At 36.2% G+C, this 125,223-nt stretch overlaps 4 protein-coding genes across 4 annotated transcripts in view; 3 read left to right on the forward strand and 1 right to left on the reverse strand.

Moving 5' to 3' along the window:
- Window positions 1-11,013, forward strand: part of LOC110440491 (E3 ubiquitin-protein ligase MIB2-like) — a 35,834-nt gene extending 24,821 nt beyond the window's left edge. The window contains exons 18-27 of the mRNA XM_021483604.1: window positions 1,709-1,991; window positions 3,128-3,228; window positions 4,949-5,100; window positions 6,009-6,165; window positions 6,439-6,593; window positions 7,582-7,708; window positions 8,159-8,261; window positions 9,153-9,271; window positions 9,885-10,051; window positions 10,582-11,013. Coding sequence (XP_021339279.1) covers window positions 1,709-1,991; window positions 3,128-3,228; window positions 4,949-5,100; window positions 6,009-6,165; window positions 6,439-6,593; window positions 7,582-7,708; window positions 8,159-8,261; window positions 9,153-9,271; window positions 9,885-10,051; window positions 10,582-10,765 — 1,548 coding nt within the window. The 3' untranslated portion in view covers window positions 10,766-11,013. The remainder of the gene's footprint in view (window positions 1-1,708; window positions 1,992-3,127; window positions 3,229-4,948; window positions 5,101-6,008; window positions 6,166-6,438; window positions 6,594-7,581; window positions 7,709-8,158; window positions 8,262-9,152; window positions 9,272-9,884; window positions 10,052-10,581) is intronic.
- A 7,759-nt stretch (window positions 11,014-18,772) lies between these two features.
- On the forward strand, window positions 18,773-32,057 carry LOC110440507 (placenta-specific gene 8 protein-like). The gene is made up of 4 exons (XM_021483628.1): window positions 18,773-18,992; window positions 25,482-25,739; window positions 29,485-29,621; window positions 31,473-32,057. The coding sequence occupies exons 1-4, from the start codon at window positions 18,983-18,985 to the stop codon at window positions 31,563-31,565; spliced, it is 498 nt and encodes a 165-aa protein (XP_021339303.1). The 5' UTR covers window positions 18,773-18,982; the 3' UTR covers window positions 31,566-32,057.
- An 8,192-nt stretch (window positions 32,058-40,249) lies between these two features.
- Window positions 40,250-46,057, forward strand: LOC110440463. Its single transcript, XM_021483565.1, has 6 exons — window positions 40,250-40,777; window positions 43,277-43,573; window positions 44,074-44,155; window positions 44,481-44,621; window positions 45,068-45,348; window positions 45,739-46,057. Exons 1-6 carry the CDS (start codon window positions 40,733-40,735, stop codon window positions 45,979-45,981), a joined length of 1,089 nt encoding a protein of 362 aa, XP_021339240.1. The 5' UTR covers window positions 40,250-40,732; the 3' UTR covers window positions 45,982-46,057.
- A 906-nt stretch (window positions 46,058-46,963) lies between these two features.
- LOC110440510 (neuroglobin-like) lies at window positions 46,964-94,180 on the reverse strand. Its single transcript, XM_021483630.1, has 3 exons — window positions 93,596-94,180; window positions 65,942-66,167; window positions 46,964-52,783 (listed from the first exon to the last, which is right to left on the reverse strand). The coding sequence occupies exons 1-3, from the start codon at window positions 93,775-93,777 to the stop codon at window positions 52,634-52,636; spliced, it is 558 nt and encodes a 185-aa protein (XP_021339305.1). The 5' UTR covers window positions 93,778-94,180; the 3' UTR covers window positions 46,964-52,633.
- Window positions 94,181-125,223: the final 31,043 nt, after the last annotated feature.

Raw genomic sequence — 125,223 nt, forward strand, 5'->3', positions numbered from 1 at the left:
GGACCAACATTTGTTTAATTTCCATTGGAAGTAATTCAATTTGGGTTAGCATTATCATTATTAGGTAGCAGTTTGATAGTATGCACATATGAGCCCTGACTGACCCCCAGGGGCTGATGGGTGGGGCCAAAAAGGGTTGAATTAACTGAAATTTCAAAAATCTTCTTCTCAAGACCCAGATATGGTAGAATCAAATACTCTTCATAGACGGAAGGGTCTTAAGATTTATGACCCTAGGGTCTCACGTTTACCCCCTGGGGAAGGAGGGGGCGGGGGGCAACATTTATTATGGTTTATAATGGCAAATGATACTTTGAATATTACATGTTAATAACTTGATCGGAATTATAACCTTGAGTTAATTGACAGTTTGATACTTTGAAAATTTTGAGCCAGCCCTACCCCCAAGGGCTGTAGGGTGGGGCCCAAGCAAAGGAGTCAGTGTGCTAAATTTTCTTCATTTTCCTTGTTTAGAATCAGAGGTGCTAGTTTCAAATACTTTTTAGTCTGAAATCTGTATGCTAGATATTTAATAAGGTGGTTTTATTGTTTTTTGTCACTTTGAATAATATTTCTGTTCATGTTAAAAAACAAAATCAACTCTCTGTATAAATATATCAGGTGACCGTTAAGGCCCATGGGCCTCTTGTTTTTATAATCTTGCCACAAAATTCTTCATGATTATATAATTTGATATTTCTTATGAACAATTCATGTCAAGCAATTGACAAATGACAAATCAGACAACGTTTTCTTGGCATTTTTAATCAGTAATGGAGAAATCCTTTACTGTACATGCATGCAGCCGTGCATTTAGCGGCAGCTGTCGGTGAATTTGTAGCTAACAAAAATGTCTTTCCAGCTGAGGAGAGTAGATAACGCTTTATTCACCTAGCCTCTCTGGAATACAAGTACATCCATCTATTCTGAATCAAAATCATCTTCCAACACCATCTCAAACATCTTTATAAATGAGTGATCTATTTTACGTTTAAACCTATTGATATCATACTTTCTGCGATTTGAAATATCCCTGCGGCACCCTCTCAGTGCTTGCATGCTCTAATTGAACCTGTTCTTTTTTATTCAAATCCAAATGTGAAAAGAAATATCTGATTAGAGGTATATAACATGATACTTACAATTCTTACTTGTGATGTATTGTGTAAATTCAAGAATGTGTTATATGTGAACTCAGACTCATAACTGACACTGTGTTGTCAGTTGACAGCGTAGTGCTGTACATGTTTACTTCTCACTATATATTGTACTATTTTGGGCGTAGGTATTTTTATCACGGCTTTCCCAAAAGTTGAAACTGACCACACTGGACGTTGGCTTCAGGTCATGTCATTATCAACTACGTAGACTTTCGTTAGGAGATATATATTTTGAGTATCGATCTCTATTTTCAGGTTGTCGTTTGACTAAATAGCTCCTTTAAAGAGGCGAACAGTGCAGAAAAAACTAGATAAAGGTTTTGATTAGTTTCTAACTTGAATCTTCTATGGCAGTAATATCATGCTCAGGTTGAAGATCAGCCTCTTGTCTAATATATCTTTAAGATGATTTCTAGATCTAGAAATATCTACATGTAGCCCCTTCTTGCATGTTGTGCATATATAAGTCTTGCATCTATTTGACCCCTACTTTGTATCACTTTTGTTGCTCTGATGTGCAATGTACATGTATAGCACTTCCTTTTTAGACACTTGGAAAGAAGGGCAAAGTCCATTCCATAGATCGCTATGGTGACGTCACCTTGACTTTTGGATCAGTGAGGTTGCAGTTCAACCCAGCAGTCCTGGACCCAGCTGATGGAGAGCCAGACACACTGTCTGATGAGAAGCCACCAAAGGCCAGGGATGGAGATCCAAACACACTGTCTGATGAGAAGCCACCAAAGGCCAGGGACATCCCGGTCTCCAGCGTGAAACTTCCATCCCAGTCTCCAGTCGCTGCAGAAAAGACAACCCCTGTTACACATCAAGGTCTGATTGAGTTGTAAACTACAAAATTGAGGCCATCTTCATAGGGTCGTGTTAACAGTCATGTGATCTTGTCAGGGTCGTGTTAACAGTCATGTGATCTTGTCAGGGTCGTGTCAACAGTCATGTGATCTTGTCAAGGTCGTGTTAACAGTCATGTGATCTTGTCAGGGTCCTGTTAACAGTCATGTGTTCTTGTCAAGGTCATGCAAACTCTTTCCGTACCATTGTCATGTACACGTGACAAGAATATGTCATCCTGGTCCCCGTTGTTGTATAAATACAGACGACAAAATCATATGCCGTCTCATCCCCGTTGTCGTGTACACACGACAAGAGACTTGGTGTAACCTGTCTTATGTTTAGCTGGTTATAGCACAGGACAGTCGCGTAATCCAATTAATTGTCGCTTAAATCAGCACCAATCAGTGGGAAAGAAATATTTTATAGGTGCAAAGTATACATTTTTAGCTCACCTGGCCTGAAGGGTCAAGTGAGCTTATGGCATACTGCAGCGTCTGTCGTCTGTCGTCCATCAACTTTTTACATTTTAATCTTCTCCCTCAAAACTACTGGGCCAATTTTGACCAAAATTGACATGGAACATCACTAGGACATGGGGATCTGACTTTACGAAATTTATGGGTATTTTCAGTAATAGACAGATGCCAATAAGTCATAATGCTGCAAAAATGAAGATTCATTGTCTATAAATTAAACAGCAACATGAAACAATAACAACATTTATTCATGGTTACCTGTTTATTTCTTGCAGCAGTTACACCTCGTCTAAAAATTACATTAATAATCCGCCATTTTGTTATATTTGTGGGGCGAGACTAGTAAGGACATCCAGTACGGAGTCCAGACCGGAGTTCTGGTACGGAAAGAGTTAACAGTCATGTGATCTTGTCAAGGTCGTGTTAACAGTCATGTGATCTTTTCAAGGTCGTGTTAACAGTCATGTGATCTTGTCAAGGTCATGAGGAATATTTTGTCTTTTCAGACAATGAGTTCCATATAAAATATGTTACTGGGGTTATTTGATAGAAATTTCAGTTTCCTGTGATAAATATTAAACAAATATGACAGAGATATACAAGTCTGATGTAAGAAGGCTGTGTTCTGATTTGTTACAGATACAAAGTCTACGGCCCAACTTCTGGCTGAGCTGGAGGAGGTCGTCAGGGATGGGTACGCGGACCGTGTAAAAACCATGCTGGAGGAACATATACACCTGGTGAGTACTGGGGGATTATTGGGGATTAAGGGACAAAGGCTGTGGTATAACTAATTTATTAACAGACGTCTGTCTGGTTGTAAACCCTAGTATTGTTACAGATGACATGGTCATTTTGCTGTGACATTAGCATTGAACAACAATTTAACAAATACTGTACAAAGTCACAGTGTGGAAATGTTCACGTTCATCGTGTTTATCGTGTAAAAATATCCACACTTAAATATTAACTTGTAGGATAATATAAACGATAATGAATTAAAATTACTATGAGTTCATGATCATAGATTTCAGAACAATATTGCCAATGCCAAAACTCCACACTACAATTAGTCTTAAAGGTCACAACGCCAAAAATTCCACACTAGGATTATTCTTAAATGTCACAATGCCAAAAATTCCACACTACGATAAGTCTTAAATGTCACAACGCCAAAAATTCCACACTACAATTAGTCTTAAATGTCACAAAGCCAAAAATTCCACGCTACAATTAGTCTTAAATGTCACAACGCCAAAAATTCCACACTACAATTAGTCTTAAATGTCACAATGCCAAAATTCCACACTACAATGAGTCTTAAAGGTCACAACGCCAAAAATTCCACACTACGATTTGTCTTAAACGTCACAATGCCAAAATTCCACACTACGATAAGTATTAAATGTCACAACGCCAAAAATTTCACACTACAATTAGTCTTAAAGGTCACAATGTCAAAAATTCCACAAATGTCACAATGTCAAAAATTCCACACTACAATTAGTCTTAAATGTCACAATGCCAAAAATTCCACACTACAATTAGTCTTAAATGTCACAATGCCAAAAATTCCACACTACAATGAGTCTTAAAGGTCACAATGTCAAAAATACCACACTACAATTATTCTTAAAGGTCACAATGTCAAAAATTCCACATTACGATTTGTCTTAAATGTCACAATGCCAAAAATTCCATACTACAATTAGTCTTAAAGGTCACAATGTCAAAAATTCCACACTACAATTTGTCTTAAATGTCACAATGCTAAAAATTCCACACTACAATTAGTCTTAAAGGTCACAATGTCAAAAATTCCACACTACGATTAGTCTTAAATGTCACAATGCCAAAAATTCCACACTACGATTAGTCTTAAATGTCACAACGTCAAAAATTCCACACTACGATTAGTCTTAAATGTCACAATGCCAAAAATTCCACACTACGATTAGTCTTAAATGTCACAACGCCAAAAATTCCACTTTTACAGCACATAGGCATTTGATGTGTTGATAAAATTTCTGAACAGGAAACTATTTGAATAAACAAATGTATATGCGTCCCTTCACTGTTGAAAAAGCTCTGACATGAAAGACAAATTGCTATTTTAAGGAGGACACTCATTGTGAGGGAAATTGGGGGAATTCTTTACAGGTTTTCTGGATTAATTAAATTTGATTAACGAGCTTGACCTTCATTGTGTATAACAAATATATGGATAACACGCGCATCTCTCTAATAAGTTATTACATTTCTTTCACAGTTTTGCATTGTAAACCTATTTTATTGATACATACTTTTATGTTCTGGTATGTTTTCTGTCCAGTCAGTTAAATCATTCATGCATGCATATTTACTCGACTAATATTTGTGCAGTAACTGGAAACTGAAAAAGAAGAACACGGTGAATGTATCTCGTTATCCAGAATCAATATACTTTTTTCGAATCACCAGAGAGACATGGGAAAACCACCTTTGATTATCACAGCGTGTGAGCTGGGTCACACCGATGTTGTCAAGGAGCTAGTCAACGCCAACTGCAACCTGGAGGTTAGGAACGACAAGGATAGCTCCAAGAGTGATCCACTGTTGACGGCTGTCAGAAAGTAAGTTAATACTTGAAAAAACATCCACTGCTTTGCGGCCTACATACTTGTCTCTGCTTTGCGATTAAGTGCAAATTAAACTTGATAATTGGTTATTAATATGTAAGTTAGTATAATAGGGACATACCAGGGTATGTACAAATATTCGTCTCCAGATTTACTAATATATCATAATAGACTGTCGTTGTTCCGTAATTTAACGACTTGAATGTTTGCTGTGATTTTTGCCGATGTTGACTGGGATACTTTGAAATACTTTTCATTTTAGCAGTTATAATTTCGTGTAATTCAAACAGGACTGACCAGAGGTTTTTCCTTATAGGTTTCATGTCTTTGTTATTGTGGATGTTCCAAAAATGTACTGGCGCATTCAAGCAGGACAATTAAAATTAAAGCACCAACAAGTTCTCCTCCCATCATGTGGCATATCTTATTTTTGCATCATCTTTGATGATGATTTAGTCATATGGCTTAACTTTCCTCTTTCTTGTAAATCTGTACAGGTTCAAGGGAAGGGTAGACCTGCTATTTTCCACTGCATGATTGTATGAGGCAACTAATGTAGGGCCCTGCAGAGTCTGAAGTCTTCTTCATTGTCACCTGGTTATATTTGGCATTAAAGAAGCCAAAATAAATCTATTGAACCAAACACAACAATATAGATTAATGTCTCTTCTGTATCTACTGTTTTTATACAATTTTTGTACTTAAGCCTTTCTCCTCATCTAAGTTCACACATTGTGTCGTTTTCATGTCCTTAGCGTGTTGATGGGCCTTTAAGTCTTTAATTGTATCCTGTCATACATCTTTCTGTGTGTAAAAGAAGTGTTTTTCTCCCTATTACACTGTTTTCTATGTAAAATTAATACTGCCTAATGTGCATAAAATTCCTGTGTGTTTTACTATAGGAAGTACCCAGATGTGGTGGAGGTCCTCCTAAATGCAGGAGTAAAGAAAACTGTGACCAACAGTCACGGCCAGACAGCTGTACATATTGCAGTCCAGGAGCGTGACATAAAGATGTTGACACTCCTACAAAAGCACAAACTGGACATCAATAGGAAGGTGGGTATAACTGTTCTGTGTACTTATATTATGTAGCTTTCTGTTGCTCTACCTGTTCGTTACAGCAGCTGGATGAGATGGAAATAGTTCTGATGAAATATTAAATTCAACTGATTGAAATTACAAATTATCAAAAATAGTAGTTTTTTGTAAAGAAACTGATGTACAACTTTTTCAATGATCAGGTTCATCGTAAGGATTTTGTTTGATGTGAAACATAAGCATTAATATTGGTGCTGTGATGCTAAATCATCTTATATTGAACTGTTGTAGGACAACCTTGGTGACAGTGCCATCACTGATGCCATATCTACGGGGGACAAGCGATTTATTGACATAGTGGTTGACTGGCAGGGTGTACAACTCAACTACTTCAACCGACTCAGCTTTTCCCCACTACACTTTGCTGCTCGCAAGGGAGACAACTAGTAAGTCAAGGGAGGGAGACAATTATTTAGTCAAGGGAGACAACTAGTAAGTCAAGGGAGGGAGACAATTATTAATTCAAGGGAGACAACTAGTAAGTCAAGGGAGGGAGACAATTATTAAGTCAAGGGAGTCAACTAGTAAGTCAAGGGACACAACTAGCAAGTGGATGGAGACAATTCGTAAGTCCCAGTGGGACAACTTAATTATATTTCCTTTTTGCACCGTTAGTTACATTAGGGTTTTGTTTATAATACTGTACAGCACTGTTATTATACCCCCACTTAATGAGGAGTTGTAAAGCAATGTTTTTGTCAGTGTATCTGTATCTGTATGCGTTCAGCAATCCATCCATCCACACCAGAATAATTGTGTACACGATATCTCACGAACCTCTAAACACATTTAGTTCTTATACATGTACACACCAAAGTAAGTCAACATCAATTTCTATTACTGATCAGATTTTGTTGGTCTTAAGTCAAGGTTTTGGTGGTCATTGGTCACGGTCAAAGGTCAGAGGTCAAGGGCACATTTGACCACTTTTAAAGTAGAAAGCTTGTGTACAAGAAAGCTCACGAAGCATTCAACCAGTTCAGTTTATTTTTACACTATATAGTATAGAAACATTAAGTTCTACACACGATTAGATTTTGGTGGTCATTGATCAAGGTTAAAGGGCCAAAGGTCACAGGCAAAGGGTGGAGGGTACATGTATATCTATGTTGGTCTTTGCTCACGTCGTCTTTATTTGTGGAAGAGATTGCATATGTATTGAGGAACTTACCTTTTGCCTCTGGCTTTGTCTGATGAAATCTGACCAAAAGTAGCAGGAAACACTGACAAAAATATTTAACCTCAGTAGTTGTCTTTCCTCTTTTCAAAGACACATATAGTTATATACACTGTATAGGCACTTGAACAGAATATTCTTACTGGAAAACAATCTCTGATACTTAGGCTTAATAAGCTGTACATATTTTCTCACAGTGCAATACGGAAAATTCTGCAGAAGGACCCAGGATTGGTAAACATTCCAAAGTCTGACGGCTTCACAGCCCTCCACCTGGCTGCCTGCCAGGACCATGTGGGCATTGTGCAGTTTCTTGTGGGCATGGTCAGTATATAGCCTTGTTTCTTGAGTGATCGTGTTCAATATAGATATTGTCTTCTAGTAAAAATAATCATATACATCTGAAACATAAACCATTACTTATAGTCATGTTGTGCCGAATACATACAGTCAATTATAGAATAAGGTGCCAAGCAAATCAGGGTAACAACAACAGCTATCACGCTGAAGATGGTTTTTGACCTTCTAGTTTAAGGTTAGCTTACCAACAGATGTACCTTTGTCCTCAAAGATAAAAATTATGGTAACTTGTGCAATTTATTTGCAGATGCTCTGAGATATGTCGGGCAGTGTATATTGATCAATAACTTTTAAGTATGAGAAATCAAGTAAAATGACCATCAAGTCAGATCAAGTTCAGAAATCTTCTGTAAATTAATGAGGATATTATCACAGGTAAATTTAAATGTGCCTGTTATACTTGTTTTTCTGTAGCCCTCTGTGGACCGTGAGGCTAAGACCAGCAAGGGCTTGACCCCACTTCATGTGGCCGCTCTCCATGGAAGTGTGAAAACAATCAACCTTTTCCTCGGACTCGGTAAATATCCTTGTATACATATGAGGCGCATTGAGATCTGGGTAAATATCCTTGTATACATGAGGTGCGTTGAGATATGGGTAATTATCCTTGTATACATGAGGCGCATTGAGATCTGGGTAAATATCCTTGTATACATGAGGTACGTTGAGATCTGTCGCCATGGCTATCCGAAAGGTTCCTACCGGTCAAATGAAAGAGACTGCTTAAATGATTGATGTAATGATAGAGGTGAAAAGAAAAGGATAGAAATCTGTTCCATCCATCTTTATCACTGTTGGCCAGACCTCAGTGTCATTTTATATGGCTACTTAATTTATTTCTGAAGTGCCACCATCCCAGTACTTTGGAGATATAGGGGTTTAGATGTAGTTTATATACACAGAGCTTCTTTATCTACAGTATGTATAGGTGGAGGGACCAAAAACTTGTATCTTGATTGTAATTTACAACTATATAGGAACAGGTGAGGGTACCAATACCTTGATTACTGTGCTATTACCAACTGAATTACCTGGGCCCATATTCATGAAACCGTTCTCATGCTCAAGAATGGATTCTGTGCTCAAGCCTAAATTCTTGTTCTTGTTGTAACTTAATAAATACATCTTGTTTTCTCAAAGATTTGGAAACAATTTGAAGAGACTTGAAGCTAAATACTGTTTCAGTGTTTACATTTGATTTTTTGATCATTTGAAATGATTTAAGCGACGGTTTCATGAATACGGGCCCAGGTAATCTCAGTAGTGATTGGCAGGTTTCAATTCAGTAAAACCTATACTGATTATAATGAATAAAAACACTTTTGTTATGTTGATACAAAATTTCTGTATCCAAACAAGCTTTGTAGTGTTTTACCAGTTAATATTTGTTTGTGATGCTGTGTTGTAGAGGATGGTACTGAACCTATTTCGTCCACACAACCCGTAGTAGACCTGGACAGCTTGGATGATAAGGGGAATAATGCCCTTCACTTCTGTCTTCGAGGAGAGGACGCTGACGTCCAACAGGTAGTCGCTATATTGCTATACACTAAAGTAGCGCACAGACCACTTCTGTTTCATTAAGTTTTATTCTCTCTCAACATTTAGTTTTGTCATATATGTCTATTTCAGAATAGTAACAAACTTTGTACTAATTGTTTTATCAGCAGGGTGACATCATGTGCATTTATAGGTATAATAAACCTGTACTATCAGAACAGAACCTGTGTATCCCAAGCCCTGTTTTTCAAGTATTGTTTTCCAACTAAATAAAGATTAATATAGCAAGCTTTCTTTGGATTATTTAGATGGACACTATCTATAAGCGAAAAACATGTATGCGTATCTTGAAGAAGGCCATCCAGTAGGGTAAAAGTTTGCATTTGAGAATGTGGTTTGATATGTATTTAGTTTACTCTTAGATTGTCACGAAATCTCATCCGACACCCTGTGGAACGCGCCATATTGATCAGATTAACCTGACAGGTGTTAAACATCCAGCGACACAACATATCGCTCAGATGTAACCTGTTTAATCTGGCGCTATGTGTTATATTTTCTTTATACAAGACACAAAAAAGTTCATGCATGCTATATATTTAGGGGACATAACTAGATTTACTGTTATAATATTATACAGCAGTCGTTGCCCTCGGAGGAGACTGTTCAGAGGCAGATTGAGATTGCCTTGAAACTGATCCATCGCGGAGTCAAGTATAACACACGCAACCTGGATGGGAAGGCACCACTTGATGAATGTACGAATGAACTTGTGAAAGAACGTATCCGCACAGCTCTACAGGAAAAGTGAGTCAGGTTTAGTCATAGTTGACACCTAATAGGTCACTTATGTCTCTTAAATAAAGATTTTAACGTTTTTCTTTTTTGAAACAATCAAACATCATGTTGCAAATCTAAAAAATTGTTAATGAATTCACTGCGTTATTATGTAAGCCTTCTTGCCACTTACAATTACTTAAGTCAAAATGCCACCATGCATTGAGTTGATCTTGAGGGGGAAAAAGATATATCACTGTTATCAAGCATGCATAAATTTGTATCATCCAGGTTAAAGTCTTTTATTGAAATTATTAAGAAATTTTAAGGGAGAAAACTCTCAGAGGCATAAGAGAGATAATTCTTTAACAGGTATAATAGATATGACATATGTAATTAACATTTAAACTTAAATATTCTTCTGTTCCAGTAATCAGAAATATCAAACTCGGGAAATTATAATGTTTTCTGTTGAGTTTCATTATAATACAATCTGCCACTACATAGTAAAGGGTAGAGTTTCAGGGTTGAGAGACACATTATTGTCTTTATATTTACAGGGATGTTAGACACAAAGTACAGCCTGTAGCGCCCCCCTCTAATCTCTGTATGTCATGTGATGAGGACCAGGCCAGTTACCAGTTGGAACCCTGCTACTGTAAGATCTGTGTAGAGTGTGGTGGTCGCAAGGCCAAGAAATGTCCAAACTGTTCCTGCGAGGTCCAAACCCGCGTCAAGCTGTAAAGTTGGACTTGGACATTCTTCTAAAACTTGCAACAAGTGCTGTTAATATTAACCAACTTTAGCTATATTTCCTTAGAAACCTTGTACCAGTGGAGTTACTTGAAGTCAGCCTCAGACATATATACTTCCTTAAACTTGCGACAAGTGTTGTTAATATTAACCAACTCTTAACTATATTTCCTTAGATGCCTTTATTGGTGGAGTTATATTAAGCTTTAAGCCAGCTTCAGACATACTTCCTTCACTTTAACAAGTAAAGTTTCTATTAGCAAGCCTCAGCCAGATACATTAAGCCAGCTAGCTTCAAACATACTTCCTTTGTCTTTACAAGTTGTCTAATACATCAGAAAGATTTAATTTTCAGGACTTATTCATATTATGAGTTATTTTTCATTAGAAATGCAATGCCTTAGTTGAAAGCTTTTGGCATTTGAAGGGCAATCACAAGTACAGGGGCTGTTACTGCAGGACCTGCATAACTTCAACTCGGCTGATAACACCCCCAACACAAACAGATAATTATGTATAGACGGATGTAATCCATATTAACATATTTTCAACCTCATAAACTTCCATTGATAAAGATATCCCTCATTTTGGAAATGAGGGGTGAAGTAGGTGACTTTTTTGCAGTGATTTTGTACATGGAGTGTTCCAGGGTTGAACAATTTCATATTTAGATTACTAGTACACACCTCAGAAAATCTCCTGTGTTGGTTGACACACTGTATCATGTAAATGTCAATTAAATCATACATTGGTTCAGATGTGATTAGGATCATTATTAAACTAAAATATTGGATAATTTGATATATTTTTTTCTGGATCAGATAAGTTCAGTTTACCAGGGCCCGTATTCATGAAACCGTTCTCATGCTCAAGCATGGATTCTGTGCTCATACCAGCTTTCTTGTAACCCACCTAAATCATGTCAATGATCAAAAAGTCAAATTTAAATCTTCAAGTTTCTTCAATTTTTGTCCAAAACATTAACAAAACAAGATTTTTTAAATAATTTATAACTTGAACAAGAAATTAGACTTGAGCACAAAATCCATGCTTGAGTATGAGAACGTTTTCATGAATACAGGTCCAGCTGTTGCTGTATCTGTGAAATGAAATAATCAACTGTAAACTCTCCTAATTGCCAAATTGATGATGCATTTCAAATGAATATATTTTATTTCAGCACTTTTCGTTTATATTCGTATCCACTGTGACGATATGATTGTTGTCACAGCCAGAAAAAACAAGTCTGGTACCACTGGAGAATATTTGTGGCACTTGTGGATGATATTGTTATCATTAAAGATCCAATTATGTTTATTATATTTATATCACACAAATGTATTTTTAAACCAATAAATAAATGAATATATTTATTATATTCATCCTTTGAACTGTGATCATTGACTTTATCTAGATTTGCAGATCGATGTATATGTTACAGTAGGCCAATACACAGGTGAAGTTATTTATTTCATGTTGTTTATTATGTTAAGCAATGTTAAGCTGACAGTACTGAACGTTACCTGATTAACATCAGTAATAACAACGATTTATAAGTATTACATTTAATGTTCTTCGTTAGGTAAGGACACGTCAAGATGACAGTACTTGGAACAGAGACGTTATACATATTAATATATACATCTCTGCTTGGAATGATAACATTCTATATTTAATGTTATTTATTATGGAAAGTAATGTCAAGCTGACAATATTTTGAATGTACTCTCTGATTTCAGGTTATATGGTATATTATATAATTAGTTGATGCCAGCTTCGGAAGTATAGGTTCTGAGTTTGATGATATGGATATATATTAAGGTGAAATAAAGTTGACAGTACTTGAGAAATATACTTACTGTGTTTCGTGACATGTGGTAAAGAAATGTGAAGCTGACATATCTTGGGATGTGAGGGTCCTGTCATGTTGTCAATGGAAAATGTGAGATGACATCAAGATGACAATACTAGGAATAATAAGGATCATGTGATGGATGTAGGATGTTAGGTATTGTCAAGATGACAATACTAGGAATGATAAGGAGCATGTGATAGATGTAGGATGTTAGGTAACGTCAAGATGTCAATACTAGGAATAATAAGGATCATGTGATAGATGTAAGATGTAAGGTAACGTCAAGATGACAATACTAGGAATAATAAGGATCATGTGATTGATGTAGGATGTTAGGTAACGTCAAGATGATAATACTAGGAATGATAAGGATCATGTGATAGATGTAGGATGTTAGGTAACGTCAAGATGACAATACTAGAAATGATAAGGATCATGTGATAGATGGAGGCTGTTATAGGTAACGCCAAGATGACAATACTAGGAATAATAAGGATCATGTGATAGATGTAAGATGTAAGGTAACGTCAAGATGACAATACTAGGAATGATAAGGATCATGTGATAGATGGAGGCTGTTATAGGTAACGCCAAGATGACAATACTAGGAATAAAAAGGATCATGTGATAGATGGAGGATGTTAGGTATTGTCAAGATGACAATACTAGGAATAAAAAGGATCATGTGATAGATGTAGGATGTTAGGTATTGTCAAGATGACAATACTAGGAATGATAAGGATCATGTGATAGATGTAGATGTTAGGTAACGGCAAGATGACAATACTAGGAATGATAAGGATCATGTGATAGATGGAGGCTGTTATAGGTAACGTCAAGATGCCATACTAGGAATAAAAAGGATCATGTGATAGATGGAGGATGTTAGGTATTGTCAAGATGACAATACTAGGAATAATAAGGATCATGTGATAGATGTAGGCTGTTATAGGTAACGTCAAGATGCCATACTAGGAATAAAAAGGATCATGTGATAGATGTAGGATGTTAGGTAACGTCAAGATGACGATACTAGGAATAATAAGGATCATGTGATAGATGTAGGCTGTTATAGGTAACGTCAAGATGCCATACTAGGAATAAAAAGGATCATGTGATAGATGTAGGATGTTAGGTAACGTCAAGATGACGATACTAGGAATAATAAGGATCATGTAATAGATGTAGGATGTTAGGTATTGTCAAGATGACAATTCTACGAATAATAAGGATCATGTGATAGATGTAGGATGTTAGGTAACGTCAAGATGACAATACTAGGAATGATAAGGATCATGTGATAGATGGAGGCTGTTATAGGTAACGCCAAGATGACAATACTAGGAATGATAAGGATCTTGTGATAGATGTAGATGTTAGGTAACGTCACGATGGCAATACTAGGAATGATAAGGATCATGTGATAGATGTAGGATGTTAGGTAACGTCAATATGACAATACTAGGAATAATAAGGATCATGTGATAGATGGAGGATGTTAGGTATTGTCAAGATGACAATACTAGGAATGATAAGGATCATGTGATAGATGTAGATGTTAGGTAACGTCAAGATGGCAATACTAGGAATGATAAGGATCATGTGATAGATGAAGCTGTTATAGGTAACGTGAAGCTAATAGTACTTGGAATGATAAAGTTACGTCATAATAATAATATACAACACCTTTATATAGCGCCCTACCTGTATTTAATTTGTAAACTTACTCTAAAGCGGTTTACAACATGTGGATAATAGTAATGGTTATAATTGTGAAACAAAAACAAAGGCTTACGACAATCACTTTTAAACATTTAAGCAAGCAATGTGCACATATATATATATATATAATTGAACAAATAAAGGGTGGTATTTACATCACGTCTTTGCAGAGACCCTAAAATGCAGACGTGAAGAGGTGAGTTTTGAAGTCCCTCTTGAATTTGGCCAAGGTATTTGACTTTCTAATAGCAGATGGTAAGCTATTCCACAACGTGGCCGAAACCCTCCCAAAGCACCGGTTTGAATTCCCACAGTACGAGATTTTGGGACACAAAACAATGATTCTGACTCGGACCGCAGTGATCGTGACGGCTGATACAGGGTAACAAGCCGTCATGTCAACAACATGTCATGTTATATAATTATAGATGCAGTTTTTAAAGGGACATCACTTGAAGAGCCATATTTTCTTAATGAATATATACACACTTCCAATTATGTTACCTTGCTATTCCGATATTCATAGTCCGTTCCAAATGTCCAGTTTGACCACTTGAATTGTTCGGGAAAGCCCGAGACATACCAGAGTCTGTAAAAATGGTAGTTTCTACTCCTGCTTAACGCCCAGCAATTTAGGGGTGGGACGATCGCGACTGGTTCGCCCGTTGTCAGTATAATGTGACTGGGTGGAGCGTCCTGCTGGGTGTCTTCGGCAGTTTTTTTCAGTGAGGTAGCACTATAAAGTCTGCATCAGTTCCGCGCTATCACAAGTAGACAAACACGAACATATATCAGCATCCCAAAGCACACAAGCATACACTACATGCATGCATCTTGCACACAGGGGATCGAGGCCGTCGTAAAATGACCATAGCTGTTGAAAGGACGTTAAATCGTTGGAAATAGCGCCATTAACATCTCATGACGGTTTTGAAACGAGGCAGTTAACACAGGTGGTCTGACCGAGATGCAAAGTTTCAAAATGGGCCTCCAGAGAGGGGCCGTCAGGTAACTGCAAGTTCTTACCGCACTATGAAACCAAGGAATATGATTTCTAAGTCCGTGTTGAAACTTATTGAATCCCCTTAGCAGTAATTATTCATCATCAGGAGTTAATTGCACTCATGCCAATATTCAAAATTTAAATGAAGAAATATTTGTTGGCATCTCGGCATTATTTATAGACACCAGGAAATATCTTTAACCGGAATGTGACCGATGCAATTGAATACGGGGCCAAACACCTTCCCTCACCCATGGGACAAATCTTTCTGTTAGAAGGAATATTCACGAGACGAACATCCTTTTTCAAATGTTTTCATGAAATGAAATTTCAACGCGATATTCTCGAGGCATTCATTAACCGATTCTTGCGCAGTTGGTTTCATCTGAAAGCTGGGAAGATGAGATTCTCAAAAATATCCGGTTTTGACGAAATGGGGGGAAAAAAACACGGATTTTGGAGACTTGAAATTTGTTCTTTGTTACTAGTTAATAAGGGCAAAGGTACCAATTGCGTCTTACAATCCTTATTATTGGACCAATTTCAAAAAAACAAATATTTTTGAGATCGAGATTTTACCAGCTTTCCGATGAGAACAACTGCGCAGGAATCGGTTAATGAATGCCTCGGGAATATCGCGTTGATTTTTTTAGTAAGAATAAAGATAGACCATGTAGCTATCGCGTTTTACACCTATTCTAGATAGAGAACTCGAAACTATTTGGTATCATCTTAATTGGTATCCAAACGTCTTCAGAAAATGCTCCGCGTGTACAACTTCCCAGAACGACGCATTTGGTACCTTTGCCCATTTTAACTAGTAACAAAGAGCAAATTTCAACAGCTGCCAAAATCCTTACTTTTGGACCAATTTCAAAATACCTGATATTTTTGAGGTCGTGATTTTACCAACTTTCAGATGAGACCAACTGCACAGGAACCGGTTAATGAATGCCTCGGGAATATCGCATTGAAGTGTGATTTTATTTTAGTAAGAACAAAGAAAGGCCGTGTAGCTTTCGCGTTTTTCTCCTATTCTAGATAGAGAACTCGAAATTGTTTTGTATTATCTTAATTGCATTGGTATCGAAACTACTTCAGATATATGCTTCGTGCGCATGCATATACTCCGTGTGTGCAACTTCCCACATTTTAACTAGAAACACATAGCATATTTCAACAGTTTCCAAAATCCTTATTTTTGGACCAATTTCGTAAAACAAGATTAGTGATTACGCTTTTTCCTTTTATTACATTGATCCTATGCGCATGTACGTACCGTAAGGCCTCACTCTAGAATCAACACTACGCGATATACGTACGCCCTTGAATTCTTCGTCTATCACCTACGACCTTATGACGTCACTTGCGGTCACCGACATCTCAACCTTCCCGCACACTTACAAACAATTCTACAGAAGATTCAATCTACCAGCGATCTACTCAGGAATTTGAACAGATCATGTGTAATTTCTTAGTCTGCACACTTTTTTCACATTAACGAATAATCAGGAATAGTGTGTCCTCCCAAGCATGAGACTGGCGGCCATGTTGGGTTACAGTCGCTGGTTTTCATTTGATATTTAGTGGAAAGATGATATTTAGTGGAAAGATGATAAATTATTAGTGTTTATATTACAAAAAAAAATATTTTTTATAAATATAGCAATAGCTGTTATTTTTTTCTTAACATTTTCCAGGGATTTGTAAGTATAAATTGTATACAGATTCATGTAGCACAACCAGTGAATGTTCATGTTTTTCGTTTCGTATTTAAGGATTGGACTAGATAATTAAAAAGGTCTATCGATATATAGACCGAAAACAGAACTGCACACTGAATAAACTGCAAATTATCTTTTCAAATCCTTATAATTCAATTCTAAAATAAGAAAGGAAAACTGTGTGTCGTATACAATGTGTGTCGTTTTCACCAAAGGTCTTGGTTAGCACTGTGGCCTTGAACTTTGACCTAGTTTCCAAAAACTCAGTAAGAATCTACTTCCAGCAACACAAGTTTGGTTTAGATCTGATACATTGTTAAAGAGATATATGTAGCATTTGGAAACCAACACTTTTCCCAAAGTTTGTGTATTGATAGCCACTGTGACAAAGTTAGCAGATTTCTCCTTCCCACTAGGGCACTACTCGACCGGTTATGACCCGAAAACCGTTTGTTGCGAAGACTTTGAGACCCGGAGATACGGATGGACAAAATATTTCAATCTAGATTGCATGTTGAGTGTTTTTCTTCTTCTCCTGTTGATGATGATGAGGAGTTCTCCTGTTGATGAGGATGAGGAGTTCTCCTGTTGATGAGGAGGAGGAGTTCTCCTGTTGATGAGGAGGAGGAGTTCTCCTGTTGATGAGGAGGAGGAGTTCTCCTGTTGATGAGGAGGAGGAGGAGAAGGAGGAGGAGCAGGAGATCACACTCTAGATCAGAAACGTTACTTCAACTAAGTGGGAGACAACTCAAGGTTCATTGTACTGAGATTCATACTCCTGAAGTAAAGATCAGATAAGAGACAGTTACAGACCTTTATATAAGAAATCTAAACCTGAAGTCAGAGACCTATGGTAAGGGTGAAGAGCTATAAGTACAGATCTGTATATGCCTGTGATTGCTAAGCCCTATAGTACTACGTCCCTGTACCATATAGCACAATCCGAAAGCCGTATTCTTAAAGTGAGTGCGTTGATACGAAATACTAGTAAGTCTCAGTAATTTCTAAAGTCACATGGACGTCATATCCGGTACCGGTGAATCGGAGATGATTGATCGATTGATTTAGATACTATAGGTCTCTGGTCTGGTGTGTACCCCACCTGCGCCCAATTCCCTTAACTTTTATGATAAATTGGTGTCGTCTAACTATTTTTCATCTGCGAAATCAAAACTTCTGCTCTAGATACCCCGTACATCTCTTTTCTACACAGAAGATATGTGCATTGAGAGCGATGACAATATGTTTTCTTGTATAAGAAATATATGGCTATGCCAAATCTTCTGTACACAACATTCCAATTATTTGTGTAAGAGTTATCTCCCTTGAGCTAAAATCTATAGAACCACATACATGTTACTAGTGATTACCTTTTTGTATCTTTTTAGTGATGTTAGATAATTAACCAATTCCAAAGGCCCAAATCACCAGTAATAAAACAATTATGACCCATTTCAACCGACATACGGAATTTGAATACTGAATTCTACCATAAAATGTCCGTGCATAATGCGTTTTTCTAGTGCATGTAGTATAGGCCTCACTATTCCAAGTTTGACGGAAGCCATTTTGACAATTACGATAAATGTAACTTAGGTTTGTTTAGATATACGATACACATATAACCGGCGTGTGTATACCGTCTCCATTCACCACATCTGTGAAACTGCCGCCATCCCCTTCCGTGACTCATGCCAACAGTATCGGCTGCTGGCAGGGATATGAGAGAGTCCCACCACAGCGCGCGCGCGTCAGATAATTACTTTAGCATTAATGCTTGTAGCTTTGGAGAAACTTATTTTTAGTTGGGATGAATGTCTGGTAGATGGAAAATAGTGACCAGAATACCCCCCTGTAGAAGTTAGAAGACGATTTAGACAAAAGGAAACCAAGATTACATCCAAATGGAAATTGGTAAGTATTAGTTAATCGTTTAAAGAAAAGTTCGAGTGGAAGTTATTTGTCTAGAAAGAGCTCAACATCGCGACTAAGATATTTATAGCCCCACTCCATGTTGTCTTGTCTTGTCTGCTCGCGTGTGTATGTACGTGCATTACGTACACGGGGTTCGTAAAGCCGACACGTGTGAAACACAGGCATCAGTGAAGCTGAATTTACAGTAGTGTGTGATGGGGGGGGGGGGGGGGGGGGGGGGGGGGGGGCGTTAATTGTGATAAAAGATCCCTGTACCACTGTCAAAAACTGTATATAAGTGTTGGAACTGGGGTTTTCCGGTATGACTATAGCTTTGAGAAATCATTTTTGAACAGAAAACTATACATTGTGCGGCTTTATCAACAACAGTGTTGTGAGTGTAAAAGAATCAGCGTCTCGGAAACGGAATTATATAAGTTTCCTCTGTACTTTGTATATTATGTGATGTAATGCAACTTAATTTGGAATGAAATACAGTTTATATTAATCAGCGGGGCCAGACCGTGAGACGGGGATACGTCCCTGGTCACTTCAGAATATTTTACTATCGCTCTAACCGATTGTGCTATCTGGTCAACGGATGTGTCCCGGCCTACCTGTGCTACTACAGTTTATCTAAACGGAGTTAAGGGGAGGTTACTGTGCAGGTTAACATATACACAATGCACTGGGAGGGGAATCCTTAAGACACTGAAAAGAAACTTAAATTTGGTTAAGGATATATGGTGCCTAATGCATTAGTAGTTACTTACGATGTGTATATGAGTTGTCTCCCATTACGTTAATAGAAACAGAGTTTACTAATTATAAGAACGAATTCTCGAATTCTTCATCGTCATTATAAATGAACAAAACCCTAAAGGAGAGAATGCCACAGTAATGTAGCATATGTCTTTAAAATGTATTATCGTCGATAAGAATAGCCTTATGTATATAATGTGTATTTCCATATATTGTTTAACTATTCAAAAATCATCATATTGGATAATGATATAATTTAATTGGCAGACTTTCTGTTTCTAACATTGAAGAATTCCGAGTCATTTCAGGAATTGGATAACCCCTGCTCTATAAATACACTGTAGGTTATTTAATTAAGAGGCAACAACTGTTCTATGAAAATAGCTCGCTAGAAACAATATAAAACTGCAGTATTAAGGCGGGAGTGTCCAACTCCGATTTTATGAAATTCTGTCTTCCAAATGTTATTACACAGATACTGTATAACACTTAATCTATCTGTTAAATCGAGATCTACAATGAAACTCACTTTAGTTTGTTCTAAACGTTTCGGATAACTGACCTTTTTTTCAAGAATAAACACACATTACTCATGCCGTCTACAATAAAAAGATAAGGGCGGTAAAAATGGCTACTTGAATAAAATGNGGGGGGGGGGGGGGGGGGGGGGGGGGGGGGGGGGGGGGTATAGTGACGATTGGAATTAGATTATGTAAAATACGGTAATCGGTTGGAGGGTAGCAATGAAAATGGGTTTTGAAGTAAAATGAGATAAAAATGCGGCAATCGCTGGGGTGGGGGGCTGTAAAAATCGCTATTGGAATAAAATGAGGGAGAAATGTGAATATCGATGGGGTTGGGTTGGTAGAAATGGCTACGGAATAAAATGAGATAGAAATGCGGAAATAGGTGTTATACAATTTTTCGCTCGAAATCTTTAAAAGATCGAGATACCAATTTAAAGGTTAAACTTCAGCCTATAGAGATGTTCAGTACCGATAAGTGTTTGCTTTCATCAGCGTGATCATAGACAGTTGTTCGGTGTGTGTGTATCTATCGTAAGCTTGCTGTTTTACAGACGTAATCACACAAATCTCTAATTTTAGACTGACGTATCAGATCGTTACAGACAAGATAATATAGAAGTACTGCTGTTAAGGATTTACGGATATATAGGCTACATTTACCTCCTTTTCGACAGAGTTCATCACTAAAAACAAATAAATCAATAAAATATCTTTATATATGGTAATTTTGGTTCGATGAATTTACTAATGATTCAATTTTGAAGGCCTACCAAAATGTAAATTTAAACCTCTTTTGTTGCATAAATGAAGCAAACGGATTGAGCAAAATATATTTCACAATTCAAAGGCCCTCTCTGCTATACATTAACAAAAACTAAGAAAAGAAATAATACATGTATTGATTACAATGAATGCCATCCTACATAAAAAAAATCATGTAATTTCGAAAAACAAACTTTGAAAGAAACAAGGATATATAAAAAGCACATAAATAAAAAGTGTAATTTGATTCCATTTTTTCCAGTTATTAGGTACAGCACATATAAAGTTTGCATCTATACAAATGTATCTCTTTTTTTCAATAAATATCTGCAAGGTTAAAAGCACCTTTCGGAGCCAAATTTCTTTAAGGATCCCCATACCACTGCCAAAAATTGTAACTAAGTGTTGGGAATGTTTTGTCCGGCATATAACTGTAGCTTTGATATTTCATCTCTGAAAAGAAAACCATACATTGCGGGACTTTTATGGGAAATTATTTCATTTTCATTTATCTTAACCATGAAATAAACAAAATATAATCAATCCCAGTGAAAGGAAAATTAAATAGCGGAGCTAGACCGCGAATCGAACCCTGGGCCACTTCAGATTGTTATATTATTGCTCTAACCATTGAGCTATCTGGTCAATAGAATTGTTCCGGCCCACCTGTACTACAGATATATCCAAACGGAAGTTAAAGTGAGGTTACTGTTTATACGAAAAAACACAGTACAGGTGGAGATGGATCCTTAAAATGTGTGTCCAAAGGTTTCTTGTGCGGAAAGAGAAAGGAAACAGAATATCACACTAAGTGTTTTATAGTCAATGGTTGGCGACTGGTATTTATGCTATCTGTATACGTCTTAAAAGGCACAAGACTTGTGTTACACGAGCACAAGTGGTTACGTAATGTCTATACTCGCCTGGCTTACAGCAACCTGTTAAATTCCAGTGGGTGTGTTGATGCATCTTACTGCAGATATGTAGAAGTAATATTGTAATCGGTTTGAACTTTGACCCTGACGTGAGGTATGATTGACCATATCGTCATAAATTCTCTAGTTAATGATGATGTACAAAATGTACATTACTACAGAGAAAAAAACATTAAGGAATATTTTCTTTTGTGCTTGTTCGTTTTTAAAGCATTTCACTGATACAGACTCGCGCGGTCTCTTGTTACGTTTATACTGGAACGAGTTATTGCGGTTTTTTTGGCGGTGTTCTTATCTTTTCTAAATAGGAAAATAGTACACCAGATTCATTTTAGATTGGGACATATCCTGTCAAGAAAGTTGTTAAGCTGAGAATGTTTATTTTTTATAATTCATTTTTACTGAATACCTCTATACTTAGAAGCCACAGGTATAGATTAATGTATAAACTTCACGCCAACAATGTGTGTCAGTTAAAATGTATAGAATATACAAAAAGATGGTTTAGTGATGTCGGACAAGTTCTATTATTTTCAGATACAGGAACTTATTACTAAATATAATAATAAAAATATTGTCAGAAAAAGTTAATCGACTAATTTCTACAAAGATTGAATGCTGACATTCAAATTGCTTTTGCGGTGAACTGTATGGCAACTTTTAGAAGAAAGTTGTACTTGACAAATATTTGACTCGACTTTCGGAAAAGAACATTGTTTATTTAGTTGTACATGTTTTGTTAAGAAATCTTCAGCATGAATNGGGGGGAATGTAGGAAACTTTTAACATCAGTCCTAAAGGGACAGCTGTGATATTAACCATTACCGCTGAAACGTCAGCACTTCACCAGTGCACGATCAATTACATGGGCGTTGTCACCATCAGTCAGACCACAGCGTTAATGCCACGCTAAAATGAACACCAAGACCCAGTTAAATGTCAAATATAATAGTTCTATACGCTTATGATATCAACACGGACATAAGTTGCTAACACATGACCGATATACATGATACAAAATCATGTGTCTTGGATCAAGTCTGTTCCACGTGTTCAAAGTGTTGGGGCACGGTGTTGAGTGTGCATTATTGTCATTGCCGCACATCATCTTAATCACATGTCACATCCTCGGAATTCCAGGGGTCACGCTCATTTACGGTCTCTACACCCCCGGTATATGCCATGACAACATTGAATGCTCTGTATGCGCCACATTGCGGATGATACCATAAGATTAATTTGATACTTTGATGCACATCAAAAGAATCGCGCGGTCGCATAACAGTAAAAGTGACTGGCTTTGAAGTCGGGTATCGCTCATTTGTTATCTTCAAAGGACAGGTATTACACTAGCGATTAGTTAGGGTTTTCCCCCCTGAGACCAAACAAACTGGATAGCTGAGTGTGAGTTATTTTGTGAATGATACACTTAGATTAGTTCAATACTTTGATGTATATCAAAAGAATCGCGCGGCAGCGTAACGGTCAAATTGAATGGCTTTGAAGTGGGGTGTCGTTTCTTCCCAAATTCTCCAAGGGATACGCTTACTTATGCTCTCTGTCTTCAAATGCCTTCCCCCATTGAACATCATGTCATGACAAAAGCGAAGGAGCAGTGTGTGCCACCTTGTGGAAGATATAAGAAGACTAGTTTGATTATTTGATGAACCTCAAAAGAATCTCTCAGCAGCGTGACGGTAACATTGACTGGCTTTGAAGTCTGGTGTCGCTCCTTCAAAGGACATGTATCAGTCTAGCGATTGGTCAGTTGTTATTTTACATGAGACCAATCTAATAGCTAGTCACGTGCCTTTGGTTTTGCCATAACATATTCCAGGGGTGCAGATAACATATGAGAGCGTAACCCATGGGGAATTGAGGATGAATGGATGTCAGCCTAGCGCTATCGATTGGTCAGTTATTTATATCTGAAAGCTATCAAATTGCTAGTTTTTAACCTTCGATATTGTCATGTCGTATTCTATGGTTGCAGAGAACGTACATGGGGATAAGACCTGGAATTTCAAGGATGGACATTTTATTGTGGTTATAAATACCAATGCTCACAGAAAGTGAGAAGCTAGGAAATAAATGTAGAATTGAAAGCGATGTTTAATCAGATAACAACAAACGATATGAAACTAAGCGAAAAATGCATGATTTTTATTTCGCTGAGTTCAATTTTGAATAACTTGTGAAAAAATCACAACCTTTAGAATATAAAAACGTTTGACAAAATCTTATTGAATATAAGTTCTATTTGTTGAACGGCAGCAGCAGCAGCAGCAGCCGTTGCCGGCGCTCTGGTTTGGAACTAGATAAACAACTAGGCCTATTGACATGTATTTTCTGTAGAAACACGTTCTTGTATTAATGTAAGAGTTTGTATAAGGACGGGTTCTGCCCAGGATCGGCCCCAAATGGTGATATAATATCACAAGTCCTCAATGTAATTGACAAAGAACTTGACATTGGAAATAAGCCACGACACATATCAATAACAGGCCTGTACTGCTCAACTTAGAAAACTAATCAATGAAACAATCTATACCAGACAATCAACATTTCGCACGAACAATCAATCTTCTGTGTTTACAATTTTTTTTTATTCCGTATTACCTTGTGTGATGTTGTTTATATTTTTGGTATATCTCGTTTTTTATGTTTGTGTTAGTTTAATTAATTCAAAGAGTACCAACAATAGCATAAGCACTATCAAGTAAAATGAATTAAGGTTAGGTAATTAAACAAATGCAATGCTTACATCACCATAGATGCATGTTAATATTTTTTGTTTATGTATATAGATAGCCTAATGGTCGTGTAACTAAATTTGCCAATCACAGACGGCATGAGTCAGAAATCTGTAAGGACACGCCTTACCTTTCAGCTACATATAATCAACAATAAACCAAGTACTGGGAAGCAACATTAATTACGGTTTGGTAATTATATAGATGTAATGTTTACATCACCAATCATACATAGGCTAGTATCAGAGATAATGGTCTTGTGAACGAATTTTCCCATCACAGACGGCACGGGTTAGATAACTGTTTGAACGCGACTTACCTTTCAGCTACATATAACCATCACGTCCTCTTCACTTTTTACATATCTCTTGCCACTGTCATTCCATTTTCTTTCTTTCTGTGTTTCGATGTTCACTTTGCCGCTTGGGTTGGCACTTGATGATCATATTCACTGTCTATTTCGTAATTAGCTATCGTTTGTTGAGAAAAGATACGCCCAGCAGAAAATGAAATGAGAGATGAACTGAGTGTGTTTCGGAGTGAAGTAGGTAAAAATGTTTATGAGGTTAGCATGGCAATTCCGAAATGACACATAATGTGTTGTACGTGATGTACGTTTACCACTTGAATTATGAATATATTTATTTGCTCTTATCTATTTAATAAAAATTCAGGTTAAGATTAAATGTTGGTTTTGTGTTAATACATTTACCGAGGCATTTGAAAAAGTAATGATTCTGTCTATATCAGATGAAGACGAAAAGGTCCTGATGAGTGGGACTTACAGCTTTCACAACGACAATGGTGTGGTGGACTCACAGCCTTCAACGATAGGTACGCTTGTAGTCAAAGAGCGGGAACAGTCACCGGCCGCCTCGCAGACGACACGATCCGAACCTGGCGGGAAACAAATCGGACCTTCATCTTCCTCTGTCCCATTTGACGACGCTCACTGTGAGAGAAACTGGACGCAAACGTTGTTTTCCTGTCAATCTGAGGATCGAAAATGTAAGATTTTGATAATATCTTTCATGTTTCCGCTATGTTGCTGTCCAAATAAACTCAGGGGCGTAGCTGGGATATAAATCATGTGTAGGTGCAATTTCTAGGGTAACGACAATAGCATTTTAAGTTTATATAAAGTCAACTGATAAGTTTGTTTACCGGTGCGTTTTATGATTAAATGTATACCAATAATACGATGAGTGGTAATGATCTAAACATGAGAAATTAATCAGGAGTTTTCAACTTGTTCCCACTGACGATATCTTATAAAATCTTTTTTAAGTAGAATAAATACGGTGGTTATCCAAAAATCTATAAATTAAAATTAACTTTTTATTGCTGGGACAATGGTTCTAAAAAAGTCAACAAAAGCATAAGTGTTTACACAAAATGTATAAAACCAGGGGAAGACATCATTAGTGCATCTTTCAAATCTTTGTCAGTCAGCAGACAAGACATATGATATCATAATGGAGTAATGAAGTTAAGTTATTTGGACAAAGCTGTTGATTACCACCCGAATCAACTGCAACACGGAGGAGTAGGGATGCTACTATCAAGAAAAAGAAAATCCATGAACCGAAAGTCGAAATCTTCCTACTTATCGTACGGCATAGTTTTAAGCGATCTCTATTGATTACGTTAAAAAAAATATATGAGAGGTGATCGCGGGAGGCGGCTGAGGATGAAAATCTCATATTTTCCTTAATTTCAAGCTCGGGAGGGTACTTAAGATAGATGAGGTCAATACATTTCTTGTCATTTAAAGACATCACGTCGTCATTATATCTGAGGTTGAAATAGAAAGACTTGGCTAGGTGGTGTATATTTGTCGTTATCGCGCAAAAAGTAGCTTCGTATGAAAAACCCGCTGACCGGAGTAAAAGCGAACGATTGGATAACGGCTTGGTTGAACAACGAGATGAACCCAAGACATAACGTTATTCATAAGGATTTTTGTGCAATTTCGGAATCAACTACAAACACGGTAGGTAGGTATCCTTATCATTAATGGGTATTCGGAGATTGTTATACAAAAGTGGATTAACTAGTGTTTCGAATTTCGAACAACTGGAAAGAGTATTGGAAGGGTTACCTTGCCTATCTAGCATGCTTAGTTCTATTTTTACAAGCAGACAATGTAATAGTCTTTGCAGACAAAGATTAAGAAACGAGACAGTTTTACTGCGAGAGGGATACTCTGACTGGGTCTCGGAACATTTAATATTTCGAATTTTCCGGACCTAAAACTTGTTCATCGTTGTGGTTTTGGCATATGTTTTTAATTTAGCTTGAAAAGTGATTTGCATTTTGTGTGTTACAAGATCTTGTTTGACTAAAACAAAAATAAGACTTGAATTTTCGTACTTTGTACTAGACATAAAATATCCGGATATAGTATAATTTTTAATTTTAATTAATACCGAATTCGATTGTTCAATTTCCTAAATTTACACTGACTTAAGACAAACACTATGAAGTAATTTGTAGGCACGTGCCTACTCGAACCTAAGGCAGCTACGCTACTGCAAATTTTAACCAATTTACTCTCGTTAATCTGGCTACCACTAATTCCGGTTGAATCACTATATAACCAGTCTACTCTCGTTATTCTGGCATCCACTTATTCCGGTTGAGTCATTATATAACCAGTGCACCCTCGTTAATCTGGCTACTACCAATTCCGGTTGAATCACTATATAACCAGTTCACCATCGTTAATCTGGCTACCACCAATTCCGGTTGAATCACTATATAACCAGTTCACCCTCGTCAATATCTGGCTACCACCAATTCCGGTTGAATCACTATATAACCAGTTCACCCTCGTTAATCTGGCTACCACCGATTCCGGTTGAATCACTATATTACCAGTCTACTCTCGTTATTCTGGCATCCACTTATTCCGGTTGAGTCATTATATAACCAGTGCACCCTCGTTAATCTGGCTACCACCAATTCCGGTTGAATCACTATATAACCAGTTGACTCTCGTTTATCTGGCTACCACTAATTCCGGTTGAATCACAATATAAACAGTTGACCCTCGTTTATCTGGCTACCACTAATTCCGGTTGAATAACTATATAACCAGTTGACTCTCGTTATTCTGGCTACAAATAATTCCGGTTGAATCACTATATAACCAGTTGACTGTCGTTAATCTGGAAACCACTAATTCCGGTTGAATAACTATATAACCAGTTGACTCTCGTTATTCTGGCTACAAATAATTCCGGTTGAATCACTATATAACCAGTTGCCTGTCGTTAATCTGGAAACCACTAATTCCGGTTGAATAACTATATAAACAGTTGACTCTCGTTAATCTGGCAAACACTAATTCCGGTTGAATCGATATACAACCACTCGCGACTCTAGTTAATCTGGCTACCACTTATTCCGGTTGAATCACTATATAACCAGTTCACCATCGTTAATCTTGCTACCACTAATTCCGGTTGAATCACTATATGACCCATTTACTCTCATTAATCTGGCTACCACTAATTCCGGTTGAGTCAGTATATAACCAGTTGACTTTCGTTAATTTGGCTACCAATTATTCCGGTTGAATCACTATATAACCAATTGACTCTCATTAATCTGGCTACTATTCCGGTTGAATCACTATATAACCAGTTGACTCTCATTAATTTGACTGCCACTTCTTCCGGTTGAGTCATTATATAATCAGTTGACTCTCGTTAATCTGGCTTCCCTTTATTCTGGTTGAATAACTATATAACCAGTCTACTCTCGTTATTTTGGCTACCACTTCTTCCGGTTGAATCATTATATAACCAGTTGACTCTCGTTAATCTTGCTACCACTTATTCTGGTTGAATAACTATATATCCAGTTGACTGTCGTTAATCTGGCAACCACTAATTCCGGTTGAATCCCTATTCAGTCATCTTCGTAACCCAACGGTTTTCGATACGCATATCTTCTTGTAAAGATTAGACATTGAAATGTCAAAAAAATAAATTATGTCGTGATGTGTTGGTGATGTCGTCAATGTAGAATGAAGGCTGACAGTTAGAAAACCCTTGCTACGTGGTGTTTTGATTAATAGGCGTTTTCTAATATATCTAAAATTGAAAGATGTGTTATTACGTAACGAATCAAACTCTAGTTTTAGGGTCAACAAGAAACGTCTTTCGCCTACACTTAGCAGTCGAATTTCCTGTTTTTGCTAGAAAAGGTTAATTGAATTGTTCCCTTCCTTGTGGGGTAAGACATCAAAATCTCAACCAATCAGGAAGATTCTTAATGTCTAGCCCGAGGTTTTGCCGAGAGCCAGATATTTAAGAATCTTACCCCGAGGGTTGAGAGGTTTCTGTTTTACTCCTTAAATAGGAAAAAAAATGTTCTTCCACGTCAAATACAAGCGGTAATTTCATGAAATGCAACCATTGATTGTACAATTTCCAGAAAATCGGATATCTGCTATTGTTGATGTGACGTCAGTGTATGGTTGCCGTGACGTCCTTCAATTATTATGAGAGGAGAATGCCCGACCTTTAACTAAGGGTTAGACAGAAATATATTTTCCTGACTACGGAAGGAAAATGTAGGGGAAAATTAATCAGTCAGTACTCTGTAATGCAGAAAATAATCTCAACCCTCGGCAAAACCTCGCGCAAAACTTCAAAAACCTTACCATCGGGTTGGGATTTCTCTGTCTATATCCCACGGGAGTGATATATTCTATTACATATAATCAAGAACGTATACTTTCCAGGTTGTAGTCTGTGTTGTTGCTGGCCGTATCACAAATATATGGTGGCTACCCGGCTTGGTGAGACTCCGTTCATGGCTCTTATTCCGTGTGCTGTCTTCGCCCTCAGAATCAAAGTTAGGACCTTATTCGGCATAAAGGTACGTAATACTTCCAAACCACTTAGATTGAATGGGTTTTCTTTATAGATTTGCCACAATGTATCAGAAATTAGATAGTGTAACTTCATACAAGTTGGTTTTCAGCAAAATACAAAAGGCGTCTGTCACGTGTTGTTTATCATCCATCGATCGTTCGTCCATTGTTTTTGCATAACTTTCCTAGATTGCCAATCCGCTTTAATCCAAATTTACTACGATAAGCACATCATTGAATCTTGATACAATTCAGTCGTGAAAACAACACGTAAGGTCAAAAGAAATTTTGTCGGTCAAATGATAGTTAACAAATAACTTTGCCTACCGGTTTAATTTGAAGTGTAGTATTTTTGTTCAGCATGAAGGTTACAAAACAAATATTTGTTCATTAAAGCATCGTGTTGGGGCCTTATAACTGTCCGGTAAGATTAGGTCACAGGTAGAAGATAACTTCTTTTTTTATCATATATTATTATTTTTGGAAAAACGCAGAACACATTAGTCAAATACGGATTTGTCATCCTTTAACAATTGACAGTGAGATTTTTCAAAGACTTGAATTAATGACTATGCTTAGAAAATGACATTATAACAATCTGTATAGTCTTCTGTATATCAAATCCATACATTCTTTTCTCCCACAACCACTATAGGTTTTTCTCTATCCCGACTCATTGGGTACACCTGCTAGGACATTTGGTAAACATGTTTGTTTACCCACTAGCATGTAACACCCTGGGCGTTATTTCATTGATCAATGTCCTCATTATGACGTCTAGCAACAATGCTTTGCGACGTCATTTTCCATTGTGACGTCACATTTCAGGACCATTTTTTCTGTATTTCTAAAAGAGACATGTGGTGTAATATCTTAACGTTGTAGGAGGAAAAGGTCCCACACTCTCGATGGTTTGTTATCATGTGTATGATACCTCGTGTCTTTATATGATACTCGAGTATATGAATCGAGTTACACTGACATGATAACCAACCACCAATCGTAGGGGAACCTCTATGTATCGGGTAATCTATAACATTCGGTTTTATTTGATAAATGTTTACCGGCATTGCATTTCATCTTTTTACATTAATGACTATTTTATGCAGGATTCATGCTAATATTATGGTACAGTGCAACAAACATATTTTCAACGAAAAAAGGGAAAGCAAAATCGTCTGGTCGAATAAGAGAGAGTATATATCAGTAACAAACAGTCAGATATCACAACAATTTTCTTAAAGAAGTCACTTTAAATTATTATTATTATTATTATTTATTTTTTTAAAGATTTCTATTACTGTATCACAAATTAGTTTCGCTAAATGGGGTTCAATGTCCAGACAACAGCATAGGTCATATATGAGGTCGGCTGTCTAGGGAAACACATCAGATCGAAGGGAAGTGAGAAAAGAAAAGTAAATAGATCCCAAAGGTTGCAAAAGGGGCAGCGCATTAATTTGTAGATAATTCAACGTCTTCTAATAAGATGACAAGACATCTCTCACTCTGACGATGGCCCACATAAGTCGTTTTTAACTATAACACTCTGTAAAATGAAGTGTGATACAGTAGGATAAGGCATATTTTTTCCTCGAACCTTTAAAGTTTCACTGTTTGCAGGCCTCCTTTCAATTGTATTGTTGTTGCTTTGTAGCCTTCCGAACTAGTTTATAACTATTGTTGTGAAGGCATCTCCACTGCTTATTTCAGTTGCATGACGATACTTCCTTACATGCGTTATTTTGTACGTCGCTTTATAATTGTATTCATGTTGGTTGTAGACCTCCAAATAACTGTTTTCTTTTGTTATCCTTCTTGATGTTGTATAATCAATGTTATTCATTGTTTTGTAGGGTTCCCTATTAGGAGATTTCTGGGCCTCTATGTGCTGTGAACCCTGTGCCGTGTGTCAAATGACGTCAGAGTTGGACTCCTTGGGACTTTGAGTGTAATGACTATCATAACAATTCAGAATATCTAAAACAACTAATGTATCTTTATATGTTCCGCAAGTGCCGTTGTATACAATTAACTTATTACGGTATACCGGGAACTTTTTGCCGCAGTTTAAATTTCGCCTTTATTGCCCTCTGCAACGAGGGCGAATTTATTATTACGGTGAATATAGGTAGACAACATAATATACATAGGTATTTTATTTAAAGGACGAATTGTACGCTTGGCGAAAATTGAGAGTAAGGGAGAAGGGCGAGAGTTTGACTGGGCGAACATTTCGCGGTATTCAGTATGTCATGATTATTGCCCAATTATACCAGTGCATAATTTTACTTCAAAATATGAAATTATGCATCACTGATCAGAGTGATCAATGTTATGTAGATATCGAATCATCATCATATATATTAATAATCTACAACATAACCTTCATGTGTGTTTAAGTTATTGTTTTACAATAAAGTCAAATCGGGAATTTGCAACTTAGATTTCTTTTGAGGAAAATGTGATAATCGATTACCTTTTTAAAACAAAAAATAATAAAGTACCTAGTTATAATTTGAAATTTAAAATAATTTGTTTCATATGGATAAAGAACACTTTTGAAAACTAAGCTGAAATTCCATGTCAACAAATGTGAGTTCGAGATAAACGATATATTTTAGATCTGTGTTCGAGTTACATGTAGCTGTTTATAATAATGATAATACTACTTTGAAATATTTTGACTGTTATATACACAGTACAAACAGACTTTATCATTATAAATGATACGATATTAATGTTATGTAAGATTTAATGCCGCTCTTATGTGAAAGATAAATATTAATTTTATATAAGATTTAATGCAGATCTTATGTGAAAGATAAATCGTTTTCTTAAGAACCATCACCATGTTGCCTACAGCGTCGTTCATTGCCAATGTAGTGTAACGAAATATATACATACTGTATGTCTGATTTTCAGAAAGTCGATTCTAAAAAGTTGTTGGACCGACTATAAACACCATTAATATGATCGACTTTAAATTATGAGTTATTACATGACGTTAAATGTCATTTTCATTTTTCCTTTTTGTCAGACTCTTCCAATGTTCATCCACTTTCCATTAATTAGAATTTTGATATTCACAAATTAAGACTATTTTAAAATTAGATGTAAGACGATTAAAAATGATAAAATAATAAAGTGTTTGTCGTATGGGTATGTGGTATTTTATTTGGATATCTAATGTTGAAAAAAGGAACAATTAATTAATTGAAGTATTTGTGATTCATCATCCAAACAATATTGTTCTTTATCTCAATTATTGTATTAATGTTATATATATTCGTTCATGATGTAAATCACATTTATTTATATGAAAATGAATTTTTGCTTTTGGGATTCTGACACGCAAACTAATTCTTTTTTAAGGGTGTTACCTTAAGCTACATCATATACGTATTTCAGTCTGTCTGTGCAAGATATTAAAATCATGATTAGTCTTACCCGAAAGTATTAATCCGCAACAAGCTAATTATGATATATCAGCGAGAGATTTGACTTTACAATGTAGCTATCTTAATGTACCATTATCAAATACCAATATAGTTATGTCTCGACGCTATTATTAATTAGATATTAAGTGTTGATCAGTGATATATATGTAATTGTCATTTGAGCATTTTTCACTGCAGTGAAAAATATATATAATGGTGTTTGTTTTTTTACTTCAGTTAGAAATATTTAAATGGTGTTGTCATTGCAATGAGATATATCGCAATACTTTCTCGGATTTTAACCAATGAACACAAATAATTTAAAACAAAATGAATTTGATAAGCAATCAGAAAGTTTAAATTTCGCGTATTCAATATTTTCCTTGATTGTGCGTCATGAAAGTCCGACGCCATAAACTGATCTCACACACCTATCCACCTTTCCTATCCAATATCATTTATATTTTACACATATTGCAAGTTAACTTCATAATTTTACATGCTGGCACTTGTAAATGAGATAGCTAACGAAAAACTCATCCTCGATACTACTGGGGTTGCTTTCATTTACGCTTTCCGCACTGAAAGTAAGTGTAACCCATGGAGTGTAGAGAATGCGGAAACCAATAAATAACCCTTATTTGTGTATGCAAGGACGTGTGGGCGCGCATTTGAAGAGCATGAACCAATAATGACGTAAATTGAAAATGACTGTTTCATATGCTAGAATTGCCAAGTATGTAAAATGGGATGGTTTTAAACCATACGTGTTTCTCTTAAGAGATTTATATTGCTATATTGCTGCTCAATGGAAAGCCATTTTGGCATTACTTCAACGATAATCATCCCTAGATTGTGTATACATTGAATAAAATATTTTAGAAAAGGAGAAATTGTTGCTTATAATAAATAAAATATCGATTGTGTTACATGCATTGGTCTTGTGCCCTCTATTTGTGAACACAAAAGCGACCAAAATAAATCTGCTGCACCCTTTGCAATGTTTAGAATTTTTTAAATTTCTTTCTAATTTCCTTTTCTTTCCTAGCGCATTTCTTGACAAGACCTCACTTTAAGCTTTATTGTTGAATGTTCGATCAGGTGATAAAAGCACGATATTTCAGTGAGATGGCACTTTAAAGTCGGCATTAGATCCGCGCTATCACAAGCAACGTATCCTGTCCCCGGCACACATACACAAGTGTACGAATACACAGCACATGGGGGTACGTCCTTAAATGACCTAAGCAGTCAATAGGACGTAAATAAAACCAAAGCAATGTTTAAAATCTCAACAACATATTATTTAAGAATCCCCGTACCACTGCCAAAAACTACGCATGATCACAGTTTTGATAAATTATTTCTGAAAGGTAAATCATACCGAATTTCAAATGGTTATATAATCTCTCTAACAGATTGAACTACGGAAGTGTTAAGGGGGAGGGGGCGGTTACTGTTAATTCGAAAGAAAAACAGTGCAGTGGGTCGGGGACCCTTAAATAAAACAACATTAAGCTCAATGATCTCTAAACTACAACATAAGTTTACTTATCTCAGTTATATAAAGCTACACAAGTTACATGATCTTACTTGTAAAACATTGCATACCCACAATAGCACATGAAGTAGGAGAACGGAGTTTTCCATACAAATGTTTTATATACCAAGTTGAATTATACGAAACAGGAATGACAGAGTTATGTCCCTTTTTTATTTAATTCTGATATCAGAAATATAAAGATTGATTTCCTAGAGGTGATAATGTTGGGTAATTCTCAGCTTCAACATGCCTACCCGCCTAATCAGCGGATTATACTCTACATAATTCTGCAGTAAATTAACCTAGTTCTTACAAAAATCGTTGTTAGTCAAAAGTACAAAAAAAAAGAAGTCTTAAAAAAAAGATAGAAGTCTTCGACACCTACAACTGTGATATTTATACATATACGTGTACATGTAGATGTTCAATCGTGTAGCTTCTACAATAAAACCAGTCAATCATCAGTTTGCACAGTTGTCTGTAAACGTACATGTTTTGGCGGTGTTCTTATATAAGCGCTTTTCGTCTCTAGATATTGTGCTAAATTATCACTGCACTAATTAAAGTTTCTGTATATATTTTTTTATTGCACATGTTGTAAGTGCGCCAATTAACCGATGTGCTTATCTGTTAAAAGTCGAAAATAGGCTTAAGTTGGTGTCTGCTGAAATAACAACTTTTACAGTATTAACTGAAATGAATACCTTAGCGTATAAACTTGCGCTGAGGATACCATCCTCGATATCCATGGGTTACGATCACCTTCGCTCTCTACACCCCTGGAATATATCATAGCAAAATTGAAGGCATGGTGGGCGCCACCTTGTTGATGAGACAAGAAGACTATATCGATCCTTTGAAGTACATCAAAAGAATCTCGCGGTCACGTAAGGGTAAAAATTGACAGGCTTTTAAGGCGGGTGTCTCACCTTTGTAATCTTCAAAGGACAGCTATCAGCCTAGCGATTGGTCAGGTGGTTTTTTTACCCGAGACCAATCAAACAGCTTTCTTCGTGCCTTCAATTTGTCTATGACATATTCCAGGGGTGCAGAGAGCGAACGTGATCGTAACCCCTGGATATCGAGGATGTGAGGATACATTTTCACTGTGTTCAGTTTGATTTGAATTACTGTGATTGATGTGCCCTCGTTAGATTCTGTTATTCCATCTCTTTATTTGCGAATTTTGTTGGAAAAAGTTGTTTCTCACTACAGTTTCAGTTACATGCAGAAAACGATTAATTCGGTCAGAACTCGGGATTCGAACAAAACAAATATGATACAGTAATTTCTTATCACTCAGCTATGCGCTGTATCAATTAAGATATTCGGACTATTGAAATATATGAGCGTTTTCATTAAGGCTGACATTGTTCAAATAGGACGCATTCCTGTGACTGCAAAGTTACATGAAGTATAAATAATCTATTGCTTAACATCAACATATCTAAAATGTGCTTATGAATTAGATCATATTTTCAGAGATACTTATCGTCAACAACGTTACTGCAACATTTCATTTAATTTAATCATTTCGGAATATTTAATTAATCAATTAATATTTACATTGCTTTATACTGATAAATGTTGACAAGATGCATGTTAATCCTATTATTAAATTTAATCCTCGTTCAAACAACAACAAAACAGTATTCATCTTTCTGGGTGGTTTCTTTCTAATCCAATCTTCACAATACTTTACAAACGACCGTTTTACTAAATAGTGGAACAGCCATTTTTGCGGTACCAGGTCGTATCTTCCATGATATCTAGTTCCGTCACACGATGGATTGGGTTGTTTGTGTTTTACGTCCTATAAACAACTAGGGCCCCGATCAGGCGATGGAAACGTCAAATATAACAATATAATGTATAATTTCGATGCATTAGATTTACGTCATATGATGTAATGTGTAAGTATCTGATGATTTTGAATAATTCCCTTGACCTTTTCTTTGGAAGCTCGTTGTCAGTATAATTAACAGGGTGGAGTGACATTTATCTAAGATATATTCAACTGACAAATAAGCTCACAAACTGATATGATTAAAAGATTAATGTGAAATCAAATACTTTTCTTGGGGTTTCTAATTTCGTTGATTTTGTCGGTAATCTTCAACCACGCATTCATATGTCAACGATGTAACTACAAATTTTATATAGTGCAATTCTTAATTTAAATGGGTACTAGTAATACACGAATTTATGTTCCCACGGAATGGTGTTTTTCGACAAACCACGAGTTGGGCCCCATGAGTGTATCTTGTTTCACACTTATTTGCAGGATAAATTATTTTTGGATTAATTCGAATAACATTCTTTTATTGTTTTATTTACATTTAATACTGAATGAAGATATATGCATATAATTTAATCTTGCTTGTAACAAGCATTTCCATTGGCTTAAAAATCTATGTTATCAGCCCATAACATAAAAAATGACTTCGCAATTTGTAACGTCGCTTTTGATTGGCTGATACAGCAGCGCAATAATATCTAGGAGGAAAGAGTACACCAATACAAGTGGATTTCCACAGGGATTGTGTATAGTAGATTAAATTAACTTGAATATATTTTGCATGCTATCGAGCTATAACACAAAAAACCGGAGTGTACTCTCATAATAAACCGCGGTTTATTAGAGTACACTCCGTTTTTTTGTGTTATATCTCCATAACATAAAAAATATATTCAAGTTAATCCTTAAGTATTTTGTTTTTATTTTGCGAATATCAGCCATGAGGAATAATTAGTCTGAAGCAACAAAAAGTAATAGTATCTATTTTCGAAGTAATTTTGAACATGAGCTACATGCCTTTAAAATTTGTAAAGGTATTTTAAGATTTCCCTTATTCGTCAGGAATGTGTTTCTTGTGAAAGATGATATCTGCCCACCTGTTGTAAAAATCAGACAAACATGAAAAGATAGTCAAATGACTTTGTAATGACAGTTGCCCATTGACAGATATTATAGTTTAATTACTCGAACAGATATGAAAGCAGTTCATCTGAGCATGTATTTTTGACAAATTTCTGTCCAGCACGAGTGCTTACTAGGCGTCCACATTATCACTATTCTCCCATGACGAAGAAGATGAGTTTTCCGATATTAATTCATCCTTAATACTGTTTTTGAAATATTTTCTCATATTACATTTGAAGTCACAAAATTAAGATATATCATTCTATGATGACGAAGACAAAATACCCGTTGCATTAACCTTGTCAGCTTTATCACCTACTTAGCTCAATTTTTAAATTTTAAAACAAAATAGTCTCACTCTAGGACTCAAAATGACAACGCGTAAATATTATACATAGTACAGTAATACTCATAATTCTGCATTTGTTTTGAAAAAGAAATAAAATGTAACAGCTTTTACTTTACATATCTTTAAGCTAGAGAAACTTGATAAAACTGGATTCAAATGAAATGAAAAAAAAATGAAGTTCTGCACATGTCATTTTCCCACGTTTAAGAACCTATAAAACAGTCAATCTGTGAATCACTTTACCTGTATTTTGGGCAGGTAACGGTCTTCTCGTAGTTGTGGGAGATCTGCTACCTTGGCGCTCAATTATAGTACTTTATGTTCCGAGGAAAATGCCGCTTGCAAAAGGGGTATGGTAGATTAGTCACAGAAGGGCAGTCGACCGTGAAACAATTATAAGCTGTGGCTATTGGATGACACATTAATAGATATTTAAAACAGTGTAACAGCTGGTAATCACTCCTCTGCTTGTTGAGGCAAATTTTTAAAGCATTGTTAGCTTGCCATATATTTAACCGATCTTGTCAAAAAGCTTTTTGGAAGAAATGTCTCAAAAGTTTAAACTATTTGTATATGCTCTCTCTTTCGATAATTATTTTGTATCCTTTTACATGCAGATTTAATTTTGAATTTCAATATTTTCGAAATTATACAAGAAGAAAAATCTGTTATGACTTGTTCTATAGCTGACCATGCGTTTAAGATCTGGGTCCAGATGACATGTTCATTACTTGATTTAGAAGAAGATAAGGGGTTGACATGTATAATTTCATATTACTAAAAAATAAAGTATGAACCTATGTACTTATTAGTAACTCAACGGTTTCTCATTACTCTATTATATTTGAATCGTTATAACGCGAAACTCAACTTACCTGTAATAGTTGCCAATATAACAAGAAACTGAAATATGTATGAAATATAATGTTTCCTCGCTGTTTGCTTTTAAGATTGACAGTTTTCGCGGTTAAATTAAAACCATAAATATGGCTCAACGAATAAAACAAACATGCATAAAGTCAAATGTCTTAAGTTGAGAGACTTCGGGTCCTGTTTATGATTTCTTTCACGATGTATTTAACATTTGTTTTGTAATTATTGTATATACATATTTGGATGTTGTGTTATTGTTTTGACTTAAGGTCAGTGTACATACTATCGATCTAAATTATTAGATTGAAACTTTGGCTCTTATATTTGTGCCACGCTTTTTAAATCTCCATTTGCCAAGAATCACAAGACAAATGAGGCGGGAATTATTTTCGGACCAGTTAAAAAAATCACTAATAAAATCTCAGTTTTTAATATTGTAAAACGTACATTTATTCCACTAATTAGTATATGTTATTGACATTTAGGAAACCAATTCTATGTTTTAATCTTACAAAACAAGTTTAAACATCATCCATGCATGACCATATTAACTTATATGATATAAATATGTATCACGTATTCCCATATGTTCAAAAAATGTCAAATATTAAAGCTGCTACGACACGAAAACAGAAATAATTTGAAAGTTTGTCTCAGTCAGTAATCTGTTAATTTAAATATGACATATAAAAACTGTTAACACTTCAAATACAAAATATAATGGATGGGATGTCTTATAAGTAATGTTTTTGTTATAACATTTTCTCTTCAGTTCGCGTAATTGTATTCGTATAGACTTTAAGCTAATTCCTGTCTTTGCAATAATGGCGCTTGGGCATATTTTTCTTATTTTACTCTGAGTCAAATTGTACACAAACCTTTTATCAACGGGAATGTTTTGTGTCTAAGACACAATAGTTTGTTTTTGTTCCTCGAGTTTTTTACGATTATCTTGTTTAAAGATTGTATCTAAACAGTAAGAAACGATGTTAAATAGATGTAAACCACCACCGTTCACAAGACCACCGACGAGGTATGTTGTCGACAGCCTGACTAACTCAGCTGTTAGTGATCACAAATTTATCATCTCAGAATATCTAAAAATATATTGGAGGTTATCCCTTAAAATGCATTCTGAATAAAATCTTATCACCCGAAAACAAGGAATATGGACTTATTTGAATTTATAAATATTTGAATGAAAAGTAATGCACTTTAAATACTATGTAAATAGTGTAAAGATAGCTAATATTTTTGCCTGTCGGGCGTAGAAGCTTCGCACCGTACATGTTAAAAGCATATAGCTAATAGCAGTCTTCAAAAATATTGGTTGTACATCACGACTCACAAAAACGGGCCAAAGCCAATCTTACAACCTAACATAGCTGTCAAATCAGATAATCCCATACGCTCACTGGAAAGGGATAAAAGGCATATTCACTGACCTAGAACGTAACCGAAAATACACCCAATCAGTTTTTAAATTGCCTCTTTCCAATCTAGCTTTCACCTTTTAAAGGTAACTCGTTTCTCACCTGTTCGAATTGCCTTATCCCGTTTTACCTGTTGATTTTACCTGTGCAGGTAGTCCGTCTTCCACCTGTTGTGGTTGAAATACGAGTTGGAGCTGAAGCAGCAGGTGATAAGAATACTGTTGAGAGATCGGCAGGTAGAACAACATGTGTGAAGCGTGCGGTCTACAACAACAGATGAGGGATGTTTGCCATCTGACGACTGAAGCGATTTAAGTGTCGTATCAAATCCATCTTATTAATTACCTGAAATGTACAGATTTTTTTACGAGGCCTTCGTTAATAATAAATAAACAGGAATACAGAAAAGCTGCTCAGTTGGAATATGCACCTCAATCAGACGACTTATAACGGACGGTGTCAACATCTATATCTCATATATTATTAATATACACTATAAGGTATAACAGGACTGTTTGTGATACCATTATATTCAGTTATATATTATTCATTGATATGGAAGAGAAAAGAGATTATGAGGAATACAGCATTCCATTAAAGGTGAGTTGCTAAAATTTATTAACTTAATTAATTATTCATTTCCAGTAATCCTGCTTTATACTATTTCTAGACACTTTTGTCTTGTGATAGTAAACACAATGTTACTTTGATCTCCTCTGACAATTACGAATCAGTGTCTGAACCAGTATAAGTGTTTACTTGTTTTTCTATTACATTTCATATATTTAGGTTAGCGTTAAGGCCATAAACACTTAACTGCCGATTGATAAAATACAAAGGTATGTTTTGGAACATTTGAATACCTTAATGCATTCCTACGTAGTATAAAAATATGTTGTGTCATAAAAATAATTGTACACATTTCCGTGTTTGAGGACCAACTAGACAGAAGGTTGTTTTATAAATAGCTTGGTTTGATATGGAAATGAGCATATAGTTATTCTTAGGCACTCGGTAGAGAGTCGTGACGAAGCGAAGCGGTCTGTTTACATTTATCTGAGTAATAGAGATGAACAGTTTTGATAACACGTGCACCTCGATGCCGTCACACATAACAAACCTCTTGTCAGTTTCAAGTTATTAACTTTAATATTAATAAAAAAAAAAGACCTCAAAAAGATTCCAAATTAAGTGCAGTGGACATTGCTGACGGGAAAACTTGATGAAATTGAAAAAACTTTGAAAAGATATCAAATAACTTTATGAACAAGAATTTAGGTAAAGGTCAATATAAAAAGGGTTTGTACATATATTGAAGACAAGATATTTTTTAAATCTTAAATCATATTCTCGAAGGTTTCCGTATAGATTATTTTAACAACCCTATGGCACTTTTTAATTGTATTTACAGCAGTTATAAAATGTGTTTACATTACATGTAATGAGCAATTGGTGTGGTTCATAACTTTGATACATGTACATTCCTATCTTTCTGTTGCTGCTAACTTATTGAAGAAAACATTACTTAAACTAGTTTTGCTTCAATAATATAATTTTGTTAGCATTGCAATGTCAAATTCCATTCCAGTGAGAATCAGTTTAAAACGAAATGAAGAAAAATTTCCCACAATTTAACAATTTGTTTATCAGATAAAATCGCCAGTAATACACATCACATTGAAAAGACCCTGTTGTATATATACACTTACCGTCAAGGTTAAATAGGATTGCCTTAAAGCTCCCACATCTGAACCATTCAATCATAGCAGAGCGTCAACCTACACTTGACTGACTGGTAACAATACACGGCAACGTCTTCAGATACACAGAATACCAAAGAAGCTATATTAGGTAATAAGAGATATTTTAAATACGCCTTGTGAATATAATTAGTTTAAACTCCCCCGCATGCGCAGGTTTACAAGTTAGCAGCAAAGGTATGAGATTCAAACTTTTAGTTGGTATACGCTAAACTGTTAATTATATAAGGAACATCCATTTTCGGGAGCTTAAATCTAGCCAGGTCCTATGTACCTGATATCGATATCCTCTTGTTAAAGATGACGACGCCGGAATTGATCATTTGATACTCTTAAATAATATAACCAGAATGCACACCATTCTAAATCGAAATGCATTTTATTGAACTTATATATATCCACTTGATATAACATGAACTGTATCTTAAGAATGCACAGGTTTTCACTTTATGTATCAGGGGTGTAGTAGGGATATACATTTTGTTTAAGCATTTCGACAAGAAAACGGTTAAGCCACCTCTACGAGGCGCAAGGTTTCACGGCAGGGAGGGTACGGGATGATGGGTTTGGTTCATATTGTTTAACGTTCTGTTTACAGCTAAGGTCAATCCTGCAAGTCGGGGAACGAGAAAATAATACACATGATGCTACCCACGACATGTATCGTAAGAGGCGACTAATGTGCTTAACCCCTGCATAATTGGGGATTTGCTTTTGTGGCCTCTACTTGGGGACAAAAAACCGACCAAAATAAATCTGCTAACTAATTGCAATAATTGGGATCTTTATCTTTCTCTCCACTTCTAACTACCTCTTATTATTTAGCGTCTTAAATCACATTTGTGTTACACATTCGCCCAGTTTAGGAGAGTGAATGGGTTCTGTCCCTAAGTCGGGACATACCAAAATGATAGTTGTTATTCCCTGCTTAACGTTCAGTATTAGAGGAAATAGCATCAACTGTGCGCGGGTGGTATCTTGGTGCATTTGCCTCATTGCGATAGCTCAGATCTGCTGCCGAATTTAGAGTGCTACTTCATTAAAATACTATGCCGAATGCAATCCAGCACAATATTCCGTCCGGTCACATTATACTGGCAACGGGTTCACCAGCAATAACCTTGATAAATTGTTAAGATGTCTTAATGACGTAACGTTCACATCGCTTATATTTAAACATTACACCAGTTGGATGGGGCAAAAGGCGAAATTTAAAATGCAGCTAAAATTTCCAAGTATACAGTATTGCATCGTATTGTATTTGTTGCCAAAACCTTATTCATACAATTTTTTCTATTTATTTATTCATTTTTTTTAATAAAATTCCTCTTTTTTTTAGGATTCCCCTGGGCTACATGATTGCCCTCAGTTTGTCTATTCTGTGGACGATGGGACGCTTCCTTCCAATATTCGGTCAGTGTTTTTAACCAAGGTTCAACTGACGAGGGAGTATCAGAGGTCACGTGTCTGCTTGGAAACGTGCTGTAATCGACCTAAGGACACAGACGAAAAGACAAGAAGGAAGAGGAAACTGTGGTTGATATGCGGCCTGGTAGTCGTGATAACGGCATTTGTTACTGCCTTTGCTGTCTGGGAACTTCTACGAAAGACGTCTCAAAATCCTCCTGTACAGCAGGTTTGTCAAATTTTCCACAGAAAGTTCATGTCGTTTCAAATATTTATTATTAGAAATCTAACAGTAAACTGATGCCGTTTGGTACATATTAATATTAATTCATTTAGGGCTGTCCTCTTGTTTCTCGAAAGTAAATGATAAATAGTGCTCACGTTTCTCTCATTATCACAGAAATGTGACCTCGATTATCACATAATAATGAGAAATCACACAGAAAAGTTAACTCAATTATCATATAATAATGAGAAACCACACAGAAAAGTTAACTCGAATATCGAACGTAAATAAGAAATCGCACAGAAATGTGACCTCGATTATCACATAATAATGAGAAACCAAACAGAGAAATGTGACCTCGATTATCACATAATAATGGGAAACCACACAGAAATGTGACCTCGATTATCACATGCCAATGAGAAATAGCACAGAAACGTCTATTTCCAGTCAAAATTAAGCAATTGAGTAATAATATTATGACAATGTTTTTACTTTAACAGTGGGATATGAAAGAACATGCTAGTGATGTTCAAGAACACGAAGAAGAGCGCGTATCAACACAACCAATTACCAAAACACAATGTAAGTTGACAAAAGCATGACACTGTGTCAAACCTTGGTCGAAAAGATGCTCTCCGATTTAAGATAACTCCTTTTCTGATTTCCCTTTAAAAAGAATTCAAATTAGTTGCGTAACGCGATAGTCGAAAAAGATAATTTGTTTCACCCCTAATTTGCGCAATTTCAATGTTTTAGAGGAATTCCATATACTCCAGGTACGGAATTTCATCTATATTTCTTTTTATTACGTTATATCCTCATATCAAAAGGATATTGAATTTATCATGGTTTATCAGCATTCAGTTATTCTCGAGTTTCAAAACATATTCTTGTTTTGTTATTACAGCTGTCGGGGACAAAATGAATTTCCATCGGACACCGTGTCGCAAAATCTGCTGGGATTTTTCAGCTTTTAAGTTTAGATCAAAATGTTTGGACGGAGTTTGTAGGTGTGGAGGATACGGGTACAACTCTGATACCTGCTTACGTAAGTAGTTCTACAGCTCTAGCGTCAGCCTTGCTAAATCGACCATAATAAGAGTAACATTGCTGTGTTCAGAATATACACGTTTTGAAATTGCACATTGATTGTTTTGGTAGAAGTTCCAACTATGAGTTTTTTTCTGTTAACATAATATTGCTACCTTGGGGTCATATAATCGTACCAAGGACCATAAGTCAAAGAGGGAACCCCCCGATTCTGCAGCGGTGCTCTCAATTGTCAGCTCATACATACATACATACATGCAAAGGAACAAAGCAGAAAAAGCTCATTTACAAATTACAACAATAACATAATTTGCATAATATTAAAAAATTGCAGTATCAGTATTAGACATGTCATATCCAAATGAGCTTAATGTATTCATCAACATTTGCAAAATGATAATTTTGAAAAATAATGTTTGTATGTATACATTTTTACTTTTGCAGCTGATATTGACGGATGTATGATGCAAAATGATGACGTCACTCATGCACAGGCTTCTAAAAATGGCGAGAGAATGTCACTGTACAGCTGTAAGCAAAAGAGATTGGAAGGAAACGCCATTCACGTGTTCAGTGTCTTTGGAATGGGAGATTCGGAGGGAACAGTTATCGAATTAAAAGGAGCAAAGAACGATGAAGATATAACATTAGTCCTGTCCAGCTACCAGAAAGTTAGCTGGGTCGTTCAGCTCAAAGATGGAGTCCGAATAGGTAAAATTATAATGGTAAGTTTCTTTTTAATTTATGTATTTAATCTAACAATCAACACAAAACAGTCATACAGGTCCAATGGCAGAAGAGGGATAAAATGCCGACGTACAAAGATCAAGAAATGGAAATATAATGGCTGAAGTATAAAAGGCTGATGTGCCAAGAGATGTAGCAATGCTTATACATTACAGGAAAAATTGAAATTTTAATAGTCGTATGTGATTAAACATTCGGTGTATTTGAGTTTAAAGGATATTAAGTAATACCGTCATTTTGTTCATATTCCTCGTATCAATTAGCACAACTTTGAACCTAAATAGGAGCAATATATTAATGATTGCATATTTCTAAAATAATATGAAAACATGGATGTTGAACTAAATTTGTTATATTGCATTTTGCAGATGCAGACATCGAGTTCAGGGGAGTCAGGCCTCGTTTTAGAAGGACTAAAAACATTAGAAAACCCGACAGTTATGTCATATAAACGACAGTCTGGATATGGGGATGATCGAGATGGAGGTCACACGGTACAGTTAATACAAGCAATCACACAGGAAGTTGGACAAATCACAACTTTCACCGGAAGTAAATACGCGGATTATTTCAGTTTGAATTTGGCGCTGTCGTCGACAGAATCTTTGTAAATGTGATCAGTAACCATGCAACGTTTATACATATGATAAGTGCAATATATATATATTTGATGAACAATTTATTTGTGATGATATACTTATTAAATTTTGAAAATTATATTATTTCTTGCGTCATTTTCTTTTTAAACGGCACAATTGTTTATCAGTACTGCCTCCCTGTTACAATGTAAAATGCAGAGTGTAAAATGAAAGCCGTTTCTTGTCACCTCCTTTCTAAGCTGCATAGATCTCCGGATATGATAGTGTTGTTTGATTTATCTTGAATGCTTATCCTCTAACAGGTCAGTTTCATTCATGTTGGCAAATTTGCGACAAAGTTTTCTGAAAGTTACCCTTTTCCATAAAATATTCTAAAATATAAAAGATAGTCCAGATTTCTGATTTAAATACAATTTCAATTACTCAATATTTTCTATAAATTTAACAACCAAATTTTAATACATTTTAAAAAAATCAAAAAAAACTTTGTTAATAATAATATCAACCTTGCTTTCTAATTGGTTTTCGTTTGATTGAGTAGCCTAAATGGCAGTACCGGGTGTATGCTCCCCAGGGAGTTGAGAAAGAAATTGGTAGCTAAAGCCCTATAACCACGGGTAATAATGTGTGATCCGCTTTGAGAGGACCTACGACATAGGTTGTGATAAAGCAGTGTATAATAACCTCAAATTAGTCTTATTTACATGTTACCACAAGGGTATAATTTGCAAAATGGTTGATGTAAAAGAATGCACTTTGTTTCTGTTAACTTAAAGATGTGCAAACAAATAATGAACGAATGGACTGATTCTTCTGTCTATAAAAACCAATAAAAACATAAGAAACAATTGTATCTAAGTAGAAATAGGTTAATATACTAGTCGTCGAAAGAACAACACTGCAGTCATAACTGACCTAGATCGGATAGAAACGGTTATAGAACAATTTGGTTGGATGTGGTAATGTGTCGGTAAAATCAGGGGAAATGGTCCTTTTGCAGAAATAAATAAGGTCGGATAAAATGATAATAATAATGTAGAATGTGTATAGGTAGTGTATTTAATAGTTTACAAAAAGGTGCATACAAAACGTTTTATATCAGTTTGCACTGCAGTATAAATGTCTGGTTGTTAGCTTTTTAGTTCTGCAATAATCACGATCAAACACAAATATGCGCCTTGAAATAGTTAGTTCCATTTCTTTTTCCAAGATTGTAATGATATTCATCATATTTTTCGCAATTAAGATATCCGTAAATAACACTCGCCGAGCCGTTCCAGGAAAAATAAAAACAAATAAAATCTATTCAAATGGACGCTATATAATCTCAATTGTCCAGATGCGCTCAAACTGACAGAATTCATACAAATGATGCAGAAAATGGTGCTTCGGTAGTAAAAGTTATCTCCCGTTCATTGTACTGTGATACATTGCTCATGGCTACAAATCTATATTTGTGTTAAAATAAGCTTATTTTTTGCTTCATATGTCTGACATGCTGTGTTTAATCTCTTTCCCTAATTATTGAACACAAATCTCGGACCGAATCTTCATGAGTTTTCAATCCGTCATTTATTCATTGTGAACTCTTTGGGCCACTGTGGCAAAGTGATTAAGCGTCTGACAATCTGCTTCCACAAGCCCCCCACCACTGGGTCGCGGGTTCAAGTCCTACGTGGGGCAGGTACTGGCTATAGGTCGTTGGTTTTAATACGGGAACTCCGGCTTTCCTCCACCACAAAACCTGGCCATAGCTGTTGATAGGACGCAAAACACAAACAAACCAAACCAAACATTTTTCTCTCTTTCTCTCATAGAGTTACCATGCATTATATAACGGAATTCAAATTTTAATTATATAAATTTGATATTAGAATATGAATAATGAATATGAAACCTATTCATGTACATACATCAATGTAACTGCATCAAAAAAACGAAGGCATTATATGTGTTTAACGTCGTTTAAGTTCATATCATTGTACTACATACCTTAACATTTTCGCCGCAGTTAATTTTCGCCTTTTTCGGACTCCGTAGCGAGAGCGAATTTATCATCACATTAACTAGTAATAAACAACATAAGACGAAATTATAACTAGGGAAAATATGAATTTTACCGGCGAAGGTCGAAAGTTTGACTGGGCGAAAAGTTCCCGGCATACAGTATTTATTGACTTAATATACCATTAATTAGTAAGACAAATTGAATTCTCGTTACAGGTCAGGCCTATTGACTTGTTACTAAAAGTAAGGTACATATAAACTGAAGCATTGATTTTTCAATAACCATCTATGTGAACACATTGTACGTATTAAAATCCAAGTAGGTTCGTTGCAAGTATTCTTTGTTCATGCACGTTTATAATAATTCGTAAAAATGACACACATAAATTTCAGACTTCAGTTTGTGAACTTTCTTTTAAACAATCATCATCTTGTTGAAGTTTTAAAATGGATTTTGTTTTAAACTTAGTTATAATAGCAAAAGTTGTCCGACTCTGCTCAAGGAAAACGAAATTAAAGGCAAAAATATAAATAAAAACTCTGCAACATATTTCTTACGTGTCAATTATTTTACTTCTTCATTGTTTGCACAATACCAGATTAACGTACAATGATTACAAACAGTGTAATGAAACTTACCTAATCATGTGCTTCGGTATAAGGTTCATGTTGAGACTGTTTCTATGAATGTATTATATACATATTATATAATTATGTACGATATCTTTTATTAGAATATAGTGATGATTTTGTATTTCTGTTTCTTTCAACAGACCAATGTTTTCCGAAAACATGTGTTCTCTGACTTTCTGAACCGCTTTGCGACGACCTACGAACTAGGTTGTGATAAAGCGTTATATAAGAACCTCGAATTATTACTATTTTATTACTATAATGACGTGTCCTGCGGGATTAGGTTAGAAAGGTTTCATTTTTGGTATTTCATTGGCTTGAAAAACCGTAACATTCACTGGTAACTTTCCATTGATTTTCGATAGATTTTCGTAATGTATTCATGTTCTGATTCTTACTATTTAATTGTAGTTTTACAATTTAATTCTTACAGCAACGATTTATCAATAGAAAGAGAGTCAAAATAACATTTCATACAACTGAAACAAGGACGTTAATCCAATCAATTAGCCAATTAAAACATACAAATGTTTGTCTTAAACAAATGGTAGGTTACCTAATGTGTGATATATAACAATATATACTGTATAGTTGTTTATTCGTATGGGGAGAAGGAGGGGCTAATATATCGTTGTTGTCAGTTTATTTCGCAGAGACTAAAATTTGGTCAACATCGCCAGATGAAAATATCGTTCTCACGATCTGACGCTAACATTTGGGTGATAGGATTTATATACCAAATGTTTTGTGAAATTATAGTTAAATGCTATATTGAAATGTTTCATCTTCAATTTTTCCGCATTAAACGATAAACATATGTTTTTCTTTTAGGTATGACTATATATTTTCATAGAGATCATAATATATGGTATTGGTATTCGCTCATGTTATTTCGAGCTAGCTTGTGTGGCAGATAGCGAAATTAAATCCCTCGCGAACAATACCAGCTATACAGTAATCAACCTCGTCATCTTACAAAGTTTTTCAATTCTTCCATATCATTCAATGATATTTATACTCGTTTATAGAAAAGGGATCACAAACGGTATGTTAAGTAAAAGCAATGAATTATGAACTGATATAAGCAAAAAATTCAAATCAACCTATTCAATCAATATCAGGTAGCGGGAGTCTTGTGACCGTCAATCTTTGCTAAATACTGTATAACATGCAGTTTTCGCTGCAGTTTGATTTACGCCTTTGTCGCTCTCCGTAATGAGGGCAAACTTTTCATAACAGCGAATATAAGTAAATAGTCTAAAAGACATAGTAATTAAACGTAAAGGATAAACTTAATACTGGGCAAAAAATTATTTCATAGGCGCAAGGCGAAAATTTTCTGGTACACTGTATTGAAACAGCTGTATCAAAGAAACGACTTTGGGAAAGAAAACATATATGGCTACAACACACAGCAGAAACGTAGTAAGGTTACCAGACGAATGCTAGATTGATCACTAATGATCGAAAGTAAATCCGAATATGATCAGAGCAGTTTGTCGGATATTATAACATTGTGAGGACGAAACTAATGTTCTTTTTATTTACCTAGCAAAATTTCATATACATTTTTTTAATATTCAAAACATCGACAATTCGCAATCGATTCGTCACGCATTCGCAATATTAATTCAAACACGAGAATACACATTATGCAGTATTCAATAGAGTTTATAAACTACACATTATCAAACCATGTCCTTGAACAGTCTTTAAAGGTAAACATATCATGCACCAAACTACAATGTACATATATTATTTCTCTCTGTGGGAAGAAATCAGGGCTTCTTTTCCCTCTTCGGCCCCACTGAGAAAGTCTGTCCTGATAATGTCAACGTTTTCATCAAGAGTGAAGAAGGACCTGTATTCTCTGCAATTCGTTTATGACTAGTTCAAACAAGATCTTGGTTCAACACCTAAGACAAGCATACACATTCAATAGATTCCGTGTATTGTACAATTCCATTACAATCTAAAACTACATCGGTATTTTTTTCTATTTATAGAAGGCACACGTTGCAATGCATACTTTCATATGTATTTTACAGTGATCAATAATAATTGATTATACATTTTGAAAAACAAATGTCTCGACCTTGGCCGGATATCCGTCTAATCACGAACCTGAGTCATTTGTTTATTTCATTTAGGGACAATTTCGTTGACATGGAACTTACAATGAAATTGAAACATGAACAACTTTGAAATGATACTGACAGTGAAATTGAAACACGAACAACTTTGAAATGAAACTTACAATGGAACTGATACACGAACGACTTTGAAACGAAACTAACAATTCAATTTATTTCTACACGACGTTAAAATGAAACTTACAACAATAAGGATGCATAACGTCATTGAAATAAATTATCACTACATAGTTAACGCGTTGTTGTACAATAGTAATTAATACATGTGTTATGCTCAGTGACATGTAAATAAAAATAATGTATTATATCGATTGATATTGATTATAACGTATTAATCAATATATATGTGTGTGTGTGTGTGTAACATTTATTGACATAAGTTATCACATATATCTGCATATGTGTCCGTCAAATGATAATTCTAAGGCAGACAGACGTACAAACATCTACAAATAATCAGCTAATGGTTAAGGGATAATGTGTCACAGTTTCAAATCATACTCTAAACGAAAGCTGTTGATATAAAATTTATCCAAGAAAAAAAAAGAAAAAAACAGCACATAGTTTTGCGATAGTGTGTCATGTTCTCAAAGAATACTCTAAAACTATTAATATGAACTCTACCAAAAACAGTCTAAACATAAACAGCTAACGGTTCAATGTGGTTCATTGTTTCTAATCATAATCAAAATTAAGGCCTTTCACACAAACACTACCCAAGAAAATCTAAAACTTATCAGCTAATCGTTCAATGATAGTTTGAAAACAATTCAAATAACATCAGGATCATGAGAATATCTTTAAAAAAAACTAATGGTTCATTAAAAGTAAGTCATATTTTCGAATCTAACCAAATACTAGGATGCTAATATCTTGCAGGTCCTATGCCAAAAACCTTTGCCAATGCAGAAGACTGTACTTTCAGCCAGTTTTGCGAGACACAATGTTTATAAGCTTTTTTGCATATTCACTGTAATCCGTCTTCATCCGACCCTGTCTGCTGAAATTACATACCATCCAAATAAAAGGAAAAGGAAAACAACAGTCCAGTTGCCAAATACGACACGAGTATACTAAATTATTTCTCTGGCTGTGGTGAATATTTCATAAACACCACATGTTTTGGCTGAAGACTCGATAGCCTGTTGTGGTAAACACTTGCGAAAAGAATAATTCTGTCTTCTTATAAAGGTGTTCTATGTAAGGAAAACAGTATATTGAATTCAATAAATGATCATGTAACCTTTGATAATAAACTGATTTTAAACATATAAAAAGTAGAAAATAACATAAATGAGTAACAAAAAACCGAACAAAGACGAAGATAAAAACCTGTTCCCGTCGGTTCCTCAATGCATCGCCAATAAAATCTTCTCCTTCGATATTCTTCTTTAACTTTATCAACTGTTCTGTATTCCGTAATCTTAACAAATACCGAATAGTTCCTGCCTATTTTGAGAGTGAAAACAACGCACCGTCAATAAAATACGTTATTCATTAATATTTCGAAGGAATTCAAGTGTGACCGAACGAAAAATCTAATCTAATCCATGAATACTTATCCGTCATTTAATATCAATATTATCATTAACTGACATATTTGGAACATATCCTAAGGCAGCAATAATAGGTGTTTATATGCGATACGTCACAGTTTAATGATGTCATTAAAATATATGACAAACTGTACATTCCATTTGACCAAACAGCTCAAAATTTCGGTGATTCCTTGTGAGAATATTGCAATATTCGTCAAATAAAAAATTGCAACGTTGTTGAAAATGGTGTTGGTTCGTGAACTTTCAACTGCAAATCATAATGATGTCACCCTTTATTGACTTTGTGATGGAGATAATGCCGAAGGTGGAAACTCAACTTGTCTTGGTCGGTGTTGATTTCATACCTTTCGCCATATAATACGTCATTACACGGAAAAGCTTCAGCCATGACTCCCGAAGTTCCGGCGACCAAGAGTCTTTCAGGTGCGGTTCGATTGCGTACACAAATTGCATCCCAACCATCTGAAAATACATTTTAAAATACACATTTACATTTGAAGTGCATGTTCACAATCTACCAGATGAAATTTTATTGTTTTTTGTTAATTATTTCCATCCTTGTGAAACGCGGATCTGTTGTCGATTTCAAAATGCTACCTCTCTGAATTCCATGTCATCCAAAGGTAATTACAAACACATACCCCCTCCAGCACACATACGTACACAAACGCATACATTAACCAACCATATGGAGGTAAGTCGTTAACTTACCTAACTTGTTAATGGGACGTTTAACCTTCTACAACAAAACAAAACTAAGTTGCACTAAGGCAAAACATTCTCATGTAGGTCGACCTGCTATAACGAAGGGACAGCCTATCTAGTAACGTACCACTGCTATAAGGAGAGGGTATAGTAAGATGTTCCCTTGACAAATGTAATGTTGATGTATAATGCTAGTACATTGAAACTTATCACTGACCGGTTGTCTTTTGTCTCTGTTGAACATACATTATAGACAGGCCATTTGTTGTCTTGGAGCTGAGCAGCTAACTTAAGGAGTATGTCCCACTGCAGGCAAAATACTAGAGTATCATCCTGTAGGATTTCGCTCCCTCCCCTGTTTTTCATTTGGATATAAACGTAACGCGACTGTACAAAGGTAGTGCCGATGACCAGGAAGTTCAGTAGATTAAAGCTGTAGTATAACAATTTGAGCTCCAGGTTCGAATCCATGTAGGGAGCGTTGCATTTTCCACTCCGTAAACTGTTGTTAGTCCTTTTTGTGTATTCTATCTATAGTACATATTTTTTTTATTAAGTAATTTTTTTTCAGAAATAATTTATCAAAGCTTTTGTCATACCAGCCAAAATTAGTTCCAAATGCATAGTTATTTTTATTTTTTACTTTTTTTTTGTAGTGGTACATGAACGTTTATCATGAAAAGTTAATCAAATATTTACAAACATAATCAAATAGTATAGATCTACAGAGTCTATAGCTAGTGTTTCATTGATTTCTTGAAATATAACACCTAACAGATTGTCCCTGCCGGTAGGGCGTAATAATTGTACCTGCTGCCCCCATTGCATGATCGCAGGACGCGACTAAATCTGGGATCTTATCTTTTCTCTTCTTTCTAAACAACTTTCTTCTTCCTAATGTCTCCCTTGACAATGCATCACTTTTGGCCTTTAGTTGAGCGTTCGCCCATGTGAGGAAGGCTTTGGGTTCTGTCCCCTGGCCGAGAATTCTACTCCTGCTTAACGCTCAGCAATTTAGGAGTGGGACGACTGGTTCGCCCGTTGTCAGTACAATGTGACTGGGTGGGGTGTCCTGCTGGGTGTCTTCGGCAGTATGTTTCAGTGAGGTAGCACTATAAAGTCGGCATCAGTTCCGCGCTATCACAAGGAGACAAACACGAACATATCGCAGCCTCCCAAAACACACACGCATACACTACACGCATGCATCTTGTACACAGTGGAGGCCGTCCTTAAATGACCATAGCTTTTGATAGGACGTTAAACAATACTAAACCAAACCAAACCAAAGTTAACAGATTACGACAGAAATTCAATATGTAATATCTATACACTTTTATAATTTCCCTTGTCAAAGCATTTATACTGCAGACAAGTTGTTTCTGATTTTATTATCTTTTTATGGCAAAGTGACGGCTGCACTTCTGAACAATGTTATCTATCTAAATGACTGTCCAAATCGATCCCCTCCCGTCTGGGCTTGGTCAAATTTATTTCTTTTTTATTGTTCCGTTTATGCAAGTGACGTTAACATGATAAATTTGCGGTAGAGTTTGATGTTATCTGGCTTGTTGGTTGAATTTGTCGCGACCAAGTAATACAATTAAGAAAGCACAATGTCAAACAAATATTTGTATTGCTTCCTTGTCGATAGTGGCGGCTATTTCCGAATCATTTCCAGATAGAGAGCAGCCATACACATTGGAGATACACAATATTATAAGGGACACGCCGAACGGCTAATCTGTCTCGAGATATATCAGGTGTTTGTTGTAGCTGAAGGGCTGCTGACTATCCTAGTCAATGAATTTCGAATAAGGCCAAGGTTCCTAAACTGAAGGAAAACATATTACTTGTATTTTTCCATTTGGAGATGCACGTAGCACACACAGGTGATTGTACATTTAAAACTTGGTAACAGATACTTACCGCATGCCAAAAATCAATCACACTGCATCATACAGCCCTTCTAGTGCTCATTGGTGCTAGGGACCAAAAGGTTTGAAATCCCAATTGATTTCAAACTTTGAAGGAGGACTGTTTAATTTCAAATCAAATAATTGGTAAAGTGGGTGTAATTTAAATGGTGCCACTGCTTAAAAGAGACTAATTAGGCCATCAAGATTACGACAAACCTAAGACCTTAACATTCCGACCGCAGAGTCAACCCCCTTGTACGTTTTAAGATTAACGTAACACACACACAGGTGATTACAGCATGTCAAAAATGAATTACACTGCATCATACAGCTGTTTCGGCATTCTACGTAGGACTCTTTGTTAATGCTAGGGGCCAGAATTTAGGTAAGCGCATTTCTGACGTGAAGGTCCGTGTTACGTAACTTAAGAGAATTTTTCTCAAGTTCAAGCAATACTTTCGAATGAAACGAGTTAACTAAAGGAAAGCTTGTGATCCTGATTCACAAGGGACCGTGTGGTAACTAGAATGAGATATAAAATGAGTGCAGAAAGATCACGTCTGTATCAATAATTATTCCGGATCTAATTTAGAGTGTACGTAATTATAGGATCCTTGTTCGCATCCGTGTCCAGTTTAATGACATCTCGAATCATTGATGCTAATGTCAATATGGGGCTCCATATAGGTATGGGGTGGGAGACTCTCCAGGGAACAGAGGTAAGCATTAACCAGGGATCCGATCAAACATGGCAAAGGTTTATCATGGGCAGTCTGAGTTGTATTGCCGTAAAGAAGGATGCATGATTGGGAACAGTTTATACCTACAAACAGTGTCAGCATTGCCATTATGATGGCCAAGTGTTTGGTTAAGACAGGATTATCGGTACAAACAAATGGATGGCTGTTTATCTTCTGTAATGGAAACAGAGATATTTACTAACTTAAAATTTCACACCCTTAAAATCTTCATAAAAAAAGGGAAAATAAAGGTATCTATCTATAGTTACATTTCCATTGCAAGTCCTTCTAAAAGTAAAATCCGAATAATTTTCGTTTATAGCGCCGACCAGAACAGACGCTTCTCCTCCAGCCCCGAATAACTCGAGACAACCATTCGAAATAAACATTTAGAAAATTAGGGTTGAATGGCATCTTTCTTCAATGGTCATGCCGGTATCAACGAGAGGTATTATATATTATATAGGTATACGGAGACCACTCGAGGAAACAGCAGTCAGACCTCAACAGGGACCTAACGACTCAAGTTGGTAACTATTGCATTATGTTTTTAAGACTTCGGGTGGTACGAAGTTTGGAAAAGAAATGTTGGAAGCAAAGCTGTTCAATAAAAAAAACATACGGATCGAGAAATTTATTTTGTGGGATAATTTCTGGTCTCGTCTTTCTTATCGAATTAACAACGTGTAGTGAATAAGTTTATTGCCAAAAATAAGATATTTGGAGTGATGCCAAAATCCAGTAGAACTAGGGTCAATGTATGTCTGACCCATATTTTTTAGTGCAAGCTATTTTTGTAGATAAGACATTCTAGAGCCCCCGTAATGGTATTCCTTAGCCATACCACAATTTGAGCGGAAACATGCAAAGTTTCTCGAAATTGATTTTACGAGCCCGGCGACGTGGAATGTCAATAGCACGAATATTATAGCACATGTCTGATTAGAAACACACACCAATTTGGTATGTAACAGAACATGGAAATACAACATGTTTCCGCAGACAGTCCTTGTTATGTTCATTACGAATCTCTCGTAAATAAGATAAGTTTCGTGAGGCTTTTATATTTTTGAGTTAATAGCCCTCAAGAAGATGTACTGTAAATTAGGTAAATTTAATCAGGTTTTCTATTCTTAATAGCCCTCACAAAAATGTTAATGTATATTAGGTAAATTTAGAGATGTTTTTATATTTTCGATTTGAAAGCCCTCAAAAAGTTGTTACTGTTAATAAGGTAAATATAGTGAGGTTTTTATATTTTCGAGTTAATAGCGGAGGGGATTGATTACACGAAAGATATTAATCAGTCGCTGGACCAAATATCTTAAATGATCCTTAACTTCAGGGAATTTCTTAACATATAATGTTCCATTTGATATCATTGCTGAAACTTATGACATATTTTCTGTTAAGTAGTTTTAATTTATTCAAGCAATTATTTAATATGTAAAAACTCTCCATGATACATGTATTTAGTTGAAGAACGTTGGTGAATTTTGGACCTGTTGAATATTGTTGACATCAGTTCATTTTTCCTTTACTCAAGCTATTCTGACATATGCAAAATCCATTGGACCTTTCATTATTCAATTCTTGAAATCAAATAGTCCAACATCTGCTCGGTGGAAACGTTTATTTTGTTAAGTCATCTTTAAAAGCCGCATAAACCAATGCGACTAGTGGTAGAGAATAGTTACATACACCTCTATATTCAAACCCTCTCGCCTAGGGAAACTGCATCCTTCATTTGTTTAGATACAATTTTTTTTTTTCCACTCTGGCTCACCGATGGTTTAGGCCAAATAATTCAAACACATGAACACGCACGTTACGAAGAGTAGTTCTATAAAGAGTAATCCTACTAACACGTACGTTACGAGTAGTTTTATAAAGATTACTCCATTTAACATGTACGTTACGAGGAGTAGTTCTACAAAGAGTACTCCAATTGACAGGTACGTTACCAGGAGTAGTTCTATAAAGAGTACTCCTATTAACACGTACGTTACCAGGAGTAGTTCTATAAAGAGTACTCCAATTAACACGTTCGTAACGAGGAGTAGTTCTATAAAAAGTTCTCCTATTAACACGTTCGTTACGAGGAGTAGTTCTCTAAAGAATACTCCTATTAACATGTTCGTTACCAGGAGTAGTTCTATAAAGAGTACTCTTATTAACACGTTCGTTACCACGAGTAGTTTTTTAAAGCTTACTCCTATTAACAGGTACGTTACCAGGAGTAGTTCTATAAAGAGTACTCCTATTAATACGTTCGTTACCACGAGTAGTTTTATAAAGCTTACTCCTATTAACACGTACGTTACGAGAAGTAGTTCTATAAAGAGTACTCCAATTAACACGTTCGTAACGAGGAGTAGTTCTATAAAGAGTACTCCTATTAACACGTTCGTTACGAGGAGTAGTTCTCTAAAGAGTACTCCTATTAACATGTTCGTTACCAGGAGTAGTTCTATAAAGAATACTCTTATTAACACGTACGTTACCAGGGGTCGTTTTATCAATAGTACTCCTATTAACACGTACGTTACCAGGAGTAGTTCTATAATGAGTACTCCTATTAACACGTACGTTACCAGGAGTAGTTCTATAAAGAGTACTCCTATTTACACGTACGTTACCAGGAGTAGTTTTATAAAGAGTATTCATATTAACACGTACGTTACGAGGAGTCGTTTTATAAAGAGTACTCTAGTTAACACTATCGGGCCTGTCTGCTCCCTGTATGTCCAGACACCTTTCATATATAGTAAACTGAATTATAATCGCCATACATCATTCGGGATAATAAGATGACACTCGTTTCTTCTCGAAAACATGCTCATATTTCCTCTTTTTTTTCCCTAGTGGACCATATTTTTTATAAAAAAAAGATATTCTGCTTACTAGTAAACGAGCTGAAACGTCCTAAATTAATTGTTAAAATGACAATTGTATAAAAAACGTAAATCTGATAATGATAGTATGATAACATTTCAACAAAAATGAAAAAATGACCTAGATCCTAATTTTACTCTAGCTCGTCAGTCACCTAATAAGGTTCGAAAAAGCAAGGTTCTTCACCAGAACAATCAGCTCATAAGTGCTAATGGAGAATTTGTCATAAAAGTATGTAACGCTGACCTTTAAATCCAATTTGATCAGAATGCAATTTGATCCTAAGGTCATAAAGTGTTTATATGATCGTATGATCTAACAAAGCATTGACAAGATGAGAATGTATTTATAAACATGGTTCATTAACCCTATTTGTCTGGGGAAGATATAAATCCTGCTAAACCGGACATCGTATATACACCTAATTGCCCGGAAAGGATGCAATAACAAAACATATAACGTTGATTACGGTATGAATTGATTTTTGGATGACTTGTATACCTTAAGCTTAATAATATTTTATCGATGAGACCGCGTTAAAAAAGATGTCACATGAGGCTGGTAATTACATATAATCATTAAATATGGGTTATTACATATATATTGCCTCGATATGAATGAAATGTAAATATTTCCCCCTGATTGCGATCATACTCACCAAGGGCAACAGTGATAATCCTAATCACAAATGCTTGTATCCCAGTCTAACATTTCTCTACTGGTTTGGGGAAGTATGAAGATGTTGACACGCATTTTTGATTTGTTTGTTCTTTACTTCTTATCAACACATATTGTCATTTAAGAACGAGACAGGTTTTGGTTTTGGACATAACAAGCATAACCGGAGAAAAAACATCGACCTGCGGTCAGTACTGACCCTTGTAGTGATGGAGGGCAAATGATGGAAGCCGGTCAGACTCCTTAACCACTCGGTCACTGCGGCCCCAAGTATCAGACTACACAATAAAAAGATGCGACCAATGTAAAGGCGACTACTGTGGATGACCTTCAGATTTGTGGTTTTGTCTGCTGCTTTTTGTTGGGGAAACAGCACAGACCATTTTTTATTATCTTGTCCCATCACATCACTTCAAATTCATCTAACATTTGTATCTACTACTTAATCTGGGTAAGAGAAGCGATTCCGGTTAATTCTTAATCAGAATAATGAGTTCAATTTGAGACAATTCCGAGTATTAATACAATAAAAGGACGACTTGCTGTAGCAGAATCAGTGCAGAGTGGCCTAATATTAAGTTGTTTGACGACGAGAAACACGAAACAGTCGAAACTGATTCAAAACTAACAGTTATTATACAAACAGAGTTCTAACATATGTAATGTTTTTTGTATGAGGGAAACATGACTGTTTGTTTCCTGATATTTAGTTTCTTAACCGAGGACGGCGGTAAACAGATTTAATTTTGAGAAGGCAATGCTTTATATAAGTGTATAAAAAAAGTTAACAAAAGTTTAGATGATTGTTGATAAACCATGTATTGGTCGCATCAATGGATTATTATTGCATATTATCATCGTTATGTCATGATACCCTTCGGTACCGCTAGCAACTAAAGTTTTGCGATACCTAAATGTTTGTGCTAAACTATTAGGAAATGCTATTACAAATAGTAAAAATAACTATTTTAAATATGTATTTGATTATATTGAAGCAAACAAAATACATGTTTTTACGTGAAGAATATCTATTTCACCACACTTAAACTACGATGGCCGACAAGAGCCTGACAAAAAGATATGAACTTTCATATATTTTTGTACCACGGTACACTTCGATATGGTACACAAAGATATGAAAATTCAAATCTTTGTGTACCATGTAAAAGTGTACCATGGTACACAAAGATATTAAAATTCAAATCTTTGTGTACCATGTAAAAGTGTACCATGGTACATAAAAATTATAAAGAACTTTACAAAAACACTCTTTACTTTTAGATGTATATGTACCAACAGCCGATATCAGCCGGCAAAAAGATATGAAAGCTTCTCTCCTTTTAGTACCGCGTTACACTTTTTTCATTTCTTTTTGTACCACCTATGGTACAAATAGATATGAAAAAAGTGTACCATGAAATCACGCGTTACACTTTTTTCATATCTTTCTGTACCGTGGTACACTTTTGCGCGGTACAAAAAGATATGAAAGCTTCTCTCCTTTTAGTACCGCGTTACACTTTTTTCATTTCTTTTTGTACCACCTACGGTACAAATAGATATGAAAAAAGTGTACCACCAGAGCATCGGAATGTTGTTATCGGACACTATGACCAGAACTGACCCCGAATAGTGAAACCCTAATTAANGAATCGTACAACTAGCTCATCGTATCCCCCCCCCCCACACACACACACACAATTTTGTTTATGACTATCCTTCGAAGTAATTAAATTGATTGTCCCCTTGTCCCCTACGGACCCCGTCGGCGTTTTCAACTGGTTTGGAGTTTCTTTCATTTGAGAAGTTGAAGACGCCGACGGTAGAATACATTAGAAATGTATTAGAATAATAATCCATAATGACTTCCTTTTTAAAATAAAACATTTATAAAATTCGGTAAAGGATATTTATTGAATAGTTGATTTCAATTTAAATGAGTAAGTAATAGTTTGGAAGCTCATTTGGTGTAATAAAAATAACAGACATTCCGTGCGATAACATTTCATTGTATGTGATGACAGCCTTATCGGGGTGTAATTTTTCATACTTGGTAACCTTTTTGTCTGATGGTTTCACATGTTTCTGTACCATGGCTGTTTTCGGCCGTTTTTTTGGTACAGAAAGATACAAAAGCAACGGGTTCATTTTATTTCTGCTTTCATATCTTTGTGTACCATAGTACACTTTTACATGGTACACAAAGGTTTGAATTTTAATATCTTTGTGTACCATATAAAAGTGTACCATGGTACAAAAAGATATGAAAATTCACATCTTTTTGCCAGGCTCTTGTCGGCCATCGTATTAAACAAACCTTCGCCAATCCAATCTATTTCTGCTCAGTGTTAATTGTGCCCTTCACATTTAATTACGATGTTTATTATGCTGTTAACTTATATTAACTGTTATGATAAATTCGTCCTCATCACGGCGGGCGAAAAAGACAAAAAATAAACTGCAGCGAAAATTTCGCTGTAATGTTTTTGTATCTTTGGCGAGTTCGAATCCTTGTAAATGTTACTTTGAAGAACAATTGATAAATAACAATTGAAACAATCTCAAAAACAAAAACTTGTACGACAAAAAATATCGAAGCTTAGTCATATTTGTATTATTACGGTAATCAATGACGAGCTTTCTTCCCAACTTATAAGTATATCACGTCACTTCTAACTTTAATATACGTTTTGAAAGAAGGTATTTGATACGTAACATCTTGCATGTGAATGGTTGGTGGGCCTTAAGAAGATTGTATTAAGCGGATTGAAGTTGGATTCAACAGTACGTAACAATACCTAACTTTCTTGTATACAAAGCGAACGTATTCAATTAATACATATTACATACAGTGGGTAAATCGTTTTCAAGTATACTAGCTATACATATGTTCCCAGCTCTGCCTGGAAATATTCAAACCTTATTACTTGACGTTGGGAACCGAATTCTCTTACATAGGCATAAATGATGTCAAAAGAGTAATGATTTGTTTGCTTTATTCTTATCAGCTGGTAGATGGTCAGACTCATTAACCACTCGGCCACAGCGGCCCCTGACCCCAAATATCAGACAGCACAAAAAGAAAACGCGTCAAATTTGTAGGCAACCAATGTGGAGGCGACCAATGTTGTCGACCTTCAGATTTGTAGTTTTGTCTGTTCCTTCTTGTTGAAGAAACTGCAGAAACTCCTTTTTCGTCATATGGCCCCATCAATAGTAATTATTGATTTTGAAAGATAGAATAGAGATAAAATATTCTACAATATCATCTTCAAGCTTTGTGATCTGATCTGATAATATACGATTTCTCAGTCCTCGCTTGGAGGACATAGCATTACTAGGATCTAACCTCATTTAACATGGCAGTTGTCGTTGATAGAGCAAAAGACGATTGCCCTTCTTTAACATCTGGTCTATCCTCCTTGCACTTTTTCAAAGGTCTCCATCTACATGTAAATGTTTCCTTTGCTTATATTTTGCCCTAGACTTATCAATGTTTAGTACGAATAATGGTTTTGCTGATATTTTGTTATTAATTTTATGCTTATTTCATAATATGTTTAATTTGATAATTATAAATATATCATCCTCATCCACTCTCTATCTAGCTCACCCTTTAAGATGGACCTGAGATAATTACACATGCGTCTCAGTCCTAGTGATAGAGGCCACAGGAGTGGCCGAAATATTTAGTTGTATTTGGTATTTATGGCGTGAATTATAGATAAAGAAAAAACATTATTTAACCACGTGATGTTATGACATGTTATGTAGCCATAGATCACACAGTGCTCAAAGAAACACAAAGGAAAGGGCCATCCAAACATTGCGTCCCATTGGACAGGATGTAGCCAGCTTTCTACCTGGTTTTTTGTTGTTGTGTGGAGGTGGTAGTATAATCGAAATTAATCCTTCAGTGTTTTTTTTATTATAGAAATCGTTTCATCCTCCTATGAATGCTTTCAGTCACTGAAGTGACAGTTTATTGAATTTTCTGCATAGTGTCTGGTCTCTCTCAGGTGTCCGACGAATCTCTCCCTAATCTTTTTGTCTTTTGTTTGTTTGGAGTGTAATGTCCTTGGAGAAACCATGTTCATATGAGGGCGGGTGTCTATAGGGAGACACCGCAAAACAAATTAGAAGGGAAATTACAAAAAAACTTATATACATGTAGATACCGATATTTGCAATGAGGATGCACATCAATTTGTTTCCTTCAATTCCCCTTAGCAAGTCCAAAAGACAGAGAAGAAAAGGTTCGAGTGTGCAGTCGTCTAAGATAAAATACATTCTGATACAGCAGGCCGCTTTTGTTGTTGAACCTGCTTGGGTCCATAGAGACTAGTATTTTTGTTTACGTAACTTTCTAGTATACGAAGCGAATACTCTGCTTGAGTCCATCGAGACTATTTTTTGTTTACGTAATGTTTTACTATACATAGCGAACACTCTTACATATGCATAAAGGATGCCAAACGATTGCAACGTGTTAAGTTATGGTCATATTGCTCCATAGAGATTAGTGTTTTGTTTACTTCACACAAGCAGTACATTCTGTAAAATTCATTCAGCGTGGAGCATATGGAATATTGAATAGGGTATACAGTATGACATGCAATAAAATATTGATGTCATGCAATATGAATAATGTCATAACGTGTTGTGATGGCACATCATTTAACATTTTTGGCACTAAGAAATTATCAAAAAGGATATCTCATGAGCATATAATAGCTATGGAATAATTACTGTGAGCATACATATTTCAGCACTAACTGCGTTTTCATTATTTCGTTAAGTCATGATTGGCCTAATTTTGGATTCTGTATACTGATTTCTGTTGCATATATTGTGGGTGCGCCAAATCATCAATGCTTCAATTTGTTATAACTCTATAATGCGTTAAAACGTGAATGCGTTCAAATAGGTACGTGAAAGTATAAATATAAAACCCTTATTTTATTTGTTTGAAAAAGTATCGCCAGATATTTTGATTGCCGATCATCATTATATATTAAAGGTTTTATATCTCGCGATATAAAACGGATTACCGTACAAATTGAGCTATTTACAGAGATAACCTACAATGTGGCCACGGCAACTGTCTATGAAGTCAATATACGTCAGCAAAATAAACACCTATTATCTGATATATCGTTAATGGGTGGTATTTATCAGGTCCAGCACACTTTGTGAATTGAGCTATAAAGTTTTTAAAAAAATATATAGGTTTGTCCACATTAAACGTATAGCTGTCTTGAGGTACTATATAGCGCTGTAATTTTGCAGGGTTAATATTTCGTGGTTTCGTATTCGGTTCATATTAGCGTTGGGTTATAAATATTTTCAACATGTTGTGATAAGATCCGTAAAAGTTGTCAACATTTTCGATAATTTCGCAGGTTTTTAGAATTCGCGGATATAACTAAAAGTGAAATTATAGCGAAATGTAAACCCCTACAAAATACATCTGCTATACAGTATATGTTTTATTTTTATTTTTTCATTTATTTTTTATTTTTTCATCAATGTAAAATCGAATTTTATCATCAACAATGTTTAGCAAAGAATATTGGATGTCTTTTGAAATCGTTATGGTGATAACATCTTCTTTAAAATGCGACTTTGTGTCGGGTTTTTTTGAAAGAAAAATAATAATTCCAGATTGAAACAGCTATTACAGGTCGTAGCAACTGTGGCTCAATCAGCAGAGTGTACTGGACCTGATTATATATGTTGTAAACACTGTAATCTAACAGCGAATGATAGCTAGTGTTCTCGCCGGAACAACGAAGCCTTACAAATTACAGTAACCTTGACAACATATACAAGTAGCAAATTTGAATATACACAACTATTTCAACGACCGTTTGGTATATTTTCGTCAACATGGTCGCTAAAATGTATCAAATGTGGCCGTTTAACGTAATTTGGGGGTCAGTATTGGGTGGTCGCTGGTCGCGTTAGACAGATGGTCGCTTAATACAGTTAAATTACATGGTAAAAACGGTCTCGAGGAATGAAAAGTAGTCGCATACAACAGATGGTAATTTAATACAGATGATCGCTTGAGCAGATTCGACTGTAGTAAGTATTCCCTTTACGTTACGCTTGAACCAGTGTCCTTATAGTATCTGGGAGACAAATCATACATTTGTATGTAAACTGTAACCAAATGTATTATCAAATATATCGATTAAGCCTGGGTATAAATGCTCTTGTATAAAGTATTTGTTTAAAGGTTTACATTAGAATGAGAAACTTGTATACGATGTATAACGGACTTATAAGGTAGCTAAGTTGAGTAAATCGGTCCAATAGACTTTAATGGAGTAATATTCATATCTGACTTTGTATTAACCTATATATATACATGTATATAATGCCCTGCTAGTTGTACCTACTTTAGTAAGACAAACCTTGAACGATGTAGTTCATTCGATAACAGACTATGTATACCATAGTTCGTCAAAAATTCCGTTTAGTACTAAATAGTTTTTCCTGCCGTTCACTTGAATGATAATCTTCCACTATCTGACAAGTAAGGACCTGGTCCCTCCTTTACCAGACTTTTTTTTTTTAACATGCCAACCCTACATCATTCTTTGAAAGATATAATCAGACTAAAACAACTGACAATGCTCTATTGCAGAAATATGCCCTACAGTACCCTGGTAACTTACTTCAATGAACTCGATTTGAGCACTGTAGGATATATGACGCTGCCCTAGTGCCGACATGAGATCCCGTAATTTTTCAGGTTGCGATGCACGTGCAATGCATTTATCAACTGTTCCCATCACCCTCAGAGAGTGACTCTTGAGAATGGCGCTCAGTTCCAAGTCCTTTTTGCTAAGCTGGCGGAATGGCAGGAATGAATCTTGAACTTCTGGATGTGTCTCGAACAATCTACAAAATAAATGTCAGATAATTATCATTATTATTTTTGTCATAAACGAACTGGTATTATGTAAATGGTCGCTTTGTTTGAGCCTTTAATCCTTGCAAAAAGCATACGAAGTCGGTGCCCACGAATGATGGAACCACTCTAAGGCAATTTTATCCTGTTATCTAACTGAAATGTCATAACCTAGACACAAAAGTATGACACTCCACCCTGTCACATTATTTTGACATTAGGTTGTTTTTCTTAGAGACATAATGAACAGGCGATATAAATGAAAAGGCAGCTGTCCCCAAGTGTTGCAATCGAGAAAGAATAATACAATGTATTACCTGTGACTGAGCGAGATCGGGTTATCTCAGTCGTGGGCTAATATTCTGTGACATAATCCCAAGCGAGGCGTAAGCAGAGGTTGGGATGTCACAGAATCTTTGTCCGAGACTGCGATAAACCTAGCTCGCTCAAGTACAGGTAATAGATGTTTTCTTGCATCTTTTACTTCGAAAAGACTATTCAATTTTAATACAGGTTACACGTATCCCGTCTGGGGCCTCAACTGTATATGACCTTTACACTTCTATAGCTACATTTGAAAGCCTCCTCGTATTTTGTCTGTGTAGATTATGTTTTATCTTTAACATCAGATATCTAACTAAATTTTGTACCTTAACATAAAACATATAACAACAAAACAGAATATGTATAATGCAGATTGTCAATTTCGAGTCGTTAACGCAAGGATGAATACATCGCTGGGTAAACATTCCATGAAATGTCAGGTAAAGGTACCAGACGGATCCGACGAGATAGAAATATCTAGCATGGGTATGACGCGGAATATCTCTGTCTGAGGTGTGAGAAAAGCTCAATAATGCTTGTGTCTTCAACGGGCGCTCTACCAAAAAAGGCACAAAATAATCTCATAGCCGTCATTTGCGATGAAACATGGCAATTCAGTAGGTCCGTTCTTTTCTAACGTCACCTAATAATGTGGGAGACAATTTTCACTGCCAACTAGCGTAACCTCGAACATAAATTTAATTAAGCATATTTCCAAATGATAGCATGGTAAAATATAAAAGAAAATAACCATATCAACGGTCGAGGATTCATTTTGAACTCCACCGCTATTCGACCAGATTAAAAAAGAAACAGAGGAAATAGTTACATAATGAATAAATTGCACAAAAATAAGAGGATCCAGGCGTTCCGAGAGGGTAAGTAGTTCCTGCGCCTATTCTTCAAGTCTTTAATCGTTAATGGCACTGAAAACTGATATTAGGAACGGTTTCGTGCTGATGACCGTATTATTTTTCCTTCTCATTGATTGAAGGCACTGGTTTGTTTACATTGGGTATAGTTTGGTTTGGTTTAATTTTGTTTAACGTCCTATTAACAGCTAAGGTTATTTAAGGATGTACATTTGGTAAAACGTCCTCGAAAGAGTTAATATCATATAAAGGAGGGTGCCGTGGGAGACACATCACCGCTAAGTTTCGATTGACCGACGCAGACGACATCAATAGCGCATAAACCCGATCACAATCATGGATGTATTTTTGTTCTAACTTGACTAACAAAACACTATGAATTTCGGGGATCTAAAGAATCGTGTTTCCCTACCTCAAGGGTAATAAATATGTGAAGAGGAAAACGTAAAAGGACACGATTTTATCAAGTATGATTCCATGTGGACATTTCTATCGAGTATGCAGTCTCATGCAAAGGTCAAATCAATTGTGTTGTTTCTGGAGCTACTTTGACTGAAATTTCCATACATTTCTAATCTGTTTACTATAAAAACATTGTTTATTGTATCCAGTCGTGTGTTTGGAACACTGTTGCGTAATACGCCAATGCATCCGGCTTGACATTGCGTGAGAGGTCAGAACGAATCACAGTAATTATGTTAAGGAAAGCAGAAACTCATCTTTTTGTATTCCTAACTGATTTAATCAGATATTGAAAGGATATGCGAATTCGTACGGTACGTGCGTTCGTGTGTTAATTTAATAAACTATTATCCATTGTGCCCGCTTAAAGGCAGTCACTCAAACAGGTCCGACGAGGTCCACAAATAGCCGAATTAACGAGACATAAAAGACCCCAAACATTTGTGATTTCAGCATTTCTTCTTTGAAAAGAAAAAGATCGATATGTATTTAAATGTTTTGAGCCCGTTGAATTTATTTTTTCAATTTCCAACTTTTATCATTATCGGTTCAATTCGCATGTATGTGAACCCTGTGAGTTCCTGCCGGTGAATAGTATTACGCGATCTTGTCTCTTTGCAGTACCAAAACCGGCAAACTTCTACCCCCACCCCACAACCCCACCCCACCCCCTCCTCGTTGAATCAGAGGTTTTCTGCTGTGTCTTTTGCTTTAGAGTAATTGAAGGAAGCAATCCAGATCTACTGCCTATTGCAATGTATGGGATTTGTATCGTTTCTTGTCCGGCTCTTGTTACATTGAAGTTGACTGACATATTCATACATATACACTGTCTCCCTAGGCACCCGTCTCTATATAACCTTTATTGTTGCAAGAACAAAAAAAGTGTATCACACCCTCATCAATACTTCAATATAAAGAAATTTAGAAACGGGATTTGAGTATTTGGTATAGAAACAAACACAAGTTGATCATACATATGTATTCGGAGATATTTCACTTAAAACTTATTATTTATTTGTTTTTAATGTGTTTTTAATCATTATAGAATACTTTGACCCATCCTCGACATGCCGGAGATCAATCTCGCAAACCTGGCATATGTTCAATAAAATCAATGTATCTGCACGCATAACCTTGCGAATTAAACTAAAATAAATCTTAAGAACACCGATCTAAAACCTTTGATGTACATCAAAGAATAAGCTCGGTGGCATTAGGATAATAATTGACCAGTGTTTATGCCGGTTCTCTCTCTCCTTTGTTATCTTCAAAGGACAAGTATCGGTCTAGCGAGACGCCAAATTTCTGTTTATGAGCCAATCTTGTCATGACATGTTATTTCAGAGGTGCATAGAGCTTTACTGTGTGTAGCCCCTGGGATATCGAGGCTGTGACCTTGCAGGCTGGTAAACTGCTGAACAATACCTTCAGTTGACCAATCTTCAGTAGAGAACTCACTTACAATGAACCACTCGGCTACAAAACGACCAGTATCTTCTGGCCGTTTTTGTTTGTCGTTATGACAACAGTATACACCACCGAAAAGAAAGGGAAGGCAAGCGAGAAAAGAAAATTCATAGACTTCCAAGTGTTGCTTTGGGGATATCAGACCAATTTTCATGAAGGGTGAAAGAAAGAAACAAAAGGATAGCTAAACCGTTTCTGGACAAAGTCTTAAAAAGTAGTCCATTATGGTGGTAAAGGGATACAATTCGGAAGAGATTTGTTGTTAGTGTTAATGATAGGGTTGAGGTGCAACAGATTGACCTTGTGGACGGACATATGTCTTTATCGATAACAATTTACAGTGAGACACTTTTATAGTTTCCAACACCTGAAGTTTCGCAAATAAAATTGTCCCACTACATCATACAACATGAGGCGACTAATGAGGAACCTCCTGCAGAATATGGTTTGGTTCTTTGTCTTCTGCTTATTCCGTCTTTTCGTATTGCAGAGTTATCTTCTCTTGTGAGCAGGTATCGGTTGTTACATCATTAGTTTGTGGGAGAAGCGTCATCAATTTTTGAGAAAACGACGTAATTTTCTCACACAAACCAATGACGTAACAATCAATAACTGCTCACAAGAGAAGATAACTCTACAATACGCAAAGACGGAACAGGATTAGAAGAAACGAAAATTGGTCAGCTGCCCCAACCAAAACACTTGTGATATGTAGCTTTTCTTTTTCTCACTTCCCTACTCGATCTCTCCGGAAGTGTCTCCTTAGACGCCCGACGTCACACAACCGTATTGTTGAGAGTACATTATACCAAGGCAAACAAAGAGTCCCACATGGAATATCATGTATGAGTATGTAACGCATAAAATTAATAAAAACTAAAATAATCTTTTAACATAAAAAAATCATTAACTTAATACCATGTAGTCAATTTCGTGTTCAGAATAAAAATCGTTGTACGCAATATACAGCTGGTATCTACAATCTTCAGAGAGATTGCATAAATATATATAAATGCAAATAATGTTCAGTAAAGTCTACATGTTTAATTAATATATGCAATATCCAGATGCAGATACTATATAAAACTTTAAAATTTAAAAGCTTTCCTTGACTTTCAGACGTAGAATTACATAGAACGGAATTGTATCTGCATTCACACACGCATACACGCATACACTACACACATGGATGCACGTTATTAAATGACCTTAACTGTTAATAGGACGTTAAACAAAATTAAACAAAACCAAAGTATCTACACATATGGTCACTAATAAAGTATCTGGAAATTTCGTCTTTTTGCCTTAAGGTGTGTTTGGTTACGGAGTAATTATATCGCCTCTTCATCTTCGTTTGATTCAAATGATGGAAGTGTTTTCATTTAGAAATTCAAACAGACCATTGCGGTGAATTGAAAACGAATTAAGGACTCGACTTAAGAGCACCACAGTACATTGGCAACGCATTCCATCTAAACCATGTTTATGGATAATTAACAGAGAGGAAGACATAGATTGTTTACGTGCCAGACTGTGTTATTAGCAAAAAAGAACGACAAAATTTTAAACATAGATTGCAAAAGTCGACATAGCTTTTAATCTGGAACTTAATTGTGCAATTATTCTTCATTGTTATTTGAATTGAAATAATCATTTATTTCATTCAATTTAAAATAATAAAGTCGAATTTCAGTAACACTTGAAATATTTGAATCATTCTTTTGAGTTCCTTTCCAATCTTTTCCTGAGTTAAAGGTGGGTATTTATTTCCTTTTTTTTTTTTTTTTTTTGGAAACACCAATTTCACAGACGTGCTAGTCGACAATATAATCAATATTCTCATTCATCTTAGTGCATTTTCATATAAACTAACTCCAAAATCGAAAATAATGTCAATAGGGACATTAAACAGGAATTTATCAACCACAGGCAATAAAGACCGACCGAGTAATATGTCTGTCTGTCCAAAAACGTTTTAGCCTCCGACGTTGATTAGGACTGTACTTTTAACAAAACAGATTGATCAATCTACCGGGCTGAAAATACTTGTAAATGGATGACAATTTTTTTTATCAAAACCGAAACAGCTACTTGGCTAAGCTATGAGTTCACGCATTGAACACATTTCGCTTCATTTCCTTTATCAAAGCCCGTAAATAATCCGTTTCTTGACGACCGATCTAGCCAGGAGTATATATATTATTCAATTGTAGCCTTTAACTTCGGTCGATACCTGGATTTGTCGACCCGAAAAAAGATATATTGACCGAGTTTTTTCTCCTTCAAAAAGAGCTCAATAGGCTTTCGTAGAGATGAAATATTGCGAAATCACATATTTTCATTGGGTTTTTTTTTATTTCGTTGATTTCATGGGTATTCTTAATCCACGAAATTATAGGTCCACGACGAAGTAATTACAAGTTTGATATAACGAAATTATCCGTGTGAGGGGATACTCGTAATCAACGATTCCATGTACCCACGAAATGGTATTTTGTCGGGAAGCCACAAAATTTGGGCCCATGAAAAAATCTGATATCAAAGTACTTGCCTGACTTCCAATTTTTTGTTGATTCAGGTATATTCATGATCTTGGTTGCAAGACCTTTCTGTAATGCTTGCATTTCAATTATCATTTATAGCTTGCAAATTAAAATCATCACATACTTTTTCAAAATTTAATTTGGTGGTCATCTAACTATGAAACTGTATCTTAAACACAACTGTTAATTTCCCTCGTCTCTGTTCATCATCTGTACCATTCTATACTATTTGGATCTATCTATTCTGTCGGCCAATATATTATGTATCCTAGGTTTTCAACCGAAGAAGTCTACACTTAAATGGCAATCGTAAATGGTAACTAATGTGGGGCCCCTGCATTGTCGGGCATCGGTTTCTTCAACTAGGGGGACGTGGAAGAAAAACATCTATCTGCAGACCGCATTACAATACTTGGTATCTAGTTATTTTCTTTTGTTATTTCCTTATTCATGTTTATTCGTTCGTGTATTCCCAAGCATCCTTCTTCATATGGCTATGGCTGCTCAAGGGATATTAAACACCATACAAATATACAAAAAGAAAACCGAATATATCTGTCTCCATCAGGGACTCTTTCAAATAGATGGTGGCCGCACGAATTTCCTTAGATGTAACAGGAAACATCATAAATTATTTAAGATCCTATTTCGCAAGAATGACCTCTGTAGCAACTCCTCACTAAACAACCGTCATTAAGCATGCAACAAAAATGCCACCCGTTTGTATCATTGATGGTTGGTTATCATTAAGGATTGCTACAGACCTTCTCTTCTGAAATACTAAGTTTAGTCCCTGGTTTATTAACATGGTTTTAATATTTTTCTTTTGGTTTTGTTTCGCGTGTTGCATTTTAGCAACAACAATAAGATGTAAGGGAGGTTCGACCTGAATAAGAATACAGTATAACAATCAAGTTTTGGATTACATGGCATGAATAGTACAAATCACATAAGCGAACCCGATAAGGAACAAGTACTCTGTACTAATGTCTGTACTAATATAAATCCTTCTGAACTAACCAGTGGATTTATATTAAAATTACTAGTACTAGACAATACTACATGTATATGTAAACAAATAAGGAAAAATAAGTGGTATATCAAGGTATAAATAATGATAATAATAATATATAACATTTGATATAGCGCCCTATCTAGCTAAAATATCCCACTCTAAAGTACATTTAATACAATTAGTATATACATTTATCAATACAATTTTGAGGAATTCGCAGGAGCTGCCTTATCAGCTGCTAACTACTAGCCGTATGCCACCTGGCTAATATCCCCCTATATATGCATACGTGTGTGTTGGAGCTATCAGATATACATTTCCAGATAATAATTCCTTAATATCACTTGACAGCAGATCGTAATTTTAATTTTCATGACATTGTCTCCTCTATAAAATGAAATATTTCCATGCCTGATTAGTGAATGAACCAGTAATGTTCCTCTCAAGCACTCGGTCATATCTGATGTGACAAACTATATCCCGAGGCCAAATCTTCATAAAGATACTTTTATATCGTCATCTGGTTGTATATACAACCAACATCATCAAATATACATAACAGAGATACGTTTAATGGTAAAATCAATGTCTATTATGGATTAACACACATATCCTGTGGTCGAATATCATTTATTCCCGAATAACATTATTAGTCCCCAACCAGTTCCGGGGGGGTAGGCTATAGGTTTGTACTCCGTTCTTCCGTCCTTCCGTCCAAGAAGTTTGTCGGGGCATATCTTCTATACTATGTCACCTGGAGTAACAAGATTTGGTGTACAGGGACATCTTGGGATGGCGGAGTGCAGAGTGCACGAATAAGGTCACTGCGACCTATGCTTTGACTTTGACCTTTATTTTTGAACATGTTTTATCCGGGGCATATCCTCTATACTATTTTACCTGGAGTAACCAAATTTGGTGAACAAGGATTTCTTTGGATGGCGAGTGCAAGAAGTAGGTCACTATGACCTCACTGTGACCTATATTTTGAACAGTAGGTACATCCTGACATAAGTGTACTGATTGTTTAATATAGAAAACATTACCAGTGGGAGACCATGGAGTGCCTTGTTATATTAGTTCATCGTAGCCTCGGTTATCGTTCACTAGAAATCGTTAGCTTTATCTTTTGCTTTTGAAAATATCAGCCTCGGAAATAGAAACATAATCGAGCACATCTTAATAGAGTAAACATTTAGTAATTTAGTTTTGAAATATTTCATTGCGATATAACAACAAAAGGATTGGACAGATCTTACAAGAGCATTATAAATGCAATTTACATTCATTTTAATAAAGCAATGTATATACAACAGGAGACAACAAAATATAGCAATATATAAATTATTGAATGAGAAAATGATAGAAATAGCGAGAGGACCAAAAGATTCAGATTTACGAAATATAGACGCGATTATGTACTTATATGTTTGGTATGTTTGGTTTTGGAGTTGGAGGAAAGCCAAAATAACCGGGAAAAAACGACCTGCGGCCAGAAAATGGCGACTGCCCAACGTCGCCCTCGAACCCGCGACCCTTGTGGTATCAGAATGTAAAACGCCTTAACCACTCGGCCATCGCGCCCCGTTACTTATACAATTTGTTTTAATAATTCTATTCTCAATTACCTATTAAGACTTCTATATAACATTAATATCGACAACATTTTTATCAATTAAATACGTATGTCTCGCAGGAAATAGTTACTTTCAATATTAATAGTCATATATAACCCATGGTTATTCACTGACACGGAAACAATAAGTGTTTAACGCTTTACCAAACCGAGCACTGGGTTATTCTTTATATTGCCAAATGGCGCTTTGTGTAGTTTACTGCGAAATGAAATTAGGAACAGTCATTGAAAAATAAATGTATTGGTAATCAACAACTTAAAGTACGTCACTGTACATTATATATACATAGAGAGAGAAAAGAGAGACGTTTAAAGCCTGTCTAACCGCTTTAAACGAAAACACTCGTTACATTACTACCCCTTTTAATGCACGATAATATCTTTTTAATTAGGCGTTTCGTCATTTTTTGACATTGTCAAGTTTACAACACCGTACAAAACTTAACAACAGGGAAGTTTAAAAGCTCAATTTACAGAACCATCAACTGAAACGCATACGGACAGACAGACAGACAGGGAGACTTTGGCTTTTGGGCTTTTTGGAGCCATTTGAAGAGGGGTTCCTATAGAGATTTCGCAGAAAAGAAAGCGTAGGAAAGGAAGCAAAGACAAAACAGGATCCGAAGTGTTGCAGAGAGAACAACAGAAAAACTTGGTTCCTTTTACCTGTCTTAAGTAGAAGACACGGAATAATCCCGAGTCTGCATGAAGTCCCTACAAATAGCCTTTTACGACAACAAGCGAGCATGCGGGCGTTCATACAGGAAGACACATGACATAGACTCAGTACTGAAAACCTACAAATGCAAGACTACGTTTTCCACTCGTTTCCGGATATACGTTATTTTTCAAAATATATATAGCGGTACGATATTTTCTTTTATCTAAAGAGACTTGAATTTTCCATTGAAAGCCTAGTGCTTAAACACTAATAAACAGTTTAAACCTCCTCGATGGTTCTTGGCGAGACACAAAGTATCCAGCAAACCTAATTATCTATCTCTCTAGTCGTATAACGAGAGTAGCTATCCCAACGATCTCCCGTTTCACATACAATTAACACCCTAAGAATGATGACGCTTCTTATCTAGAGAAACTAATTACCATTTCTCGGCTTGACAAATAACCTGTGGCAAAAATCGATTTTTTTTTAGATTTCTGTACATGCTGTGTATTTTGAGAACCAATTTTCTACAGACCAAGGCATTGACATCCAGTCTGACGAGAAATGTTCATCTTTTATTGTAATTTACTTGAATTGATGTCATTACGGAATCGACGTCTCTTGCAGGGTCAAAGCTTTGCTAGCATGATAGTTTTCAATTTATTTATTATTATTGATATCAAATGTAAGCCTATCTGTGCTTGTGATATTTTAAAATATATGTATTTTGTTTGGGTAAATGTGAAAATTTAAGGTTATTTTGGGGGAAATAGATATTACATAATAAAATAATGAATAGAAAATACACGCGAGTGAAAATTAGGGAATAGCAGCACAAAATATTGCAATATACTAGAATATCCATTTGAATTTAACCAAGGCATGTACGCATTATACAATAATAATGTAATACATTACAATTCAAAGGTAAATATAACAATACTTTTACGCATCCATTGCATTTACATTATATTTCAATTTCAATTTTTTTTTTTTTTTTTTTTTTTTTTTTTTTTTTTTTTTTTAAATGTTTTGAAATATGACAATTTTTGTGTACCCGTTGGCGATACTTTTAAATCCCAGCAAAGGCATATTTTGTTTACAGCTTTGATGAATATGAAAGTATGACAGTCTTATTCGGTCAACCTCGGCTGATTCCGGTACCCTTCATCAATAGGTACGGAATTTGCCGAGATGTGACGAGTTCGACAGTATCAGTTATGCTTGACGTGCCATTTTGCTGGCAAAGCTTTAAAACATTAAAACCCAATCACAGCGCGCCTGTCGCAGTCTCAAAGGAGGTCATACAAACCTGTACTCTTGTACTTGTACGTTTAGTGATAATTGTAATTTAATATCCGTGCATACGATGACGTTTATCGATTCGCGTAAAATCTCTATACTAACGCATGACACATAATGATTTTACTAAATAAGCACTCATCAAATCATGTCAAACTCGACGTTAAATTGCAAAAATGAGTTAGCTCGGTATAACCATACATCGATTAGCGTGAGATCTAATTATCCCAACCGAAGAAAAATGACTGATTATCGATTTTTCAATAATAGACAACTAAAAACAAATTCGGTGATTTAATTATCATATGCGACAGAAAGGAATGCATTACTCTATGATGGTATCAGAGAGCATAATTCGCTATCAGTTATCTACGTATTGTAATTGAACTGAAGGAACTAATTATCCCGGCTGCAGTTGTTATTACTTAGATCAAAGTGTACAGCAGGTGTCTGCATGTCAAAAACATGAAATGGTACAAAATAGGTTTACAGAAAAATGTTTACATAACGAAATACAATTGTAGAAATAAACGGGAAAAATCCTTTCTTTGTAGGTTTATTTAATTTTCTAATCCTAGGAGATAACCAAATGGGTAATATTCTTTAATGTCTTTAATTAGTTTCTCCAACATCGAATTCATAATTTGTAGCAAATCGGATCTTCCGTGACCTACTATTGTTGATGTGACGTCGTTGCATTGTTTACGTGATGTCATAAGTTAAGGATTGACCTTCTGAAGGTTAATACTTATATTCACATCAAAAACATTTTTAAATGTTGCAATACGCAGGTAAAAACCAGCCTAATCAGGTTGCTACGATGGTAACTACGGTAGCCGAGGTTCCGGTGAATCTACATCGATATATGAGTAAATTTAGAAAATCCACAGTGAACAAAACTATTATTTCCTTTCATAGCTTGTAAATTTCAAATTCAGTAATATCAAAAGCCATTCGAACATATGTTTTCATTTACAACAGTCGTCATGGAGTAACGCGGTCGAATGTTTTAGAGCGAAGCCACCACTGTTTACGTTACCGTCAAAGACATTTGAATGTGCATCTATGGAATACGAAGTTTATCAGTATCACGTTGTTGTATAAGTCGACATAATGGATCCAGTATATGTTCAATGTATCAAGAAGGTGAAGGAACCAATCAATGGTTATCATCCGACTGTTATCTCGCTGAAGCGTTATGAACAGCGCCATTTTTGAAACGGGTATAAATCCGCCTAGCCTTTTTTTCACTGCGTATACGCTTATTAATACGCAATCAGAGTTAACTAAGCTAAATAAGGGAGAAATGTAAATATATTGTTAAGACAAGGGATCCCCCGTCTTTACCCTAGGAACTCTCTAGTGTTTCATATACACGTAGTCAGGATCCTTAAGGAAGTACAAAGCTTAAGCAATACAAAGAAACCTGACTCTGTTATAAACTCGCATTTCAAAAAGTGAAGTGGTTCCCACGTGTATTGCATGAGTGCAGTCACAGATAAACAGCTTCAGATTTATCCGTGATTATAAAAGTGTAGCTATTTGAAGGACACTCGGGAGAAGAGAATGGAGATGAGCAGCTCCCGTGTGCACTTGTAATGGCTCTTTTAATTGAAGATTTGGTGCCCAGCAGGCTGTTTAAAGCACCTTTGATCCCCGCTGTTTCTCGCGTTTCAAGAATGCACCAATAACAATTACTGCTCCTCAGGGTAGTCAGACTAGGGTACATAATTGATTAATTAAATATATTAGTTTCTCTTCAAACTATTTTAATTTCAGAAAAAGCACTTGATTGTGTTTTTAATAAATACTTAAACAAAAGAGATAGTGTACATTAATAATTGAACATTGACAAAAATACAATTGAGTCAGGTCAGGAACCGTCATCAGCCACGATGGTTTTAAAAACCGTAGCTGAGAGGAAGGCTGAAATAATCAATAAGTTGATGAAAAGCAAGATTTTTATTAAATTAAAATTGACATTAATAAAGTCCTCTGCAGATTCGAGGAAAATTTAGGCCTGTTTTACATTTTGTATCTCACTTCATGTTATTATGATATGAAGCGACGAGACGGGGAGTTCCGCTGGCAGGGTTGTGGGGGGTTTTCTTGGTGTAAAAGTCCCGCGTTTTTCTATTTTTTTCTTTTTTATTTCTATCTTCAAACATTCAAATTTCTAACAACTTAATCTTCGTAAAACGCATGACAACATGTAATTTTTATTTCTTTTGAAAGAGACTTAAGCAAAAACGTCAAAATAGTGAAAATTCTAAAATTAGACTTTTTTTGGTACTGTTAACCTTTAGTGTACCTTGTCATAAAGATATTACCGAACTGAAAGGTTTTCAACAACAAAAGTGAGTATACGTCACTTCCTTCTCTCTGTAAATTTGAGACGTACATCTTGGTATTGGCCTTGATTTTGAAAGGAAACTCGTATACACAGACCACCAACATCTGGTTATCCAGTGTATAAAGTTTCTTCATATTAGTTTCAGCGAGGAAAAACAGTCGAGGCAAAACGAAAATCAGAAATGTAATCGGGCATACAGGCGAACAAAATATATACAGACGACCAAAAAATTCCCTTTGTGGGATAGATCATGCCAATTTAAACGTGTGTGTAAATAAATAAATGGGCATTAAATAGAATCGAGTCCTTTTTGTGAATCGTGGTTCCCACAGCAGCTCATGGCCGAAGTCTGGGCCATTCGAAAGGAAGGGGGTGCAAATTGAAATTAAACGAGTCAAAACCCCGGAAGAGGGTTCTTGGGAACGTAGTTCCCACAGAGGCTGTAGAATGTAAAGCATGGTAGGGCCAGAAGATATTTTCGATCAAATATTGATTTGTGAGGGGGCAAATCCCCCACTTCCACCCCGGGGACTACTGCCACGAAGCTTTTACATGTAATATCTGATGCAATACTATTAACTACGAAATGATTTTCTCAAATTCAATTCATTGACAAGCCAGCATATTGTAATTGCTATTGGGTAATGTGTTCTGTTGTATCGTTAACGAGGCGTGTCTAACCACAGACGGATCTGAAACATCAGTTCCGTGCCATTAACGTCTGTTAATTACAGGGTTTTTATATGAAATATGGTTACATGTAGACAGAATCGATGATGATATCATACGCGGCCGGGCGGTTAACATTCAAGATCGACTGGTCCATGTTCCCCTGGGGTAACCTCCAATATCGACTGGTCCATGTTCTGCTTGAGGTAACCTCCAATATCGGCTGGTTCATGTTATGCTGGGGTAACCTCCAAGATCGACTGGTCCATGTTCCCCTGGGGTAACCTCCAAGATCGACTGGTCCATATTCCCCTGGGGTAACCTCCAAGATCGACTGGTCCATGTTCTGCTTGAGGTAACCTCCAATATCGGCTGGTTCATGTTCTGCTGGGATAAACTCTAAGATCGACTGGTCCATGTTCTGCTTGAGGTACCCTCCAATATCGGCTGGTTCATGTTCTGCTGGGATAACCTCTAAGATCGACTGGTCCATGTTCTGCTTGGGCTAACCACAAAGATCGACGATCACATGTGCTCCATGTTCTACTTTGGGTTCTTCATAAGGAGTCGAACCCAGGTTTCCAGATCACCAAATTTGTGCTCTTCCTATTAAGTTTAAGGGGAATCGATTGCGCTAAAGGGAAATTCCTCTATAGTCGAGTAAGTAACAGGCGATTTAATCGTCGCCTTGAGTTTTGTGAAGCACGTCCATACTTGTTAAAACGGTTTACCCCTGCAATACGCTTCCATGGAAAGTCCTGGTCCTCGGGGTTCACAGAGTACAACAACCCTGTGTGTGAAGTGTTCTCCTCTAAGAGTCAAACCTAGCGCTACAGATTGCTTTTTCCAGTGCCATACCGATTGAGCTTAATGGAAATTCCCTCCTCTCGCTGTATAAGTAACAAGCGAAAAGATGGTACTCCGCTGTTACTGATAGAATAAGTGAAGAATAATACATTTGGTGTACAGGAACATTATGAAAAAATAAAACATGATAGCATGTCATATCGCTGGTTATTACAAGCCTGTTACGTAGGCATGCTTTTTATGTAACGAGACATCAGAACTTTATCGACTTTCTACATGCCAAAGATGCATTACAGATGTTAAGGATGCTCGTGCCGTCAAAAAACTGTAAATATGCGGTAGAAACGTGTTTTTTTTTTTTTTTATCTGGCATGCATTTCCATTTCGTTAATCATTTCTAAGGGAAACAAAATCACGGCTTATCGGATGTTTAAGAAAAATCATACAGATGAAATGAATAAAGGGAAACAACAAATTGTGTTCTGAGAGTAAAACGCAACGGAGGCAAAGTGGGGTTCGAACCCTGGACCTCCGATCATTATACTGGTGCTCCAAGCAAATGAGCTACCTGGTCATCGGTAGTATCCATGGCCTTTCGCGCTAGACATATCCAAGATATAATTAAGGGGGGTGGGGGTAACTCTATGCATGGAAAACTACAGTGGAATTCTCTAGTATTTTGTCTGGAAAAGGGATCCTTAACGATATTTCTATAAATCATCTTGTCGTATAGATGCTTCTTTGAAATGAGCTCGTAGTGTACGAAATATTAATTTCACCTGAACATTTTATCAGGTGACTATGTAGTTTCATGAAACCAACAGCGGTAACATTACGACCCGCGTCATATAAGCCAATGTCATTTTGAAAAAAGATGTTTGCCACACTTTTGTGCAAAATTCCGAATATTCGTTTATGAAATAACAAAAGATTTTGTCAAAAGGATTTTGGTTTCGTTGTCTTTTGTTCATTCTAAGATAACGTTTATATTTACCGCCTATTTACAGGTTAACCGCTAGCAGGACATGGATTGACCGATGTTTTTGGTTAACCAATAGGAGAACACGGATTCGTCTATTTTTAAGGGAAACCCCCAGCAGAACTTTGATTCGTCGATATTTCAGGTTGACCACCAGCAGAAGATTGAATCGTCGAGCCTTGAGTTTAACCCCCAGCAAAAACACGGATTGACCGATTTTTTTGGTTAACCAATAGGAGAACACGAATTCGTCTATTTTTTAGGTTAACCCCGAGCAAAACTTTGATTCGTCGATATTTTAGCTTAATCTCCATCAGAAAATGGAACCGGTCGAAAATGCCTTAAACGAGTGAGGCACGAATTGTTTAGATAATCTCTTTCTTCATGCTTTCGATTTCATTTTAATCTAAAAACCGTGAATTTTCACAAAAAGTTGAACACTTCCCTTCAAACCTGTAGACGACATGACATTGATTGAGACTACTTGAAAAAGAATTATTTCATTTTTGCGTCAAATTCAATCAAACCTGTCAAGAGTAGTTGTAATTTATTCATTTATTTCAAAACGAAGTAACACCTAGGTATTTGAACAAAAGTAGATTTTTTTTGGTATTTCAAGTGCCGCCTGGATACAAAACGCAAATACGACCGCTAATTCAATTTAAATAGTTAAAGCAAGTTAAAAGATAAGGTCGATCTACGAGAAGTAACCTCCGGCGTTCCATGCACCAAAAGCAATTATGATAATATCAAACTATGTACCTCATATATACTCTATCATGCTTTAGGTTTGGTGAGGTCAACGTTGAAATATTCCCATATTTACTCTTCAAACCTTTAGCGATGTGAGATGTTCGCGTTGGCGATACGTAGTGTTGATCACAGGGAGCTGCTAATTCGTTACAGCTATATTTGGACCTAAACTAAGGTGTTCAGAGCAATGTTACATGTTTTAGGGGTTTAGATCGACTTCCAGTAAAAATGACACCCCAATGATCATATATACGAGAAGGGAGGAAAGTTCTCGATGTCGAAATGTCGACCCCACCTAATTTTCGTGTATCAAAAACAACAATTCTAGTTAATATACGGGAATGTGCTTAGTACCGTTCGAAAGATGGATCATTTTTCTTTAATAAGTTCTAATATCCACGTAAAATGTATTCTCCTTCCGTGGACATGAACTCTATTTCCTCCAAAAACACACGCCATTTCAGAGTTTCCAAATTTTTTCGCAATCAGACTGCCACTTGTTTTTAATATTAATGAGTTTGACGTCAGTCGCGTGCCGCGACCCGTGGTGTGATTGGCTGGAAGTGCAGCCATTTTTTCGCTAAACCAACCAACACTGAATGTTTCAGCACGCGCTGACCTCAACCTCATTAATATTTTTAAAAAAAAGTGGCAGGCTGACTGCGAAAAAACTTGGAACCTCTGAAATGGCAAGTGTTTTTGGAGGAAACGGAGTTCATGTCCACGGAAGGAGAATACATTTTACGTGGATATATAAAGTTTTTCAAAGAACAATTATCCATCTTCCAACGGTACTAAGCATTTTCCCGTAGATTAACTAGAATATTTTGATACAAGAAAGCTAGGGGGGGGGGGGGGGGGGGGGCCCGACATCGAGAGCTTTCCTCCCTTCTCGGATATATGATCATCGGGGCGTCATTTTTACCGGAAGTCGATCTAAACCCCTAAAACATGTAAAATTACTCTGAACACCTTAGCTTAGATCCAAATATAGCTGTAACTAATTATCAGGTCCCTGTGGTGTCGATGTGTTCGTATGAGTGCTGTGACACCATATAGAGATTAAACCAAGTTCTTCTGTATGACAGCTTCATTTCAATAAGGCACAGTGTATATACTTATATAGAAACAAGAGACTAGGCGTCCAACTCAATATACGAAAGTGTATAAGTCACGAGGTGTTGTGCTTCGTTAGCTGTACGGGCCCGCTCTCTCCCTGTACAACCAATTTACCAATATTTATGAGCTCCGGCCCACCTACGTCCAAACTTGCACACGGCACTAAGGTTATCACGCTTTGGTTCGTCACTGCCCTGGTCAGCCGATTGACGTACATGCATGTAGATACCTTTTCGTACACGGTTTAGTACTTGGATATTAAAAGGTTTAAAGAAACATACATGTCGCCCTGGCCTGTATATATATATATATATAATTATTTCAGCGTGTCGTTGCAGTGTTTATCAAAGCACTGACTTAGTAAACATAAACATTAGCGCAAAATTTCCTCTTTTAAAGAAGTCGAAATATCTCCTAAGAACAAAAACGGCACAGAAACAAATTCTAGCTTTTTTCCTATTATTGTGAATCGCGATATGTACGCGAGACAGATTTTTCGCGGTAATTTACGGAGAAGTTTGGATTTTGCTCATTTGTAGGCGCTTTCGCCCTTTTCGGTAACCCAAAGAAGGATTACAGATAAACATATTTTGAATATCACATATATTGTTTTTAAGAGATATCGCATTGTGTTTCCTCTCAAATTCAAAATTCTCCACGAAAACAAATCATCTGAATCAAAACACGAAAATCAGTATTCGCGAGAATTAAATAATTGACAGTATGAATATTCAAAGGTTAGTTACGTCTTAACATCATAACAGGTTTTTTTTTATTGTGTTGACATGTACCATGACACATAGCGTATAAAAGAACTGTACCGAAAGGAGCTTTTTTCTGTAGCATACAGTTACTGGCTGAGTTTGAGAGCAACGACTGTTTGCTTAATCTCGCAGATGAGATGTCCATTAGCAGCGAACATATGCTAACTAACAACTGATGCTTCGTTAAATACCACACTCCCTTGCGGAAAACGTTAATAAATACAGTATGCAGTGTTTTGTTACTATTTCTTTGTTAAGCGCTGGTATAAACCAATGAATGATTAACACATACATTATGTTGGACCCGACGCTAAAATTGTTGAATAAGGTTGATGAGATGTTAACCGAAAGCTCAGTGAAGATTTTTTTTACCTCATAACAATACCATGCTGGGATCCGACCGAAGTATCAGCAAAGGAATAGGAAGGGGGTTGGTACTGCCTTACTGGCAAGCTAGCTTGTTCAGCGATGCGGTAAAACGTCGGGACGTGCTCACTATAGTTCAGCAATGTTGAGCGTTGTCAGTGGTCGCATGGTTGCCCGGCTGCACCTTACATTTGGTGGTAGCGAAGTGGATCTTTGGCATCATGTAAATATGTTAAAATCTTTAAACAACTTTTTTACTAAATAACCAAAAGGCCCAGGATGATGATATTTGGCCAATATTATGCTAGGATAAAGCACTACCAAGTTTGTTCGAATGAATGACCATCGCCCATNAGGGGGGGGGGGGGGGGGGGGGGGGGGCAAATATGTTTAAACATTTAAACAATTTCTTCTAAATAACCAAGAGGTCTAGGGTGTTGATATTTGGCCAGAAGCATGCTTTGATAAAGGGCTACCAAGTTTGTTCAAATAAATGACCTTCACCCATACACAAGGTCACAGGGGTCAAATATGTTGAAATATTTAAACAACTTCTTCTGAATAACCAAAAGCTTCAGGGTGATTAAATTTTGCCAGTAACATGCGGGGATGAAGCGCTACTAAGTTTGTTCATATGAATTACCTTCATCCATATTCAAGGTCACAGGGATGACCTTTTCCATATTCAAGGTCACAGGGGACAATTGTCCCGAAAACCTTTGAACGACTTCTTCTGAATAACCAAAAGCTTCAGGGTGATTAAATTTTGCCAGTAGCATGCGGGGATGAAGCGCTACCATGTTTGTTCAAATGAATTACCTTCATCCATATTCAAGGTCACAGGGATGACCTTTTCCATATTCAAGGTCACAGGGGCAATTGTCCCGAAAACCTTTTAACGACTTCTTCTGTATAAGCAAAAGGTCCAGGGTGATGATATTTGGCCAGAGGGATGTTGGCATAAAGGGCTACCAAGTTTGTTTAAATGAATGACCTTTGCCCATACTCGAGGTCACAGGGGTCAAATTTGTTGAAATATTTTAACGACTTCTTCTGAATAACTAAAGCATACAGGGTGATTGCTTGTTGATGTGAATGACCTTGACATACGTTCATGGTCACATCTGGTCGGTAGTGCATAAATATTAAAATGTCATATTTTCAATAAACAAAACGTATAAGGGGGTGACATTTGGCAAGTTGCATTCTGGGAAGAAGGGCTATGAAGTTTGTTCAACTTAATGTTCAGGGTTGTCTTTTTAAGGTCACATGCGTCAAATGTGTTTTAATCGTTTAACAGCTTCTTCTGAATGACTTGAAGTCAAGACACTGATGTTTTGCCTGTAGCTTATTTTAGTCCACTTTTAAGGTTACAATTGTGAGATTAATACCACGTGAACGATACAGGCCTATTGGGCCTCTTGTTCTTTATAGGTCAGATACACATTGCCCTGACATTGGAAGTCGACCGCACGCTTACGTGCACACTAATGTCCAAATATATAACTTGAGTAGGCAGTCATAGCCAATATGAATATCAACCGGAAATGACCGGCTCCATGAAGCGCGCTCATGTTAAACTTGTAAATTGCTGTAAGCGTGGATGGTTTTCGGATTGCAGTCTTTAAGTCAATATAAATGTCAAACACATTACAGGGAAACTGCAGGAAGCGCAATAAAATATCCTGTAATCAGTTGGAATTTCTATTGTTTAACAATAAGTACATGAAAGCAATACAACACTTTTATTGACATTTTGACTTTTGCTTGAAATCTTTAAACAAAAGATATACCTGCTCAATTTGTTATCACCAAACTGAACGAATAAATCGGCTAAACCAATAGAACTATTTTCTTGTCGGCGGATACGCCAAAAAAACTGGTCTGGGCCAATTGGCAACACGTTGGTAACTTGTATCTAGCTAAAAACCCGATGTTAATACTATTCGACCATTTTGAATAATTTGCTGGGTTCTTTCGGCATGGTACTTCAATGAGGTAGCACTTTAATTTCGCCAGCAGATACCGCCTCCATTACACACCCATACATTATGCACACTTACGAATGTCTTCATTGATATTTGCTGTTAATAGAATACTTGACCATATAAACTAATCTGTTAAGTGCTCTTTATAGCATCGCCCATTTTTGATTAATATCATCTTATTAAAAATAACTAACAACACGCGTGAATTATGGTGCAATATAGAACGAAGTCGAAAAGGAACGAAATGTTTCGGAAAATAATTAACACATGTTGCTTCGGTCTAAAATAATTATTTTTCAACTTATTTTAAGTTTTGCATTCTAGTATTGATTATATCTTTTCTATATGTTATTGGATGAGCTTTGGTGTCTATTTCCGCGTCTATAACGGAAGATGACCTAGAACATCTTATGTAAATAAGGCTGTTAGTTTGAGCACGCAAATTTTCGTCACGTTATGCTTTGTTTTCATTTTATCGACTGTCAATGTAACATTTTACGTCGTGATTTCTAGACGCTGCAGCAAAGTGGTCATATCGTTCTAGTATACCGACGAAGAAACGTTTAGATATGTACATGCACGCGTGTACCTTCAATCAAAAACACTCATTCACCCAAGACCACACAGTCAAACTCGGTTCAAATGTTAACATGCAATACGATGGATTTCTTTTTAGAAAAATGCTGCACGTGCTTGGCTTATTGAGAAAACAAAAACAAACAAAAAACAGGCACGCACAGGTATTATTGTCCAACAAAACATGGCTTTTAGCCATGAAATGTGTCGATTAATTGCGGAAGTGGCAGGATATTAAAAATAATTTATGATGTGACTTTGATTGTATGTGATAAAAGCTAATGAGAACGTGATTTGCATATTGAGTTCAGAACTCGTTTTGCTAGAAATATCCAAACGGTGATTTTCATATAAATATTCAACGTTTATACAAATTATTCATATGCATGGTTTACAATAATAACCGACGGTTAATATACACTAAATGTCAAATATATAGTCCTATCTAAAAAGGGAAATGAAAAACAAATGTACGAACAATAGAGACGACAAGCTTGCTACGCTAGGATCGATAAACGTTCTTTGTTATTGTAGTGCGGGCAATAGAGCGGTCTAACGACTCGATTAAAAGAAAGGCTACAAATTATTTAACAATACATGTCGACAAACCAGGGTTTAAAGGGTTGCGGGGTCCACTACTAATCACCTGTTGTTGTCCTTTAACGATATGGCGCGTTCATCAACTTTAACATGATTTGTCATTACCAACTTGATACTGGTACGTATACCCCACCCGGTACTATCTGAGGGTATTATAAGTTTGCACTCTGCGTGTTAGGTATGCATCACTTTGTCAAGTGTATATCTCTTATATACAAATGCAAAATGTGTATGTTAGAACCTTTTTGGAATGGCAGAGTGTCGGATGCTAAAATCGGGTCTCGCGCCCAATTATCAATCGGGAACCGTCGACACTTTCCGTAGACGATCAGTTATTTCTCCGTTTACGGAAAGTGCCGACGATTCCCGATTGGTCTGGTATATCACTTGATATGGTACAGTGTCTCGAACTAAAACTGGGTATTGTAACCTACTATAAACAGTGTCATGACTTTTTGTTTGTTTTTAACGGGCCTATTTAATGTAATTTCTCCGTTTACGGAAAGTGCCGACGTTTCCCGATTGGTCTGGTATATCACTTGATATGGTACAGTGTCTCGAACTAAAACTGGGTATTGTAACCTACTATAAACAGTGTCATGACTTTTTTGTTTGTTTTTAACGGGCCTATTTAAAAACCATATTTTGCCTGGAGGCTGAAGGAGTAAATAAATTCTTTGGAATATTCTGCCTTGTTTTACTCTATAAACATGCACATCTAGGGATGGAGAAGGATCGACTTGCTGTATTCCGCTACATGTTTGTATAATGCGACTAATATGACCTGCTGCAGAACTAGGGATTTTCTTCTATAATAATATAATGATACACAACATTTTATATAGCGCCCTATCCACCTTACATAAGCCACTCTAAAGTGCTTTACAGAACATAGATATACAATTAATACAATTAGCACAACATTAATCAATATCATTTTGAGGAATTCGCAGGAGCTGCCTTATCAGGCGCTAACTACTAGTCCTATGCCACCTGTTCACCTATGTGTGTATGCCTGCGTGTGTGCTGGAGATGTAATGTGTTCTGTTTGTATTGGGACCGTGTTTCCAACGGCATGTTGTATAGTGCCACCTCACTTGAATGATACAGGACTGATACTGCAACATCCATCCCAGATCAATGTATACTACACCTGGGTTGTTGGAGTTGTGTGGGCAGGAGAAAAACACTTTCTCTGAATATCCATGCGTACGACGACTTTGGGGAACGAGCCCCGGCCGCCTGCGTGGAACGTTTTCTCTAGATCCAAGACTGATCTACTGTCATCATGGTAACATTTAAGGTGTCTACATTTTTCCTATGCTTATAAACCTTCTTATTATAATCCTTGTGGTCTCCATAGGCACCTCTGGTAAACCCATTGTGAGAAAAACAGTTTCAATATAAATCTTCTTAATACAAGTGTTTATTGATCCAAAGTATCTTCTCCACCAATATAACGTTTGGTAACTTCGGAAAACCACATGTCTTAAGATTTAAGAAATTCTCCTGATGGAATATTAGAAGTATGTTTCTGCCATTTCCACAGTGCCGATTTTTTACAGCAAGACTGCACCATTAAAATAGGTACTGAGAAGCGTTATGTAAATATGAATGTTCTTAATACGCTCCCTATTGAAGCAGATTCAATGCTCCAGACCTTGAGATTCTTTCTGATTCTAATATTTAAGCACGGAACTGCTTTCATTTGGCATTTTGTACGGAAATTTGAATGATATTGGGATTACAGCAAAATTGCACGAGGCGTGTTTAACGTTCCCGTAATCCCTGAGGCTTTCATATTCCGTACGAATGCCAACTGAATACGTTTCAATATCTTTATTTACATTTTGTCTATTTCAAAAACGGCACTTCTTGCAAGTTGAATAATTCAATTTTTTCCATGTATCAGCTTTGGAATGTTTCACTAACGAAACGTCGAAAAAGACATAGCAAAGTTTAAGAATATCGATTGCTCGGTAATTATGATGATCAAAGGTATAAAATTCAAACTTTATCTGTCAAAGTGAAAAAACGCAAAGTTTGTTTTAGTCTAGCAATAAAAAATAATCATAACATACAATATTTGATATAGCGCCCTATCTAGCTAACATAAGCCACCCTTAAGCGCTTTACAGTACATATAGATATAACTATTAGTCCTATGCCATCTGGCTAATATCTCCATATGTGTGTATGCGTGCGTGTGTATGTGTGTGCTTGAGATGTAATGTGTTTAAAACATGGATTTGTGTTATGAGTAACGCAGTTTTTCCATACAGATAACCATTGGTGATTTCGCACTCCAATTTTTTCAATATTTATTACAAAATCAGTTTCTCCTGAAGCAGCCGTCAAATATTTAATATTTTCAATATTTCATCTGTACGACCCATACATCCAACTTGGATCTTAATAAGTGAACTTATACGCATTTCAATTCCCCCACTCCCTACCCCCACAACCCAACCCAACCAACCTCCATACACTCGCATCCCCCCACCCCACCCCACTCTTGGCTCGCGAAGTTGACCCCACCCCCACCCCTCACATTTTCTTTAGATCTCATTATTTGATAACATAAGGCAATTTTATATAGGACGTCATGCGGTGGGGGTTAACTTCTAACGTGTCAACTGCTTGGGAGACAGTGAAGGAACAGGAATGTATTTGGCTGCATCCATGCCTTTATCTTTTCTTTTAACCGGACAATCGATACAAGCTCCCGTTGTACATGTCTGATTAAGTGTCATCGATAAGGGCTGCAGCGTCCAGAAAAGCTGGTATTTCACTTCAAGTACGCGTCCTGACTCTTATCTTAAAACTTAAGCGGGTAATTATGACAAATCGTGTTATAAATCAAAACTTATTTGCACTCTGTCGATAGCGGTACGTTGCTGATGGTAAAAATGTCTCATAAAACCTGAATAAAATCGATACACGACTTCATTATGTAATACTGATGATAAAGAAACCTTACCCTGTACATACTTTAAAATACATCTGTTTTGCACACGACTGGAATTTCAAGCTACTGTCCGACGTAAATAGATCCCTAAAATAAATGTTATGTACCGTTGCAGTCACATTGGTACACGTACATATCTATCTTATAGAGACCCATTTAAATGGTTTGTTTGTTTGGTTTGTTTGTGATTTGCGTCCTATGAACAGCTACATTGTATGTCACTTAAGGACGTGCCAGGTTTTGGTGGTGGAGGAAAGCCTAACGACCCAACGTAGGACTCGAACCCGCGGAGGGCTAGTGGTAGCAGAATGTCAGACGCCTTAACCACTAGGCCACCGTGACCCATTGGTGGAGGGCTGGTGGTAGCAGAATGTCCGACGCCTTAACCTCTTGGCCACCAGACCCATTTAATAGCATAGGTTTACTATAAACATATTGTATTGCCTATTAAAATTGAACAAAGGTTTTGGCAAGTTATTACAACTTATCATTGCCATCTTCCGTCCTACATTTACAATTACATGATAACAATGATAATAGGCATAAACATGAAGTTGATACAATAACATTCAAATACACACAATTACAAAACAAATAAACACCGTTTAAAAACTATTGCTGCATTTCATTATATGATGAACATGTCTAAAAACGTAAGTATCAAGGTCCACCAAAATATCTTAAATGCAAAACAAAAGACGCTCTTTTAACTCTATATCTAAGGCTTTCAAATTTTGAAACATTATACGCCTTTCATCGCGAAATAATTGAAACTCAAAAAAAGGTGATCATCGTCCAGAGACAATTGTTAAGTTGCGCTTAATGCAGTGAATCTCTTCAATTTCTAAAATTGATTTAGAAATAAAATACCTTTTCATCTTATTTTGTGGAAAATAAAAATAAAATGTTCTTGAGGATAAAGGCTATTTACATTAACTTCCTCGCAGCATTAAAGATCATATAAACATGTGTGTCTTGAGAGGCATAGCCGGAAAGAGAGAGTTTAAAAAATAAAGTTAAAAAAAACCACAAAAACACACCTGTCGCAAGAATTGTAATAAGGGTACCAGATGTTTATTTGTGTGTAGATATACATATATATCCTTTACAGAAATGTTATCAATCCAGTGCTATTATATGCAATGTAAGTGGTTAAATTGGTAACAAGAGTACTGATTACGCTACATAAAATCACCGACCGACATCTTTGTAGGAGTCAGGTTGAGAGTATGGTGTATGTATCTTCTCAATCATGCTCATGCGATAATGCTGAAAGTTGAGCAAGCAATACGGGCTGTGGTGTTAGGGAAATATGGCATGAATTTTGTTAAATTTGATTGAAAATTTTGTCAGACACATGCGCACCAGCCACTTTCTCAAATCACTGTGTGAATGTCTTGTATCTGTGAAACTGACCTGAAACGTATGACCTTGACCTTCACTTGACCCCGAGAGGTAAATATCAGAATATCAGAATCTTGTGTGAAGTATCATGAAATTTGGTTAAATAGTTCAGTCCGGACATTATGGACAAGCCACATATCTGAATTCCCCATCATCATGTTTAGATTTTGTAGCTATGACCTTGAACTTAAGACCTTGACCTTCAGCTGGTCTCCAGAGACTGAAGTCGAGGATACTTGTGTGAAATTTCATTAAATTTACTTGAAAACTGCGGACAAGCTTAATGTCAATTGCATTTTCCGGTCACCATGAAAATATGCTGTATCTTTGACCTTGACCTTACACATGTGACCTTGGTCAATAAGTCATCTCTAGCGATTGTATCGTTAACCAATTTGTAAAAGTTTGGGAAATTTTGCCGAAAACTATAGAAAGAAACTTGACGATAATCCAGATGTTGACAGAAGGACGGAGAGGATGATGACACTGCTCCTCTCGTCATTAAAGGCGGGCGCGGTAATGGCGTGAACAGTGTATACTGGAGGATAACATAATAGCATTGGGTGCACGTGTATGGATAAGGGAGATCACTCTAATTTTCTTAGATTTTAAACTGCACCGCATACCACACTTATTTTGGTTAGCAGCACCGGACTTTTATATACTCCGACATTTGTATCAAAGAGCAGATACAAAAATNGGGGGGGGAATATACAGAGAGCCCCAGTGCTAAGCGTTGTATCTCAAACGTAGAGGTGTTTTGATAAGCATTTTGCAGACTTTTAGTTTTTTTCCAAACATGTTCATTACGCTCTCCTTTTCCATAGATGCATCTCCTCTAAGGGGATTCGGACCCGGACTTCCTGGTTATCGATTGTGGATTGTATCCACTCACATTCGGCTAATCCTTCGATATTCATTTTGTTCAATTTTTTCTGCAACATCATTGGGAATAATTTAAAAAACATCTACATCGATGAAACGGCCCGAAGCCTATATAATGGTTTTTTGAATGAATAAGGAGGAAAAAGCATTAAGTTATCAGGAAATGGCTTTTCCATGCCTTAAAACAGTAGAAAAGTGGTCCTAAATTCCTCCCTTATCCACTGTTTTACTATGCAAAAACGTTGCCCAACTTTAAGTAGCCACAACATGCAATGGTGATATTATCTTACACAGGAGAGACTCGGTGATATGTGTACACAGGTATGCGCAGAAGAAAATCAATTCATCTTCAAAAAGAAGTATTTCTAAGTACCTTCATATAAGATTTAACGTAAAATGATGTACGTATTTTACTTAGCCAGGAGCAAAAGTTTACCTCACGGAAATAAAGAACGGAACGATCATATCTGACAACAGTTTTGATACGAAAATAAAAGTTATCAAAATGTTGAGAAAAAAAACAAGAATTTATGAGTTACGTGATGAAGATAAATTTCATTTCTTATTTTATCTTCAAGTTTTATTGATTAACGTCTTTATTTAGAATTGCTACATCAAACATCGATACTGTATACGCATAACATATCAATACTTTCAACATAAACAATAAAAATGCGAAAATGTAGTGCACTATTTAAAAGTAGCGACTTAAATAAGGAGAAATAGGAAGAGATACCTAGTTATTTTTCCCTTTCTTTTACGCATAGCAATGTACATGTACTATACTTTTATATGTGTTTGCCGTAATTACCACGCTGTGTCGCTGTGCGTAAACAGTAAGTAGAACTTAAGACTCAAGGTGGTAAAGTACTTGAACTGTATAATGATGAAACACTTACCCAATGAAAGTGATGACCCCAACTTTCTCTATATCCCCCTTTAGAGTAATCCAACAATCCTCAAGCATCTTGATTTCTTCCTCAGTAAGACGCGGCTCCTCCCCCGGGCTTAAATCCGAGGGGGTCGGGGTCTCATTTTCCAAATGTTTTCCTTCGACACTTTTGTCTAACACACAACCCATAGTGTGATTTTTTCTACTAATTCCTTTTGAGTGAATACATTTAAATAATCTCACAAAAATGATTTTCTTTTCTATCTTACAACTCGGCTGAAAAGCAATGCTTGTTTATGTAGCACATAACGCACGTTTCATCACATTTTGATCAACACAGCTTCAGACGTAGCGCATCAACACATCCGTAGCACAACCAGACATATTAATATTTAACCAGTACGATTGAAAGAGCGCGTGACATGGACCGATGCTCGCTACCGATAAATCTCAGTAGTTTGTGCGGTTAGTACAGGGAACTCATATCGTGTGTTTAAATTGCTGAAGAATATATCCTTACATTGGTGGTTCTGTATTATAAACTGCGATCGATAAAGCGGTGCGGGGGAACCCATGAGAACTAAACCATGAGTGAGCTATCACGTGACTCTCGTTAACAACGTACATAACATTTGAGAAATAGCACGCTCTGTGTTCATTTCAATTCGACAAGTTGTTAGGTGTCGGTGACACTGTCCAGAAGCGGATATAGGGATGTGGAAAACCCATCCCACACTCCTTCTCATTTAAAATAAAAAATGAGTAAAAAAGGGTTAGCAATAATACCAATAAAAATAATCCAATAATAAAACGAGAGGAATAATCCGCCCAATGCCGAACCCGATTTACTAATTACTGGTAACTATATCTGTTTCATTTGAATGAGCGCATATGATTGGCTACATAAATGAAATAGAAACGTATTAAGTTTCTGAATGACATTATATAGTTCACGAATTTGGTTCAGGATTATCGGATCAGAGGCTAGACATTATGGTAGAATATACTATCTAGTAGAGGACGTACACTGCTTCATGGTCCTATACGAACATACAATCAGTGTGTCTTAACCTCTGTCATTTAACTACCTAGCCTACATCTACTTCTAATCAATACCATGTCGCCCTGGATTCAATTTAAATTATTGATTTGAGAAGCTAATCAAACCTTGGGCAGATAGATTTATGTGGTATTCAAGTCTGTTAATTGTAATTAGCAGTAATCTAATAAAGAAATAATGGAAATATTGACGCCAAAGATAAAAGTTGAATTGTTTACCCTTAGAATAACGTTGAACATACCGATATACAATTTAGATAGCTTTGAAAAGAACAGACAAGAATGGAACAATATTCAGGCAAAATATTGAACATAACGGTCCGACATTGACTGAACAGTACGGTATTAACTTATAGGTCAAGCATTGAACCATTGAACAAAGCAGTTAAACATTGAACCTTTAACAGTAAAATATTGAACATATTCGCTAAATATTGAACAAACTGTTCAAGTATTAAAAGCATTGGTCAATCAATGAACATATGATGGAGAAATATTGAACATATTATGGCCAAATATTGAACATATTATGGCCAAATATTGAACATATTATGGCCAAATATTGAACATACTGTTCAAGTATTAAAAGCATTGGTCAAGCAATGAACATATTATGGCCAAATATTGAACATATTATGGCCAAATATTGAACATATTATGGCCAAACATTGAACATATATCTATGTATTATGGCCAAATATTGAACAAACTGATCAAGTATTAAAAGCATTGGTCAAGCAGTGAACATATTATGGCCAAATATTGAACATATAATGGTAAATTATTGATCAAACTGATCAAGTATTAAATGCATTGGTCAAGCAATGAACATATCGCTTAAATATTGAACATATCGCTCCAGATATTGAACAAATTGATCGACTATTAAATGCATAAGCCAAGTATTGAACATACCTGAAAAACCACGGACTATAGTTAGAATGCATTCGACATAATAGTACTGTTCAAATACTAAACATTCAAGTTTTCCCATCAAGCACCAGTTTCACAAACAAATTCCATCAAAAAATGTTGAGTATTTCCTTCGAAGCGGTAATCTGTGTAAAAGATCATTTTGACGCTCATCACCCATCCTACTTTTAATCACTCATCAATTCCTATAGTCCGAATTATTCTGACGTTTTATCGACTTTTTTATATCGGTCTGTCGTCGATTAATGTCGTTAATCGACGACAGACCGATATAAAAAAGTCGATAAAACGTCAGAATAATTCGGACTACAATTCCTAATCTCCACGTGCTTATTCTCACTCTTAAATCTTCATTCTCATCCTCCCACTTCTGCACTTCTGCACCACCCTCTGGAGTTACCTTCCTTCTTTTTGTATTGCTTTTGTTTTCATTTGATTGTGGCACGACTGGGCCGGGGTACTATCGCTGGTAAAACTACTCGTAGCTCAGTCAGTTAGAGTAACAGTACAGTAAACTGTGGTCAGGGATACAAATCTTGATCATTAGAATTGCATATTTACAATAAGTACCATGCGGTAGATTTGTTGTTGCTGTGGTTTATTTCATCTTTATAAGTTTAAAAAAATTCAGCCATGTATGGTTTTCTTTTCAGAAATGAAAGCTATAGTCTTGCCGGAACAAGGTTTCTGATGCATATTAGCAGGTTTTGGCAGTGACTCAATGATCGTTAAGAAGCGAGTTAGCTCATTCTCCATCACTCGCCCGTTCTGTGTATTTCTGTCCCCGGTCCCGCCTGTCTCGGCCGTATGCTGCATCCCGTATCGCTCATGTTCTAACACTTCTTTTTTATCTGTCATCTCTAAATCCTCATTACCAAGATTATACCGTGCTATAATCAAAGTCATGCGAGTTAGACCCGTTTGTCACCTGTCTTCGGAAACAATAATTAATGCGGCTCCTCCGTCTGGCGTTTTCCATTATCAACAATTCATTGCATGACTGAGTCAAAAGTTCCGCTGTGTTTCATTAAGGAAGTCAGTGTCAGAGCACTAAACCTCTGTGGAATGATCTCCAATCTGCCGTCAGAAAGAATTAAACCCCCACTACAGTAAGAATAAGATTCAAATTGATCTTATAAATCGATATTTTAATTGGTTTTAGATTTGTTGGGTTTTTACAATAATAACGAGGCTGCGCTGACATCATACATAGCAGTGTTAACGGCAGTTTTATGTATAAATGTTTTCAGTTCTGATATCTTATTATTAAATGTACCATAACTCATACATTTCATCTCTGTAAATCGTCCTGAAGTAAATGTTTATAGTCCTAAAGGATGTTACATAAAACGTGTGTTATGTTCTCCTTCGTTCCTCATTCGTACATAAATCACTTCGTATCTATTTAGCAATGATAACAGAAATCAAACAGATTTTCGACAATTCAATAGTGTGCGAGATCCGTGCACAGTAGTGTTTCCATTATAAAATGTTTCTTTAAACAAGAATCGCGAATTAATATAGAAATTTAGGAATTTACTTCAAATTCCAATCAATCAGTCCAGTACACATTCCGGAACGCCACACTGAAAATACTATCTTAAGCATGAATTCTACAAATAAAAAAACAATAATTAGAAGAAAACGCATGAAATGAAAATACAAAGTTAAACCCACCCTACAATATCTATGACACATACAAAAAAAATGGACGTGGCTACTGCTGTGTACGATCTTGTCGAATGCTAACACGCGCCAGATTGACGTGCGGCATACTACACTACACCTGAAGTACAATTTAAGAACTACGCTACAAACGAAACGAAATTCAGAAAGCATTTCCTCTTATGTTTACCCTTATACATAACATCTGTATTGCTCTAGAGGGGGAAACACATGTATGTATGGTATTCTGCGATATTTCTAAGGCTTTTGATCGGGTTTGGCATAAGGGTTTGATGATTAAGTTAAAATCTTATGGAATTTCAGGAGAATTTTATCAATGGTTGGGAAATTACCTATTTCAGAGGCACCAGAGAGTCTTTTTGAATAATACTTCCTCCCGTTTAGGTTTCATTGAAGCAGGTGTTCCTCAGGGTTCGATTCTTGGACCTCTTTTGTTTCTTATCTATATTTATGATATTGAAGATGTTTTTGAGTTAACCGCTCGTCTTTTTGCAGACGATACTTCTTTATTAAAATCATCCTCTTCGTGTCTAGAAATCCGAACGGTTCTGAATAGAGATCTCGAGTCTCTTAATGCATGGTCCCAAACTTGGTTAGTAGCATTCAATCCAGAAAAAACGGAAGTATTTTTTGTTTCAAACTCGGTTGAAATTGATGAAGATTTAGAATTAGAATTTAATGGCGAAGTTTTAAATTTTACTGATCATCATAAACATTTAGTTGTTATTTTTAATTCAAGGGCAAAATGGGGGGATCATATTTGTGCAATATATACTTCAGTTATGATAAAAAGTCAACGTCTTACGTAGACTCAAATACTTATTGAATCGAGATAATATTTTAAAGATTTATAAATCTTTTATTTTACCAGTTTTAGAATATGCTTGTGAATTGTGGGATGGTTGTACAACTTATGAAACAGAAATGTTAGAGAAAGCCCAAAGAGAAGCTATTCGTATAATTACTGGACTTCCTTCTTATGCCATAATCGAATATTTACTTTTTGAATCTGGTCTAGAAACTCTTTCGAATCGAAGAAAACGCAGAAAACTTCAACTTTTGTATAAGATGCACAATAAATTAACTCCGGACTATTTAAATGATCTATTGCCGTCTACCGTTGCAGAAAATAACCGATACACCCTTAGAAACAATAATGATTATAGAGTTCTTCCTATCAGGCTTTCTCTAACAAATTCATCTTTTATACCTTCAACTCTTCGTAGTTGGAATTCATTGGACCTTTCAGTACGTTCATTGACTTCTTTACATTCTTTTAAAAACTCGTTAACTTCAAATGTACTATCTCCTCCGCCAGTCTACTTATGTTTCGGTGAACGTAAATTAAACATTTTGCATACAAAACTTAGATATCAGTGTAGTCCACTTAAATATGATCTTTATAGGGTAAATCTTGTTGATAGTCCAGTTTGTTATTGTGGCCATCCCTGTGAAAATGCCTTTCACTTTTTTTATGAGTGCTTACTTTTTAACGACGAAAGACGCATCCTGTTCCTGAATTTGAATGCCTTGTATGTTGATTTTGATTTAGAATTGCTTTTGTCTGGTAATACCCATCTTTCGGTAGAAACCAATACAAACGTTTTTAAACAAGTTCAATATTACATCAAATCCAGCAATAGGTTTTGATAATTATAATTATCATTCCTCATTTTTATTTATATGTGTACGTTGATATATATTTTTATGAAATTGCATTTCATTATTTTGCCTGATTACTTTATTACATTGATCTTGTTCATTATAAAATTACTATACCGGGCTGCATGTCATGAAATTTTGTATAATAAATAATTTATTCAAATGCGGATCCTTTTCACAGTTTACACGATTTCTTTTCTAGGTAACTCCCCATTCCCTATCCCCCTCCCCTCCACCTCCATACCCTTCCTTCTCCACCCTATCCTCCTCACGTTCCCCAAAAAAACATATACAGTGTATTTACCATATGTATTAAGGAGAGGACTTTTATTAAGTTGTAATAACTTGTTGTCCAATCCATTTGTATATTTGTACAATAAAATATGTTTAAACTAAACTTATACACCAACCCCGGTCATCCTTATTTCTCATTGATTTACTTCTAAAATCTGCATTTTTTACTTTTGTGTTCGAAATAACAATCCTTCTCAAAGAGATATTTGGCAATTCAATTATTTTATTATCGTAAGCAATACAGCTTATTGATATTACATATATTATACACAATACAATGTCATACAAAGTCAAGTTCAAGCCATTCACTAATAGAAATACTCACTCATTACAAAGACAACAGGTGTGGCCTATGGAGATTTAACATTAGCGTCGGGCCCCGCTTGAAATTTCAAAACAGGACAAATAAATAAAAGGTATGGGTATAGGAAGCTTAAATCAGGACCCGTTAGTTTCAGAATTCATTTTATGATAAGTGGGACCTCATTGACTTACATCTGTGCGGATGTTAAAGGTGCGGTAATACAATTCCTCCTAGAGCATTTAAATTACACAACTACTATAAAACTGTATCATCATCGTGTGCAACATATTCCAACTGTTATTTTGATAGCAATTATTACACTATTTCAAGAAAGAATTGTTCTTTTTATTGAAGGTTTAAGCAGAAAAGTATGTCAAATTTCATTATTTATGAGAACATTTCAATTTTTGACCCGATAATTTACACAGTTATAAACGGGGCCTATTTTTCATATTTGCTTGAAAGTTAGCTGCCGTTAATATTTTACAATATCAGAATTTCAAAAATACTGACAACCGGTAAATTTGTCATATAACACTTTTTATCAAAAAACAAAACATAGCTTTTTCCACTTTTCCTTTAACTTGTGTTTCTTCATGACCGAAGGTCATTGGGCCTTGCTATTTGGCAAGTAAGTTGTTCATGTGAATGGATATAAGTTTTGTAAAAGTTGATTACCTTGACCTACGTTCAAGGTCATACAAATCAAATTTGCTGAAATAAAATGTTTGTATGGGGAGTCAGACAATGATATCTTTCCTTGCTTTATTTGTTTACGAGTTAACGATATAAAATAATGTAATAGTCATTCATATTTTGTTTGATGAATGGGCAATAGGCAAAATAAAATAATAACTAGAACTGTGAGCCAAAAAATAACTAATACGGCCCGCTCCTATATAAACCATAACTGTACGCTAAAGGCTAACTTAGCATCGCAAACCAATCCATAGTCTACCATCAGTAATTATTTAAGTATATTGATCATTGGCATACTTCATGTACTCCCTCCCCATGCCAAAACATTCTTGCATACAAAATATTGTTAGCCCAGATGAACCAGTTTTGCTGAAATCGTCCTAGTAGTTAAGGAAGAGTTGTCAAGACAAAGATTTTTAACAAAGTGCCATAACTCTATGTTCACACATCGCCCATTTCTTCCCAAACCTAACTCTCATTATATACATGTACCTATAACTCACAATACTCGTTCCCTTCGCCCCTACTCTCCCCTATCCCAAACCGATCTCCAAATGTAAATCACCTCTTAACCATCTGCCATTTCCGTAAATTAACTCGAGTCACTCCCCACAACTTGGAAATTGTCGAAATGAAAAAAATCTATCCTGATGCACGACATCAGGGGGTAATTACCATATCTGTAAACTTTCATTAAAATCAGCCCAGAAGTTTATGAGGCAGACATAAAAAAAAATCAACGAAGGGCCATAACTCCATTTTTTTAAAAGGTCGGAATGAAAATATTTTACTTGGATGCACAATGTCAGGGGGAAGTTACCATATCTGTAAACTTCCGTTGAAATTGGCGCCATGGAGGAGTTGTCTAGACAAGTATTTTTCAACAAAGGGTCATTTCTCCGTAAAAAAGGGTCAGGTTGAAAAATATAATACATGTTTGCCCGATAGCAGTTATCATATCTAGAAACTTTCGTTAAAATTGGTCCATTACTTTAGAAGGAGTTGTCCGTACAAACTTTTTCTACGAACAGACAGACGGACAGACATGCTGATTCGAACTTCGTTGCGGGGGTATAATAAAGTGCATAATAGTTTTACTATGAAGATTATTTTATTGTATTTATATAATTGCATATCTTAGTTGTCTATAACACAATACCAACCTTAAGTAGTTCTCCAGAGGAAAGACTACTTTGGCAGAATACATATCCATGAGATATTACTGCTGCACATAACTTTAAAACATGCGTAATATAACAAAGTGTTTCAGTGTAATACAAAAACAGAAAATATATCAGTATTTACCATAATAAAAAATGAGAATCGAATCTCCAAGATTATGTGAAATTGGCCTTTGATGATATTTGACATGCTAAAAAAGTACTTTACCGGTTTTGATATTACATAAAAATGATTCTGTAGACAGAATACATAGAAGGATTTATTATTTAAATAAGTTCAAAATATAGACTACCTTTGTAACTAAATTTTAAACAAGGTTGACAATGTTAGTTCTATTTTTTTTTATTTTTTTTAAAAAGAATGTTTTTCTAATAAAAAGTATCACTACGCTTACTTCATGTATACCAATTTGACATATTTAGTATCAAAATAACAGTAATTTTATACACTGTACACTATCATAATTCATTTTCAAAATAACATTCGCCTGTGACATTTATCTGTCATTTTGTTAGGATACCCCCGTCACTAAACCTGGCGTTATGCAAGGAGGTCCACTACGGTTATCAGTAGTAATTATGAATCATCAGTTATGCAGTTATCGCTCATTTTTATGCATCTACATATGGCAAAAGAATGAAAGAAATCGAAGTCGGGGCCAAATGTTCATCCCACCTTTAAAAAGATTCACACAAACATTTTCCGAAATTATACAGTTCTGTAACATTTTCTGTACTAAGTAAGTACAATAGTTTATACATGTATGGCTTGCATCGATAATAAGGTTTAAAAAGATTATTGTCGGAGGAAATCATATTCATATAAAAACAAAATGATATTCATCTTCTACTTCAGTAGTACATATTCGGCAAATACGGTTAGAAACAGCCTGCTTATCATATCTCCCTGTTTCAATAGTTAAACAGTGTGCAGACAAACAAAAACTACAAATTACTTTCTTGAATTTCAATAAAAGTTGCTTTGATAAATAACTTTGCAGGTATACATGGTCTACAGGGTATTGGTAGAAGTTACACTTGGTAGAAGTTGAAGAAATGGAGAACAGATTTCGCTGAAATGTATCATGCAAGCGTTGTTTGACTATAGGAAGAAAATATTTTACTAACATTGCCTGTGGACCTTCTGCACTTCCCGAAAATAACACCATGTCATCAGCATACATAAGTAAAAATAGTGATAAGTGTTGCAATTCTGAAGGTTGAATACCATTATTTAAAAAAAATATGTTTGTTTTCATTGACGAACATTGAAAATAAAATTGGTGACACGATTTCTCCTTGTAACACCCCAGTCAAATTATTGAAAAATCTTGAGCATTTACCATCTAATAAAATACAAGACCTAACATTTTCTACAAAGATCTCATAGTTTTCATTATTTACCCTCTAATTCCTAGTTTTCATATCTTATACCATATTTTTTGCCTATCTATAGAAGATATATACCACTATACACTTCAGGTCCACAATATGTGAAATAGTTTCCAAACATACCCAGATGTCTGCCATCAAGAATATATACGCATAGAGTCCGGTGCCCACTTGTATAAAACATTTCAAAGTTAAGGAAAAATCTCAAGCAATGTATTGTCTATGGGAAATCTAAGAATTAAAGAAATCTCAAGAGTTGAGATGTTTTTATACAAGTGGGCACCGGACTCTATGCGTATATATTCTTGCGACACTTTGGTCAAAACTCGTACAGGAATTAAAGATAAACTTTATTTATTTTACAACAATATGAAACTACATATTTCAGTTTACATATTTGTTTGGTTTTTTTGGGGGGAGGGGTATTGGAGGAAACTGGGTACCCAGAGAAAACCAACGTGATCGGGCAGGTGACCCCATATCTGTTCACGTCTGATGGGGGAATTGAACCCCGGCCGCCTTGGTGAAATGCAAGTGCGCTATCCACTTCACCACCCAACCACTCAGTACAGTATAATCATGTGTAATAAGTATTTGACCATTCTATTTTAGTTGAATATGCTGGTATACTTAGCCTCAGACTTTCCCCATGTAAATATTTGAGGTTGATGAGGTCACTTGTTCAAACAGTACCATTTTTCATTTGAATGAAAAACTTCAAAATCTTGCAGTTTTAATTTAGTGATTGTTTTTCTCAAATATTTGTTAAACATCATTTTCAGAAAACAAAACAGGAAGTTTAGTTAAGGCACAGAATATGTTTTTCCTATATTTAATACTGCTGTTTTTTTAGATAATAAATAACTGTTCATTTCCCATCATTTTATCGGCCAAGGAAAATTTCACTACTCATATCACATCACTACACATTTTGGCTTCACCTCCTACCTCCAGTAAACACTTTGACATGATGAAAACCCTAAAAAACATGTAAATCCACAGAAAGACTGTCCTTAGGCCAGTACAAATGGACTGAATAGTCACTTAAATGCACTATTAGTCTAAAAAGTAGTTTTAAACACAGTATGTCATCATTCCTTTGTTTTGATAGATCACCAATATGAGCTTAATTACATCTATTGTAGGCAGAGAAGGTCCCTGGCCTTTATCACCACTTTCTAGAAAACCTTCAGGAATGGCTTTCCCTCTCATAACTAGTCTCACATCAGTCTCCTCCACGCCAAGTGCAGGTTTCACCTTTAGTTCCCCTAAAATGAACATTTAATATACATATCAACAGAAAGTATATGCATTAAAAACAATTTACATATACCTGGTACACACAAGGTTTGCTGATCATCTATGCAACACAATATAGAAAATAAACAGCTATATTGTATGTAAAGTAAAACAGTTTTATAAAAAAATGCATTCTCAACACATTTATTGGACGTGAAAAACAACATTGTACAATCAGAAACGATGGATTTCAGGGGGCTAAATTACCGAGTTATCGTGGGGTATTTAAGTTTTATGAGTACACGTATGAAGCTCTCGGCGTGTCACATATGTCTACATTTACGTAGGACTTCGACCGTATAGCTGAATACGACCAGCCCGGATCATATTGCTGTATAAACATTGTTTCACTGACATGCTGTTGTGCATGTGATGATATAATAAATTACGTTAACAATGAGACCTCTATATTACTTTATATTAAACAAGATGGTGCCCCTAAAAAGGTAAGTTTATGCATTATCTATGACAAAATAACAAAAGAAAAGTTTGCTGAATTGACATTTAATATAAAATCCATTACTATCTCGCTAAAGATTGATGAGGCGTATAGAACACGTATAGAGACATATTGGTCAGAAAAGATTTTACCAACGATCAAGCGCGGGGGTGTTTTACAAAAAAGATTGAAAAACAACAATTGCAAATCAATGAATCACATGCTCAAGTATCAAACTTATGAAGTTCCCGATCGAATTCAGGGTTTATGTACTTTATACTATTCATCAGTCTCAATACTATGATGTACCACGTAATTAGATTAAGTCTAAGTTCGTGGATGGTGTACGTAGAAAAATGAGTTCCCGAGCTGATTCAGCATGCAACAATCGCAATACTTTTGATGGTCGTTGGTACTGGCCGCGCACGCGCAAAATTTCAAGCTAAGTTGTCTTGCGGGAATTGTCAACATTTGATAAAGCTCTAAAAGTTAAAAGTTCCCAAAACATGTGTGCTAGAAAACCGACTTTTGTTTTTACTTCTACGAATGACATGTTAACAATACCGCAGGAATCGCTAAAATTATGAAAATACCGACGGTATTAAGCATTAAGCTTTATTAAAAGTTATTTTTTATCTTATTTTTATTTCTAAGTCTACAAATAAAAACGCAGTATTTATATGTTTTCAAACACATTACATATATATAGTCACACGAACATATATAACGGACAAAGAGTCCGTAGCGTTCTGGTAACTTCTACAAAGAATGGAACTGAAAAAAAATCATCCATGGAACTGAAATAAAATCATCCATTCTGACGAGGAAAACAACAAATAATAAAACAAACAAAATGCTATACCAGTGTTTACACAGCAATATAATCCGGGGTGGTCGTGTTCAGCTATGCGAAGTCCTTATATATGTGTGCACACACGTGTGATACGCTGTAAATTTTCATACTTTTACATGTACATCGTAAAATTTATCTCACGATAACTCGGTCAATTTTTTCAAATATCAAACTGAAATTTGGTATAAAAGTGTGTTATGTTAGTCATATGAATAACATATCGTCTGATGTTGCTTACTTTTTTAGATTAATTTTAGGGGGATATAGTTTGAAGTATGCACGTGTGCAACGGCGCCAATCGTAGAAATTCAATTCGTCATTTCTATGTCATTTTTTCAAATATCGACCTGAAGTTTGTGAACAGTCTGTAATTCTTTCCTGGTCTCTAACTCGCGCACTTGGTCCTGGGTCGAAGCCAGAGTTTCCGTTCCTTCTGTGATGATTTGAGTGACGCTTTGGACCCGATCAAACTTTATATCTGCTGTGATCTTCATCATATCTCCTTGGCTGCTGAAACCTTCTTGTTTAAATAACTGAAATCTTTGGAGCTATTCTTAACATCATATAAATTAGAATTGTTTTTGACAGTAATTTGACAGTTAGTTTAAACAGTATTTTATTCAATATATGGCAGTGACAAAATAATTCAAAATCAACAAGGAGGATTCGAAAACAAGTATAAGTACTTATAATTTGACAGTTAACACTTGGGTTTTCTCATACAGCATTTTGTTAAGTGTTCGTCAGAAAGTGTATTGGATTGTAAGACATCATACATAAAGTTTATAAACAATCTTATTTTAAAAACACATGTATAAAATATGTCATAAATAATATCATATTTACTGTAGTTTTGTTATAAGATAGCTTACCTATTTTCGTGTATCAGGTAAATTATTCCTTTAAAGAAACGTTTATGAGATCTTTTGTATCTTTTAAAATGTATCTTATCTATTTTATATGATATATCATTTGATATCTCAGACGTCTCATAATACTGGTTCGTTTTGATTTTATTTTGTTTAACGTCGTTCCATAAAAGAGCTTATAAGTAAATAAGAGGATATACATGTATATATGATATCTTATACATTAAATTATATTGGATAGATTATTTGATATTTCATATTTCAGTCTAAGACTTTTAATACACACACAACCAGCTAAAACTCAATTTAAATAACTCATTCATACCAACCATAATGCCTTGTCTCTTTGCATCCTGACCACCGACACCATATAAAGTCCCCCGGCCCCTCCGATCCCTTCTCATCAAACCCCCTTGCCAGCTTAAATTTACTCTATGTTCACACATCGCCCATTTCTTCCCAAACCTAACTCTCATTACATACATGTACCTATAACTCCACGTTCCCTTCGCCCCTACTCTCCCCTATCCCAAACCGATCTCCAAATGTAAATCACCTCTTAACCATCTGCCATTTCCGTAAATTAACTCGAGTCACTCCCCACAACTCGGCAGATTGCTGAAGAGAACCGGAATCAAACGAGGTTAGCCGAATGAACACCGAGCATGCGACGGAAAAAGAGCGATATGATTGCTCGGGATAATCTTTTTCTTTTTATCACTTGTTAAACTTGGCTGGTGATAAACAGACGATATACTCGACCTTCATCGATCAAGTCTTACAGACAACCTCCTCACACTGTTCATAGTGTACTTCTCAACATCATCACCCAGGATACGGTCCAGCATCGCTACCTCAAGTGGTCATATCAATACTTAATAAGCAAGCTAATTGCTTACAAACGTCTTCAGGATCCAGTTTGTCAAGCTAGATAAGCTTAATAATAGAATAATATCTTAACCTTCTACGGAAATAAGAGAATTGTATGTCTATTATCCGAGTTTGATCTGTTTCAATACAAGGACAAACTTATTCATTGTACTCAGTTTTAAGAACGACGAGATTATTTCTGATTCAAAATTAATTGTGTTCTGTACATGAGCGACATAAAGCTTGACACAGCTGATGCTGGGACATCGATTGGCTTAGTAGAAGGCTTGTATTACAGCAGACTCCGGACTCTATCATGAAAGGCTACTGAAACCCGTGGTATATATGTGTAAGATACAAGCCAGGGTAATCAGTGTTATTGTGGAGGATCGATTATCATTTGTAAAGATTCCTGGTGATAGAAGTAAGTACATAGGTCATTAAGAACTAAATTGATTACATACGCAGATCCTATTCACGTAAGCAATATTGTACGTGGCACAACATAGTCTGAGTGAAAAGATGAATATAAAATTTAGTTTTCCTTCTTTTAAATGTCTTCATTTTTAATTTAGGATTTTTGTTAGATTTGTTTTATATAAGGGTCCCCGTCCTACTGCACTGTGTTAATAGCATAACAATGTGCATCCTCGATACCCAGGGGCTACGCTTACTTTTGCTCTCTGCACCCCTGGAATATGTCATAGCAAAATTGAAGGCACATGGCTAGCTATTTGATTGTTGTCAGGTAAAAATCACCTGACCAGTCACTAGGCTAATACTTGTCCTTTAGAGATGGCAGAAGAGAGACGCCCGACTTCAAAGCCAATAAGTTTTACCGTTTCCTGACCGCGAGATTTTTTTAATGTACATATCAAACAGGCCTTCTCATCTCCTCCACAAGGCGATGCACACTGAGCCTCGGATTTTGCTATGACATATTCCAGGGGTGCACAGAACAAAAGTGAGCGTAACCCCTGGATATCGAGTATGAACAACGTGAAGCAGGGGAGTTTCTAGGATATTTGAAAGAGGGGGCGTAGAAGCAAATCTTTCGCCGAGAGAAGCGATGCGAAAAGAAAATTGGACCTTTTTTTTGCTAAAAAACTACGGATCACCCATCGGATGGGGGAATCAGTATAAAAAGAAATCAGAGTATGTGTTTAACTAATGAATTTGATAAATTGCCATATTCAAAACAATTTTTTTTTTTTTTTTTTTTTTTTTTTTTTTAAGGGGGGGGGGGGGGGGGCGTACGCCCATTACGCCCTCACCTGGACACCTGGACCCGCCCCTGTGAAGTCCAGCGCTCAAATCCCGATCTTACACACAGAGCACTGTTATTAACAGCATTTCGTCCTGATTATTTTTCAACAAATTCCCGCAAGGTATTGTTATCTTTTCAAATACGATTTAACATTGCTTTCGGTAGTATGGCAAATCCACTTACATTAGGTACCTAAAATAGTTTTAACATATACTGCTTGCGATACCTTTATTAATTTGTGATATTTTCCTTTTCATATATATCCTATTACACGGAGAGAAATCTCCGTTTCAGAATGAAATATTTGATCTGTTACATTAAATAACATTTCTCAGTTTTTCATAACGAGATTCTGTATTAAACTTTCATTATAGAACATTCTGTTATACTTAATGATATCTATATTAGAATTGGCGAGAAACTAGCTCCGAGTCGTCTTTGAGAAAGCATGTTTAAAGACAATCACAACAGACTTTGACGCATTATATTTGAATCTCCATTTAATTACAGCTGTAAGTGTAGCAGATATCCATGAGATCGTCCAGACCAAGTTTACAAAGAAATGATAATTTAATATCATTAATGTCTTGAATAACAAATGAATACTTTGCAGCGCACAAATTATTAAACAAGTCATCAATAAAAACTGAACATTACCAAGGGGAGATAATACATTAATACTGAACATAACCAAGGGGAGATAATACATTTAAGAACGATCTGTTACATTAAATGATATCTATATTTGAATAAGCGATATCTCTTTTTCATTTCAAGATACCCCTAGTATTAACTGCGATGCATTTATGTGTGAAGAACGGACTGGATAGCTACCATAAAGACATGATTGTTATTCGCGATCTGCCTTGATTCACGTTATGTTTCACGCATTTCTATCGTTTGTCATTGAATTTTCCTGGGGCCAAATATGGTACAACCGAAATGAAATGTGGCTTCCTGAAATTGATTTTTTTTCATATTGTCCCATGGAATGAATTGCAAAGATATGGAGAGTAATTCTCGGAAATAAAATGTCACTTTTATTGTTTTGTAAGGAATGAACAAAATGTCATAGCAAAATCGATATCTTCGGAATAATGTGTAATGCCTCGAAAACCACTCTATCTGTAAAGTATACTTTCTGAAAACTGTTACATATGTATAGAAATTATCTTTCGTTATGTGAAATATTGATTTAGTGGTTTTATATTAAGTCACAGGAAATTAGAAGTAATAAGCGTAAAATGCATGCAATGTTCAAAACGTCAGGGCAAATCGCGAATTTTGGTACGATGCTTAAGTATGTATCGTATAACAGCTTATCTAAGCGGAAATAAATTTTTGCGAGTTTTGCCCCAAAAATTAAAAATCAATTTACACTAATTACAATTTCGCGATCTAGACATGTGAAGAAACTAAATTTTTGCGGTATTTTAGCATAGAGATGGGACACTCTGCATAGAGACAGGACACTCGCCATAGAGACGGGACACTCGGCATAGAGACGGGACACTCGGCATAGACACAGGACACTCGGTATAGAGACGGGACACTCTGCATAGAGACGGGACACTCGGCATAGAGACAGGAGACTCTACACAAAGACGGGACACTCGGCATAGAGACGGGACACTCGGCAGAGAGACGGGACACTCGGCATAGAGACAGGACACTCGGCACAGCGACGGGACACTCGGCATAGAAACGGGACACTCGACATAGAGACGGGACACTCGGCATAGAAACGGGACACTCGGTATAGAGACGGGACACTTGGCATAGAGACGGGACACTCCGCATAGAGACAGGACACTCGGCATAGAGACGGGACACTCGGCACAGAGACGGGACACTTGGCATATAAAATGTCAAGTGAGTACGATTTATTTCAACGTATTGAGCAACAACAAGTAAGTGAGTTTTGTTAACAAAACTATGAAGTGTGTGACATAATCCATTTTCAATTAACATTACTCTTTATGTTGTAGAATCCTTACAGCCACATGTACGCTATTTTACGACGACATAACGATATGAAGTCTATTCCCGAGACTCATTTGTCATATTTTCGTGATCACGTTATTAAACCGTGAAATCGTGAAAATATAATCTCCACGGAAATAACCTGCTATACGGTACCTATCGCGAAAGAGAAAACAAAAACACTTTCGCACGTAATGCCAATGTATATCAAGTGCATCAGTGTTTTTTTTTCTTTTTTTTTTCTCATTCGCGAATAGTTTGGACCTATCCTGTAATGTATGGAGAACAGATTCTTGTTACATCACCACACATATAACACCGACCACAATCGTATCCGATCTTAAACCCGGACACTCCAAATCAAACACCTGTGCTGTGCGTACCTTTCACAGCATCTAACGCATGCTGTGACGTAATGGTTTATCTTAATCATAAATCATTCACGTTATGTGTGCTGGTGTGTGTGAAGCTCAAGCGAATAAAAAAATGAATGTGTTGGTAAATTGTTAACATACTGCGCTATGCATTTACATATTTCTCTCTCCAGTTAAAACATGTTTTACTCTATATTGATAAGTGGAATGTCAGGAAAATAGTAATATTAATTATTACCAAAGCAAAATTCAGTAAGTATTCCATCAGGTTATTTTTTGTTAAGCAACCTCTTAATGTCTACATGTATATGAAAATATTAACTTCATCACTGAAGTTGGTTTTGTTGTACTTTAGATAACAAATTGCACATCCATCCAGTGTCTTAATAAATCGCTTATTTTGGCATCCTCGGTGAAAAATAAAAACGCTATAAAAACAAAACACCTCAACTGTCTACATCAGACATCAGATATCTTTAGTCTGGCAAGATAAGTTTCCTCGAAGTCCTTAATACTCAAACTTGCTAAATGAATATCTATCAGATACATTTCGGCACACACTGAGAAAATGGGCACTTGAAAATGGGTCACAGGGACATATGAATAAACCTATCGGGAGCCCAGCTAGAAACAACACAGATTGGTGTTGATGTAACAAGCATGCAGCAATATGAATACCAGAGATTAAGGGGAAATCTCAATCCAAGTTTACCCACTGCATGATTGAAGCTCTTGAGCGATGGCGATGTTGATGATGATGCAAGCGTCATCCAAACCAACGCTACTTCGGAGTGAACGTTGATATTAAGTCATAAACCTTAATGATCTTCGCTAGCTATTCCATGCGATCAGAATAATTTCGAAAAAGTTATTTGAAATATACATGTTTATATACACAGATGAGACATCTCAGTACTGCATACTGATGCTCTGACCGTTTTGTGTTATTAAACATTTTATTATTCTATAATATTATTTTACATTTAAGCTACCAGTTTTAATAGTTCAAGTTCAATACTAGTGTCATCTGTCTGAATCTGTAGATACATAACTTACAAAGGCTACAGACGGCCTTATTTTTTTGTAAGAGTGACACGGTCCTAAGATCTTGACAACCGGAAGTTTACATTAGAAACCGTTGAACCCTGACAGGAACATCCCCGCACTATTTACCTCTGTGCAAATCTGCTAATGTTTATAAAATAATATATTTAATTATTATACATTTCCCCTTTTTTACATTATATAACACTAGAAAATAGAAATGCTATTCAAAATACCCTCTTTCAAGAAACTATTTACCAGTTAAATAGTCATTAGAGCTATTTACCCAGAATGAGATATTTAACCTACAATAATTTTTTCGCTGAATTTTTGGCTTCGTATTATTATAGTATTATATATGCAGTTTCTCAGTGTCTGCCGAAGCTTCGTTTGCAAAACAACCGGTCGGGTTTTGAATGGTATGATTTTGTTGTTTGTATAATAAAACAGTTATTTTATGGGTATTTCGGGAAAACTTGCATTGTCCCCCTCAACCTCTCGAGCCAAGGTTGTTCAATACGATACTCTCCTATTAAATGGAAATGTAAATAGGAGAGTATCGTATTGAACACCCTTGGATCGCGAAGTTGTGTCCTCCTTGACATTAACTATTTCCCTGGGCTTCGCCTCGGGAAATAGTTAATGTCTCGGGGGTTTATAAAAGTGCTATTTCCCTCCCACCCATACAATAACTGTATTCTATACATGTTTTTCACAAGTTAAATGCTTCTATTTTCATTCAATCCTTAAACTGTCATCGTTTTCACAATCAAATTCCTCAAATACACAGTAACTTACTTGCTGATTGGCCGATTTAGTAGCGTGGTCCCCTTTAACATTTGAGTCAACATATGTCGATACATATAAAGTTATCAATGTAATTGCGATCTCCAGGGTGCACCTGCTCCACTGATTATGATTGTACTATAATGGCAAGGGTGGTATTCGCTAACGTGTATTTGAATGTTGAAACACCAAGGTGTTCAAGTACTGCGAATTCGTACGACTGCTTTATCAAGCACGCATTCTTCCAGTGTCTTGAGCATATGCATATTGGCAACCCAAAGTACATATCCGGTGTATTTTATACGAGGGCAATTCAATATATTCTCCCCAATGAATAGACAATGGTTAAACGCATTGGCAGACAGACAATACAAGTGCAAAATTTCGACACATCATACACAAAAATGAACAGTAATTCATTAATGAATTGTATGCACTCGTGACTAGTGGCTACTTTTCAATGCTAAAACGACGGCCCTGTGTAAATGTTTTCAATATATCTTTTAGTCATTAAGGAAAGGGTGAGAAAAAAAGGGGGGAGGGAGATACCATGAAATGGCTGAAATTCTTTTATTTGGATCACCTGCCCGCCAGGTGGGATTTTCTCCGGTTTCCTCCCAAATTAAGACCCCTGCGTGCTTCCATCGTGGCCTACAAGAGTGACTGATATAATTAAGAAAAAACTTTCTTTTTATATTTGTTGAACAAATTAGATAAAGTTTATAATTTCGATGTTACGTAGCACGTTTAATATTGCTGACTGTATCTATTAAAATGATATCCTTGTTAGAGAACTGAATAACAATTTGCTTCGTTTTATTACCAATACTCACTGCTATTTGTGGAGGCAACATACAATAAAACAATATAGTCACTATGATTTGTTTGTTGGAGGAGTTTGGCCACGGCTTTTCATAATTTCATAGTTTACGGTCATTTGGTCAATAATACATGAAGTGATCGAGACCCCGTCCCTCTATAGGTACTCAGATGATGGACAGGCCAGGTGACGTTCCATCTATATCAGCCTATAGCTATAAGCTAGTGGATATGCATATTTGAAACGAGGTCACGTGGTGTGTGACGTCATAGTGGCACGACTTATCCGATACCTTGTTCATTACGTGTACCAATTCTGACACGCCCTTTACATGTCATATTTATATATTATCTACATAACCGTGTATGTAATGATAGCAACCAATATTTGTTGCATGGCTAAAATCAATAATCGACAAATTAAAACATCAATAATGTTCTTCTCCGAAAGAGAAGTTATACATTCAAGCCTGAAACTTCAAAATGAGTAATATACAGTTTACACAGTTTACATACCTAAATATCTTACCTCTGAATTAAAAGGTACATGTTAAATACCTATAGTTCTTACCAGTAAATACTTTAGCCAAAGGGCATTTACGATACCTAACTGTGAATAACCGGGCCAAAATCCATTTGGAGTTCAACGTTTTACTTTTAAGTTATAAAAAATGTGATCATACATGGTTTAGTCTACACAAGACTGACTTATATGATATCGTTATCCTTTAGTTTAAACTGTATTTATTTCTGGTAATATACAATACATTATATTTTCAAGATATAATCAACAACGATTAGGAAACAAGTACTAAGTACTTACACAATGTCCGTTTCGTTACGTTAGATATACGATACTGACAGCAGATATAGTAATCATTAAATAATATTGAAATAAACAAGTTCTAATGCATATACATACATTGATTTCATAGAATGGAAGAAATATAAACGTTATCATTTAGCGATATGGTTTGACTCATGGGGAACAGATAATTTGTTACAGTTATATTTGGACCTTAACTAAGGTGTTCAGAATCATTTTACATGTATTATGTGTTTAGATCGACTTTCGGTAAAAATGACACCCCCAATGTTTATATACACGAATAACATTTGGGGTGTCATTTTTACCGAAAGGGTATCTAAACCCCTAAAACAAATTATCATGTCCCTGTGGTTAGATTAAGCCATTTTATTATAAAAAAGCGTGATACTCTTGTGGTATGATTGTGGCGTATGACGTCACCATCCCAACTCAACATGAAATGAAAACGCTATCTCCTCATGATATGGCTACAGAATACTAAACACGTAAAAACTACCTCTTTGAGATATGACTTCACAATCGTGCCAATCTTAACACGAAAACATTCAACTCTTGTGATGAGGCCTTACACCGCCAATTTAAGATATTTTATATTCCTGAAATGCTATATATTTTGGATACAAGAGCATGACATTTGGTAACATAATACTGAAACGAGATAATTAAAATGGATGTCAAGGGGGTACAATAATGGGCACGAGAATGAATACATCTTCAAGTATTGCCATGCACGCGGCAGATGTTTATTTTGTCTCTCTTGCACATCTTCTATTTTGCAGAGAGCGTCATGTAATTTGATCATGGTGGGATATCAAATATAGTCCATTACTATAGATGAAACGTCGTGTTTTGTGAGAAATGGTTCTTATTCACTATTGCTTTGATTTACATGTTATTTTGGTTGATAATTCATCTTAGTTGGTTTACAGTATGTTCACGATGTTGTCTAGTAGCGTTGACGCTGAGAAAACGAGGCCCAATTTTCCGTGCAAGATATATGATAAAATGTTACACCTTTTCATCATTTCTTAATTGTTATAATACAATGCCTGCTTTTACATATATGTATTTATATATATATAGGATAGTATATCATGTATCCTAGTAGATTTGGTTAGTAATAGAAATCCCGGCGGGTGTCAAGCGACAGAGTTCCAATCATCAATACAATTTATATAGAAATACATCTAAATAACATATATATATGGTAGTAATATAGTGCCAACACAGTCTTTAACGTTCCAACAGCAATCCTAGGTGAGGGTCAATAAAATTGTCTCTCCATCCAAATCCCGCCTTTACCCCCTTGTATCACTGCATACTTTGTTTGTTGAAAAACTTTAGAGTCTTATATTCCTACACCCCTTTCTTACCCTGGACAGCTCTATCTCACACACAGGGAAATGAGAGAATATAAGACTCTTTCATGCGCAGGGGAGTAGGATAGGGATATTCCATCCGAGGGGTTTTTAATTTTTGTAAAACCTGAGGCTTTGCCGAGGGTTTTGCAAAATTTAAAAATCCCGAGGGTGGAATGTCCCTATCCTACACCCTTGGGCATAAAAGAGTATTTTTCTCTCATTCCAACCACCAGAATAAGTTCAGAAACCATGAAAATGCGTTTGCTTGGACTGGCCACCATTTTGAAAATATCAAATTTTCTTCTGAGCTCATTAGACGAAAACGAATAAGCCAGCCAGATTAAGCAGGTTTTAATTTCATCACGTCGCCTATTCCGCACTGCGGCATCGGAGAGTTCCGAATTCGTGATGTCACGTCATTGTTGAACTTAAGAATCTTTCCCCGAGGGTTGAGATTCCACTATCTCACCCACAAGGGGGTGAATGATTCTTTTTCTCTTACCCTGTTCTCCCATTGGGTATCATATACGCAATGTAATGGTAACGTTACATGCTAAATTCAGGGTTGACGTGACGTTGATGGATTGTTGACGTGACGTCATTGTATTGTTAAAGTGACGTCATACAATTGTTAGGAATAGGGGAATCCCCCCGTCTCAACCCTAGGGTGAGAGTAATAGAATATATCGCTACTGGTTGTGTAAGATAGAGAAATCTCAACCCGAGGACTAAGATTTTTTGTCCAGAACGAGGCTTGCCGAGTTCTGGACATAAAATCTTAGTCCGAGGGTTGAGATTTCTCTATCTTACACAACCAGTAGCGATTGATTATTTTTCTCCCATATCTAACAGTATTTTAATGTGAAATAAAGGTAAACATGGACCCAAAACACATACAGGCAATTTGTTGATGGATTGTTGACGTGACGTCATTGTATTGTTGAAGTGACGTCATGCCATTGTTATGAATAGGGGAATCTCCCCGTCTCAACCCTAGGGCGGAGACAGATAAATCTAGCACCGGCAAAACGGGAGATAAATCTGTCAGGTGTGGGAGAAAAGGAAATCTCACACCGGTAAAAATGCGGATACACCTGTCCATGTTAAGAGAAAAGGAAATATCACACCGGTAAAAGTGCAGATACACCTGTCCAGGGTAAAAGAAAAAAGAATAATTCACCCCCTTGAGGTTAAGATAGGGGAATCTCAACCCTTAGGGAAAATTCTTAGGCTGCAAAACACTCGGCAAAAGCCTCTTGTTTGTCAACTTAGGAATTTTCGCCCTCGGGTTGAGATTTCCCTATCTCATCCCCAAAGGAATGAGAAATTAATATTTGTTTCACCCTAGGGTTGAGACGAGGGGGGTTCTCATATTCATAACAAGGGTATGACGTCACGTCAACAATCCATTAACGTCACGTCAACCCTGAATTTAGCCTGCAACGTTATCATTACAATATTTATATGATACACAATGGGAGAACAGGATTAGAGAAAAATAATCATTCACTCCCTTTTGGCCGAGATATTTTATTATTCCTATATGTCCATCATATATCTTACATTGGCATGACGTCACAATGGAAAGACAATGAGATGACTTCATGATGCAGCAAGTTTCACTCAATTTCAATCTATTGTGCTTAAAATCATTTCTTAGTTACGGTTTTATTGATGCACTCTTTCCGATTGAATAGATTATTGGAAAGCGATGTAAGAAAATAACTCTAACATATGTCATTTATGAAGGATAAAAATGTCAAACCCGTGGGTACATGATGTGGGTTCTAAGACCTCGGTAAAGCCTCGATTCTGGCCGAAATTCTTCACCCTCGGGTATAATATCCATATCCCAAATATCTATCTACCTATGATATACTCTATAAGAGCCCAACCGTACATTTAGTTGCAGGGGCGGGTCCAGGTGAGTGCGGAATGGGCGTACGCCCCCCCCCCCCCCCCCCTTTTCAAAAAATAAAAAATAAAAAAAAATATCGTAATATAAAATAAACATGCTCCAAGTCAGGAACCGTTATATTAGTGCATTTCACAATTATTTCATGTTTTTTTAGCAAAAAATAAGGTCCAATTTTTTTTCCGCATCGCTCTGCTCGGCAACAGATTTGATTCTACGCCCCCTCTTTCAAATATCCTAGAAACGCCACTGAGTTGCATATCCCTTACGTATTTGTTAAGTTTGATAACAAACGACAAGATACAGACCTGTGTTTGTTATAAGTTAGAGCGTTGTGTAATTACTCATTCCCCTTACAGTAATGGCATACATGGGTTCAAAACATGAAAGCGCTTACATACAAACAAAATCGCGGCAAATGGAAACATCTTCGCGTGATCATTAAACACATGTTCCGGGTTTATGCAACGTGAGCAAGCATGTCATGATTTAGTACCTTCGATAAGATCTCCAGTTTACAAGGTACAGTCACAATGGGAATTCTAGATTGTTTTCAGCCCCTGGACGCATATTGATGTCAAATAGCAAGCAACCTCGTTCCCGATGGTCACCATGCGTTGCAGCAGTCGAGGGGAATAGAGATTGTTTTCAGCCCCTGGACGTATATTGACGTCAAATATCAAGCATCCTCGTTCCCGATGGTCACCATGCGTTGCAACAGTCGAGGGGAATAGAGATTGTTGTCTGCCTCCGGAAGCATGTTGATGTTGACCAAGAAATAGACACCAAGCGTTGCAGTATCGGGAAATCGAGATTGTTTTCTTTCTCCGAAAGCATATTGGTATAGACTGTCAAACAACCTTGTTTACGATAGCTAGAAGTAAAGCCAAATGAACACCATGCGTTGCATCATTTGGGTAATCAAGAATGTTTTCTGCCTCCTGAATCACGTTGATGAAGACTATCAATTGTGCCAAATGGACACGCCGAATGATGGCAGAGATCACTATTAGTAACATTTCCGATGGAGTATCAGTATATTATAAAACCTAGGGGAAGTATCAAGATATGGAATAAATCTGCATCACACACAATGTTTGTCCGTAATTGATAGGAAATATATGGTCAACACTGTATGCAAGGCTATTAATTCATCTTGCAAAACGGTATCATATAAATTCGTAGGCGTGTCGGGTCACGGCCGAGTCAGTCGCTCATATCCATAACTAACTTAGCGTCATGTTTTCTGTCCTGATTGTCGCATGGAACATCAAAGTAGTAGTGCTAATTGACCGTATGTTAGTCGACACTCGAGCCGGTCGTTTCTTTATTGACAATTTAGCGTTTGAACGTTTATAACAACAATACAACACGCGATAGAACAAATGGATTGGTCGATAAATTGTGTATGTTGTTAATGTGAAAAAGGAAATATAGTCGCTAAATTGTTGCTTACTTAATTTGTTAAAAACGGTGCATGCGAAAACAAATTGGCATATCATAAAATATACAATGACTTGCAATAGGTTTTCAATGTTACAACATGTTCTCATTGCATTTAATGTTATTTTCCATTTTTTATATGTTTATGACTTCGAATGACATTCAATTTTAGATCAAATTGTCTATCCCGTCAGAGAATGATCCATGTCGGTCATAGCTGTAATTATCTTTGGCTTAGTAATCGATATGAAATGAATGTCATCTGATTTTGTAATGTTCATTCATTCATTTGCCAAGCATGTTTAGCAAAACTTAGATATAATACCTCTAGTTTCGTTTGCCACCTCGCTTACTACTAACTATTTTAAGAACCCCTTTACGTAACTCTGACGATATCAATAAACCCCTTTCGAGCGTCAATATTTAGCTGAAAAAAATATGGCTGTGTATCGAGGTTTTACCGTCACCTTTAACATATCGCGTTTATCGATATATCGTCACACCCATTTAAAACGCCGATATAACGCTGTATTTAAAATCTGGCAGTGTATCAGGGGTTTACCGTATAGCCGTTCTTCGACATATCGCGTTTTTCGACATATGCTTTAACCCTTTAAAACAACAATATTTCTAGCTTGACATAAAACAAGGTTTTACCGTGACTTTTCTTCAACATATCGCCAAATCCATTACTAACGTCAATATTTCGCTGGACATAAAACAAGGCTGTACTGTCGCCTGGATTCTGCGTTCTTCGATTTATTGCTACTCCTACTTAAAAACACCGATATCTAACTTTTCTTCGACATATCGCCGAACCCATTTCTTACGTCAATTATTGTAGTTGAAACTTGGCGTTCTTCCTCCGAAAATGATAATAACTCACAACAACATGTCTTCCCCCGAAATGGAAAGTATTCTTGGTTCATTCAAGTTATTGTGTATTCCCTGTTTTACTCATTCTAACTGTCAGACGTGATTCGTTTCACTAGTCTGCGTGTGACACGCCGGGCTATAGCGTGACGTTGGATATTGATTACAACGTATACAATGTTTATTTGTAAACCTCCTTATCTTGACGGGTGACAGTAACTGTGTGAGTGAGATTAAGCTAACAAATTGGTATCATATCAAACGCCAATGTGGAGGGCATACTTCACATGCGCTGGGTTCAATCGGGAACCGTCGACACTTTCCGTAAACGGGACATTTTATCGTTTACCGGTTGGCGCTGGGTTGTGATTTTTTATCGCAAAAATATTCAAAAGACCCTGTTAAAAGATTTAAACACATTTGCTCCTGCAAACTAGAATGTGGAACAAGGACATCAAGTTGAACACATTTATAGCCCTTCATCCAAGAATACAACTTGCCAAATATCACAACCCTTGACCTTTTGATTATTCACATTTAACCAAGTGTCCACTTTAAATTTATTCATTGAAATGTTAAATCTTGAAAACCCTTCATCCCAGCATGTTACTAGCCAAATATCATCTTCTAGATCTTTTGGTTATTGAGCAGAAGTCGTCTAAAGGTTTAAAACAAATTTGACACATGTGACCTTAAAAGTTGGTCAAGGTCATTTTCATTCTAAAACTTTGTTGGGCTCTTTCCCAGAAAGCGACAAGCCAACTATTAAGTTCTATAACTTTCAGTTCTTCAGAAGAAGTCGTTTTAAGCATTAGACATATTTGACTGCTGTGACCTTGAAAGTAGGCCAAACTAATTTTCTTTCTCAAACTTTGTCGGGCTCTATCTCAGGACGCAACCAGCCAAATATGAAGACTCTACACCTTTCAGTTCTTCAGTAGAAGTCGTTTGAAGTGTTTGACACATTTGACCCCTGTGACCTTGAAAGAAGGTCAAGGTCATTATTTCATCCTCAAACTTTGCCGGGCTCTATCCCAGGAAGCCATCAATCAAATATAGAGATGCTATACCGTTCTGTTCTTAAGAAGAAGTCGTTTGAAGCATTTGACATATATTACTGCTGTGACCTTGAAAGTAGGTCAAACTAATTTTCTTTCTCAAACTTTGTCGGGCTCTATCCCAGGAAGCCACCAGCCAAATATGAAGATTCTGGACCTTTCAGTTCTTCAGAAGAAGTCGTTTGAAGTGTTTGACACATTTGACCCCTGTGACCTTGAAAGAAGGTCAAGGTCATTATTTCATCCTCAAACTTTGCCGGGCTCTATCCCAGGAAGCCATCAATCAAATATAAAGATGCTATACCGTTCAGTTCTTAAGAAGAAGTCGTTTGAAGCATTTGACATATTTGACTGCTGTGACCTTGAAAGTAGGGCAAATAATTTTCTTTCTCAAACTTTGTTGGGCTCTAACCCAGGAACCACAAGCCAAATATGAAGAGGCTATACCTTTAAGTTCTTAAGAAGAAGTCGTTAACGTGTTTGAAACATTTGCCCCTGGGACCTTGAAAGAAGGTCAAGGTAATTATTTCATCCTCAAATTTTGCCGGGCTCTATCCCAGGAAGCCATCAATCAAATATAGAGATGCTATACCGTTCTGCTCTTAAGAAGAAGTCGTTTGAAGCATTTGACATATTTGACTGCTGTGACCTTGAAAGTAGGGCAAATAATTTTCTTTCTCAAACTTTGTTGGGCTCTATCCCAGGAGGCCACAAGCCAAATCTAAACAGTCTATACCTTTAAGTTCTTAAGAAGAAGTCGTTTAAAGTGTTTGAAACATTTGCCCCTGGGACCTTGAAAGAAGGTCAAGGTAATTATTTCATCCTCAAATTTTGCCGGGCTCTATCCCAGGAAGCCATCAATCGAATATAGAGATGCTATACCGTTCTGTTCTTAAGAAGAAGTCGTTTGAAGCATTTGCCATGTTTGACCCCTGTGACCTTGAAAGTAAACCAAACTAATTTTCCTTCTCAAACTTTGTCGGGCTCTATCCCAGGAAGCCCCCAGCCAAATATGAAGATTCTGTACCTTTCAGTTCTTCAGAAGAAGTCGTTTGAAGTGTTTGACACATTTGACCCCTGTGACCTTGAAAGAAGGTCAAGGTCATTATTTCATCCTCAAACTTTGCCGGGCTCTATCCCAGGAAGCCATCAATCAAATATAGAGATGCTATACCGTTCTGCTCTTAAGAAGAAGTCGTTTGAAGCATTTGACATGTTTGACCCCTGTGACCTTGAAAGTAGGCCAAACTAATTTTCCTTCTCAAACTTTGTCGGGCTCTATCCCAGGACGCAACCAGCCAAATATGAAGATTCTATACCTTTCAGTTCTTCAGAAGAAGTCGTTTGAAGTGTTTGACACATTTGGCCCCTGTGACCTTGAAAGAAGGTCAAGGTCATTATTTTATCCTCAAACTTTGCCGGGCTCTATCCCAGGAAGCCATCAATCAAATATAGAGATGCTATACCGTTCTGCTCTTAAGAAGAAGTCGTTTGAAGCATTTGACATATTTGGCTGCTGTGGCCTTGAAAGTAGGTCAAATAATTTTCTTTCTCAAACTTTGTTGGGCTCTAACCCAGGAACCACAAGCCAAATATGAAGAGTCTATACCTTTAAGTTCTTAAGAAGAAGTCGTTTAAAGTGTTTGACACATTTGACCCTGGGACCTTTAAAAAAGGTCAAGGTAGTTATTTCATCCTCAAATTTTGCCGGGCTCTATCCCAGGAATCCATCAATCAAATATAAAGATGCTATACCGTTCAGTTCTTAAGAAGAAGTCGTTTGAAGCATTTGACACTTTTGACCCCTGTGACCTTGAAAGTAGGTCATGGTCATTTTCATTCTCAAACTTTGATGAGCTCCCTCCCAGGAATCCATCAGCCAAATATAAAGATTCTATACCTTTCAGTTCTTCAGAAGAACTCATTTGAAGTGGGTTTTTTTTTTTATATATATTTGACCCCTGTGAGCTTGAAAGTAGGTCAAGGTCATTTTCGTTCTCAAACTTTGTCGGGCTCCTACAAACAAAGCTTTCAGTCAAATATCAGGACTCTAGGCCTGTCCGTTCTTCAGAAAAAGTTTTTTAAAGGAAAAGTTGACGGATGAGAACGGACGACGGACGGACGACGGACGCCGCACCATGACATAAGCTCACTTGCCCTTCAGGCAGGTGAGCTAAAAAGATATTAAGGGGAGGTTACTGCTTGCATTAAAATAAAACTGAAGTGAAATTCGATAGTGTTGACCCTGTACTGGGACAAAGGGCGTTAACCACTGTGAAAAATACAAATGAGAAACATATGGATAGAAAAGCAAGCTTGAGGTGATATAATTGTATAAAGGAATTAGACCGGGGGGACTGTCACGGTGGTCGAACATGACGTCAAACTGGACAAACTTTGGTTATACATATAATTTTCATATATCAGCCTTGTATCTCATATTAATCGTAAATTATGTCTGTAAAACAATCAATATACGACCAAAAATATGAAAAAAACATGTACGGGCTTTATTCTAACTTATTGCATCTAAAGCTGAACATTAGATCAAATTAGTCTTAAATTTGTCTCACAAGACTGTCTATAACAGATACCAACGTATGTTAAAGAATGGTGACTTATTTTGGTACCATTTCATAGATGATACAATGGAATACTTGTAAAAGTAATTACGATAGTATATCTGTATCATCAAGGGAAAATGCCCGAAATCCAGTAGAACACATTGATTATATAGTGTTGTATTTGTCCAAAAGGGAAGACAGCATTAGATTCGTTAACTGTTTTAACGAAAACAGTACGCCATTGTATTAAGAGACGATATAGGAGGAGCGGAAACGCATCTTGATAAATCCCGCGCCTTATCCAATGCACTAGTGATTGAGTTAAGATAAGGGCGTTTATTTTGGGAACTGAAGTAGATGTTGAACTCCAGAAACACGAGCTCCATTAAATAAAACCGTACCAAACAATGCCGCATTTGTAATGTTATGGCAGGGCTTTAGACGAACCTGATCTCACTCTTTCACTTTGGCCTGTGTCAGTTAAGATATCCTGTAAGCGGCTCAAACTGGTCTTCATCTTTCAACGGCATTGACGGTAATATGCACAGAGTCTGTGTGTGCACTTGTATTCTTTCCATCCCTTTCTCCCAAAATCGAAATTTCCATGACAGGTGTGCGGCGCGTGTCAGAGGAGGGTCGCCATTTCCCTAACCTCCTGCTCCTGACACCACACCTTGTTCCCAGACATTTTACTTTTCTGTCAATGAATAGTTTGAATACGCATAGGTCCCTATATATTGATAAGCTCAGGTCTCTAGAAACTGATGACCTTAAATAAACTGATTTTTCTAAATATTGATGATAATCAGTTGACCGTCAACTTGTGGACTAAGACATTGATGATTTTCAGTTAACTAGGTTACTTTAAACTTGAAGAGCCACAGTTAACTCGTGTACGTAGACATTGATGAGCTTCCGTTAACTGGGTTACTTAAAAATTGATAAGCTTCATTTAACTAGTGTACTTAAAAATTGACGAGCTTCCGTTAACTGGGTTACTTAGACACGGATGAGCTCCAGTTAACTTGTGGACTAAGACATTGATGAGCTTCAGTTAACTCGGGTACTTAGAAATTGATAAGCTTCATTTAACTAGTGTACTTAAAAATTGATGAGCTTCAGTTAACTTGCGAACTGAGACATTGATGGACTTCAGTTAACATCTGTACTTAGACAATGATGAACATCAGTTAACTGGTAAACTTAAACATTGATGAGCCTCAGTTAACTCGTGTACGTAGACATTAATGAGCTTCCGTTAACTGGGTTACTTAGACATGGATGAGCTTCAGTTAACTGGGTTACTTAGACATGGATGAGCTTCAGTTAACTGGTAAACTTACAAATTGATGAGCTTCAAACAACTCGTGTACGTAGACATTGATGAGAGTCCGTTAACTGGGTTACTTAGACATGGATGAGCACAATTTACTTGTGCACATAGACATTGATGAGCCTAAGTTAATCGTCAATTAAGACATTGATAAGCTTCTGTTAACTCGTGTACTTAGACATTAATGAGCCTCAGTTAACTCGTGTACGTAGACATAAATGAGCATCAGTTAACTCGTGTACGTAGACATAAATGAGCTTCCGTTAACTGGGTTACTTAGACACGGATGAGCTTCAGTTAACTAGGTTACTTAGACATTGATGAGCTTCAATTTACTTGTGCACATAGACATGGATGAGCCTAAGTTAATTCGTCAATTAAGACATTAATGAGCCTCAGTTAACTCGTGTACTTAGACATTGATGAGCCTCAGTTAACTCGTGTAC

Source organism: Mizuhopecten yessoensis, unplaced genomic scaffold, assembly GCF_002113885.1.
Source record: "Mizuhopecten yessoensis strain PY_sf001 unplaced genomic scaffold, ASM211388v2 scaffold11183, whole genome shotgun sequence".
Classification (NCBI taxonomy): domain Eukaryota; kingdom Metazoa; phylum Mollusca; class Bivalvia; order Pectinida; family Pectinidae; genus Mizuhopecten; species Mizuhopecten yessoensis.

Bases quoted from the DNA above. Each gene is read 5' to 3' on its own strand.
- LOC110440507 (XM_021483628.1), top strand. The intron at 25,740-29,484 runs GTAAGATTTTGA...TATACTTTCCAG, and splicing joins TCAATCTGAGGATCGAAAAT to GTTGTAGTCTGTGTTGTTGC. The intron at 29,622-31,472 runs GTACGTAATACT...ATTGTTTTGTAG, and splicing joins GGACCTTATTCGGCATAAAG to GGTTCCCTATTAGGAGATTT.
- LOC110440463 (XM_021483565.1), top strand. From the start codon at position 40,733: ATGGAAGAGAAAAGAGATTATGAGGAATACAGCATTCCATTAAAG. The intron at 40,778-43,276 runs GTGAGTTGCTAA...TCTTTTTTTTAG, and splicing joins AATACAGCATTCCATTAAAG to GATTCCCCTGGGCTACATGA. The intron at 44,156-44,480 runs GTAAGTTGACAA...TTGTTATTACAG, and splicing joins ACCAATTACCAAAACACAAT to CTGTCGGGGACAAAATGAAT.
- LOC110440510 (XM_021483630.1), bottom strand. From the start codon at position 93,777: ATGGGTTGTGTGTTAGACAAAAGTGTCGAAGGAAAACATTTGGAAAAT. The intron at 66,168-93,595 runs GTAAGTGTTTCA...TTTATTTTGTAG, and splicing joins GGGGTCATCACTTTCATTGG to ATTGTTCGAGACACATCCAG. The intron at 52,784-65,941 runs GTAAGTTACCAG...ATGTATTTTCAG, and splicing joins CTCAAATCGAGTTCATTGAA to ATGGTTGGGATGCAATTTGT.